General features: G+C 37.2%; 2 protein-coding genes across 13 annotated transcripts; one reads left to right on the top strand and one right to left on the bottom strand.

The window, feature by feature from the left end:
* The first annotated feature begins 54,945 nt into the window (after positions 1-54,945).
* Positions 54,946-116,484, top strand: LOC105034376 (uncharacterized GPI-anchored protein At1g61900). Of its 12 annotated transcripts, none has more exons than XM_073245613.1 (9): positions 54,947-55,135; positions 83,691-83,842; positions 88,063-88,917; positions 89,530-89,775; positions 90,174-90,188; positions 90,277-90,417; positions 90,593-90,640; positions 106,049-106,364; positions 111,990-112,458. In XM_073245613.1, exons 2-8 carry the CDS (start codon positions 83,809-83,811, stop codon positions 106,273-106,275), a joined length of 1,566 nt encoding a protein of 521 aa, XP_073101714.1. In that variant the 5' UTR covers positions 54,947-55,135; positions 83,691-83,808; the 3' UTR covers positions 106,276-106,364; positions 111,990-112,458. The 12 variants fall into 12 exon arrangements, with proteins under 12 accessions (XP_073101716.1, XP_073101714.1, XP_073101715.1 ...); XM_073245614.1 differs by having other exon boundaries at positions 83,678-83,842; XM_019846983.3 differs by lacking the exon at positions 106,049-106,364 and adding an exon at positions 111,636-111,683 and having other exon boundaries at positions 54,948-55,135.
* Positions 73,794-74,684, bottom strand: LOC140852375 (uncharacterized). Its single transcript, XM_073245314.1, has 2 exons — positions 74,265-74,684; positions 73,794-74,159 (listed from the first exon to the last, which is right to left on the bottom strand). The coding sequence occupies exons 1-2, from the start codon at positions 74,682-74,684 to the stop codon at positions 73,794-73,796; spliced, it is 786 nt and encodes a 261-aa protein (XP_073101415.1).
* Positions 116,485-144,179: the final 27,695 nt, after the last annotated feature.

Here is a 144,179-nt window from a genome sequence, read left to right as displayed (position 1 = left end):
TACCATGGCCATAGACTTTAAAACTCAATCTCATGATCTTCATAGAACACTTCTCCTCTATCAAGATCGATAGATCCTATCTTGGTGTAATCTAATTTCTACAATAAATATACTGCAGCTAACATACATCTCAAGACTCCATATGGCTAAGAGATCGAGTTATGGTGTAGTCAAACTGCAGCACCCTCGATGCACCTCAGGTCAGAGAATTAAACACACAATCACAGCTATGAACATATCACTGATAAGAAGGTAAATATCCTTATGACTGTATATGATTGATCACACTTAGTATCTTTGTTCTTAACAAGTATCTGTACTTTTGCTTTGATATCTCCACGCTATAGATTCAAGACTCATCTACTCGAAAGAAGTGATTATACACCAATCTTCTGGATTGATCACCATTCCCATGATGATCCTACGATCGGGAGCAATTTATAAGTTAACTATAATAACACATCTCAAATTCTCAACTCTTAAAAATATGTGTTATCATACCCATTAACCCAATGGATGATTTACAGATACTATTAAATACAATATGAATGAAAATAATCTAATTTTATTAATATCAAAATCAATTTTATAAATTATGCTCTAAGAATGTTTTACAAGTATTGGCCAATCTGGATTCTAGAACATATATCCAACAAACTCCCACTTGCAATAAAGTCAATTGGCTACAAATCTAAGTCTCATCTTCTTAAGGTGGGCTTCAATCTTTTGCTGGCTCAATTGCTTCTTCAATGGATCAATCACGTTGTGTGTGGTATCGACTCTCTTCATCTCGACATATCTTTTCTCAAGGTAATCACAGATGAGGTGGAACCGCCACTCAATGTACTTAGATTTTTTATAAGACCTCGACTCCTTAGCTAGGGTTATGGCGTCGTTGTTGTCGCAGTAGAGTAGGATGGTATCTGATGGCATCACACCTAGCTTTGCAATAAATTTTTTGAACCAAAATACCTCCTTCACAGCTTCTGACACGGTGATGTATTCTGCTTTCATGGTGGAGTCTGCAATCACAGTCTACTTGAAACTCTTTCAGCTGACAGCACCATCATTACACAAAAAGATACTTCCTAATATCGACTTTCAATTATCAGTATCAGACATGAAGTTTGAATTAATATACCCCTACACTTTAAGTTCTCCATTCTCAAAGATCAGAAATATATCCTGAGCCCTACTCAAGTATTTAAGGATATATTTCACAGAAGTCTAGTGTTCTTCATCTAGATTCAATTGATATCTGCTTGTGACACTCACAACATGCATGATATTAGGTCGCATACAAAGCATGGCATATTTGAGGCTCCCTATAGCCAAAGCATAAGGGATCTTGATCATGCGTTCAATCTCTTCCGATGTGTTGGGGCATATTTTCTTGAAGAGTTGAATGTCATATCTGAAGGGTACCAGATCTCCCTTGAAGTTCTCCATACTGAACCTCTTCAGCACCTCCTCAATGTACTCTTCTGTGACAATCCTAACATCTATCTCTATAGACCTTAATCCTCAAAATGAAGGATGTCTCTCCTAGGTCTTTCATGAAAAACTCCTTAGATAATCAAACTTTGACTATGGTTAAAATGAGAATATCATTCTCAATCAGGAGGATATCATCCACGTACAATAGAGGAACGTGATAGCACTCCTACTAACCTTTTTGAAGATACACGGTTCCTCATCATTCTTGATGAAATTAAATGATTTGATCACATCATTGAAATAAATATTCCAACTCTGAGATGTTTGCTTAAGTTCATAAATGGATCTTTGCAGTTTACAAACTTTATGATCACTATTACTGAAAATAAAACAAGCGACTGTTTAATATAGATATCTTCCTCAAGATATCCATTTAAGAATACTGTTTTCACATCTATTTGCCATATTTTGTAATCAAAATATGCTGCAATGACAGATAGTGTGCAGATGGACTTAAGCATGGCTACAGATAAGAAGGTATCCTGATAGTCAATGCCTTCATATCGACTATACCCTTTCGCTACAAGCCTAGCTTTAAAGATCTCTACCTTTCTATGTGCACCTATCTTTCTCTTGAAGATCTATTTACACCCAATAGATACAATATCTTCGGATGGATCTACCAAGGTCCAGACTTGATTTGAGTGCATCGAGTCAATTTCTTACTTCATTATCTTTAACTACTTCTTGGAGTCGATATCTGATATCGCCTTGTTATATATTTTGCAGTTATCTCCATGTACCCTATTTTCTATGAGAAATATTTTCTCTACATCCTCTGAGATAACACCTAAGTACCTCTCAGGAAGATGAAAAATCTTACTTGACTTACGAGGTAGAGGAGGAAGTGTGTGGATCGGCTCCAACCAAATTGGTTCCTCAGGTTTCAAGGTTCATTATTCTTCAGAGATTTTCTCCTTGAGCCTAATCTGTCTTTCCATGCCTCCATCTTGAATAAATTATTTTTCAAAAAAAGACTGCATGCCGACTCACAATCACACTGCGGTCTTTCAGAAGATAGAAATAATATCCTAAAGACTCCTTAGGATATCCAATAAAATGAGCTCTAAGGGATCTAATTTCTAACTTATCCGCTTATTGTCATTTGTGAAGAAAATCGACAGTTCAAAGCATGCATTTTAAAAAATTTTGCACAGTGAAAGATAGTAGATTAAATATTTTAATCTCCTACATATGCTTTAGATCAGATCTAAACTACTTACTAAGAATTTATGACATAAAATTTGCATACAAAAAAATCTGATATAAAAAAAAACTGCATCAATCACATCAATGCCCTAGATCAAATCTAACTGTTAGATTTAATCAGACGAGTTCAGAACTCATTAGCTTTATGCGGGTCGATAATCTCCATTGCTGATAGGCATGATATGAGATTCTTTCTAATATCGAGCAGCCGCACAGCTCGTCCGATCTCTACAGATTGTCTACTCAAAGTCCTGATCGAATCATCCTTTTCGAAAGTGCTAGCTCATGCAAAAGGCACTAGATGGCTGGAATAAGCTTTTTCCTTTGGATCACCCAGACTCTTTCAAATCAAAGGATGGAGCTACACGAGGAGGTGGTGGTGTGGGAGATTGAAACAAGATCCTCTTGTATTTTTTCTCCCATAAAAATCTAGAGCCAAAACCTTAGAATCCACCTTAGACCTCACACCCAAAGAGAAAGATCTCTACCTCAGTTTCTCATGCACAAAAGTCCGCCCCCTCTCTATTTCATGCCTTCTCTCTCAGAAGAGATTTTCCATAGTAAAATTCAATCATTTTTGTTGCACAAAATGAGAGGGGATTTTAAGATGGCATGGAGAGGTTAAAGTGGTTAGATATAGTTCAAATTCAAACCAATTTGAATTTGAAACTCAACCACTTATCTTTATCCAAGTGGAGTGCCACAAGAGCTGAGACATGAGACATTTCTCATGCCATTCACTTCATAATTTATTACATAAATTTCAGCCTTCCAAAGGTGATGGCGTCAAGGTATGGATAAGGATAAGTACAAGATTGTTTCTAATCAAATTTCAAATGATTTAAATTCGAATGAAGAACTAATTTATCCTCATCCAAAAGGAACCAGAGAAGGGGGCGACAATGCACTTCTGGGTATAGAAAATATTCACATAAGAACCTTTTCTGCATGAAAAAAAGGTGGGTGCAAAGAAGAGGTGGCGCATGGGTTGGTTCAATTCGAATTCAAATTCGAATTCTTATCCAATTAGGTTCTTAATCTAATCAAATTAGGTTAGACCTAATTAGATCATTGAACCTAATCTAATTAGATAACAAATAGTCTCGATTAAATTTTAATCAAATCAAAAATTAATCGAATTCAATTTTGATCAAATCAAGAATCGAACATCCTCAGTGATTAGGTCGTCTCATAATCTAATCGGCTCAAATTAAATTGAATCTAATTCAATTAGATTTGATTTAAACCTCAATACTCAATTAAATTGAGCTAATTAGTAATCTAATTGCTAATCAATCCTTCTATAATTCATCAATAATTAGTGAATTAATTTATTACAATTTTACATAAGGTTAATCATTAATCGAATTGATGATTATATCCTAGAACGATTCTTAATCATCGATTAGCCATATGATCAGTCAGAAACTTCTTTTAAGTGTGACCCTATAGGTTCGAACTTAAATCAGTAGCATAGAAATAATCTTTCTATGCCAATCAAAATAACCATCTAACAATGGTATCCGACGTTCGAATAGGTTGAAAGATTACGAAGCAACATTCAAGAATCTATTGACATGTGGTTACCGTATAATTCATTCTTTTGATCGTAATGCTCAAATGACCAAAGGTTTAATTATCAATCCTGAAAAGATCATCCACATTATATTTTAACTTTTAAATCTATCATACGGATGACCCCGACTGAGATTTTATTGAATTGAAATACACTGATGCATTAACTCCTACTTATTCGAAGGAGTCGATTCCATCTTGACTCACATACCGACTTCGTAAGTACTTGACTGTACTCAAAAATCTTTCATCACGAAATTAAAAATTTAAATAGTTCAACATCAAAGTACAGTGAGTTGCTTGCAATCACCATGGTGATCTCAAGTCTGAGAAATATTTATATCTATATCCTTTGTGAGCTACTCTTGACGGTAGAGTGCTTAGCAGATGGTCACGTTCAGTGAGAGTACTCCTATATCTCACTTGCATGCCATGTCAGTTTCTCCATACTTCTTGGTTAAGAAGACAATCAACCCACATGGCATACAACATCTATACTTGATATAGCTATTGTCCTAATAATAGCATATCATTTAGCCTTGAACTAGGTTTAAGGACTAAACAATACATCCTCCTATATCGATTCAACTAGTCCTAAGAACTTCATCACAAAATAGAAGTTCAAATAAGATGTACACAGAGTGATGAAAAAATCAAATAATATTTATTATTTTAATAATTTATATATAATTTTAATAATTAGCTCAACCATCAACAGACTGACGATTGACTTTGGGACATAATTTCAATAGTTTGATATGGACCAGACAACTCCAAATTTTGAGATGACTTAGACTCAATTTCTTATCGTACCATATCTCATATGATGTGGTAGGAATGATTTTAGATAGAACTTTATTCAGTATATAGATGGTAATCAAAAGGCTATGTCCCCAAAGAAAAATAGAGAGGTCTGTGAAGCTCATCATGGATCAGACCATATCTAATAAAGTCTGATTTTTTCATTCTGAAATCCTATTGAACTGAGGCATTTTAGATGGAATCCACTATGGCACTATACCATGTTACTTGAGATAATCCAAAAATTCTCTATTAAGGTATTCACCTCTTCAATTTGATCGAAGAACTTTAAAGAGCTTTCTGATTTATTTCTCTAATTTATATCTAAATTTTTTGAACTTTTCAAAGATCTGACTTGTGATGCATAAGATACATATATTCATATCATGAAAAATCATTGATAAAGATAATAAAGTAGAGAAAATCTCTTCTGACCGACACATCAAATGGGCAGCAACATCAGAATGCACCAGAGCAAGTTTCTCTATGATTTTTTCTCTATGTCCTACAAGGGGCAGCTTGATCATTTTTTCTTGAATGTATGATTCACAGACTGGATATGACTCAAAAGTCAATGGATCTAATAGCTTGATTTTTTTTAATCTATTAATTTTGTCTTCTCCAATATGATCTAGTCTTAGATACCATAGATATTTTTCATTTATACTATTTCTAGGATATTTAGAACCTATAACATTTATATTTTGCTCGACATAATTTATAGAAATATCTATATGTAACTGAAAGAGACCATTGATAAGAAAATTACTTTCAATTTTATTATTTTCAAAAAAATATTACAATGATTTTTAAAGAAACTAATTATATAATCTTCTTGCATTGAGCAAAAGATATAAATTAAATTCTTGCTTGCAACAGGTACAAAATAATAGTCTCTTAATAATAAAGTATTCTCCAATGATAGTCGCAGAGGGTTTGTTTTCATGGCTATAGCAGTAATTTTGCTCTATTCTCGATGTGTAGGATTATTTCACCATCCCTCAGCCTCCTGTTATCTTCAAGATCCTATAAAGAAGTGCATAAGTGAGCACTAGATCCAAAGTCAAGCACCTAACTGGATGCAAAAGAAATATTAGGTTTATTTCTATGACGAGCATATCTTCAGAAGGTCCACCTTCCTTCTTGTTCTTTAGGACCGTCAGGTAAGTCAGACAATTCCACTTCTATTGGCCATTAGTGTTACAGTGAAAATATTTTCCTTTCTCGACACCTTTCTTCTTTGGATCCGCCTTCTTTTCTTTTTTCTTGCTCTCCATCTTCTGTTTCTTCACAGACTTTTTCTTCTTTCCAGTAGACTTTCTCTTGAAAGAAGTCCACTCCACAGCAAGTACCGAGCCTTTTAAACTCTTCAAGATTTCTTCAATAGTGGCCAGCATATTCATAAGCTCGACCAAGGTGCATTGGATCTTATTCATATGTATTGAAGTTTCATGGTTTCATACATGCAAAAATTTTTCAAAATGAGTATGCAGCAGAATTTAAAAATTTTAGATTAAATCTAATTTAATCTAAGCATGCATAAGATCAAATCTTAAAATCATAAACAGGATCATCATATGTGAGATAAGATTCAGATACAGAAATTAAATAGAAAAAAATAAATAGACTTCATACCTTGGCACAGATCAATCTTCATCGCGAACTAATGATCATGAAAATCTTCCGAAGGTCTCTTGTAGCCACACAAGTATCCGATCTCTACGGGTATCCACACGAGACTTCAATCTGATCAAAAACTTATTGATCTCATCGGGTGCTAGCTCTCTTGCAGAGATCACATCTTGACGGTTGAAAATCTTCTTTTCTCTCAAGACACTCTTAGAGAAGAAAAAAATAGGAGGATATTGATCTCTACGCTAGAGATCATGAGAAGAATCTTTTCTTCTCTTTTCTTCTTTAAACACATACATCAAATCTCTACATAAAAGATGTAGAAATTTTATCCAACTCTTGGACAAAAAGAAGAGAAAAAATCATATCTAAATATGGATAAAATATAGGAGAGAAGATGTCCTAACAACCAACCTTTGGTTGTTTGTAATAAAGATGAGATAAGTGCAACCTTACCTCATGCCATGGAGTAATTCACCGAGCCCTTCTCCCTTGTTTTTCTCCACACATGTCTCCCCTCTAATTGGCATCAAAGCTGACCCATATCAGCCCCTCTCAACATCCCATGTTTAAATAGGTGAGGAGTTTGAGTTTAGTTAGAAGATAAGGTAGGAAGATAAGAGTCCAAAGCTCTTAAGACTCTTGATTTTTTTGTGCCACCGAACACTCCTTATTTGCACCCAGGTTTTAGATGGGAAAGAGAGGATTTCCCATGGTTCTTACACACTAAAAAGAGAGGAAGAATGGCATGCAAATTTGGTTGGGCGTGGGTTTGATTTGGTGCATAAAAGAAGTGGAGTCCAATCCACATAGGACTCCTATTTAGGTGGTAGATTTAAATCAAATTAAATCCCAACCAATCCTAATTATATTAAAATTGATTAGACTCAAACAAATAAAAAACTAAATCTAATTTGGAGCTCAAACTATTTAGATTAGATGTCACCTAATTAGAGGAGTCCTAGTCCTTTTGGACTCTCTTGGTACTTGAGTCAAACTCAATTTAATCCTAATCCAATTAAGATTTGGTGTACATGAATATGAGAATTTTTAATCTAAATAAAAACTCAAATATTCTTGTTTAGATCCTAGTCTAATTAGTAATTGAGTCAAATCCAAATCCTAATTCAATTAGGAATGAATCTCTCATGCTATTTGGTTATCTCATAACCCAATTAGATTTGATCAAATCAAACCCATGTCAAGTCAAATTAAATCTAATTTAATTAGACTAGATGCAAGCCTCATAGCTCAATCAAATTGAGCCAATTAGCAATCCAATTACTAATTAATCCTCCTATAACTCACTAACTCTTTAGCGAGTTACTTAATTGCAACTTTTATATTGGATTAATTATCAATCAAATTGATAATCAAATTTATCACGATTCATAATCGTAATTCAACTATCTGATCAGTCAAAAATCTCTTTGTGTGTAACCTCATAGGTTCTATTCTGTCTGGTAGTGAGATATATTATGATCTCTATTACAATATCATTGAAACTCTTTTAATGGGTTGGAACCATTCCAACTCTGCCCATCAAGGATCATCGATCATCAAGATGATGCTCGCAAGTCTCATAATCCATCATGACACCTAGCAATATGTAGTGGTAACCCAACAGAGTAAAAGGTGATGAACCTCTAGGTGTAATTAATGTACGATACAGTCCTTCTATCGTGATCTCGATCAGATGGCAGGTCATGGATGAATCACCAAACTCATCATCGGTCATATGATAGGTTCAATCAGTTCGAGTCTATATGTGATTCTCATAGAAACTCTTTTTAATAATCACACTGCTATCATCATAGACTTAAAGACTCAGCTTTATAAATCTCATAGGACTACTCCCTTCTGTTAGGATCGATAGATCCCATCTAGATGCACACCCTACTCCTACAGTGGATCAACTGTCACCAACATCCACTACAAGAGCTCATTAAGAACCATTTTATGTGTCATCAAACTCCAGCAGTCTCACTACGAGTAGTTGTAGCACCACAGGTCAAAGAACCAGTCATATAACTTAGCATCGAGAAAGTTACTAATGAGTGAACAGATATCTATGTACTTCTCATGTTGGTCACATTCAGTGCTAGTTGTTCTCTAACAACCACCTACACTCTCGTTCCAGTATCACTACACCGCAAACTTGAGATCCATCTGTCTGAAAGAAGTGATCCGTACACTGATCTATCTAGATCAATCACCATCCCCATAATGATTCTATGACTAGGAGCAATTTAGAAATTAACCATCAATGACACATATCTCAAATTCTCAATTTTTTAAAAATATATGTCATCATTTTGTTAATCTCTTGGATGATTCATGGACACATAAAATATGAATAAAAATATAAATACCCATAAAGTACAAAATCATATCTTAGAAATATAATATGCGTCAGCCAAGATTAACTTCTAGGGCATACATCCAACAATCTTCCACTTGCACTAAAGCCAATCTACCATGTATCAAGCCCATCTTCACAAGACAGGCTTTAGTCTTAGGCTAGTTAAGTGACTTACCAGTGGGTTATTCACATCTCATGTAGAATTTGCTTTCTGTACCTCTATGTATTTCTACTTGAGATAGTCGCGTGTTCTGCTGCTCTATGTGCTTGGATATCTGGTGAGATCTAGACTCCTTAGCAAGGGCTATGGTGCCATTATTTTTGCAGTATAGTGTCATGACATCTGATGGTATGACATCCAATTCTGCAACTAATATTAGAACCAGCATACATTCTACACATCTATAGTGTACTCAACTTTCATCGATCGATTATCTGGAATGCTTCCAAGATATCAACACAGAAACACACCCCATGATGTAGACATTCTACCATCAACATCAAACATAAAATCTAAATTAGTGTATCCTCTCACTCTTAGCTTTGATCCTTCTTCAAATTAAGAACAAATCCTCAGTTTTTCTTAAGTACTTAAGGATGTTTTCACAGCAATCCAGTGCTCTCAGTTTGGATATAACTGATATCTACTTATGACATTCACAGTATTAATTATATCAGTTTAAGTATATTACATGGTATACATCTATGCCCAAGAGGGTAGTAGATCCCTCTTCGAGATTTTATGTTGAACCCTTTTAGCATCTACTCTCTGTACTTTATCTGTGAAAACACAAGCATCCAATTGCATCTATCTCTATAGATCTTAATATTCTCAAAATATAAGATGCTTGCTTTGTGTGTTTCATGGAGAATTCTATATACAACCATATTTTAATCGATGTCAGTATTGGATACTCCCATTGATCCTTTTAGAAATACATAATTCCTCATTTCTGATCAAATAATTTGATTATATCATCGAAATGAATATTCCAACTTCAAGATTATTATAGTGTTTGTGATCTCATATCACGAGAAGTAAAATTCATAAGCTACTCCATATAGAAATCTTCAAAAGATACCTAGTCAGGAAAGCTATTTCACATCCCTTTCTTGGAGTCGATATCTAACATCGCCTCATAATAAGTTTTGGGATCATCTTTTATGTTTCCTATCTCCCATGAGAAATAATTTTTCTACATTCTTTGTTAAGCATACCCAAGTACTTTTCGAGAGGATGAGAGATCCTACTATATGTACAAGGAAGAGGAGGAATATATGTATACTAGTTCATCATGAATAGGTTCTTAAGATCTTATAGCTCGTTGCTCTTCAGAGACACTCTCGTCGAGCTTAACATTTCTTCCACTGCTTCATCTTGATTAAATAATTTTTCAAAAAGATAGCATGTCGGATTACAATCACATTGTGATCCTATCAGAAAGTAGTATCCTAAACTCTTTTAGGATGAGCTTTATAGATCTATCCTCTAACATATCCATCTGCTGTCTTTAACACAGGCTGGACATCTTTGGATCTTAAAATAATCAAGATTCAGTTTCACTATGCCATATCTCATACAGTGTGGTAGGAAGAGATCTAAGAGACCTAATTTTATAGAAATAAAGCATGTCCCTAAAGAAACAAAATAAATTAGTGAATTTCATCATGGATCGGACCATATCTCATGTAGTCCCATGACTCTTTTTATCTTGTTGAGCTGAGATGTACTAAGAGAGGTTCAATATGAAACTATTTCATTTTATAAGATAATGAGAAATTTTTTTCTTTGGTATTGCATCTTCGATCCGATCGAAGTACTTTAGAAATTTTTTGATTTGCTTCTCTACTTAACATCTGAATTTTTTAAACTTTTCAAAAATTTTAGATTTGTATCTCATATACTTACCCATACCATGATCGATCATCGATAAAGGTAACTAATAGAGATAATTCTCTTTGTTAACTCATCATATGGGCTACACACATCAAATATGTATTAGGATAAGTATCTCATGATCCTTTTCTTCTTATCCCACAAGAGTAGCTTGATCAAATTTTTTCAAAGAGATGATGCACAAACTAGATATGACTCAACAGTCAATGAGCCCAAAGTCCATATTTTTTTAGTTTGTTAATTATTTCTTCTCCTATATGACTTAGCCTAAGGTCCCACATATACTTAAGGTTTATCTCAACTCTGGATCTTTCAGATCCAATGGCATTCACTACTTGCTCAATTAAGTTTACAGATGCATCACCATGCAAATGATAGAGACTGTCTCTAAGAACTAATTTCAAATGATGATCACAAAGGACAGGTACCCATGGCCACTGCAGCAATTTTATCCTATTATCAATTTCAAGGGTTACTTCCTCAACCCTCTATCTTCCCATCGACTCTATATAAAAATACTAGAGTCTAAAACTTAACTGAGAGAAGAAAAAATTATAAAGATAATATTGAACAATTTCAACATGACTACTCTAGGTGTGTCTTTATTTCTTTAGGCTTTCCAGGTATTTACTTCTGAACTCTTTCAAGGTTCTTTAGTTATCAATATTTTATCCAATTCAGATAAGATGTCAAGATGGTCATTCATATAGTAGTTTATCATAAACTATCTATATAAACTAAACAGAGATTGTAGGATCAAATCCATAAGTAATTTCATGTGCATGATCATGTCGAGCCTTTTAAGCCCCTTAATATCTTTGATCATTATCAAATAACGATCATAGACTGACTGCCCATTATGCAGGTGCGACTCTGATCATCTCACAATACTTGTAGATGAATCAATATGTCATTGGAGTGAATATATGCTCATGCACACGTTGGATTTATCTAACATGGACTTCAACATATAGCATCTATCCTTATTGACATTATCCATCCACTCATCAAGTATAGCTTATTGACTTTAGCTTGGACAGGCTGTTAACATCAAATAACCTGGTAGAGAATATTATTTAATTTTTTAAAATTTAAAAATAATTCTTAAGTTTGTAAGTCGGTCTATGTAATTAGTTTTGGTTAATAGTTGATATCTAGGATTTGAGCTAGAGGGTTGGAAGCTGACACAATAAACACAGAGAACAAAGATTCTCATTGGATATTTGTACTCATTTTATAATTTGCTCTAGATACTTTTAGATGCAAAAAAAGACTCTCACTATTTTATCAGATCTCCCACATTCTCCAGATGAAGAAATGAAAATCCTAACACGATAACTAGATTTTTAGTGGGTACTGCGGTCCTACTGATGCCGTGTACCTCATCTAATAGTTATTGATAGTATGAACAAATATCGATGCATGGATAACTCTTTATCCAGATGCTTCTCTAAGCATGTTGCAGCTACTTGGTCTCTAAGTCATGTGGATTCACCTAACAGTTATTGCTCGCACTCTTAGTTAAGTCGACCCACCGTTCACAAGCAGGTGCAAAGCTATTATTGAGTCCCTCACCTAATAGTTATTGGGCCCAACTCCATCTTTATCCTGAAATAACTCTTTGCTAATAGAGTGGTTGCGTATTTTCGATGTAACTGAACCACTGTGACCAGTCGAGAACAATCAACGTCGGTAGCACGTCCACACATCTATAATGGTGGAAGACCATTGGATTAATATTTATGGAGAGATTTGGATTTAGATCTCATCTAATCAGTCATCATATGATTGATCTAATTGGCATGGGCTAAATCAAATCACCAAGCAACTATATTTGAGCCTCAATCTTTCAAATTGATCAGGTAAGTAGAGATTGGTAGGGATCTTCCTATTGCTTTCTTTAGACACCAATAAATTAGCCAGATCAGTGAATGAAATCAATTAAATAACTACCTTTCAATTACTTATCTTAGACATCAATTAGTTAATTGATCCGAATAAGTTAGCTTAGGTAAATCTGATTCAAGCCATAGAGTCGAATTAAGTCCTTAGATTAATCGATTCTACATATGGGTGTCAATCGATTCGATCAATAATAATTATATGATCTTGAGCTCTATTGACCTGATCCTAATCAATACTTGACTTGATTTGATCAACAACTAAATTGATTTAGACCCAATATGATCAAATCAAAAATTCTAGATGTAATCCAATTACATGACCTAATTTGATCTACCCATGATCAATCCCTCATGCACAAACACTAATTTCAGATCTTAAATCAAAATTTTTAGATCTAAATTTTTTGCATGAAAAGTATGTTTTAATCTCAAAATAATTTCAGATCATACATACAAATATATATCATATATATGAATAAGTTCAGATCATAGAAACAAATTTCAGCCCTAAACATACTATCATATATTATATATATGAATCAAAATAGATCTCAAGACTCTTTTCAGATTTAAACAAAAAACATATATCACATATATGTTGAAAAAAATAGATTTAAAATTTTATTTAATTAAAAATTTTAACATCATTCTAGAACAACCATTCAGCATAACAAGTTATACCAGGGCAATCTTATGTCAGAACGATATCAAAAACTTTTAAATCTAAAATTTTTCTCTATAGATTTAGATCTAAATTATAATCTCATACATATGACGTGGCTCTGATACCACCGTTAGAGTTTCATGATTTCATGCATATAAAAATTTTTCAAAATAAATATGCAGTAAAATTTTAAAATTTAAGATTAAATCTAATTTAATCTAAGCATGCATAAGATCAAATCTTAAACTCATAAACAGAATTATCACATATGAGATAGGATTCAAATATAAAAATTAAAAAAAAATAAATAAATAGACTTCATACCTTGGCACGGATCAATCTTCACCACGAACTAATGATCATGGATGTCTTCCCAAGATCCTTTGTAGCTGCACAAGCGTCTGGCCTCTATGGATATTCATACAAGATTACGATCTGATCAGAAGCTTATTGATCTCATCGGGATGCTAGCTCCTTTGCAGAAATCACATCTTGACGGTTGAAATTTTTTTTTTTCTTAAGACATCTTAGAGAAGAAGAAGAAAATAAGATGATGTTGATCTCTACGCTAAAGATCATGAGAAGAACCCTTTCTTCTCTTTTTTTCCTTAAATCCATGAACCAAATCTCTACGTTAGAGATTAAAAAAAATTCATATCCAAATATAGATAAAATATGAAAGAAAAGATGTCCTAACAACCAACCTTTGGTTGTTTGTAATAAAGAAGAGATAAGTGCAACCTTACCTCATGCCATGGAGCAATTCACCATGCCCTTCTCCCTTATTTTTCTCCATGCATGTCTCCCCTCTAATTGGCATCCAAAGCTAATCCATATCAGCCCCTCTCAACGTCCCATGTTTAAATAGGTGAGGAGTTTGAGTTTAGTTAGGAGATAAGGTAGGAAGATAAGAGTCCAAAGCTCATAGGACTCTTGAATTTTTTGTGCCGCCCAACACTCCTTATTTGCACCCAAGTTTTAGATGGAAAAGAGAGGATTTCCCATGGTTCTTACATGCTAAAAGAGAGAAAGGATGGCATGCAAATTGGGTTGGGCGTGGGTTTGATTTGGCGCATGAAAGAAGTGGAGTCCAATCCACATAGGATTCCTATTTAGGTGGTAGATTTAAACCAAATTAAATTCCAACCAATCTTAATCATATTAAAAATTGATAAGACCCAAACAGATAAAAAATCAAATTTGATTTGGAGCCTAAACTATTTAGATTAGATGTCACTTAATTAGAGAATAAGTCCTAATCCTTTTGGACTCTCTCTTGGTGCTTGAGTCAAACTCAATTTAATCCCAATCCAAGTAGGATTTGGTGCACCCATGAACATGAGAATTCTTAATCTAAATAGAAACTCAAATATTTTTATTTAGATTCTAGTTTAATTAAGAATTGAGTCAAATCCAAATCCTAATTCAATTAGAAATGAATCTCTCATGCTATTTGGTTATCTCATAACCTAATTAGGTTTCATCAAATCAAACCCATGTCAAGTCAAATTAAATCTAATTTAATTAGACTTGATGTAAGCTCCATAGCTCAATCAATTGAGCCAATTAGCAATCCAATTGCTAATTAATCCTCTATAACTCACTAACTCTTTAGTAAGTTACTTAATTATAACTTTTGCATTATATTAATCATCAATCAAATTGATAATCAAATCCTATCATGATTCATAATCGTAATTCAATCATCTGATTAGTCAAAAGCCTCTTTGTGTGTTACCTATACGTTCTATTTTATCTGATAGTGAGATATATTATGATCCCTATCATAATATCATTGAATCTCTTTTCAGTGGATTGGAACCATTCCAACTCTATCCATCAAGGATCATCAATCATCAGGATGATGCTCGTAGATCTCATAATCCACTAGTGACATCTAATAGTATGTAGTGACAATCTAGCAGAATAAAAGATGATAAACTTCTAGGTGTAGTTAACGTACGATACGGTCCCTCCATTATGAGTTCCGATCAGATGGCAGGTCATGGATGAATCGTTAAATCTCATCATCGGTCATATGATAGATTCAATCAGCTTAAGTCTATATGTGATTCTCATGAATTTTTTTTTTCAATAATCACACTGCTATGGCCATAGACTTAAAGACTCAGCTTCATAAATCGTATAGAACTACTTCCTTCTACTAGGATCGATAGATTCCATCTAAGTGCACACCTTACTCCTACAGTAGACCAACTGTCATCAACATCTACTACAAAGGCTTATTGAGATCCATGTTTATGTGTTAGTCAAACTCCAGCAGCCTCACTGCCAGTAGTTATAGTATCGCAGGTCAAAAGATCAGTCATACAACTGTAGTATCGAGAAAGTTACTAACGAGTAAGCATACATCTATGTGACTTCTCATGTTGGTTACGCTCAGTACTAGTTATTTTCTAACAACCACCTATACTTTCGCTCTAGTGTCACTACACCGCAGACTCGAGATCCATCTGCTCGAAGGAAGCAATCCGTGCACTGGTCTATCTAGATCAATCACCATCCCCATGATGATCCTATGACCAGGAGCAATTTAGGAATTAACCATCAATGACATATGTCTCAAATTTTTAACTCTTTGAGAATATGTGTCATCATCTTGTTAATCTCTTGGATGATTCATGGACACAAAAAATATGAATGAAAATATAAACACCCATAAAATAAAAATTATATCCTAAAAGTATAATATGCATCAGTCAAGATTGGCTTCTAGGGTATACATCCAACAATATAGAAGTTTATAATAAACTATCCATATGAATTAGTCAAAGACTACAGAATGAGGTCATCTGCAAGTTCTTTTTTATGGACATCCTGAGCTTCTCAAGCTCCTCAAGGTTCTTGATCGTTGTCAAATAATGATCATAGACCGACTGCACATCATGCATCTTCGCTTTGAAGAGTCACTTGGATACTTCGTAGTGACCTAATATCTTCATTTGCCCATCATGCATCTTGCAGGTGAGTCAGCATTTGCCTGACAGTCCTCATGTTGGTGCTGTAATTCATTAGACATTGATGCCAACATGTAGCACCTAACCTTATTGTTATCGTCCAACCACTTCTCATGAGACACTCTTTGATCAGCGATCGGACGAGTTGGAAGAGGAGGAAGATCTTGATCAAAGACATAGGCTAATTTCTCAAAACTTAAAATAATTTTCAAATTTCAGAGCTAATCCTTAAAATTTGGTTCGATCAACCTATTGATCCTAAGGACTCTAGTTAGGGGATTAGAAGCAGACATTATTCCAGTAGAGAGTCAAAATTTCTAGTTAGATTTTGCAATTGACTTAATTAATTTATTTTAAAATTTTATTTTAAAAATAAATTTAGGCTCCATTATTTTTCTCAGATCCTCATACTCTCTAGATAGAGAAAATAAAATCTCTGTAATCGAAGACTTCTAGTGGGTACTGCGATCTCACTGATTGGCTCACCATCTTATCTAATAGTTATTGGTGATAGACCAATCGATAAGTAGATAATTTTTATCCAATATTTTTTTAAATATATTATAGCCAACTCTGATCTCTAATTCATGAAGCCTCACTGTGTCCAGAATATTGGTCCACTCCTTAGTTAAGTCAGACCCATTGTTTGCATGAAATGGAGCCATTATTGGAACTCTCATCGTGTCCGAAATATTGAGCCCAACTCCATCTCCATCCTGCAGCATCTCATGTCTAATAGTATGGTTGTATCTTTTCGATGCAACTGAACCACTGTGTTCAAGCAAGAACAGTCAACCTCGGAAAGAGTCTATACAACTACAATGGTGGAAGACTGCTAGACTTAATATTTTATTAGAAATATTTGATTTACATCTCTTTTTTAATTAGTCATAATGGTTATGACTAATCTAGTGGCATGGGCTAGCTCGAGTCAATAAGTAATCTAATATAAAATATAATCTCTCAAAATGGTCAGATAAGTTAAGATGTATGGGAGAGCCCCGTTGCTTTTCTTAGACATCAATGAATTAGTCAGATTAAACAACGGAATCAATTAATAAATCACCATCTATGTACTTATCTTAGACATCAAATTGATTGATTAGAATTGATTAGGTTAGCCTATTAACCTAGGTTCGAACCACTGAGCTGAATTAGGTCTTAAGTTGATCGATAACATATGGCTATTAATCGATCTGATCAAACTACAACTATTTATATTAGTCATAAGTACATTTGATCCCATCCTAATCAACATTTGATTCGATCTGATCAACCGCTCAAACTAGACCTAATTGAGCTACCCACACCCTGAACCTATGTATTATGAAATTGACTTAGATCTTCAATTCTCAATTTTAGATCTGATTAATTTCATATCTTAATTTTTAATTAAGTCCACGGGTCTAATTAGATGTCTAAATAATTTAGATCAACAGTGCATCACATACAAAATTTTTTGCTCATCCTCGAGTCGACTAGCCCTGGACTCGAGTCGACTCATCATAGCGAGCGGCTCGAGTCTAAACCGAGCCAGCTCCCTATGACGAACAGAGAACCCATTTGCCATAGTTTGCGAAATCGAGTCGGCTCATCTGCAAATCAAGCCAGCTTCAAGGATCTCAAGTCGACTCTAATGAAAAGAAGTCGACTCATCCGGGACTCGAGTCAACTTGATGGGCATACCAACAATGAGTTTCATAAATTTTAACGATCCATGCATAATAAAAAGTTCTAACTTAAAAATTAAAATAATTTTAAAAACTAAATAACTAAATCATGCATCAAAATCTAAAATTTTTGGATCTAAGATTTTGTAAAAAATTTAATTTTTATTTTCGCTGTTCTTCTTCATGGGATGTAATCACACGGCATCCCCACATGTCATAAGAGAATCTATTGATTGGACAAGAGAGGGACTTTAATCTTTGCTTTCTCTTATGATCGGATAGTCTGACGATAAATCTAGTTGGAGTACTTGGCTATTTAGATTTTAAAATAGATCTATATATATATCTCATATATCAAAAAAGATCTAGTCTAAAAGCATGCTTACGATCAAATCTAAACTACTTTTAGATCTATCTAATCATGCTAAAAATTATATCTAATCTAATATTTTTAGATCTAATCACTACTTCAAATCACATCTGAATCAGATCAGATCTGATTTAGATTTATAATCCGTACAATCTGATTTTGATACCAGTTGAAGGATCGGATTGCGTACCGAATCGGTTTGGATCAGAGGCAATGGATTTCAAAAATTTTCCTATCAACTGACATGCAAGGCATAAATTTAAATTAGAAATACATAAAGAAATTAGCATGAAAATATTAAGAGAAAGGATGATCTCATCACCTTGCGTGGGTAGGCAATCTCTGCAATTCGATGATCCTAATTTCGTTGAGGTCTGCATTGTGCTGCATACGTATCCAGCCTCTACGGATATCTACTCGAACCTAATCAGGATGCTTTCTCCAAAACTAATCCATCTTCCCTAAGGCAGACTTGAGGGATTTTGATCAGCAACCGATCTGATCTCTGGGGCTGTTGGAACAACTCTTGCCGCAGCCCTTTCTTCCTTTAGTGGGATGATGCCTAACACCTTCAAGCACTTCAAGGATCAGTCCAACACCTTTGGGTGTGAGATATGGCAGCCTACTCTAGACGTGTGAGAGGGAATTGGAGGTGGAGGAGAGGCAAAATTTTGGATCTAATAATGATAAGATGCTGAACCCTTTGGAAGGGGCCCTTTTATAGACACGAAATCCTAATCCTCTCCAACCAACATGGAACGCTCCCATTCGAAATCAAATTTTAGATTGGGCTTTCCTTAGTCTCTCCATCAATTTTTTTTCATAAGAAAACTTTGAAGAAACCAAGAGGGCATGTGCCTCATCCAAGTGATCTCTTCTTTAGGACATGCATAACAACCCATTTAAATTCAAGTGGATCCTATCCAATAACCCAAGTTCAAATTTGAACACTTCAAATTTAATCTTCAAATTTAAATGGTAACCTTCCTAACCTCTTATCCTTATCCATATGGAGTGCACCCTCTGGATCTCATCTAGAAGGGTCGTATGTCTCTTCTCTCTCAAGAACATATGGGGAAAAAGAGGAGGGGTGCCAACACTTGGCGCCCTTGATCCTTATCCATATAGGGCACGTGCCCCATTCAAAATTCAAAGGGGGTGTGCGCCCCATTTTTCTCGAGAAGAATCGCATGGAGAAAGAAGGGGCACGCTAACACTTGGCACCCCTCTTTCTTGTCTCATCCAATTTGAAGGAGACCACCTTTCTACTTTGAATCAAATTCAAGTTGAATTCTGGAGGTTAAGGGAAACCAACTATTAGTGCCAAATTAAGAGCCCAAATAGATTAGGTTGAACCTTATCCGATAGGGGACCAAATCTAGAAGAAATTGGGTCTAATCATGTGCTCACATAATTGCCTTAGATCCAATTGGACCAATTGAGTCCAATTAAGCAATTTTAGACCAAAGTCTTTTGTTGTGTGATTCTATAAGTTCAATTTTATATAGTAATGGGATATATTGTGATCTCTATCAGCAACATCATCAAAAAAATTTCGATGGATCGAAATTTTTTTAATTCAATCAATTAGAATTATTGATCATCAAAATAATTTTAATTGATCCCATAATCTACTGGTGGTACCTAACAATATGTAGTGGCAACCCATCAGACTTGAAAAAAAATTCTAATATAGTTACCATATGATCGATTCTTCTATCGTGAGCTCGATAGGATCGAAATTAAGGTTAACTCGTTAAACCTCATTTTTGTCATATGATAGAATCAATCGATTTGAGTCTGATGTAAAACCTAATAAAAATATTTTTTATCTTTCACACTACTACGGCCATAGGCTTGAGGACTCAATCTCATGATCTTCATAGGACTACTCCTTTATCGAGATTGATATATCCTATCTTGATGCAATCTAATTCCTATAATAAATATACTGCAGCTAACATACACCTTAAGGCTCCGTATGGCTAGGAGATCAAGTTATATGTATTAAAAATTATATCCTAAAACCAATTGTTTGACAATTTACTAATGATAAATGTATATAAATGGATCAATAATAAAAATTATTTGGCTTTTTTCATCATAAGATTATATCTTCTAACGAACTCCTGTATTGTGATGAAATTCTTAGGACTACTTTGATCGATAAAGAGAGATTTATCGCATAGTCCTTAAACTAGTTCGCGATCAAACGATACGCTATTATTCGAACGATAGCAATATCAAGTGTTGATCGTTGTGTGCCATATCGTTAGTTATCCTCATAATCAAATGATTGAAGACACTGATATGACATATAGGTGAGATATAGGAGTATATTATCACTGAGCGTGACTAATTATGGAGTACTCTACTGTCAAGAGTAGCTCACGAAGGGTATGGATATAAGTATCCCTCTGATCTGATGTCACCACGGTGACTTACAAGCAACTCACTGTACTTTGATGATAGACTACTTAAATTTTTAATTCAGTAACAGAAGATTTTTAGGTACAGTCAAATACTTATCAAGTTAGTGTATGAGTCAAGATGAGATTGACCTCTCCGAATAAGTAGGAGCTAATGTATCAATATATTTTAATTTAGTAAAACCTAAGATCCGATAATCCATGTGATGGATTTGAAATATTGGAATATAATATGGATGACTTGTCTAGGATTGATTGTTAAATCCTAAGTCTCCTTGAGCATTAGGATCAAAGGGATGAATTATATGGTTACCATATACTAGTAGGTTCTTAAATATTGCTTCACCATCATTCGACCTATCCGAACGTCAGGTCTCATTGCTAGATGGTTATATCAATTGGTTCAAAAATTTATTTCTATGTTATCAATTTAAGTTCGAACCTATGGGATCACACTCAAAAAAAATTTCTAACTAATCATGTGGCTGATCAATGTTTAAAAATCATTCAAGAATTTAATCATCAATTCGATTAATGATTAACCTTATGCAAAAGTTGCAATAATTTATTCGCTAAGTGTTAGTGAATTAATAGAAGATTAATAAGTAATTATATTATTGATTAGCTCAATTTGATTGAGTAAGAAGGATTAGATAAAATTTAATTGAATTTGATTCAATTAAGTTTGACCCGATTAGATTATGAGATGATCTAATCGTTAAAGGAGAATTATCCTTGATTTGATCAGGACTTTAGTTCAATCAATTCTTCATTGAATTAGAATTTGATAAAAATTTATAAATTTAATTAGATTAGATTTTATCTATCTATTTAGATCTAACTAAATATGAATTGGTTTGGAGTCAAATAAGGAAACCAAGAGTCCATAAAAGATTGGACTCCTCTTCCCTTACGCCATAATTTTTTGGATGCCACATATCTTCATGCTGAAAATATTTTTGCATGAGATTTCTTCATGTAAATATTTGATGTTGCTCCCCTTTCTCAACATCAAATATGGTTGGGTTTTGATAAAAAAAAAATGGTTGAAATTTGATTTCAAAAAAAATATTTCTTATCTTGATGAGATTGGATCTCATCCAACCACCTCCATGCCACACCTTGGATTCTCTTTATTTTGTGCGACAAAAGAGAGGAATTCACCATAAAAAATTAGATGAAAATCTGATTTATCATGAAAACTTTTTGGTTGGGGCATCCAATATTTTTTGGGCATTGGTTTTGTGAGAAGGTGGCAACAACTCATGTAGAGTCCAACTTTTCTTGGACTCTTCAAATCCAACATCCTTTCACACCAAAATAAAAAGGGACTTCTTTCTTTTTGTGCATGTAAGAGACATTTGAAAGTGCTTTCCACAGTGAGGAGGTTGGGGCATGACTTCATGGTGTGAAAAAGAGGAGAGCCTTCTCCTCTTTGGATGAGCAAAATATAGAAACTCTAGGGTTTGGGAAGAGAGAAAATGAAGAGAGAAGAGTGTCTCCTCTCCATATTTCTTTCATATCTTCATCTCCTCTAGATGTCTTCTTCAATCTCTAGAAAGACTCGAGAGATTTGAAGAAAGGATTCAGATCAGTCAATAAGATGGTCTTCGCATGAGCTAACACTCTCGAAAAGATTGATCAGACGAAGCTTCGAGTGAACTATCCATAGAGATCGGACACATGTACAGCTAGAGCAACCAAAGAGGACCCTCTTTATCACATATCTCAGTAGTGGCAATCGTCGATCCATACTCAGGTATGGAGTTTTGAATCTAGATTAGAAGTAGATTTGATCTACTGTTCACATGTATGCATGCACATTTTATTTTTTAATTTTTAGATTTTATATGCCACATATCATATTATAGATCCTAGAGTAGATTAATTTATTGACCTGATTATATACATGTTAGATTAATATGATTAATCTAATTACTTTTCACTGTAATTTATTTAAAAAATTTTGAAATACATACATGAAATCGCCTACGTTTTTCAACTGTGGTATCAGAGCCTAGGTTCATTATGACATATTATATGTACATATTAAATCTAAAATTTAATTTAATTTAGATCTGATATATGATATCTTAGATTTAAATTTAATTAAAGATTGATTACATAAACTGATATAAGGTTGTCTTGCTGTAAGTTTATCCCTTATAATGAAAAGGTTGTCCTACTTTATGATAATTTTTGATAAAACTGATTTTATATATTGCATGTGATGTTTATGATCTGATTTAGATATGATCTAAGATTATGATCAAATTTAATATAATTTAGATTTGATCTAAATTCAAGCATATATGATATGTGATTAGATTAGATGATCTGATTAGCAAGTACTTGGATTAGATTGATCACCAGATCGTCCGATCATAGGAGCAAAAAGGGTTAAAAGGCCTCACTTTCTATTCGATGGGGTACTCTTATGGCATGTAAGGGTACTATGTGTTAAATCTCATGAAAAAGAATGTGAGAAAAGAACTTACTTTTCTGTAAAATCCTAGATCTTGAAATCTTAGGTTTGTTGTATGTGATATAAAGTTGTATAAAAAATAAAATATTTAATCTATATGATTAAAATTATTTTAATCATAAAAAAATAAAATTTAGAATCATAAAAAGTTAAGATATGATCTGAAAAGGTGTTTATGATTATTTTATTTTAAAATTATGCAAGACTTTTCAGATCTGAAACTCTTTGAAACATACTTGCATAATTACTAAGCCGACCTAATTTTGAATTGAGTTGATCTAGTCCCCTTGTGTAGCTGGTTCAGTGTTGATTAAGCTGATTCAGTTTTAGAATAGAAAATTTTTACATAAAATTTGTTATAAATTATTTATAAAATAAAAAATTAAAATTATTTCAAATCTAAACCTAAACCCATCATGAACCTACACTAAATTAAGAATTAAGTGAAACTAATTAAATCTAAAATTATAAATTAAAGATCTAATATCATTCGCATAAAATATAGATTGATGGATTTATGGGTTAGCTTGATCAGATCATCTTAATTGAGTTAGATCTAAGGTTAGAATCAAAAAGTTAATGGACTAAGTAGAGAAATTGATTAAATCTAATCAAATATGAAATTAGATTAAATCAGACTTTCTCTAGAACCAATACAGTAGTTATAGATAGTCAAGTCCATATTTTTTATTAGACTAAATGAACTTTGATCGTGGCTCAGTGGTCGAGTCTGAGTCTTTAGGCAAATCTAATTGAAACTGATGAACCAATTGGTGTCTAAGGTAAGTTTGACAGTCTTAATCGATGGTCATTAATTGGAAGCTACTCACGTAGATTGAGTCTATGGTGAGTTAATGGCATATCCTTCCCACCGATCTCACTTATTTGATCGATATAATTAATCAACTTTTGATTAGGTTGCTCATTGATTCGTGCTAACCCATACCGCATAGGTAAATCAGTGTAACTGATTTAGGTACTCCTAGATTGACCTATCTGTAGTCTTCTTCATGACTTGATGAAGTCAGTGGAAGGATTGTTGATTAGCTAGTCAAATCTCTTCTCTAAATTAATTCTTAAATATTTAAATTATTAGATCCCTAAAATAAGATAGCTATGGTGATAACTAGATCATTGCCTTCTATTAAGTTGGATGATAATGGGTCCATTAGTATGATGATCATTGGAGGCCCAAAGGTTTGGTGCTCATCTACTATTAAAATTATTATTCATAATATAATGACTAGTCAAGTCTCTCTAGCAAGTAGTCAGGTTGGCCAGCCAAAGTCGGCCCTGATCATTTGGTAGTTAGATTTCTGAATACGATCATATTAATGGTTGGATCTATCAGGACTTGCAGAGAAGACCAAAGTCAACTGAAAAATTATCTGAGATAAAATTAATTATTAAAAATTATTTACTGAAATAATTGATTAGAACCTACTCATAGATGCATATAGGTGAGCCGATCAAAGTCGGACTCATGTGTAACTGTATGGATTCTAATATCCACTGAGAAATTAGAGTAATTTCTCAGATTAGAGATAGAGGCTATTAATTTGACTAAAATAGTGGGAGAACTTTTAAACTAAAGTCCATATCTTTAGGCTTAATCAATTCATAAACATAGAGGTCGCATGTTTTTTCTTTCAGTTATGGCTAAATGTCCGTTGCTCTGTTCACTGTTTGTCAGTGACTTATTTATAGAATCCAACTACGAAATTTGATTTCAAAAGTTGCAAATAGTTCTAAAGCATGAAAAGATCCTGTATATGGATCTAGCACCTGATGTTTCTATGTCTAACACACATGATGCGATCAAAGGCACTTATTAGAAGTAGCCATGATTGTATCACCATGTGGTGTTTTTGAGAGCAGCGAAGAATATGAATTTAGATGTAAATTCGATGATGCTTAGTGAGAGAAAATTCTTCAAATATTGAAAGAGTTCTTTTGCACCTCTGAAGATATGTTTTCTGTGGGGCAATAATCCTTTGAGAAAGAAAAAGAAAAGAAGGTGTAAGAGAGTCGTTCTTAGGTTGAGGAGTCCGAACTGATAAAAGAGTCTAAGGTTAACCTAATTTGGTAGAGTCTGTTGATCCGAACAGGCTAAGAAAGAGAAATCAGCAAATGATTGCGGGACAAGGTACTTATATGATAATATCTTGTGATTTCTCTATCTATGATACTATGGATATCAAAAATTCATGCAAATTGTTGCAACGACTTTAGGTTAGTAGAAAGATTGAAAACAACCAAAAATTTTTGATTGTTGGAGTTGAAAGTCATATTTCAATTCTGACTTTAAGAATTCTCAAGCAAATTTTTGATTCTAATAATATCATTTTCGGTGATTGTCACCATTGTCCATTTTGATGAATGTAATTTTTATAGGCTTTTTGGCCAAGAATGGATTTACATTATCAACATAGAATAATTTTTATGGTATCATTATAGTTGATATCAAAATCATGTGTGGACAACTGAGAAATGGCATTTACAAATAGTTACAGTCTATTAGTGTATATTACACAACAAAAAAACATCCTAGAGTAGATAATGTCACAAATACCTATCTTTGACAATTTAGACTTGGTCATATAAATAAGAATAGGATCAATAAGAGATAATTCTTAAAGTCAATGATTGTGAATCATTATCAATCTGTCAATCCTATCTCCTCAGTAAGATGACCAAGTCACCTCTTGCTGGAAAAGGTGAACGAGCCAATGATATTCTGAGTCTGATACATACTGATGTATTGGATCTATAAATATATTTATCATAAATTTAGATTATTTAAAATATTCAAATAATTTCTTAATAAGGTAGAAAAATAAATTGAAAAAGATATTGAAACTCTTCAGTCAGACCAAGGAGGAGAATACATTTCCAATGAGTTTTTGATATATCTAGAAGAGAATAAGATTCTCTCTTATTAGAATCGACTTTGTTAGATATAGTTCGATCCATGATGAGATTTATAAGTCTACCATTCTCTCTTTAAGATTATGCTCTTGAGACTACTTGTCATGTTCTCAATTAGATTCTGAATTGATCAGTCGTAAAGATTCTATATGAGACATGGACTAGGCGTAAGCTGATACTCTCTTATCTTAGGGTTTAGGAGTGTTTGTTTTATGTTAAGCATTTGCAAACCAATTAACTTAGATCCCAATCCTATATGTATTATTTTGTAGGGTAACCCCAAAGAATCTAGGAGATATTACTTCTACTTTGCTAAAGAACAAAAGTTGTTCGATATTCTTTTTAGAAAAGGAGTACGTTGGTAAAGAAACTGATGCATTTGATGTGGAACTTATGAAGTTTGACAGGTAGAAAAATTGATACAATCTAGTGATCCCATAGAACTAGATTTGATTAGATCAAATCCAAAATCCATTGCAGAGGCACCATTAAGGGGATCCGGTATAGTACCACGTTCGTCGGATAGATACTTCAGTTTTTAGGCTCGAGATGTAATCTTTATTGAAAATTATGTCCTAAAATCAATCGTTTGATGATTGAGTTCATCCTTATATTTAAATTATTAATTATTAAATAAAAATTATTTCGATATTTTTCATCACAAAGTTACATCTTCTTTGAACTCTTGTATTGTGATAAAGTCCTTAGACTATGCTAGTGTGCGATAAAGAGAAGATTTATCGTATAGTTATTAAATATGTTCGCGATCAAATAATATATCATTACAGGATGATGATGTTTATCGAGTAGAGATCGTTGTGTGCCATATGGGTTGGTTATTCTCTTAATCAAGGAGTGTGGTGACACTGGTATGGTATACAAGTGAGATGTAAGGATACATCGTCACTGAACAAGTGACTCACCTACTGAGCGTTCTGCTATCAAAAGCTGCTTGCGAAATACATGGGTATAAGTATCCTTCAGACTTGAGATCATCATAGTGACTTGCTAGCAACTCACTGTGCTTTGGTACTGGACTATCTGGATTTCTAATACAGTGATGGAAGGCTACTAGGTACAGTTAAGTACTTATGAAGTCTGTATGTGGATCAAGATGGGATTGACTCCTCTGAATTATTAGAGTTGATGTATCACTATATTTCAATTTAGTAAAGCCTTGATCAGGATAATCTATGAGAAAGATTTGAAAGATTGAAATACAATACGGATGAAGCAATCTCGATTGACAGTTAACCTGAGATCATTCTAGAGCATTCAGGGTCAAAAAGATGAATTATGCGGTAACCATGTGTATGAATTTTGAAATATTATTTTATAATAATTCGATCTATCTAGATGTCAGGAATCATTGCTAGATGGTATCTCGATTAGTGCAAGAATTAGTTCCTGTACTACCGGCTTAGTGTTTGAACCTATAGAGTCACGTATACAAGTCAGACAAAGTAGGAAGAAATTGACCTATGTTTATATGTGTAATTTGAAAGTATTTGACTTGATTAAATATATAAACTAAGTTAATTGAGAATTAAGTTACGGATCAAACGAGATTGAAGAGTTGATTATGCATAGCTAGCACTACACATAAGGTTCAGATTCAATCCCGGAGATGAACAGTTTCTGATCTATGATCCATAGAGTATATAAAAGATTGAATTTAAGTACTAATTAATTTTATATTAGATTTGAATTAATTAGTCTTAATTAGATCTAAAATTTAAATTAGATTTGGTATAAAAGTCCTAAAGAGTTTGAGATTGACAGTCTTTCGAAATTATTTTGAAGCAGCTTCGAATTGGATTTAAATCGGATCCGTTTTGATGAGATATGAATATTCTAACTTACACTGAGATTTTCCTCTCATGTAGGATGACCAACATCTGATTTGATGTTGGTTTGGGGCATCTCGAGTGGGTGTGAGAGTGGGTGCAAAGTGGATGTCATAAGTGATGGTAATTATATCTCATGTAGGAATCCTTCTTTCATGAGTATTGGACTGATTCAAATCAGATTTGAGTTAGGAGTCCTATTCTCATTGGGTCATAAGAATTATCTATAAATAGACAGGGTCTCTACCTATGGATGCATAGCAAATAAATCAGATTGAGAGAAGAGAGAAAGAGAGAGAGGGGCGTGTGAAGAGAGAGGTCCTTCATCTTCTCCTACATCTCTCCCTTTGTTGCCGCCTCTCTTTGGACGTAGATCCTTCTTGGGCATCCCATCTGTTGGTGTGAGGTGTCACACCAACACATGTCCTTTCTTATTTGGTTGGTTTTCGAAGATAATTAGATTGGAGTTCATTCTGCTTTCCAGCGGCATCTGGCATACATGCGAAGTAGAGGATTTGCACATCCAGGCCTCCGCAAAGGTTTATACTAGATAATTTGAGATTTGATCTTTGATTTTGCTATAAATTAGATAATAATTTGATCCTTAATCATATAGATGAATAGAAAATTTTTTCGATGCAACCTGGGCTTTCCAAGAAAAAATAGTTTATTTTCCTTCAGTTGGTATCAGAGCAGGCCTGAAATATATGCATGCATGATAGAGTTTTTTTAGAATAATTATATTAGATGTAACTGAGATTTTTGGTGAGATATTAAATTTAATTTAAATCTATATAAAATTTTTGATCTAATTTTGATCGGATTAGAGATGTCTAATCAAAAGTTGATTGAGATTGTTATAACTTTATTATAACAGAATTATGCTGTTGCTGAATTTTTGATGGAATAACAATATAAATTAAAATTTATTTTAAATTTATTTTAAATTTATTTTAATAAAATTTTAATGTTATTATTTTTTTATGAAGTAAAGTTTATTTTAGATCTAAATTGAATCCATTTCGATAGATATTTAGATTTGAATCCTATCAAAATTCAGCACTGTGCGAAAATAGATTTTATCAAAAATTTATTCCTTATATATTCATATTTGCATCTAATTAATTTTTTATATGATATCAAATCTAAAATTGATATTTTATAATCAGTATAAGATATATTTCAGATCTGATATGATGTATATGATATATTAAATCTAATTAGATTAGTTGAAGAACATAATTGATAAGATCAAGGATATGTTCATGACATAGAATAGTTTTGTCAATAATTGCATGTTGATGTAATTATATATGAAATTAGATTTCAGATCTTAGTAGCCTAGTATTCAGATTGATGAGATCACCCAATCGATCAATCATAGGAGATTAAAGAGATTAATCTTTTTTTTGCCTATTCGATGAGTTCTCTTATGACGTGTAGGGATGTCATTGTAATCCAGTTTCATGAAGAAGAAAAGCGAATAGATTTTTATGTATTATTTTGATCATAAATATATTTAGATTAGATCTAAAATAATTTATAATTCATTACAATAGGATAAAATTTAGATATAAAATTATTTTAGATCTAAATTACATGTTACATATGATGTAATCGGTATTGATCTAAAGGTTATCATGATATATGAGATGTATGTATGAAGTTTATATCATACCTATGTATGTTTAATTATTAAATATATTATAAAAATTTATTTTCATATATTGAAATATATGGTATACTTCATCTGAAACTGTTGTAGAATAGTTCTACAGACTGAAACACATGTTTCACATACTTAATTATGAATTAAGTTCTGAATGATCTAGATTTGAGAATTGAAGATCATTAACACACCACATAAAATGATAGGTAAAGAGTTAGCATGAATTAGATTCTTTTAATGGGTTAGACCTAGGGTTAGAAATACATATGGATCAAATAAAAAAATTGATTAAATCTAATCAAGTGTTGAATTAGATCAAGTCAGTGTTTCTCTAAATCAATCTCAATAGTTGTAGTTTGATCAAGTCTATGTATTTGATCCTAATAAATGGACCATGATCATGGCTCCGTAGTCGAGCCTGAATCTACTGGTGAATCAAATCGAAACTAATTAACCAGTTGGTGTCTAAAGTGAGTTTGGTAGATTTGATCAAGTGGTTTTTAATTGAGAGCTATTCACCTAGATGCGTCTACAGTGAGTTAAGGACATATCTCTCCCATTGATCTTACTTATCTGGCCAACATGATAGATTATGTTCTGATTAGATCACTAGTTGATTCGTGCAGACTTATGCTATTAAGGTGAATCAGTGTGACTGATTTAGGTATCTTTAGACCAGTTTATATCTAATCCTTTACATGACTTGATAAAGTTAGTGGGAGGATTTGCAGATTGTAGATCGACTTCTTCTCTTATTCTCAGATTAATAAAATCAAATCTTTTAAATTATTAGGTCCATAAAGTGATAAAATTATGAGATAACTTAATTATTGCCTCCCATTAAAGTGTGTAATAATTAGTCCAATATTCCAAATAGACATTGGAGGCACCACACGCCTGGTGTCTATTACATATTGGAATTATCATTCATCATATGACCATCATGATGTACCTTCAGATCAATGCTCAGATTGGTTGAACCACACTCGGACCTAGATATCCATTTATTGGATGCACTTGGTATGCCATGTTAATGGTTGGACTTAATCAGAATTTTCAGTGGAGGTGCCACACGCCTACTAAAGGGAAGCCTGGGGCAAAATTTATTGCTAGAAGTTGTTTGAAAAAATAATTGATTATGAATCTACCTATGGATACACTAGGGTTGGCCAAGCCATACTCGGACATGAATGCAGTCCGTGTGGATTCTAGTATCCGCTAAAAAATTAGTATAATTCTTCGAGTTGGAGGTAGAGGCTACTAATTCATAAAAATAGTGGGAGGACTTTTAGACTAAAGTCCATGTCTTCAGGATTAAAAAATAATTTATATACTAATAGGCTAATATTTTTTCTTTCAGTTATGACCAATACGCTATCCCTCCATATGTTGTTGGACAGCGATATGCTCACCAGACCCAACTTCGATAGCTGGTATCGAAAGTTGAAGATCGTCTTGGAGCACGAGAGAATTTTGTACGTCCTTATGGATCAGACACCTGAAGAACCTGCAGCCAATGCTCCTCATGCTATGAGAGATACTTACATGAAATGGCTCAATGACGGTACGACTGTGCGTTGCATGATGAGGGCAGCCATGAACGACGAACTTAGTCATAAGTTCGAGGATGCACAGTCAGAGAAATTATTCAAATATTGAATGAGTCCTTCGACACCTTTGAGAATATGGAGAGATACCAAATCTCCTGCACGGTGTTCGATGCCCGTATGCGAGTAGAGGTTTCAGTCATCGATCATATATTGTACATGATTGAGCAGATTGAACATCTTAACAAACTTGACTTTTTTTTGTATTAACAGTTAGGTAAGGATGCTATCCTCAATTCGCTACCGAAATCCTATCTACCCTTTTTCAGTCATTATAGAATGACGAAGCCTGCGGTAAACTATCATGATTTGCTAGGGTTACTACAAACTTTTGAGAAGGATCACCAGCTCTAGAAAGAGACAGTAAATTTAGTGGGAGGTTCATCTGCAGGACGTCGATTCTCTAGGAGAGGAAAGAAGAAAAAGATATAGAAATCCCGTGCCACCGATCTCAAGTAGAGCAAACCATCAAAAGTTGACAAGAACTAGGCAGAGTACTTCTTCTGTAAGAAGTTGGGTCATTGGAAAAAAAATTATCCTGCTTACATAGCCATCTTTGATCCAAACAGACCTAAAAATAAAAGAAAGAAGTAAGCGGTTGCTTTGCAAAGTATTTATATAATAACACATTATAATTTCTCTGTTTATGATATTACTACTTGGGTATTGGATACCAAAAGTTTAATTAATATATATAATTCGTTATAAAGACTGTAGGTAAGTAGAAAGTTTCGAGAGGGTGAGCGGTTCCTTAACGTTAGAGATGAAAGTCTTATTCCAGTTCTGATTTTGAAAACTTTGCAGCTTGTCTTCGAGTCCAGTAGTGTCATGTTAAATGATTGTCATTATTGTCCCTCTTTTTTGATGAATGTCATCTTTGTAGGCTTTTGGCCAAATTTGGTTACAAATTTATAATAAAGGATGATTTTTGTGATATCATTATAAATGATACTGCAATTATGCGTAGACAATTGAAACATAGCATATACATAATATCACCGTCTGTTAGTATAATGTACACACCCAGTAAATGCTCTAAATTAGATAATGTCAATGAATCCTACTTTTGGCATTGTAGAGTTAGTCATGTGAGCAAGAATAAGATTGACAGATTGATCAAGAAACGTATCTTTGAGATAGATGATTGGGAACCATTGCCTACCTGTGAGTTCTGTCTACTCGGTAAGATGACTAAGTCACCTTTTAAGAAAAAAGATGAAAAAACTAGCGATATCCTAGGTCTAATATATACTGATATATGCGGACCTATGAACATAAGTGCCAGAGGAGGATACTACTACTTCATTATGTTTATAGACGATCTATCGAGGTATGGGTATGTCTATCTTATGAAGCATAAGTCAGAATTATTTGAAATATTCAAATGATTCCGTGCTGAAGTAGAGAAACAAATTAGAAAGAGTATTAAGATCCTTCGGTCAGACCGAAAAGATGAATACCTCACCAGTGAGTTCCTGATATATCTGAAAGAGAATGGGATTCTTTCACAGTGGACCCCTCCTGGAACACCACAACATAACGGGGTGCCAGAGGAGAAATCAAACCTTATTAAACATGGTCCAATCCATGATGGGCTTTGCGAGTCTGCCAATCTTCTTTTGGGGATATGCTCTAGAAACTGCCTGCTACATTCTGAATAAGGTGTCCAGCAAGTCTGTCGATAAAACTCCATATGAGATATAGACTGAGCGTAAGCCGGTGCTCTCACACCTTAGGGTCTGGGGGTATCCAGCTTATGTCAAGTATTTAAAGATAGATAAACTTAGATCGAAGTTCGATAGATGCTTGTTTGTAGGGTACCCAAAGAAAATTAAAGGATACTACTTCTACCTTGCTATAGAACAAAAGGTGTTTGTCAGTAGTCGGACAGTCTTTTTGAAAAAAGATTTCCTTGGTGAAGGAGCTAATGTCTATAAAATTAAACTTGATGAAGTTGATGAGGTGGAAGGACCGACACACAGAATTGAATTTGATTGGTGAATCGAATCTGAAGCCAGTAGAAGCACCATTAAGGAGATTCGATAGAGTACCGCATCAGTCAGACAGATACTATAATTTTTTGATCCGAGATGGTGACCCCATCAAACTTGATGAGAACGATGAGGATCTGATCACCTATATAGAGGCTATACAAAGATCCAACTCTCAGAAATGGCTTGAGGCCATGAAGTCTGAGATGGAGTCCATAGAGATTAATGGTGTATGGACACTAGTTGATTCGCCCAAAGGGATAAAATCCATAAGATGTAAATAGATTTTTAAAAGAAAAAGAGGAGTAGATGGAAAGGTAGAGACCTATAAAGCATGTCTAGTTGTCAAAGATTACCGTTAGTATTATGATATTGACTATGATGAGATGTTCTCTCCTGTGGTAATGCTCAAGTCCATTATGCTTGCTATCGTTGCACACTTAGATTATAAGATCCGACAGATGGATGTCAAAACCATTTTTCTTAATAGAGAGCTGGAAGAAGAGGTGTATATGATACAACCTGAAGGGTTCACATCTACAGATGAGTTGAAAGTGTGCAAGCTGAAAAGGTCTATTTATGGACTTGAGCAGGCATCTAAGAGTTGGAACATGCATTTTGATACGATGATCAAAACATATAGCTTCGTTAAGAACGGAGAAGAACCTTGCGTCTACAAGTGAGCTTTCGATTCTGTAGTCATTTTTCTTGTGCTGTATATGGATGACGTACTGTTATTAGAAAATGACATTCCGATTTTGCAGAGTGTGAAGCTATAGTTATCATCACAGTTTTTCATGAAGAATCTGAGAGAAGCATCCTACATCCTAGGGATAAAAATCTATAGAGATAGATCTAGTTGCTTGGATTATCCCAAACTACGTACATCGGCATCCTGTTGAAGCGATTCAACATAGATAATTTCAAGAATCTTTCGATAGGCTATAGAATTACTCTTTTCAAAAAGGATTGTCCGACAACTCCTAAAGAGAGAGAGCGCATGAGAAGAATATCATATACTTCGACAGTGGGATCTATCATGTACACTATGATATATACGAGATCAAATATGGCCTATTCACTAGGGGTAGTGAGTAGGTACCAATCTGATCCGGATGAAAAGTATTGGAAGATTGCAAAAGCAATTCTTAAGTATTTAAGAAATACTAAAAATCAATGGCTTATCTATGGAGACACTGACTTGAAACTTGTGGGATATACTGATTTCAATTTTTAGTCAGATTGTGATAACAGCAGAAGCGTATCGGGCTACGTATTTATTTTGAAGGGAGGAGTTGTTTGCTAGAAGAGTTTCAAGCAACATAGTGTGGCTGATTCTGTATGCGAAGCGAAATACAATGTGCATCCGATACTGCAATATTCTGCATCGCTATCACCTGGTGTTGAAGATCGTGAACCATGATGATGTCGAACTTCAGAAGATCGACGAAAAAAAAAATCTAGCCGACCCCTTCACTAAAGCTCTTGAGATCAAAGTGTTCGATGATTTCAAATGAAAGATGGGTATAAGATACTGCTCCGATTGACTTTAGTCCAAGTGAGAGTTATTGAGAATTATGTTTTAAAATCAATCATGTGATGATTGAGTTCATCCTTATATATGAATTATTCTGATATTTTTCATCACAAAGTTACATCTTCCTTGAACTCTTGTATTGTGATGAAGTTCTTAGAACTATGCTAGTGTATGATAAAGAGAGAATTTATCGTATAGTTCTTAAACATGTTTGTAACCAAATGATACGTCATTGCAGGATGATGATGTTTATCGAGTAGAGATCGTTGTGTGCCATATGGGTTGGTTGTCCTCTTAACCAAAGAGTGTGGTGACACTAGTATGGCATACAGGTGAGATGTAGGGATACATCATCACTGAACAAGTGACTCACCTGCTGAGCATTCTGCTGTTAAGAGCTGTTCGTAAAATATATAGATTTAAGTGTCCTTCAGACCTAAGATCACCATAGTAACTTGCAAGCTCTCACTGTGCTTTGGTGTCGGACTATCTAGATTTTTAATGTAGTGACGGTGCAGTCAAGTACTTACGAAATCTGTGTATGGATCAAGATGAGATTGACCCCTATGAATTATTGAAGTTGATGTATCACTGTATTTTAATTTAGCAAAGCCTTGATCAGGTAATCTATAAGATGATTTGAAAGGTTAAAATACAATGCAGATGAAGCAATCTCGGTTGACAGTTAACCTGAGACCATTCTAGAGTATTCAGGATCAAAATGATAAATTATGCAGTAACCATATGTATGGATTCTAAAATATTCTTTTGTGATAATTCGATCTATCTGGACATTGGGAATCATTGCTAGATAGTATCTCGATTAGTGTAGGAATTGGTTCCTGTGCTACCGTCTTAGTATTTGAATCTATGGAGTCACGCATACAAGTCAGACAAAATAGGAAGAAATTGATCTATATTTATATATCCAATTTGAAAGTACTTGACTTGATTGAATATATAAGCTAACTTGATTGAGAATTAAGTTATGGGTCAAACGAGATTAAAGAGTTGACTATGTCTAACTAGCACTACACATGAGGTTCGGGTTCGATTCCAGAGATGAACAATTTTTGATCTATGATTTATGAAGCATATGAAAGATCAGATTTAAGTGTTGATTAATTTTAGATTAGATCTAAATTAATTAGTCTTAATTGGGTCTAAAATCTAAGTTATACTTAGTACAAAAGTCTTAAAGAGTTTGGGATTGACAGCCTTTTGAAATTATTTCGAACCAGCTTCAAATTGGATTCGAATTGGATCCGTTTTGATGAGATATGAGTATTCCCACTTGCACTGAGATTCTTCTCTCATGTAGGATGACCAATACCTGATTTGATGTTGGTTTGGGGCATCCCAAGTGGGTGTGGGAGTGGGTGCAAAGTGGATGTCATAAGTGATGGTAATTCTATCTCATGTAAGAATCCTTCTTTCATGAGTATTGGACTGATTAAAGTCAGATTTAAGTTAGGAGTCCTACTCTCATTGGGTCATAAGAATCATCTATAAATAGAGAGGGTCTCTACCTATGGATATGTAGCAAACAAATCAGATTGAGAGAAGAGAGAAAGAGAGAGAGGCGTGTGAAGAGAGAGATCCTTCATCTTCTCCTACATCTCTCCCTTTGTTGCCACCTCCTCTCCTTGGGTATGGATTCTTCTTGGGCATCCCATCTGTTGGTGTGAGGTGCCACACTAGCACATCTCCTCCCTTATTTGGTTAGCTTTCGAAGGCAATTAGATTGGAGTTCATCCCGCTTTTTTGTGATATCTGGCGTGCATGCAAAGTAGAGGATCTGTACATCTAAGTCTTCGTGAAGGTTTATATTAGATAATTTAAGATTTGATCTCTGGTTCCACTGCAAATCAAGTAAGAATTTGATCTTTAATCATATAGATGAATAGAAAAATTTTTAAATGCAACCTGAGCTTTTCAAGGAGAAATAGTTTCTTTTCCTTCAATCCTGTTGGACTCGATGAGAATAACAAGGATCTGATCACCTATATGGATGCCATACAGAGGTCCGACTATGATTAGTGGCTTGGAGTAATAAAGTTTGAAATGGAGTCCATGAAGGTCAACAATGTATGGACACTCATTGATCCACTTAAAAGGATAATGCCCATAGGATGTAAATGGATCTTCAATAGGATCAGAGGGCACAGACGAGAAGGTGAAGACCTACAAAGCCCATCTGATTGCCTAAAGATATCATGAACATTATGGTATTGACCATAATAAGATATTTTCTCCTATGGTAATGCTCAATATTTCAGAGTTGAAACATACATTTTGATAAGTGATCAAAACACATGGCTTCGTTGAGAATGAAGAAAAACCTTGCAAATATAAATGGATTAATAGTTCTGTGAGTATATTTCTTATTTTGTATGTGAATAAAATTTTTTTAATCGGGAATGATATTCCTTACATTGCAGAGAATAAAGATTTTACTGTTATCATTATTCTCTATAAAAGACTTGAGAAAAGCATCCCTCATCCTAAGGATGAAAGATAGATCTAAGAGGCTGCCTAGGTTATCTCAGTCTACGTACATAGAGTATTTATAAGTAGAATTTATTTTATCATATACATCATGTATGAGATAGGATATGATATACTCACTAAGTTAGTGATGGATACATGCAAGATCCGGATAAGAATCACTGGTAGGTTGTCCTTAAGTATTTTAGAAATACTAAGGACCGATGGCTCAATTATGAAGAATCTGACTTAACACTTATAGAGTATGACTTTAGTTTTTAGCTAGACATGATAGCAAAAATATGTCGAAATATATGTTTATCCTAAATAATGGAGCAATCTGCTAAAAAAGTTTCAAGCAAAAAAATATAGCCAATTCAATTTATGAGGTAAAATGTATTGCAGCATCTGATGCTTGCAAGGAAGCTATGTGATTGTACAGATTCACTGGCAAGCTAGGAGTGGCACTCTCCAATGATGGTTCTGTTGTATTGTACAACATTGAAAGCATAGCTCATGCCAAAGAGCCGAAGTCCTATTAGCTTACTAAATATTTTGTATTGCTACCATCTTATTCGAGAAATCGCGAATCGCTACCACTTTATTCGAAAAATCATGGATCGAGGTGATGTCGAACTTGAGACGATGATGGAAAGAAAAATCTGACCAATCCATTTACTAAAGCCTCAGTATTTAGGAGTTCTAAGATGATAACTCGAAGATGGATATATGATACTATACTGATTGGCTCTGTATGGCTAGGAGATTGAGTTATGTATTGAGAATTGTGTCATAAAGTCTATCATTTGACGATTGTGCTAATGATAAATGTATATGAATTTATCAATAATAAAAGTTATTTGACCTTTTTCATCACAAGATTACATCTTTTAATGAACTTCTATATTGTGATGAAGTCTTTAGGACTACTTTGATTGATAAAAGGAGATTTATTATGTAGTCCTTAAACTGATTTGTGATCAAATGATACGTTATTATTAGGATGATAGCGATATCAAGTGTAGGTCGTTATGTGTCATATGCGTTGGTTGTTCTCGTAATTAAATGGTATAGAGACACTGGTATGGTATGTGTTGCCCAGCTATGCAACCCAAGAGGGGGGGTGAATTGGGTTTCTAAAAATTTTAAGCCCAACTAATTACTTATGAAGAACAAAACAAAGACTTTAATTCAATATTGATTACCTAAAGCAGGAATGCAAGAATATAATAAAGAAATAAAGTGAAGCGATAAAGCACACCACAAATACAAAGATTTATAGTGGTTCGGTGCTAACCTTGCACCTACATCCACTCCCCAAGATCCTACTTGGGAATTTCAATCCACTATACTTTGTATTCAATCCGAATACAAAACGTCGGAAACTTCGACACTAGCTATCCCAAGCTAGATCACTTATTTTCTGGGTACAAGTAAACCCAAAATACTCCGATTTCAGGTTCGGATCAACCTTTTCTTGTTTTGAAAATCCTCCAAAAACAAGAATAATTACTTACAAGAGTAAGAGAATTTAAAGCACAAATTAATACAATAACAGCTCCTTAAATGAGCGAATATAACAATAAAATCACTTTACTCAAATGAAGAAACCCTTTTTGAATTTTCTCAAGATGGATGAATTTTTGAACGAATGCTTGAGAAGAGGATGATCGTTGATTGAAGATCCCTTGAAGGCTTTGAACGATCTCTAGATCAAGGTTGAACAATAGGCTTGAAAGATCCTCTCTTTGAAAGCTCTTGAATCTCTTTCACAATCTCTCGTGTGGATTTTGGATCCTCTTTTCTTTTTCTTTCGAATATCTCGTTGATCTCAGGCTTTTTCGTGTAGATTTTGGATCCTCTCTATGAATTTTATCTCTCTTTTGATCTGCCGATTGATCTTCTTTCTTCTCTCCAATTTGATCTGCTATTTAATCTGCAATTTCTTTCACCATTTCAAGTATTTTATAGCATTAAAAGCAAGAGAAAATAATTTAGGTAGATAAAGAGCCGTTAGAGCAATTTTAGGAAGCATAAAAGGTAATTAAAATGGGCAAAAAAATAGCCATTGCTGACATTTTTCGTCGCAAGGGTCGACTCATGAGTCGACTCATGCTTCAGGAGTCGACTCATGAGTCGACTTCTGTTGCATCAGCCAGAAAATGAGTTTCTACAACTTTTGGCCTAAAACTGCAGGGGTCGACTCATGGGGATCGACTCATGCCTGGGGGTCGACTCATGAGGGTCGACTCACAGGGTGTGCCAATCAGCTCATTATGCCATGAGTTGACTCACGAGTTGACTCATGATTTTCAAACATGCATAACTTTCAAAATACAAGTCCAAAATCAATAAAATTTTCACCATTGGATCACAAATCTTTTGTTCTACCAAGTGATACTATCAAATCAGGATTTTAGCAAAATTATAATTTTGCCCTTGAAGAGCATAAGGACTTTTTCAATTTAAAATTGTTTGTATCCCTTCAATCTGCTTTGTAATCATCAAAATCAATCTAGGAGCAACAATCTCCCCCTTTTTGATGATGACAAAATATTTGAACAAAAATATTTATGTGAATGCATTAATTTCAAAAGAATACATTATAGGTGTATATGCTTGAAAAGAGTATGATTCTTTTGGCATGTAATATATATGCAAAAATAATTTGTCCATTTGCTTAAGGATTTGAAGATATGCTCATTTCATTATGTGATTTTGGTGTTAGAGCAGAAAACTTTTTTTTTTTTTTTTATCAGATTGAGCTCTATTTTGAAAATTCCATTCTCATTTGATTTTAGTTTTAGCATCAGAGCAAAAAATACTTATGTGCTTAAAAAAAATTATGTGTGCCAAAGTATGTTTAAAAGTTGATTTTGAGCTTCAGTGTATTTACTCATTTTGAGCTTAAGATATATCAGAGCAAGAGAAAAAAAATAAATTTTGCAATGTATCAGAGCAAGAACAATAATTTTTACAATGTTATCAGAAAAGATTTTACAATGTATCAGAGTAAATGTTATAATATATCAGAGAAAATTTCACACTGTATCAGAGCAAATGTTATAATATATCAGAGAAACTTTCACACTGTATCAGATTAAATTTTATCATGTATCAGAGCAAGTTAAAAGAAATTTTAAGGTGTATCAGAGTAAATCAAATTTCTTAAGATGTATCAAGGTAAATTTCAAAAGATATATCAGAGCAAATTTGAATTTTGAAATATATCAGAGCATATAAAAAATTACTTATTTGCATTGTACTTATGATTTTGCTTTTGATGGATGGCTTTTTGTTTAATTTCTGTCTGATATCAAATTTCTCAAATTTTTGCTTAATTTCTCAAAATACCATTTTTGTTTAATTTCTCAAATTTTGTTTAATTTCTCAAATTTATGTTTAATTTCTCCAAATATTTAATTTCTGAAATTTTTGTTTAATTTCTCCAATTTTTGTTTAATTTCTCCAAATATTTAATTTCTGAAATTTTTATTTAATTTCTTCAATTTTTGTTTAATATCTCCAATTTTTGTTTAATATCTCCAATTTTGTTTTGTTTAATTTCTCCCCTTTTTGACATCATCAAATATGGTTAACTCTTCCTTTTTTTTTAAAATATTCTTTAATTTCTCCCCTTTTTGAGTTTATCATAGAAGTTTGCTCCCCCTTAATATAGTAATTATCAACAGCAAACAACAACAAAGAGAAGATAATTTTTCCACAAGAAGAATATATATAACCAAAATATGATCAATATCATTACAAAAGGTAGAAATATAAGTGAAAAATGATTCCATTAAAAACATAATTGTTTCAATACATAGTTCATATTATAAAATTCAACCAGCTAATTGTCAATACATAGCCCCAAGGTATAGATCCTAGAACAAAATACTAACACCTAGGATCTAGTAAAGATCAAGATAAGTCAATGATCGGAGTCATCAGATATAGGGTGAGGAGATGATGGATCAGAAGTGCGTCCTCTACCCCGTCTGCCTCTGCCACGAGTGGAGGTGCTGGCACGAGCAGGAGAGCGAGATGAACTGGGTGGCTGAGAACACTGAGAGGCCAAAGACTGAACAGAAAGGGTGAGTCTGATAGAATCAAGTACGTTCAGTGCTCTGGAAACAGATTGAAGTAGAGCAGTGAACTGAGTGGTAGCATACTCACTCGATCCTCGGATCTCTTTCCTCAGCAATTCATATCCACCTTCTAGTGCTCCTCTGAGCCTACCAGCCTCTGCAGTGAGGTCTGTGACCTCAATGGTTGACTCCTGTGGCTTGGGATGGGTCAAAGCAAGGACTTGCCCCTGCAAGTCAAGAACTCTGCCAGTAAGTCTCCAGACAGTGTCCTCAAGCTGCTGGATCCTGATGGACTGATCTGATATCATTTGAAACACAGTGGAGATGTGGGGAGTAATGGTCTGATCAGAAGAGGTGGCTCCAGGTGCAAAAGAAGTACTACTCCACTGGCTAGACAGCAAAGAAGCCACACGCTGTGATATATGCTCGATCTGATCGTCAGCCAGTCTGAACTCTGAATGAGGTGCTCTGCTCTCTGGCTGATACACTGGTGTGGGCATCCTAGTAAACTCTGAAGGGCCAGCCTCAGTATCAGGAATGAACTGGGTATCTGGTGATGCTGTCCTGAGGTCATGGACAGGAGATGATGGATCTTCTTCTTCTACTCTGCCTTCAGTTCTGACTTCAGCTCTATCTTCAGTTCTCTCTTCAGTTCTCTCCTCAACTCTCTCCTCAGAGCCCTTGATCCAACTACCATCAGTCTTTGTAATTCCTATTCGGTGCAGGCTGTGTTGGTTGAAAGTGTCCACATGTGAGAGCTTGGTAGGTGCCTCCCCCTCACAGCTAACTCCAAACCTCCTGAATACTCTAGTAAGGGCCATACCATAAGGCAAGTGTGCCTTGGATCTGTTCAAAGTTTCTCTCATGGCCTCTATCATAAGTCCAGGGAGGTTTAGGGGGGTCTGAGTGATGACATAAAACATGACACATACATCTCTGCTGGAAAGTAAGTCATGTCTACCACTCCTAGGAAAGAAGAGCTTTGTTACTATCTGATGCAGGACCCTCATTTCAATGGACAAAATCTTTGCTTCCAATTTGTTTAAACTTCCTGAATAGGTTTCTCCTAAAATAATTCTGATCCCCTCTTCTTTAATTGGGAGTTCCATATATGAATATCCTTCACTAGGCAACTGAAGTATTTCTCCCAATATCCTAGAGTCCAGGCAGATATCAATTCCCTTTACAGTTGAAGTCACTGACCCACTTCCATAAAGTAGGTTTTGGTAGAATTCTCTAACAAGGTCAACATAGGTGACTTCCTTAAGAGAGCAATAGAGTTTCCATCCTTGGTTTTTAATTTTACTTGCAAAAGTAAAACCTTCTTTCTCAAAGAACCGAAAATCTATATTTTTCCCGATTTCTACTTTTCTATCAGAAAGAGGATTTACACTGGGGCTTATGGAGGATTGAGAGGGACCTTGAGCAGATACTGAAACTGGAGTGGGAGCAGTTGAAGATTGAGCAGCTTGCCTTTTCTTTCGGACAATTTTCTCAGGCTCACGGATTGACTTTCTTCTTTGGAGAAGCTTCATCTTTGGAGCCATATCAACTATACTAGCAGACAAGGAGACTTGAATTGAGTGGAGGAGGGATCACAAGAGAGTGAAGAAGGATTTTGGTGGAGAAAAGAAGTGGATTTTGGAAGATCGGTAAAGTGCTAGGGCACGTTCCAACCGCGCCAAGCAATGCGAGAAAGCACAGAAAATCCTTTTCAAGGAGGCGATTTTTGGTGGAGAGGAGGAGGGAGAATTGCCTCGAAATTAATCCTTGGATTTGAAGCAAGAAAGAGTTGGAGAAGACGGCTTTTGGAAGAAGGACGATGGGAAGATGAGTCGTCTCACGAACAGGGTTTCAGTATAAAAACAATGAACCCATTGAAAGTTGGTGGGATTTACAAGTTTGCCATTAAGTCGACTCATGGGGGTCGACTCATGAAGTTCAGAGAATCAGGAAAAATATGAATAAATTCCAGAAAAATTTGAAATTTTGGGAGAAAGAATTTTGCTCAATGATAAGTTTTTAGAATGAAAAACTTGAGCTTTTGGGATCAGGGTAGATGTTGGAAATTGAGCTCTAAGAATATTTGACATCAATTCTTGGAAATTGAGAAATTTTAGGCAAATGGATCTAGAATTCCTAGATTTCTCCTAATTTCACAGAATCTATCCTCACTAAGGGCCTTTGTAAAGATATCAGCTAATTGATTTTCAGTGCAAACATATTCAAGAATTACATTTTTGTTTTGAACATGTTCTCTTATAAAATGATGTCTTATTTCAATATGTTTAGATCTTGAGTGTTGAATTGGATTTTTAGATAGATTTATGGCACTTGTGTTGTCACATCTTATTGGTGTTTCATTAAGTTTGATTCCAAAATCTTCGAGTTGTTGCTTAATCCATAAGATTTGAGCACAACAACTTCCGGCTGCAATGTATTCGGCCTCAGCCGTAGACAATGCTACCGAATTTTATTTCTTGCTAAACCATGAGATTAGGTTAACTCCAAGAAATTGGCAAGTTCCACTTGTGCTTTTTCTATCTAATTTACATCCAGCAAAATCAGCATCTGAATATCCTAATAAATCAATTTGTGAGTCCTTAGAGTATCATAACCCTAGAGTTTGAGTACCATTTAAGTATCTAAAGATTCTTTTAACAGCATTCAAATGAGATTCTTTAGGATTAGTTTGATATCTAGCACATAAGCAAACACTAAACATGATATCAGGCCTACTTGCAGTTAAATATAATAATGAACCAATTATACCTCTATAGTATTTTAAGTCTACGCTTTTACCTTCATCATCCTTGTCAAGCTTACATGAGGGACTCATTGGTGTGCCAATTGGTTTGCAGTTCTCCATTCCAAATCTTTTGAGTAGTTCCTTGGTGTACTTGCTTTGGGTGATGGAGATTCCCTCTTTTGATTGTTTGATTTGGAGTCCGAGGAAGAAGATGAGTTCTCCCATCATGCTCATCTCGAACTCCCCCTGCATAAGCTTAGCAAAGTCTTGACAAAGAGATTCATTAGTAGATCCAAAAATTATGTCATCAACATAAATTTGTATAATTAGCATATCATTTTGATTTCTTTTAATAAATAGGGTTGTATCTACATTACCTCTTGAAAAACCATTATTCATTAGAAATTTGCTTAGCCTTTCATACCATGCTCTAGGTGCTTGTTTTAATCCATATAATGCTTTATTTAATCTAAAGACATGATTAGGAAAAGCATGATTTTCAAATCCGAGTGGTTGTTCTACATATACTTCTTCAGAGATATATCCATTTAAAAATGCACTTTTAACATCCATTTGAAATAATTTGAATTTCATAAAGCAAGCATATGCAAGTAGAAGTCTAATAGCTTCTAATCTAGCAACAGGTGCAAAAGTTTCATCAAAATCAATTCCTTCTTCTTGATTATATCCCTTAGCAACCAGTCTTGCTTTATTTCTAATTACATTTCCATGCTCATCTAATTTGTTTCTAAAGATCCATTTTGTGCCAATTATTGAATAATCTTTAGGTCTTGATACTAAGGTCCACACATTATTTTTTTCAAATTGATTAAGTTCTTCTTGCATAGCATTAATCCAGTTATGATCATTTTCAGCTTCTTCAAAAGTTTTAGGTTCAAGTTGAGATACAAAAGCACAATGATTAAGTACATCTCTAAGTGAAGAACGTGTTTTTACCCCATGCATAGGATCACCGATAATTAACTCCTTAGGGTGGTTGTGAACATACCTCCATTCCTTGGGTAGGTCATTTATACCTTGAGGTTGTTCTTGAATTTCTTCACTTCTCTCATCTTGTTTATCTTCTTGATCCTTGTCTTCTGGAGTTGCTGAGTCTTTCAGAGTGATCTCCTTCATACCTTCTATTAGTGGCTCTGCATCATCAACACCCTCATTCTTTCTTGAAGGAAGATCGTTAGATTCATCAAAAACAACATGTATGGACTCCTCAACTACTAAAGTTCTTTTGTTGAAAACTCTAAATGCTTTACTAGTGGAGGAGTAACCTAAAAAGATTGCTTCATCTGATTTTGCATCAAATTTACCAAGTTTTTCTTTTCCATTATTTAATACAAAACATCGGCAACCAAAGACATGAAAATATGTAATATTTGGTTTTCTTCCTTTCCAAAGTTCATAGGAGGTTTTCTTTAAAAATTATCTAATTAAAGCACGATTTAAAATGTAACATGCTGTGTTAATAGCTTCCGCCCAAAAATATCTTGGAAGGTTGCTTTCACAAAGCATGGTACGGGCCATTTCTTCTAAGGTTCTGTTTTTCCTTTCAACTACCCCATTTTGTTGGGGTGTCCTAGGAGCAGAGAAGTTATGGCCAATTCCATTTTCATCACAAAAATTTTCAAAATCTTGATTTTCAAATTCAGTTCCATGACCACTTCTAATATTTTGAATTGAAAATCCTTTTTCATTAGAGACTTTTCGATGAAATTTAGTGAAAGTATGAAGAGTTTCGTTTTTGTGTGCCAAAAAAAAAACCCAAGTAAAACGAGAGAAATCATCTATTATTACAAATCCATATCGTTTTCCTCCTAGACTCGTGGTTCTAGTTGGTCCAAATAAGTCCATATGTAAGAGCTCTAATGGTCTAGAAGTTGAAACAGTATTTTTGGATTTAAATGATACTCTAGTTTGTTTACCTAATTGGCATGCATCACAGATTCTATCCTTTTCAAAATTTAGTTTTGGCAAACCGAGAACTAAATCTTTCTTAATTAATTTTGAAAGAGAATGCATGCTGATATGTGCAAGTCTACGATGCCACAGCCAACTAGTCTCATTGATTTTAGCATTCAAAGATACTAGGCATTGCATGTTTAATTTGGCTAAGTCATTCAAATCTATCATATAAACATTGCCATGCCTATGTCCTATAAATTTAATGCCATCGTTAATAGGACTAGTGACAATGCAAACAGATGATTCAAAAACTACTTTATACCCTTTATCACAGAATTGACTAATGCTAAGTAAGTTATGCTTTAAACCTTTAACTAGTAAAACATTCTCAATGTATTTGGAGAGAGTGATACCAATGTTACCTATCCCGATGATCTTTCCTTTGCCATTATCTCCAAAGGTGACCATCCCTCCATCCTTAGCATCAAGCGTGATGAATTGTGATTCATCACCAGTCATGTGTCTCGAGCATCCGCTGTCAAGATACCATTTTCTGTTTCCTTCTTGGGATGCTAGACACACCTGCAAGCAAAGGTCAAGTTTCTGTCTTAGGTACCCAAGCTTTCTTGGGTCCTTTCAGGTTAGTCAGAATGGTTCCTTTTGGAACCCATATTTTCTTTGTGTTTGCATATTTGTTAATAAGACATGTGTATGATTTATGTCCTATCCTACTACAGTTGAAACAAGTAATATTTGTAGATTTGTTACTTGAATAATTTACATAAATATCCTTAAGAAATTTTTGTTTCTTCAGAGGTTTAAAGCCAAGTCCAGCCTTATCATATATAGCTTTCTGATTATCAAGAATCATATTTAGTTTGTTTGAACTTAAGGTGAACTTATCTACTATAGATTTCAGCTTGTTAATTTCATCCTTTAAGTTTTGATTTTCTTGAATCAAGGTGAATTTTTCAATTGAAAGATTTTCAGCTTGTTTCACTAAGGACTGATTTTCCAATTTCAGTTCTTTGTTTTTCTTCCCTAGTTTCTTTAATTCATCAATTGAATCATAGAATGCTTCATGCAATTCTTCAAATGTGAATTCACTAGTGGATTCAGAAGTTACCTCATTTTCATGTGCCATCAGGCACAGATTGGCTTGTTCTGTTGAGGTTTCCTCGTCGGAGCTTGAGTCATCACTCGCACTCCAGGTCGCCATCATTGTCTTCTTTTTGAACTTCTTTGGACCTTTCTTCAATTGTGGACATTCGGATCTGAAATGTCCCAGCTTCTTGCACTCGTAGCATATAAGGGATTGATCTTTCTCCTTTTCTTTGCTTTGATCTTCTTTTGTGAATTTCTTTCTCATCTCCTGTTTCCTTTTTCTTAGAAACTTCTTAAATTTTCGGGTGATGAGTGCCATCTCTTCATCCTGTTCTTCATCTTCAGAGTCATCCATTTCATAATCAGGCGAAGTTGTGGATTTGAGGGCAATGGTTCTTTTCTTTTTGACTTCATCCTCTTGATGTTGCTTCATGCTAAGTTCATGAGTCATCAAGGATCCAAGAAGCTCTTCTAGAGGTAGAGTGTTCAAGTCCTTTGCTTCTTGGATGGCAGTCACCTTGGCTTCCCAAGTTCTTGGCAGTGACCTGAGAATCTTCCTTATAAGTTCACTGTTAGTATAAGATTTGCCAAGACTCTTTAAACCATTGATTATATCAGTAAAATGAGTAAACATAGCAGTTATGGACTCATCATGCTCTATTTTGAACAATTCATATTTATGTACAAGCATGTTTATTTTAGACTCTTTTACTTGATTTGTTTCCTCATGGGTTACTTCTAACATATCCCATATTTCTTTAGCAGATGCACAAGTAGAAATGCGATTAAATTCACTTGCATCTAGTGCACAATAAAGAACATTCATGGCTTTGGCATTTAATTGTGCCAATTTTTTGTCAACCTCATCCCATTCTTTCTCGGATTTGGTTGACTCCTCACCATCTATAATCTTGGTGGGTGTGTGAGGACCATTCACTATGATACTCCACATATCATAGTCGAGTGCTTGTATGAAAATCTTCATCCGAGCTTTCCAATAGGTGTAATTAGACCCATTGAAAAGTGGAGGTCGGTTTGTTGATTGCCCCTCGGCTAGAGAAGTACCAACATGGGTTGCCATAGATCTTTGGCTCTTTGATTGTTAGATCAAAGAAGGGCTAGAGCACCGGCTCTGATACCACTTGTTGCCCAGCTATGCAACCCAAGAGGGAGGGGGTGAATTGGGTTTCTAAAAATTTTAAGCCCAACTGATTACTTATGAAGAACAAAACAAAGACTTTAATTCAATATTGATTACCTAAAACAGGAATGCAAGAATATAATAAAGAAATAAAGTGAAGCGATAAAGCACACCACAAACACAAGGATTTATAGTGGTTCGGTGCTAACCTTGCACCTACATCCACTCCCCAAGATCCTACTTGGGAATTTCAATCCACTATACTTTGTATTCAACCCGAATACAAAATGTCGGAAACTTCGACACTAGCTATCCCAAGCTAGATCACTTATTTTTCGGGTACAAGTAAACCTAAAACACTCCGATTTCAGGTTCGGATCAACCTTTCCTTGTTTTGGAAATCCTCCAAAAATAAGAACAATTACTTACAAGAGTAAGAGAATTTAAAGCACAAATTAATACAATAACAGCTCCTTAAATGAGCGAATATAATAATAAAATCACTTTACTCAAATGAAGAAACCCTTTTTGAATTTTCTCAAGATGGATGAATGCTTGAATGAATGCTTGAGAAGAGGATGATCGTTGATTGAAGATCCTTTGAAGGCTTTGAACGATCTCTAGATCAAGGTTGAACAATAGGCTTGAAAGATCCTCTCTTTGAAAGCTCTTGAATCTCTTTCACAATCTCTCGTATGGATTTTAGATCCTCTTTTCTTTTTCTTTCGAATATCTCGTTGATCTCAGGCTTTTTCGTGTAGATTTCGGATCCTCTCTATGAATTTTATCTCTCTTTTGATCTGCCGATTGATCTTCTTTCTTCTCTCCAATTTGATCTGCTATTTAATCTGCAATTTCTTTCACCATTTCAAGCATTTTATAGCATTAAAAGTAAGAAAAAATAATTTAGGCAGATAAAGAGCCGTTAGAGCAATTTTAGGAAGTATAAAAGGTAATTAAAACGGGCAAAAAAATAGCCGTTGCTGACATTTTCCGTCGCAGGGGTCGACTCATGAGTCGACTCATGCTTCAGGAGTCGACTCATGAGTCGACTTCTGTTGCATCAGCCAGAAAATGAGTTTCTGTAACTTTTGGCCTAAAACTGCAGGGGTCGACTCATGGGGGTCGACTCATGCCTGGGGGTCGACTCATGAGGGTCGACTCACAGGGTGTGCCAATCAGCTCATTGTGCCATGAGTTGACTCACGGGTTGACTCATGATTTTCAAACATGCATAACTTTCAAAATACAAGTCCAAAATCAATAAAATTTTTACCATTGGATCACAAATCTTTTGTTCTACCAAGTGATACTATCAAATCAGGATTTTAGCAAAATTATGATTTTGCCCTTGAAGAGCATAAGGACTTTTTCAATTTAAAATTGTTTGTATCCCTTCAATCTGCTTTGTAATCATCAAAATCAATCTAGGAGCAACAGTATGCAGATGAGATATAGGAGTACATCATCACTGAACATGACCAATTATGGAGCACTCTACTGTCAAGAGTAGCTCGCGAAGGGTATGGATATAAATATCCCTCCGAGCTGAGATCACCACGATGACTTACAAGCAACTCACTATATTTTGATGATGGACTACCTGAATTTCTAATTCAGTAACGAAAGATTTTTGAGTGTCGTTAAGTACTTGTCAAGTCGGTGCGTGAGTCAAGATGGGATTGATCCCTTCGAATAAGTAGGAGTTAAGTATCAATGTATTTCAATTTAGTAAAATCTAGGCTTGGATAATCCATGTGATGGATTTGAAAGATTGGAATACAATGTGGATAACTTATTTAGGGTTAATAGTTAAACCCTAGGTCTCCTTGAGCATTAGGATCAAAGGGATGAATTATATAATTACTATACGTCAGTAGGTTCTTGAATGTTGCTTCGCCATCATTCGACCTATCGAGACGTTGGGTCCCATTACTAGATGGTTACGTTGATTGATTCAAAAATTTAATCTTGTGCTATCGACTTAGATTCGAACCTACAGGATCATATTCAAAAGAAATTTCAGACTGATCATGTGGCTGATCAAAGATTGAGAATCATTCAAGGGTTTAATCGTCAATTCGATTGATGGTTAACCTTATGCAAAAATTGTAATGAATTTATTTGCTAAATATTAGTGAATTAATGAAGAATTAATTAGCAATTAGATTGCTGATTAGCTCTATTTGATTGAGCAAAGAAGATTAGATAAAATCTAATTGAATTTGATTCAATTAGGTTTGACCCGATTAGGTTTGATTCGATTAGGTTATGAGATGAGCTAATCGCTAAGGGAGAATTATCCCTGATTGATCAGGATTTTGGTCCAATCAATTTTTAATTATATTAGAATTTGATAAATAATTCATGAATCTAATTAGATTAGATTTTATCTATCTATTTGGGTCTAACCAAATATGATTTATTTTGGAGTCAAATAAGGAAACCAAGAGTCCATAAAAGATTGGACTCCTCTTTCTTTGCGCCATAATTTTTTGGATGCCACATATCTTCACGCTGAAAATATTTTTGCATGAGATTTCTTCATGCAAACATTTGATATTGCTCCCTTTTCTCAACACCAAATATAGTTGCATTTTGATAAAAAAGAATGTTTAAAATTTGATTTCAAAAAAATATTCCTTATCTTGATGAGATTGGATCTCATCCAACCACCTCCATGCCCCACCTTGGATTCTCTTTATTTTGTGCAACAAAAGAGAGGAATTCACCATGGGAAATCTGATGGAAATTTGATTTATCATGAAAACTTTTTGGTTGGGGCGTCCAATATTTTTTGGGCATTGGTTTTCTAAGAAGTGGCGACAACTCATGTAGAGTCCAACTTTTCTTGAACTCTTCAAGCCCAACCTCCTTTCACGCCAAAACAAAAGGGACTTCTTTCTTTTTGTGCATGTAAGAGATATTTGAAAGTGCTCTCCATGGTGAGGAGGTTGGGGTGTGACTTCATGGCATGAAAAAGAGGAGAGCCTTCTCCTCTTTGGGTGAGCAAAACATAGAAACCCTAGGATTTGTTCTTAAGGGTTTGGGAAGAGAGAAAAGGAAGAGAGAAGAGTGTCTCCTCTCTATATTTTTTCCATATCTTCATCTCCTCTAGATGTTCTTCTTCAATCTCTAAAAAGATTCGAGAGATTTAAAAAAAAGATTCAAATTAGCTAACAAGATGGTCTTCACATGAGCTAGCACTTCCGAGAAGATCGATCAGATCAGAGCTTCGAGTGAACTATTCGTAGAAGTCAGACATGTGTGCGATTGTGAGCAACTAGCGAGGATTCTCTTTACCACATCTCTGAGCAGTGACGATCGTCGACCCGTACTCCAGTATGGAGTTTTGAACCTGCATTAGAAGTAGATTTGATCTACTATTCACATGATGCATGCAGATTTTATTTTTTGATTTTTAGATTTTGTATGCCATATATCATGTCATAGATCCTAAAGTAAGTTGATTTATTGATCTAATCATATGCATATTAGATTAATATGATTAATTTAGTTACTTTTTGCTGTGATTTATTTCAAAATTTTTTTAAATATATGTATGAAATTGCCTACATTTTTCAATATTATGGTGTAATCAAACTACAGCACCCTCAAGATGAATGACCGATGCATCTTAGGTCAAAGAACTAAATATTATATCGCAGCTATGAATATGTCACTGATAAGAAGATAGATGTTATTATAATTATTCGTAATTGATCACGCTCAGTACCTTTGTTCTTAACAAGCACCTATACTTTCGCTCTAGTATTTCTGCACTGTAGATTCAAGCCTCATCTATCCGAAAAAAATAATTATACATCAATTTTTCGAATCGATCACTGTCTCCATAATGATTCTATGATTGAGAATAATTTATAAGTTAACTATAATAATACAAGTTTCAAATTCTCAACTTTTGAGAATATGTGTTATCATACTCATTAACCCAATGGACGATTCACAAACATTATTAAACATAATGTGAATGAAAATAATTTAATTTTATTAATATCAAAGTCAATTTTATAAACTATATCCTAAGAATATTTTATAAGTGTTGACCAATCTGGCTTCTAGGGTATACATCCAACACTCTACAAACTGAACAGTTAGGATCACTGTGAAACATCCTTTTGTGTAACTCACTTATACTTGATTTTGGTGAGATATTTCTCATTTTCTCCTTGTATTCCTTAGCAGAATTAATTTATTATACTGAGATGAGTACTACATATTGTTTGGAGAGCCTCTGGTGCGCTAGAGAGAAACTTTGCTATACCCATTATTTGGTGATAGTGAAAATTTGATCTGAACTTTGATCCCATGGTTTTTACCTCCACATTAGAGAGTTTTTCATGTAAATTTGGTGTCTTTGTGCTTGACTTGTTTTATATTTCTTGCTGGATTTGATATTATTGAGTTATTGCGTATTTTAATTAGTACATAGAGGATAGAATTTATCCTGAGTATAATTATGTTTGTTACCCTTTCATTCCAACAAATCAACTTTTCATGGGCAAATCAGTAAGTATACACCACTTTTGTCCCAAGAAAAGAATGTTATTTCTGAAAAAAAAAAGTCTACTTAGAGGTGAACGGTGTAATAGATTGGGTTATTTCCTTCGTAGTGCGGTACTACGTCATTTGGATCGATGTGATGATTGTTTTGAGAGCTCTCGAGATATTTTATTTTCTGATTTTATTGGATGTACCCATACTAGAATTGTATAAACTATCCATCTTCATAAAAAAAAAATATTTATCAAGTTATAAATAATAATTAAAAATATGAGTGGCTCCCAATTATCCATCCTCCCTCTTATGATCTTTTAATTTAAGGGTGCATAGCATGGAATCAGTTCGAAATGAGGATTGCTATACTTCTAGATGCATTTAGTTTGTGACTGGAATCAAAATTGGAATAGGATTTGAATATTAGAGAAGAGTAAGGGCTAGATTTTGAGAGATTAAGATATTTTCATTGCCTTTCAAAATCGAAATGAAAAATAAAAATAAAAATGAGTAGCTTTTATTTTAGCTATTTAGTTGGAAGGAATCTCATTTTCATTTCAATTTCAAAGGAGATTAGAATGCCCTTATCTTCTAAAATCCAATCTCTATCCATTTTTTAATATTTAAAATCTATTTCAACTTTAATTTTGATTTTGATCATGAACTAAATATTCTAGAAAATATATGGTTTTTTTTTTTTTTTTTTGCATAAAGGATGGTCATTTCAATTTCTATTGCAACCCAATCCGACTTTGGTTGCGGTTCCAACTTTGGTCGGTGGTGAACCAAACACACCTTTCAACTCAAACACTCCCCTGATCAAATCTGGTCTCTATCCTTAAAGTAATATTATTTTGTTTTGAATACATTTTTATCCATCTTTAATGTATTTTTATCCACATTACGTGGCAATCTTATACCAAACCGCGGGAATAACTTTGTGGGACTAAACGTACACACGATAGTTGTGCAATCCCCTCTAATAAAGTAGTGTTTGGTTATTATTTTTGCATTCCTGAAATAGGAATATGAATTCTCAGAGAATAGCTATTCATCGTGCCTATTCCAGATTTATGTTTGGATAGAAATATGCTATTCCACCAGGAATCAGATGTAATTAATGCCGTGTTATTCCATATATCTAGAAGAAGATATAATTAATACTCATTAAAATCTAGAATAAGCTATTCCATGGATATAGTTAAACCATAATAGATGAAATAAGGTGCAATTAATGCAGAATTGATCAAAATTGCTAAACTTACAAATTTATCATCATTTTTTTTTTAATGTTTGAGAGAGTAAGATAAAATAAATCCTCATTTCGTCTGGAACAAGAGCATCCAAGAACTATCTAATAACCGGTCTACTCCAACCTTTCTTTTAGCATTATTCTAGGAACAACTCACCGTACCCCACGCCTCAAAATCTAATCTCTTTTGCCACTCACTTGACCCGCATCACAGGATCTCAGGACACAAGAAAATTTAATTGTGATGCTACGAATCCCAAACGAGACCCAACACAGCAATCAATTTGGTATCAGAGTTGGGTCCCGAAGTATTCTCAACATTAATGAACACGGAACCCAAATTCAGATCCCATCAAAATGGCCGAATCAAAAGCTCTGCCGTCCATCTGGTGGACCCAAGCTCGGGCTCGGGCTCGGGCTCGATCCATATTTTCTCCAGTTACATAGTACCAATGGTAGAGGCATCTCGGTGACCTCTCAGACCGTCCGATTAGTGGACTCCACTGGCTGTTCCGCGGTAGTAATTTGGGGTCCCTGGAAGTGCATTTTGGGAAGTCGGTTCGGACAATCATTCAGATAGCCGAAATAAAGTCCCGTTTGGCATCCGCTGTAATTAAAGAAAGCTAAAAGCGCGAGAGAGGAGAGAGAGGAGAGAGAGAGAAAGAGACGTGAGCGGGGGGAGAGTGAGGAGTATAAAAAGGAGAAAGAATTGTGGCTGGAAAGGGGAGAGTAGCGAGGAAAGGAGAAGGGGAAAGGGGTTTTAGCGGAAGCGATTCGGAATCCGCATTTTGGAGCTCGATTTATGGTGGAAAAATCTTAAAAAAGAGGTATTTTTTATGGTTCGCTTTGCTGCAGATTTGTCTGATTTGTTGATTTCGTCTCCTGTTCTTAACCTAAGAACTTATTGATGAAATGTGGGAGAAAGAGTAGATGTAGAGGACGCTTGGTTGTTTTTATTGTACCATTTTTGTTCTAAAGTCTGGATTCCTGCACTGCATTGTAAAATTTTAGCTGTTTTTGGGTTTAAAGAAGGATTTTGCAGCTGTTATACGTTTGATCTGCTGATGATTGTGGATTCTGAGTTACTGTTGGATTGAAGTATGGAATGTTAGATTTTTAGTTAATATTTAGTGGATAACAGTTTTTGTTGTGTATTTTATCTGTTTCTTTTTTAGTTGTCACTTTTATGTGTGTTGTTGCTGAAATCGGTCGAGGTCGGAGAGAGGGTGACTGAGCTTCATGCAGGTTTGCTGGTGCTGGAGTAACTTGCGAAACAAATCCAAACCGGAGATTGTAGCCCCAGCGAGACCATCCGGCGCTCAAGTCAGAAAGACAAAGAATAATGAGTGGCAACGAGTTCTCTGATAGGGATTGTCTAGACTTACCTCCGGTCCTCAAAGCTCCGATTGTTTATATAGAAAGCTGTCGAATAGTTGGTTGCACAGCTGTAAGATCGTACGATCTCGAGATTGCAGGACCGTTGGACATGTTATTGTGGACGAGATAATCCTGCCCTTCATCGCTCCTACGAGATCAAGAGAGTCAGTTACGTCAGAACCTATTCATTTGTGGTGAATAGCTATTGCGTACGTCGAGAAAATAAGTCGATCGAGGCAATAGGGGCGGCTCATATGCTAAACGGACCACGCAGGCACCTCAGCTCTGCATAACAATTGGCGGCTGTGGCTGCAGCTCGAAATGAAGTACATGCCGATCCGAGTCACTCACAGTGACCGTCAATCCGAGGCACTCACGGTAACCATCGTAACATTATCCTTCTACTTCTGAGTCTGAGACTCAGACGAAAGGAGTATCCTAAAAGTGTTTCGGATTCAGAGGCGTACGTACCTCCGTATTCACACATGTCTTTGGTATTTAAAGCGAGTGACGTCAGCTTAGTGCAATTGACGTAGACGGCTATGACCAATGGGACCATTTAGGCGACGATCCTTTCAGAAATTTAATTATCTAGCGGCGACTTTTCATTTCCTTCCCCTCCTTTAAATTTGCACTTCAAGGGCGTCGAAAGGTATTAGTAACCTTCTCCTGCTCTGATTGTTTATTGTGATTTTTGAAAGCGAGATGGATCCCTAGCACGTGAAGAGGCTTCAGTTGATATCGACCCATAAGAGGCAGGCCAGGGTTCTGCCTGCTGGTCCACCGGCTCCGATGATGGGTGATATTTTGGTTTCAAATGCCGAATTGGAACTTGTGGTTAGGAGAAATTAGAATCCTGCTTCGATTGTCGAGCCTGCGATTTCTTTGTCGATGGTCACGGTGGTCACACTCGAGGAGACCCTATTAGAGTAGACATTGGTGGAGCAAGTACAGGGAGAGAATGCGAGCAACTATTCGTCAGGAGCTTCAGTGGAGGAGATACGAGCGGAGGGTGCGGTCGATCTTCTCGAAGGGATGCTGGAAGCGAGCACGGAGACTAGTGAGTCCCAAGAGCTGGTGATGGTTGTCCGATGTACCCCTATGGCTGTCCTTCATGCGGATCCCTCATAGTCGGCATTTTCTGCTCCCTTAGCGATAGAGGATCGCCAAGCCACGGCAAAACTCCTGAGGGATTTTCTTCCTTCGTTCGAGGGGTAGCCTTTGGATGGACGAGGAGCGCAGCAGCAAATGTTGGGCACCCTTAGATCTCCCATCCAGGTATAAGGTCTCCAAATACTTTTTCTTCAATCTTCTACCACTTGCAACAGTTTTGATGTTTATTTATAAAATTTTGCACATGTGGGACATTATCTTGCTAATTTTATCGGCTCTACTTTTGATGATCCATCCTTGGAACTTACGGTGGTGAGGGAGGAGATTGACTTGTTGAGATATCAATTGGAGCAGATGGAGAGCAAGAACGACAAGCTGGCAAAGGAGCTCGACTCTTCTGAAGAGGCCCTCCATGAAGCCCAGGAGACAATTAGTCGTCGAGATGAGGAATTGAGGCAGACTAAAAAGTAAATTGAGGCTCTCGAACGACAGAGATTTAGAGTCGGAAGGAAGGTCGAAGATCTCAAGAGATAGATTGAAGGTCTTGAGAGACAGAGGTTAGAGACTGAGAGAGACTGTCACCGGACCCGTGATGATTTGGAGCAGCTAAGGAGGACACTCAAAGGAAGGAGAAGCCGAGATCCTTTTTTATCTGAAACTCATCTTCGAAGGAGTTCCAGCGAGGGCCCATCCAAGAGGGCCTGGACTTTAAAAGGGACGAGCCATGGAAAAGAATGCCTCAGGGAGATGGGCGCTCTACTCTTAAAGGGGTCCAGGCATCTCCAAAGCTACCTGCTGAAACTCAAGAGACTCTGTCAGAAGTGGAGCATTTGAAGAAGTTGGAGAAGAAGGTAAACCATAAACTCCTCCGGGGTAAATTCATAGAGCAGCGGCTTTTACTAAAAAATGCTGAAAATAGGGAAAGTCGGTTGGCTAAAAATGGAGCCAAAATCATAATCCAAGCTTGCAAGGCGGTGTTCTTCGTGGGCTTCGAGAAGTGTAGAACCATCACTCGGGCATATTTTCCCCCAGTCCATGTCGAGCCCCCACAAATCGACTGTCCGGATGAGAGTTTGTTGGCTGTGGCGGTAGATAGTGCGGAGAGATTTGTGAGGACATCCCACTTTCCTATCGAGGTGAGTAAAATCAATGCAGCTGTTTAGACCGAGAGAGATGTCGGCACCGAGGAAGACTGTTTTGGAGATAGTTGCCCCGGTGATGCTTTCAAGTAGTGATTCGTGTCTCCTCTTTTTTTTTATCTTTTGTAATTTGAGCCTTCCAGTCTTGTAACAGAATTTAGGAACATATAAATGCATTTGTTTTTAGTTCCATGTATGGATGGATACGAGTCATGCTCTGAAGCATACTGATCGAGTGTCAATACATACTAGGCACCTGGCTACAACTGTTGTACAGATTTTGAAAAGATTGGAATTCGAATCGTGTCCATATGGGAGGTGTTGGTGCACGTTTTTGCACATCCCCTCGAAAGTGGCGTAAAGCATGATTTGCCTGCCATTGGCTTTAACTACCAAATTGGCGGTAGAAATTATATCCGCCAGTGGTCGCCACGCGTCGTGCGTGCGTTCGCCTTCCGTCGATTCATGTCTCCTGCAATTAAAGCACTGATGGGAGACGGCCTTTGGAGGTTTCGTTGGTTTAGGAACTATTTAAAGCCTCAAACAAGATCAGATGTAGGCTCTGCAGAGTTTCTGATCATTTTTCTCCTTCTATTTTGGCGTAGGCGCTTCTTCTTTCTTCCACCATCTGTGTTTTTCTTCCCAGGCGAGAGAAATGGTCTCTAGAGATTCTGACTTCGCACTACTAGGATTTCGATCCGAGCTATTTGAGAGGGACATAGTAGTGCTTCATGAACAGTATCAGATCCCTCCGACATTCCAGCTAAAAGTTCTGGGTCCGGACAATCGAGTTTGCCAACCACCTCTGGGACGGATGAGCCTTTACAATGAGTGTTTTCGGGTAGGGTTGTGACTTCCTTTCCACCCTTTTTTTGTGGCACTCCGATTCTTTGAGATATTGTTGTGCACGATTCTGACGAACGTATGGCGGCATATCTATGGCTTCGCTACAGTATGTCTTGGTTGGGATCAATCCTAGCGTTACATTCTTCTGCTTCCTTTTCAGCCTCAGACGGCATCCAGACTCGCACGGGTGGTGGTATGTGACTCCACAGAAGAGGAAGGATGGCTTTCGTTTATTATTTTCGGGTGTACCTTCTGTCATCCATGGTTGGAAACCGCGGTTTATCTTCATCTCTCAGACATCAGACGAAGATTGAAGCTTCGTCACTTGAGGCGAACCACAAGAGGACGCGCTAAAGGAGCCCCCGACGAATGAGCATGTGGAGTAGGATTTGGCAATTCTGCATGGCTTCAAGGTCCCAGATCTAAAAGAGCTGTTGTCGGCCTAGATACTATTCAATGTCGGCATCAGCCAGATTGCTCTTCAAGATATATGTGAGTCGGCTGCTTAAGCCTTGCATTCTTTTAATTTTCGTTACTTCTCCCTTGATAATTTGGTCGTCTCGATTGCAGAGGTGGTTGCTGGGAAGAGCCCAAGTCCGCCAAAGAAAATGGAGAAGGTCCTACGAAAAAGGATAACCGAGCCCACAGGTGGGTGGAGCACCTGTGTCAGAGTTGGGAGTACGCGCAGCCAACTCTAGAGTCAGAAGAATCCAAGCCTCCTTGTGCTGGCGACTCTGGAATCATGTGGGTGCATGGTGGCTCGCTAGCGGCCTCGACTACCGTGGGCAACCAAGAGGTCCAGGCAGACTAAGGCTTGGAGAAGGTAATTTTAAGCTTGCCCGCTCCTCCAAGTTCATCGGCTCAACTAGTATGCCCCATTGTTGATCCCTCAGGCGAGATGATAGTTGAGGCGTGTTGGTGCGTCTGGAGTTGCACCAGCCACTTTGAGGCTCGAGGCTTCAATCTTGAGGGATCTCAGATTAGCGAGTGAGTTGCTCTCCAGAATGTTCCTTCCTGCTGACGCAAATGAGCTGCTAAACATTCCTCAGAAGAGATGAGAAAAGCAGCTGTGAACTGCCTCATCTGGATATGCTGGAGCTCCTACAATTTCATTTACTTTGTATATATGTCTAGTGTTTAATCACAAGGATTTTTTTTTTTACCAGCTCACCCATTATTTAAATAGGTACATACGGAGTTTCCATGAGCTCGCAAAGGAGAAAAAAGTTCGAGCTCGAGGTCAGGATACTCAAAGGTGCAAAGGAGAAGGCTAAAAGGGAAGCTGGAGAGGCCTCCATGAGAGCCGACACCGTCGATAGGAGAGTCGAGGATGCTGAAGCTGCATTAAAGGGAGCGGTCGAGGAGAACTCCCGATTGCTGGGGAAATAAAGGAGCTCGAGGTCCAACTAGAGGTAGTGGAGAAGAAGGCAGGGGAGGCTGCTTCCAAGGCTGTTAAAGACTTTCGAGCCTCAGAGGAGTTTGAGGACGAGAAAGCCGAATATTCTGCTGATGCCTATGATGCTGGAAAGCAGTTAATCTGGGACAGAATCACTACCAAGTATTCGGAATTGGATCTGGACTTATTAGAGGAAATCTGGGATCCTATCACAGTGGATGTCTCTGTTGGGTTCCGGCCATGCAGCGGAAAGAGATTTTTAAAATTTTAAAAACAAACAAATCAATAGCTTTATCAAATAAAACTATTGAGCCATAATCCAAAATCTAGAATCACCTTGCCGATATCGATAAAACAAAAACAAGCATGCAAAAGAGATAGAATTTTTACTTTCACCAAAAAAAGATGAAGTGGCATGTTGGTGTTCTCCACGAGACTTTAAAGTAGAAGTCCTCCAACGGTGATCCACACGGAAGTTGGTCAAGGTTCTTCCTAATTGGTGTGCTGCCGCAGCTTTTTTTCTCAAGAACACTGCTGGCTTCGAACTCGTGGTACGATCGCGCCAAAGCCCAGTTGCTCTCGAATTTGCCATCAGAATGGTACCAAGAAGACACTCTTCAGATGTCTCACAATCTAGGATTTGATTTTTGGTTCCAACACATAGAAAAATCAAATCCTAGGGCGCACAAGCAACATTTGCTAAAAATCTCATCACCCTTCTTGCAATTTTTGCCACTCAATTTTTTCTTATTTTTTTTCAGATTTTTTTCAAATTTTTTTTTATGATTTTCACGTCCTTAATTTTTGGTTTCAACCCAAAATCATAGCAGGTAGTCATGTGAGACATCCCATATAAATAAGGGACCAAGGGATGTGTCATGGGATGAAAGGGCGTCAACCTTTGGCGCTCCATCTTCTCACATGGTGAATAAATTCATCGTGTGAAATTATGGTGCATAAGATACTTCTCACAGAACGACTTTCCTTCTTCTATGTGCCATAAAAGTCCCACTTAAATTTGGCGACAAATCAAAGGACTTTTGGTTGAGTAATTAAGGCAACGCGTATGGTTAAGAGCCTTCATGAAGGACTCTCCAACTTCACACGCTAATTTGAGGTGGGCGGCATTTATTTTTTGGCGTGGCTTCTGGTGGGTGCAGAGGAGTCCTTCTCCACTGGAAACTGTTTCAAATTGGGTAGGAAACCAATTAAGATAGATCCAATCCCATTAGGTCAAAGACAACTGGTCTAGATTAGCTTAAACACTTTGATCTAAACAATTTAAGAACTTGAGTTAATACAATGTGCTAGCATATCAAATTAACCTATAAAATTTACAGTAAACTTTAATTAAATTAGATCAAGGCCAAATCTTAAAGTGTGTGATCCATTGGGTTCCAAATCTAGCCAGCAGTAGATTAAGACTTTTGACGTAACCCTAATTCGATGAGATTAGATCATCCGAAGAGTCCAATCAACTTGGATTCTTTCAAATTTATTTCAGAATTAAACTCTTTTAATTCTGACGAATCTATAAGTCAAGATTGATGTCTAGCAATGTGTCATGACTATCCGGAAGATTTGAAATTTTGATGAAAAATAATCAAAATATCTTTCAGTGGTAAGTTACCGTGTAATTCAATCATTCAGTCAAACAACATTCTAGATGAGTTGTGGGCATTGAAAAATATCAAATTCAATCACTTATCTTTATGTATCTCGATCTGAAGACGATGATTCAGTTGATGATGCATTAGAAACTTTTTTTAATCATTATCCTGCTTTAGCCAAAGATTTCCGAATCAACGACCTATGAGATCATATAGGATGTTCGCTCTCCTTATTAGGAGTGATTGATCCCTTATTGATTACTCACAACCTCTGTGCACTCTTCACCATATCCAGAATACTTCATACAAGTATCAAAGAATCAAGTTAGGAAGTAAACCAAAATATGGATTCAAGTACACAAGGTATATAGTGATCTCAGGTCAAAGGATCACTTACACAACTCCACTAGAGAATCATCAGTTGACATGTAAATAAAACTCCATCTGATATTCTCTTGTAGGTCAATTCAGTGAACTCATTCTCTAATGAGCATCCATATCCTTGTATTTGTATCACCACATAAGTGGTTGTAAGATCAACCACCCTTATTTTTGAGCATACATAGGACATGCTAGTCTTACTGGTACCATTGATCTCCGATTCAATGTATCAATGACTAGGAATATTTTAGGTCAGAGCTATCAAGGATTTAGATCTCATTGGGTGATCTCATCACGGTGCTAACACTATTGTCCGGATCTATAAGGTTCATTATAATATTAAGAATAATAAGATACAGCATATAATGAATCAAAAATATCTATTTTATTAATAATATAAATGTCAATTACATAAGTCTAGAAGATAAATTATAAAAAATATCTTATCGCATCCTATATGCGATTGGCTTGTAAGGCATTATTCTTTTAATCTCCCACCTGCACTAAAGCCAATGTCCCTATATTTGATGTCCATACTATCAAGGTGGCGGTCAAACTGCTGCATTGACAAGGCCTTAGTGAACAGATCCGCTATATTGTTCTTGGTGTCAACTCGCTCCACGATTACATTGCGTCTTTCGACTATCTCTCGAATGAAGTGGAACCGTCTTAGGATGTGCTTGGATTTATGATGAGATCTTGGTTCTTTGGCTTGAGCAACTGTCCCAATATTATCCAATAAGGGGCACTGGTTGTTCAGTCTCTGGAACTACACCCAACTCTGTGATGAATTTTTTCATTTAGATGGCCTCCTTAGCAGCCTTATTTGTAGCAATATATTTAGCCTCAGTGATCGAGTCAGCAACAGTTTGCTGTTTGAATTTTTTCAACTTACTGTACCACATACAAGATGAACATATACCTAGATATAGATTTGCTATCATCTGGATTAGATTGAAAACTAGAATCGGTATAACCTTTCAATTTTAAATCAGATCCACCATATATCAGAAAAACATCTCGAGTCCTTTCAAGTACTTGAGTACGTTTCTCATAGCTTTCCAATGATCCTCTTCGGGATCAGTCTGAAATCTGCTTACAATGCCCAAGATATAAGCCACATCAGGCCTAGTACATAACATAGCATACATGATTGATCTTACTGCCGAAGCATAAGGAATAAAATTTATTTTATCTCTCTTCAGGTGTCTTAGGAGACATCTTCTTAGAGAGTTGTATGCCATGATCTATGGGCAAGTAACTTCTTTTATTTTTTTTCATGTTGAACCTCTTCAACACAAGGTCAATGTACCTAGATTGGGACAAACCTAGCATTTTTTTTGATCTATTTCTATAGATCTTTATACTTAGTATATAGGATGCCTCATCCAAGTCTTTTATGAAAAACTTTTGTGATAGCCATGTCTTGACCGATTGCAACATCGGAATATCATTCTCAATGAGGAGTATGTCGTCCACATACAAGACCAAGAAGACAATAGTACTCTCTCTATTCTTTTTGTACACACAAGGTTCATCCATATTTTTGATGAAGCCAAATGATTTGACTGTCTCATCAAAATGGATGTTTCAGCTCCCCGATGCTTGCTTTAATCTATATATGGATCTATTCAGCTTGCATACCTAATTTACTCTCCCACTTAAGACAAATCCTTCTGGCTGAGTCATATAGACTTTTTTCTCAAGATTTTCATTGAGGAAGGCAGTCTTGACGTCCATCTACCAGATCTCATAGTTATGGTATGTTGTTATAGCAAGCAATATCCGAATAGATTTGAGCATGGTTACCGGTGAAAATGTTTCTTCATAATTAACATCTTATTTTTTTTTGAAATTTTTTGCCACTAGCCTGGTCTTATAGACTTCTATCTGGCCATCTGCTCCAATCTTCTTTTGAAGACCCATTTGCAGCCTATTGGGGTCACACCCTCAGGCGCATCAACCAAAGTCCATACTTGGTTGTCATACATGGAGTCCATTTCGGATTTCATGGTATTAAGCCACTTGTCAGAGTCACTATTCATGACAGTTTTCGAATAGGTCGTGGAATCATCATTCTCAATGATGTGGGATGTGTTATTATTCTCAATGACAAATCCATACCTTAGTGGTACATTACGCACTCTACTCGACCTTCAGAGAGGAAGTATGTGTAGTGGCTTTGTCTCAACAATGGACACATCTGGTTGAGAACTATTTGGTGAATCCTGGATGGGTTGTAGATTTTGAACTTCCTCAAGTTCAACAGACTTTCCACTGTCTCCTTTTTGGATAATTTTTTTTCAAAAAAATGATATGCCTACCAACAAACATCTTTTGTTGAGTAGGATTATAGAAGTAGTATCCTATACTCTCTTTGGGGTAATCTACAAATCTGTATTTTTTTGATTTACTATCCAGCTTATATCCATGATCATTTTTCATATAAGTTAGGTAACCTCAAATCTTAAGATGCTTAAGATTGGATTTTTTTTCTTTTCATATTTCATATGGTGTACTAGAAATAGATTTAGAAGGCACTTTATTTAAGATATACGCTGCAGGCTCGAGGGCGTATTCCTAAAAGGATATCGAAAGATCCGTGAAACACATCATGAACCGCACCATATCTAATAAGGTACGATTCTTCTCTCCGTAATTTCATTTAATTGTGGAGTATAAGGAGGTGTTCATTGAGAGAGTATTCCATTTTGTTTTAAATAATTGAGAAACTCATTAGACAAGTATTCTCTTCGATTAGATCGAAGAGTTTTAATACTTTTACCAGTTTATTTCTCAACCATTCTTTGATATTCTTTAAATTTGTCAAAGGCTTCGGATTTATATTTCATTAAATACACATCCAAATTTAGATCTATCATCAGTAAACGTGATGAAATAAGAGTATCCATCTCTAGCTTGAGTCGACATTGGACCACATACATCAGTATGTACAAGATCCAATATGTCACTCGCCCTTTCTCCATATCCAGTAAATGGAGTCTTGGTTATTTTTTTCATGAGGCAAGATTCACAAGTTCTATATGATTCATCATCATAAGGATCAAAGAAATTATCTTTGAATAACTTGTTAATCCTTGACTCATTTATACGGTCAAGTCAGCAGTGCCAGAGGTATGTGATATTCACATCCTTTCTCTTTCTTTTCTTTATATTATCAATATGAAATACATTATCATTAAGAGAAAGAAGTAAAAGACCATTATCAATAAAAGCACTTCCATAATATTCATTAAAAAAAAATATAGAACAATCATTTTTTTTGCATTTATTTCAAAACCTTGTTCCAATAACAATGGTACTGAAATAATGTTTCTAACAACATTAGGAATATAATAACAGGTCTTCAATCCAAAATTTTGCCCGAAGGCAACTTCAAAATCTTGGTTTCTATGGCTTCGGTCTGAATGAACTCTTTACTAGCGCCGAACAGCTCGAAGTCACCTTTATTCAGACTCTTTATTTCCTGTAGATCCTGCAACGATTTGCAAAGGTGTGAGCCACAGGCAGTATCCAATACCCAAAAATCTGACATTGAAGTACTTAATGATAAATTAGTTTCTATCAAATACAAACTTTTAGCAACGTTTGTCGGTTTCACGGTTGCAAGGCCCTCCTTGCAATTTCTCTTCCATGGCCCTCCTTGCCACAGTAATAGCCAGTACCTTTAGCGGAGATCTTCGTCTTTTTCTTGGAGATGCCAGCCTTAGGATTCATCTTTTTCTTAGAATCCTTCTTGAATCCTTCTTTGCTTTCTTCTTGTCGATCTTATCAACAAGAAGTATTGGATCCTTTTCACCTTTGAAATGGCTCTCTGCTGTTTTCAGCATGTTCAGTAGTTCTGGCAGGCTGATGTTCAGTTTGTTCATATGATAATTTATGACAAACTGAGAAAAAGAGTTAGGGAGAGATTGCAGGATCAAATCCTGGCTCAGTTTACCATCCATGGCAAAATCCAGTGTTCCAAACGAGTGATCAAATCAATCATCTTTAAGATATGCGTTTGCACAGAGATGCCTTCAGTCATGCGTGCACGGAACAACTGCTTTGATATCTCATATCGAGCAGTTCGAATTTATTTCCGATATAACTCCTTGAGATTAAGGAGTATAGAGGGAACATCCATGTCCTCATGCTGCCTCTGAAGCTCGTTGCTCATGGAGGCAAGCATGATGCATTTGACAGTCACACTGTCATCTTTTTACATCTTATATGTGCTCCTTTCCTCGGAAGCATCTTCCCCAAGGGTATCTGGTGCAGGTGTATTCAGAATGTAGAAGACTTTCTTCTGAGTGAGAATAATTCTCAAGTTCTTTAACCAGTCGACATAGTTAGGTCCGGTCAACTTATTTGCATCTAAGATGTCTCTAAGTGAAAGTGAGAATGCCATGTGTGTAATTAATCTACAATAACAAGAACACAATATAAGTGGACGACTCATGATGACATTCACAACTAGACTAAGATTTTATCTAATTGTGTTTCTCACTATTTTATCGAACTTCATAGCCTCAAATATGAAAATCGAGAAACATACTAATGTTTCTTAGTAGGGTTGAGATCTCTATTCCTGATAAACATCTTGTGGATAGCACAACAAGTATTCATGAGTTCAAGAGTAGGTAACTCTTTACCAATTATACCTTTACAATTCTCAATATTTTTCTCTCTGGCCTCTAGATCAATATAGCCTTGTGGATAGCACAACAAACTATAATGTTCTAGTAAAGTTGACCTTTCAATCCCATATGGTTATACTTAAACAATGCTGTCTTTGTGGATAGCACAACAAAGCAACACTATTTAAAATATGCCATAAGCATCAATATCACTCGATCAACATCATGTCAATTTCTATAGTAAGCCTTGTGGATAGTACAAAAACTCACTAAGATCTTAACATACTCTATCGGCCAAGTTTGAAGGAAGGCCCTTGTAGTGTCTATATCAATAATCAATCTAAATATGAAATTCAATAAGACCAAATTGGCTAGGTCAGTAAGTGGGAGGCTTCCATAGCTATTTTAAACACCAACAGAATTGGCTAGACCAGCATACGGATCTAATTAAAAAATCATCTTTTACACTTTCTTCGACACCAATTGATCTAAAGTATTCGACTTTTGAATTGAAAATGAATCTCGACATTACAACTTAATATAATTTTTAAAAAGATCTTTGAATTTGTCTTGGCACATCCTAACTACGACTATATAAAATGTACTTTACAAATTATACAATTTGGAATGAAATCACAAAATATAATAGTAATATATAATCATGCCAAAAATCAAATAAGGGTGCAATTGAAGTCATAACACATGACAAGCATATTCAAGTAACTAAAGCAAACCCTAATCATATTAGGTATGCATAACACCCTTAACTGTACATCGATTTAAGCATCAAGCTATCATGATAATATAAATTTTAAATTATCATAAATTCATAATTCTAATAATTGAAATTAAGATCATGGTACACAAAGTCAAAAATATTTTTGAGATTAAAGATCGATGCTAAAAATCAATGCAACATTTTTGGCAATATATGATCAATAATAATTCTATGCAATAATTTTGCACTTGTTTGATCGAATCAGACAAAGATGGCTCTGATACCACTGTTGGGTTCCGGTCATGCAGCGAAAAGAGATTTTTAAAATTTTAAAAACAAATAAATCAATAGCTTTATCAAATAAAACTATCAGTGGAACTCAAAACCTAGAATCATTTTGCCGATATCGATAAAACAAAAACAAGCATGCAAAAAAGATAGAATTTTTACTTTCACCAAGTGTTTTTCACGAGACTCTAAAGTAGAAGTCCTCCAATGGTGATTTACATGGAAGTTGGCTAAGGTCCTTCCTAATCGGTGCGCTGCCGCAGCTTTTTCTTCTCAAGAATACTATCGGCTTCGAACTCATGGTACGATCGCACCAAAGTTCAGTTGCTTCCGAACTTGCCACCAAAATGACATCAAAAAAACATTCTTCAGATGTCTCACAACTTAGGATTTGATTTTTGGCTCCAACACATGGAAAAACTAAATCCTAGGGCACACAAGCAACACTTGCTAAAAATCTCACCACCCTTCTTGCAACTTTTGCTACTCAATTTTTTCTTGCTTTTTTCTTAGATTTTTTCTAGAATTTTTCCTATGATTTCCACGTCCCTAATCTCTGATTTCAACCCAAAATCACAGCAGGTAGCCATGTGGGACGTCTCATATAAATAAGGGATCAAGGAACGTGTCATGGGATGAAGGGGTGCCAACCTTTGGCAGCATCTTCTCACACGGTGAATAAATTCACCATATGGAATTATGGTGCACGAGAGACTTCTCATAAAAGGACTCTCCTTCTACGTGCCATAAAAATTCCATTTAAATTTGGCGACAAATCAAAGGCCTTCTGGTTGAGTAATTAAGGCAATGCGTATAGTTAAGAGCCTTCATAAAGAAGGACTCTCCAACTTCACATGCTAATTTGAGGTGGGCGGCATTTATTTTGGCATGGCTTCTGGTGGGTGCAGAGTCCTCCACTTGAAACTGTTTCAAGTTGGGTAAGAAACCAATTAAGATAGATCCAATCCATTAGGTCAAAGACAACTGGTCTAGGTTAGCTCAAACACTTTGATCTAAACCAATTTAGGAACTTAGGTTAATACAATGTATTAGCATATCAAATTAACCCATAGAATTTACATTAAATTCTAATTAAATCAGATAAAAACTAAATCTCAAAGTGTGTGACCCATTGGGTTCAAATTTAGCCAGCAATGGATCAAGACTTTCGACGTAATCCTAATTCGATGAGATTAGGTCACTCGAAGAGTCTCAATCAATTTGGACTCTTCCAAATTGATTCTAGAATTAAACTTTTTTAATTCTGATGAATCCACAAGTCAAGATTGACGTCTAGCAACGTGTCATGACTATCCGGAAGATTTAAAATTTTGATAAAAAATTATCAAAATATCTTTCAGTGGCAAGTACTATATAATTCAATCCTTTAGTCAAATAACATTTCAGATGAGCTGTGGCATGAAAAAATGTCAAATCCAATCACTTATCTTATGTATTTCGATTTGAAGGCGATGATTCAGTTGATGATATATTAGAAATTCTTTTCTAATCATCATCCTGCTTTGATCAAAGACTTCCGAATCAACGATCTATGAGATCACATAGGATGTTCGCTCTCCTTATTAGGAGTGACTGATCCCTTATTGATTACTCACAACCTCCATGCACTCTTCACCATATCCAGAACATCCCATACAAGGATCAAAGAATCAAGTTAGGAAGTGAACCAAAATATGGATTCAAGTACACAAGGTACAATGGTGATCTCAGATCAAAAGATCACTTACACAACTTCCATTAGAGAATCATCAGTTGACATGTAAATAAGACTCCATCTGATATTCTGTTGCAGGTCAATTCAATGAACTCATTCTCTAATGAGAATCCATATCCTTGTATTTGTGTCACCACGCAAGTGGTTGTGAGATCAACCACCCTTATTTCTGAGCATACATAGGATATGCTAGTCTTACTGGTATCATTGATCCTCGACTCAATATACCAACAACTAGAAATATTTTAGGTCAGGCTACAAGGATTTAGGTTTTATTGGCATGATCTCATCACGGCTCTAAAATCATTGTCCGGACCTATGGGGTTCATTATAATCTCAAGAACAATAAGATACAGCATATAATGAATAAAAAATATCTATTTTATTAATAATATAAATGTCAATTACATAAGTCTGGAAGATAAATTACAAAAAACATCGTATTGCATTCTATATGCGATTGGCTTGTAGGGTATTATTCTTTCAGTCTCCATGATAGGTGTCTCAGCTCCAGGCGCTACTTTGTAGCCTTCTCATTTTTCTTTTCTTTTGTAGTAGGATCCTTTATGGCCATTGTAAAAATTTAAGAGAAATAAATAAAATTTGTCTTAATCATACCTTACCCTTTTTACTTGTGCATGCCGATCCGAGGTGATCATTTGTTAATGATGTTTCAGAGTAATTAGTTAATAATACCACTCCGAGGTGATTAGCCGAGCGGTAACTCCATTTTGCTCTTTTAATGCGGGCGATCATAGGGAATGATGGCTGTTGACATTTCTAATAAGATTATGCCTAGGAAGAGCACAGGACGTGTAAAGGCATGCCAGATGGCCATGCCTCGGTTCGCGAAGTATCGTTAGGATTTATTTCTGATAATGAAAAAGTACGTCATTAATTGCTTGATGGATAGCTGTCTTTTTCGACCATCGATAGATGATTGATGCAGATGTTGGCGTCTATAAATAGGGAACCAAGGGCGAAGGAGCCCTAACTTCCTTTTTCTGCAGAAATCTCCCTCTTCATTTGCTGCAATGTCATCGCCTCTAAGGTTTCCACATTTGGAGGAGGTTAAACGATAGGTGGAGCAGAATGCCTTCGTGAGGGAGGCGAACAAAAGATACCGAGCCTGGGGGAGAGAAAGAGGCAGGCGGGCCGGCGCATCCTCCTTTCGTAGGGCGCCTTCTCCTTCACCTCTTGGGGACTGGCTCACCCCCCAGTTCGAGCCTATTCCTCCTGCGGTCCGGGCGTGCTGCATTGCAGAGTTCCGAGGCTCTGCGGAGTACAGGAGAGAGGTGCTTAACATCACTGCTGCTGCTTTCGTCCAGGGCTTTGATGACTACAAGACCCGCTTGCAGGAGATAATATCGTATCTAGAACTTCACGGCATTCAGACGGGCAACAGTGACGAGAAGACGAAAACCTCTTCAGACGAGGATTGAGCCATCTTGTTCGATTTTTTGTTTTTTTTTTCTTTTTTTTGTAAGGTGGTGCTCGAGGCACCCACCTTTTATAAATACAACTAATGAAAAATTATCTTGCTTTCATCGTGCTTGTGTCTTGTCTTGTGTCTGTGCTTACATTTCTGGCTTTAGCATATGGAGGCTAGCTCCAACTTGAGGAGCCCAGGATTACTTTAGTCACGTGCAGTTTCGACCTTAGGAATTTAGTTAGGCTCGCTCCAATCTAGGAGTCTTGATTAGGTAGTGTCTCAAATCAATCTGCAAGCCGTTATGTGCTGGGGCTGATCGAGAATAGTTGAAGAAAGCAGAGATCGCTCTGTTCAAGAGGCGGTTAGTGCTCAGCTCATAATACGAGCAGCTATTCGTGTTCGGCTCGGATCATAAGAAGTGGTCTGTGCTCGATTCATCTTATGAGTGGCAGGCTCAGCTTATCTTGATCCGAAAGGCAGCATGTGCTTGCGGCATCTTGTGCCTATGGCATCCTATGCTCTCTTCGATGGTGTTCTGAGGTTTGGTTAGTTAGCCCTCACGAGAGGCATCGTGTGCCTATGGCATCTTGTGCACTTCTTATCTTCGCATGAGAGGCGGCGTGTGCTTGCGGCATCTTGTGCTCTCCTTAATGGCATTCTGAGGGTCTGGTTAGTTAGCCCTCACAAGAGGCATCGTGTGCTGTGGTATCTTGTGCACTTTTCATCTTCATGTGAGAGGCGGCGTGTGCCTGCGGCATCTTGTGTCTATGGCATCTTGTGCTCTTCTCGACAGCATTCTGGGGGTCTGGTTAGTTAGCCCTCACGAGAGGCATCGTTTGCCTACGGCATCTTGTGCACTTCTTATCTTTCGCGAGAGGCGGCATGTGCCTGCAGCATTTTGTGCCTATGGCATCTTGTGCTCTCCTCGACGGTGTTTTGAGGGTTTGGTTAGTTAGCCCTCACGAGAAGCATCATGTGCCTGCGGCATCTTATACACTTCTCATCTTCGCATGAGAAGCGGCATTCTGAGGGTTGGTTAGTTAGCCCTCCAGAGGTCTCTTAGGGTCTCCCTCCACTTCTTGCGCGACTGGGCTTTGCAGGGATCTTGTAAGTTAGCCCCGCCTCTAAGTCATGGAGGTCTCCTCGGATTGCCCTTCGTGAGTCGACCATAGTCACGATTAAGGAAACCTGTGAAGTTAACTGGAAAGAGATTTAAACTTTTGGGATGCCTTTGTGCCATCATAAATTGGTGAACTTGAAAACTCCTTCGTATAAAAAGATGTTACAGCATCATTGATAGTACATATGGAGGTTAACCAAGTTCCATGGCCTGGCGATTGGCATCCCATCAAAGCTGTTTGAGTCTGTAAGTTTTAGGGCGTACTACTTCATCCACCTGATAAAGGCCTTTCCAGTTGGATGACAGCTTCCCCTGCTCAATGGGCTGCGAAACCTCGACTTGCCGCAATACCAGATCGTCAGCTAGGAATTCCTTCAGTTTAACTCAGGAGTTGTAATACCTGACCACTCTCTGACGGTAGGCAGCCATTCTTATGGCGGTGCGCTCTTTGCTTTTTTCGATTTAGTCGAGGTTAGTCCGTGGCCATATTGAGTTGGTATCCTTATTGTACTCCTCAATTCTAAAGGAAGGAAGTCCAAACTCTACAGAGATGATCGCCTCAGTCTCGAATGCCAAGTTGAAAGGGATCTCGCCAGTTGGGAGCCTCTGGGTGGTCTGGTAGGCCCACAATACATGATAAAGCTCGTCGATCCATGATTCCCCAGTCCGGTCGATTTTGGCCTTTAAGCCTTGTAGGAGGGTTTGGTTGGTCACTTCTACTCTCCATTCGCCTGTGGATGGCCTATCGAAGTAAAACGATGTTCAATATGATATTCTCTGCAGAACTCGTGGAGTCGGATACCATTGAACTGTCTGTCATTGTCTGTGATCAATACTTTAGGGAGGTCGTAGCAGCAGATAATAGATTTTTAGATGAATTCCCTCACTTTGGCCTCTATTATATGGGTCAGAGGTTCGGCTTCGACCCATTTTGTAAAGTAGTCGATGGCCACCAGGAGGAACTTGCGCTGACCTGACGCAAGAGAAAAGGGGCCAAAAATATCCATCCCCCATTAGGCGAACTGTCAAGGGGTGCTGACAGGGGTCAGGGGTGCTGATGACTGATGCTGGATACTGAAAATCTTTTGGCAGTGATCATACTTTCTGATAAACTCGCCTGCATCTTGCTGCATAGTTGGCCAGTAGTATCCCTGATGGAGAATCTTGTAGGAGAGGGACTTACAACCCAAATGACTCCTACAGATGTCTTCATGGACCTCTCGCAATACATAATCCGCCTCGGACGGACATAAACATTTCAATAATGGTAGGAAGAAGGACCGCCTGTACAGTTTATTGTCGTAGAGGACATAACGGACAACTTGCTTTCTTACTTTTCGAGCTTCCCTACGATCGGACGGCAGCTCGTCCGACCTCAGATATTTGAGTAGAGAGTCAATCTAGCAGGGTTCTTTATCAATTTATGGAATAGCGAGGGACTCCTCGAGGCTCAAGGTTTTCAGTACCTCGAAATAAGTCCCTTCCTCCCAGTCGGTGGGTAGCAAAGCTGCCAGCTTTGATAGTGCATCCGTCTTCGCATTGTTCGCTCTGGAGATCTGCTGAATGTTAAAGTTCTAAAAGGTCGAGGTTAAGTCTCTTACCTTTTGGAGATATCTTTTCATGATCTCCTCTCGGGCCTTATAGCTGCCCTTGATATGGCCAACCACTAATTAGGAGTCGTTGAAAATCTTCAGATGCTGGGCCCCCGCTTCTTCGCTACTCTGAGGTCAGAAAGTAGAGCTTTATACTCCGCCTCATTATTAATGGCAGGGAAGTCAAAGCGTAAGGCATATCTCGCCATCTTTCTTTCAGGCCTGGTTAGAATGAGGCCAGCCCCTGCTCTCATTGCGCTTGACGAGCCATCAACATGCAGCGTCCAGAGCTTCTCTGGGTTAGATCCTATGTCCACCTCCTCGCCTCTCGAGCTTTCATTGGATCCTGAGTTCTTCCCTTTTTTCGAGCTCCCTGTAGCCCTCGCGCCCTCTCCATTTGGAATGGTGCACTCGAAGATGAAATCTGCCAGCACTTGGGCCTTGATGGAAGGCCGTGGACGGTACTGCACGTCCAACTCAGGGAGTTCCAAAGATCACTTCACAATCCTCCCCGAGGTATCTGAACGGTGGAGAATGGCTTTAATTGGCTGATCAATAAGCAGCACCACCGTATGAGCCTGCAAATAAGGCTGCAACTTCCTCATTGTGACGACCAGTGCAAAAATCAACTTTTCAAGTTTAGAATATCTGGTCTTTGCATCATGGAGGATCTTGTTGGTGTGGTATATAGGCCTTTGTACTTGTCCTTCTTTCTGAATCAGGATTGAGCCGATTGCGACAGGGGAGATGGCGATATACAGAAACAACTCACCAGACTGAGGCTTCGAGGGCAACGGTGGAGAGCTGAGGTACTGTTTCAACTCCTTAAATGCTTTCTGGCACTTGGTGGTCCACTGGAAGTCTCTTGGCTGTTTGAGGGTTTTAAAGAAAGAGAGACACCTCTCGGCCGATCTGAAGACAAAGCGATTGAGTGAGGCGATCTTACTAATAAGGTGCTGCACTTCCTTGATAGTCTTCGATGGCGCCATCTCAAGGACTGTCTAGATCTTCTCGGGATTCGCCTCGATGCCTCTCTAAGAGATCATGAACTCAAGAAACTTGCCGACGGTGACTTCGAAAGCACATTTCATTGGATTCAACTTCATCCGAAATCAACGGAGATTACCAAAAGTCTCCTGGAGGTCAGGAACATGATTCGGGGCAGCTCGGCTCTTGACAAGCATATCATCAACATACGCCTCTATGTTACGGCCGAGCTGATCTTGGAAGATTTTGTCCATCAATCGTTAATAGGTGGCCCCTACATTCTTTAAAGCGAAAGGCATCATCCTGGAACAATAAAGTCCATGGTCAGTGGCAAAGGTTGTTTTCTCCTCATCTTCAGGCACCATTCGAATTTAATTATTGTTGGAATTCGAGGTTTGGGGCATGCCTGTGTATTTCAAAATTTTATTTTCTAAACATCATAGCAGAATACAAGATTAAAATACTTTTAATCTAAATCATACATGCATAAAAACATAAAATCACAAGGATCTAGTTCATGTGCTGAAACTGACATATGCTGAAATTCAGATTGTGATCAATTCACATATCTATTTTGCAATCCTTTTCTTCGAATCTGGATCTGGAAGAGAAGTTTTTTTCTAACCGCACAAGTGTCCGGCCTCTACGGATATCCATTCGGGATCAGCCTAGAACAGTCCTCTAGAATTTAAATTTTTTTCTCTAAGAAAATTCAGTCTGCTGAATCTGAACGAAGTCTGGATCGCGATCAACACTTGATCTCTTTCTTTGATCTTCTTCTTCTCCTCTTTTCTAATCTTTCTCCCTTGCTATATGCTGCTGCTACAACCTTGAAACCAGCAAAGAAGAGGACACCCAACACCTTGGACGTGGGAGACTTGGGACATCCCAAAGGTTAGGGCGTGTGGGACGCCCAAGGGGAGAAGAGAAAGGGAGAGAAGAGAGGGCGTGGGGAGACCTTTTAGGCATGAGGGGCTATTGGTTTGGATGCTCTTGGGATCTTAGGGGAGGTCCCTTTAAATAGACATGAGGATTGAATCCTATTCAATCTCATAATATAAGTCATACTTGCATTAGATTTTCTAATAACTTAAGTTATTTAACTTACATTAGGAATCCTATTTGGCTCCAACTCTTGGAGCCCTTGCACCCAATTAAATACACCCTCTTTTGCACCCAAGGGATGCCTTATATCAGATTAATAAACCATCTAATCATAGGACACGCCCAACTTGATCAAATCAAGGTGGCACCCATAATAATTATCAAGAAAAATTAATTAGAAACTTGCACCCTAATTTAATTGATCCATAACTTTAGACATCCAACAATTGAAGTTTCATGATTCTAATTCATATAGGTTATTAGTAGGTAATTAAGTTTGAATTATCTTATCAAATAAAAAATCTCAACGGAAAGAAGAATTGGGTCCAACCATGTGCTAGCAAGGTTATCTTGAACTCAATCGGATTTTTTTAAATCCAATTGATACTTTATAAGCTCAATTACTAATTTCAGACCTAATCCCTTAGTTGTGTGACCTCATAGGTTCAATTCTATCTGATAGTGAGATATACAATGATCTCTATCAAAATATCATTGAAACTCTTTTCAATGGATCGGAATAATTCCACTTTAACTCATTAAGAATTGTTGATCCAAAACAGTCCTAGTGAGCTTTCACAATCTACCAGTGACACCTAACAGTATGTAGTGGTAATCCAGTAGAACTGAAATGAACCTTTAGGTGTAGTTAACGTATGATTCAGTCTCTCTATCATGAGTTCTGACTAGATGGCAGATCATGGATAAATCGTCAAATCTAACATCAGTCATATGATAGATTCGATTAGCTCAAGTTCAGTTGTGACTTCTATAAATTTTTTTTTCCATCAATCACATTACTGTGTCACAGATTCTCGGATTTAGCTTCTCAAATCTCATAGGATTACTTTTTTCTACTAAGGTTGATAGATTCCATCTTGATGTGCATCTATCCCGACAGTGGACCAACTGTCGCTAACATCTACTACAAGGGCTCATTGAGATCCATGTTTATGTGTCAGTCAAACTCCAGCAGTCTCACTACGGGCAGTAGTATAATCTCAGATCAAAGGACTATTCACACAACTACAGCATCGAGATGATTACTGACGATCGAGTAGAAATTCAAGTGATCTCTCGTATGGTCACGCTCAATACTAATTGTTCTTTAACAATTATCCATACTCGTCGTCCAGTATCTCTACACTGTAGACTAGAGATCCGTCTATCCCGAAGAAGTGATCTGTGTGTCAGTCTATCCGGATCGATCACCGTTCTCATTATGATCCTATGATTGGAAGTATTTAGAATTAAATACATATCTTTAATTCTCAATATTTTGAGAATATGTATCAAAACTAATTTTATGGACGATTCAAGGACACATCACACGAATGAAAAATAAATTTATCCTTTTATCGATCAAATCAATATATTAAGTACAAAATTGTTCATAAAGTTATTACAATGTGTCAGCCATATTGATTTTTAGGACATACATCTACTATTATAACCGACGAAAGCGTCCATGAAGTTGAGGAGCTCATGTCGGAGGTGGCGTTCACCAATTTATCGTTCCGGGGCAAAGGGTAGCTATCTTTGTGACAAACTTTGTTGAGGTCGATGAAGTCGCACATATGTTACTTTTCGTTTGCCTTCTTGACCAGCACAACATTGGCTAGCCAGTTCGGATACATGACTTTCTTGATAAAATCGGTCTTGAGCAGCTTGTCCACCTCCTCAACTATGGCCTTTTGGCGCTCCGGGCCAAAACTCTGCTTCTTTTGCTTCATCGGACGACGGGTTGGATCCACTCTTAGATGATGGGATATCACCTCCGAATCGATGCCAGACATGTCTGCAGTCGACCAAGCGAAGAGACTGCATTGTCCTGCAAAAGAGCTATTAGCTGGCTTTGGGTTACCTCATCCAAGCACAAATCGATCTTCACTATATGGCCTGGGTTCTTCTCTAGCGGGACATCGAGGAGGTCTTCAGTCGGTTGGGGACGCCCTTCAATCAGGTCATCATGGGCGTCCAGCCCTATTGGGAGCTTAGGTTGGACCTCCGCCTGAGCCGGTTGGCCCTTTGCTCGGAGTTTAGCGGCAAAGCATTCTCGGGTCATGGCTTGATTGCCTCGGATCTGCCCTACTCCATTCTTGATTGAAAACTTCACCATTAGGTGGTAGCTTGATACGACAGCTTTAAGAGTCCACAAGCTCGGATGATTGAGGATTGCGTTGTAGGCTGAAGGGAGCTTAACCACCAAGAAGTTAACTTGAATTGACGTTCATCGGGGTGGAGTGCCCACGGTGAGAGATAACTTGATCATTTCTTTTGGGATCACTGAGCTCCCGGAGAAACCTTGGATTGGGGTGTCGAATCTACTCAGCTAGTCAGGTGTGAATCCTATCTGGATGAAAACAGTAAAGTACAAGATATCTACTGAGCTTTCATTATCAATAAAAATATGGTGTCATTAAAATCAGTGATATTCGCTGTTACAATCACTGCATCATTGTGCGGGGTTAGGACACCCCCTGCATCATGCTCGGTGAAGATGATAGCCTCCTCTTGCTCATCCTCAAGCCTCGGCCTCTTCACCTCCGGGGGCTTCGTTGACCCAGATGACCCCCCAATGATCATGTGGCTCTCCCCACGGATGGGTCGCTCTTCTTCCACCACCTGTCCCCCTGCTTGCCGTCCCTTTGTTGCACCGGTGCTGATTACGGCTGAGGTAGAGGGAACGGTTGTTGAGGTAAAAGAGGCAGCTGCTAAACTCTCGGGGGTCGACGTTGAGGAGCCGCCCTCCAAACAAAGTGATTCAGCTTTCCTTATCTGACGAGCCTCTCAATCTCGTCGTCGAGCTGATGGCAATCTTCAGTATTGTGGCTGTGGTCACGATGGTAAAAACAATACTTATTGGGGTCGCACGTAGGGATGGCAAAATTAATCCGACCCGATGGGTATACACCCTACCCGAACCCGGTCAAACCCGAAAAATAGGGTTTGACTGGGTTTTGGGGGTAAAACCCGAAAACTATAGTATGGGTATGGGTAGGGTATGGGTAGTGCTATTTTCTACCCGAACCCGACCCGAACCTATGAGTATGGATAATATCCGAACCCATATCCGAATATACACACACACACACACACACACATATATATATGTATATGTATATGTATATATATATTCGGATATGTATATGTATATATATATATATATATATATATATATATATATATATATACATATATACACACACACATACACACACACATATATATGATCTCTCTCTCTTTCTCTCTCTCTCTATATATATATATATATAATTATATATATGTATGTATGTATATGTATGCATGCATATATGTATGCATGTATGTATGTGTGTGTGTTAGAAGTGTGTATGTGCGTATGTATGTATTTATATATATATAATTGGTAATTCTATTTTTGATTGATAATATGCATAAAATTATTTTTCTTTTTTTTTAGTATAGAATGGACGGGTATGGGTTGGATATGGGGCGGGTATGGATTGGGTATGGGGAAATGGGTTACCCACGGGTATCCCTGAACCTGTTGGGTATGGGGATGGGTATCTCTTTTCTTATCCGATTGGGTATCGGGTAGGGTTTGGGTATAGGATATTAAGTTCGAATTTGGGGATGGGTAGTATACTACCCGACCCAAACCCTACCCATTGCCATCCCTAGTCGCAGTGGCACTCCAGCTTCATCCGCATCTGCGGAGGCTCAGACAGCTCAGGCCGTATTTGCATCAACACCTCACTTCGAAGAACAGTCAGAGGTGTGTAGTCATTGTAACGTCGAGGAGGTGAGGGCTGTTTATCCCTACTTGGAGGATTTTGGGACCGACAGTTTCGGTCCCCATTTTTCCACCTCTGTAATGGGGATCGAGAGCGCTGGTGGGTTCTCTCTTCCCACTTTAGGGAGCACTCTTTGTTCGATCCTATCGCAACAGAACGTGCGTGCATACTTCTCACGGACAAGCATATCTGACAAATCCCGAGGATAAGTTTTGGTTAATGACTTTTTCAAATCGTTCTTCAGTAGGCCACCCATCATCGTGGCCATCGCGGTCGACTGGTCCAGGTCGCGGACCTCCAGAGTTGCCACGTTGAATCTATTCACAAAAGCGTGGATCGACTCTCTCTTTTTGCTTGATGGTGTGGAGGTAGTCGGACTGCTTCTACTATCGCCGGTTGCTAACAAAATGGTCGACAAAGGATCGGCATCGGCATAAGTCTTCGAAAGAATAGATGGAGGCCGGCTTCAAGCTTAAATATCACTGCCGAGCGGCCCCCTTAAGGGTCGGAGGGAACACCCGACAGAGGATTGCGTCTGATACTTCTTGGAAGAGCATTGCTGTCTTAAAGATCTCTAGATGATTGATGGGGTCGGTGGTCCCATCGTAGACCTCTAGCTGAGGCAATTTAAAGTGCAGGGGGAGCGGCTCCTGCACGATCCTCGGGACGAAAGGTGGCTTGTTGTTGAACCCCTCGTAAGGCAGCATCGAGGAATTATTGTTGTCGAGAGCATTTTCTATCTTGTCCAATTGTTGGTCGAGTGCTTGGAACTGCCTTTCAATGTCGAGATCTCGGACGGTGCAAGCCTTGGAGCGCAGAGGAAAGTGGGGATCAGGGGTTGATTCACGCCCTGATTGCGGATTTGGAGATCGCCGTCTGATCGGTTGTTGGGCCTTAGGGCGACTTTGATGAGTCGGCCTCCTTTTCGAACTTCGAGGAGGTGCCTGCGGCTCCGGTTGAAGTGGCAGCTGCGGAGCCAAGTTCAGAACAGGATTTTGTGGGGGCACCACCGCGGAAGGCACGGGTGGCGCCATCGAGAGAATTGCAGGTTGCACCGCTGGAGAGGGTGCAGGGGCAGTCTGAGCAGGCTGCGGCGCCATCTGAAGGGATGCAAGAAAAGTTTTGACCACCTGGACTGCGGTCGTCAGACTCTGGACTTGCTAAAAAAGCTGGTTGAGCTGGTCAGTCGTGATCGACGTCGGCTAGGCCAGTGGTGGAACCTCCGACGTCGTTGGCTGCACTTGGTTGTTGGCCTGGCCTACTGCCTGGCGGGAGGCGGCGGCATTGGAGAGTCGGAAAGATATTCGTCTAGGAGCCATGATGCGAGTGTTGGCTCTTCCTCTATTTGTTGCTGCTGAAATCGGTCGAAGTCGGAGAGAGGGCGACTGAGTCTCGTGTAGGGTTGTTGGTGTTGGAGTAACATGCAAAACAAGTCCAAATTAGAGGTTATGGTTCCAGCGAGGATCCTCCGACGGTCAAGTCAGAAGGCAGAGAATAATGAGCAGCAACAAATTCTCTGATAGGGATTGCCTAGACTTACCTCTGGTCCTCGGGGCTCCGGTTGTTTATATATAGAAAGCTGTCGAACAGTTGGTTGCACGGTTGTGAAATCGTGCGATTTCGAAATTGCAGGGCCGTTGGACATGCCATTGTGAGCGAGATAATCCAGCCCTTAATCACCCCCGCGAGTTCAGGAGAGTCAGTTACGTCAGACCCTATTCATTCGGGGGAATAGCTGTTGCGCATGTCAAGGAAATAAGTCGACCGAGGCAATAAGGGTGGCTCGTATGCTAAACGGACCGCGTGGGCACCTCAGCTCTGCATAACAATTGGTGGTCGTGGCGGCAGCTCGGAATGAAGTATACGCCGATCCGAGTCACTCACGGTGACCGCCGATCCAAGGCACTCACGGTGACCGTCGTAACAATGTGTTTGATGTCTGTTGAAAATTTTTGGTTTCTCCTTTTTTTTTTTTAATTCACTGTATATACTATGATTAATTGATAGGGCAGTATCTGTTAGAAAAAGAATGAAGACAGATTTTGGAAGTGTATGAGCAGATTAGAACTTGCATCCCTAGATTTGAGCAGAGAGGCTGGATCTTTGGCAACACAAGTTTGATGATGATATCATGACTAGGGTGATCTAAGTGAAATGGGATTATAAGCAGTGTAGGGTGATCTATGATAAGAACGTTGTTTTCTTTTCATGAATGCACACAACCGTTGGTCATTTAATGTGATTCTTTGAGGAGATTGTTTCCACTTTCAATGAAAAAATGGGGCTGATCTTTAATATTAATGCAGAGATAGTATAGAATATGTAGATTATGAGACGTGGTTTCACGTGTGTCTTTTTCCTTTGTAATCAGCAAACCTGTAACCCAAGGCTGATGAAATCATCCTCACATTAGTAGTCAAGCTAGGTTTATTATGTCTTTCACTATTCTTTGATTACTCTGTTTGAGTGAAGGTCTAGCACATGTAAGATCCTTTAGAAGATTTGCTTGGTTGACAGAACTGTGCAGATATTATTTGCTTGTGGCAATGTTTGAAAGTGGGAGGTGTAGAGGTAGTCAGGGGGTGCACTTAAAATTACCTAGACCCAAGAAATTGCAGATCACGTACGAGATACTTAAAATAAAATTTGCAACAATTAACAATTGAATCTTCACATGCCTGCTCGACCAAATGCAGCCATGAGAAAGCAATTGTTCAAAGTAGTGAAGAATTCCAAGAGAGGAAGTGTGATAGAGAGAAGAAGAGAGCATTTTTTTTTTTTTAGTGGGATAGAGAGAAGAAGAGAGCCTCTTTTTTTTTTTTTGGTGTTTTGTGTGTTGTTGGGGGGGTGGGTGGGTGGGCACTAAACAAGCTTTCATCATCTAATCCTTTACCTGGAAAAATGGGGTTGATTGCAGATCATAACTCTTAGTTCACTGGTTCTTTGGAAGAGCCAAGCAAATATTTATGATTAGCTCTTGACCAAAGATAGACACTTAAAAAATTCACTTTGAATTCCTTTATAGGCAGGGATCCAGATCCCAGTAGGACGTCCCGTGGGATACCAGGATGGGGTACCATCTCATGTGTTGGAACAGGCCGTCCCGCTAGCATTCCAGTATCCCGAGCAGGACATTTTGGGACATCTTCTATCTCAAGTGTCGGGACGGAGTAGGACGGCGACGCATCCCGTTCTATAAGAAAATCGGAATAGTCCCATCCCACGGAATTTAAAACTTTGTTTCCAGGAAACTCTAAACACAAGAGGGGCTTGCAAAAGAATCTCGAAGCCAACTGGTTGGTGAGATGCCTTCCTTAGTAGCTGTAGTTTAAGATCATGCATTAGGGAGCAATCCTCCACTGCTATTCCAAACTGTAAAAATCCTGGAGCAAGAAGTATGACAAGGTTTGGTTCTTTATAAAATGAATGGCCTTCATCTATAAGGCACGTTTTATAAAACAGTTAAATTGAACTATAATCTTCTAAGTTTTGAAGCTCCAACGTAGGCCCCTTTCTTCACTGTGTTGAGCTCTTGGCTTCGTCATACATGACGTGACCATCTTTCTCATTGTACCATGTATTATCATCAAACAATGTTCTTGTCACTATATCTTATTCTCTTGTCAAATCATTAAGTGAACTCGTTCTTGGCTTTGCTTTTCCTACTTTTACCAGAAATACTCAACATCTTCTACTTTTCTGCCTGGGTTTTATGCACGTACACCCTCTTATCGCCCAAATATTTGATGCATGCAGCATGATTGTGTTTTCTGGAATTCTAAAAATTTTCTGTATGGACTCATCTATCTTTAATGATGATACACGCTACCCATCTTTATGCTGCTTCTTGAGTCATTTATCCTATAAAACTGAGACATTAGAAACAATTAGCTATCAAACTGTGGTATATCATGGGAATCAATTTAATTGGAGTATCTAATGATACATCAAACTGCCTGCACTAAACAACATGATTAGCTAGATCACCTTTTAAATGTAAACAATAAAGTTATCGGTACCACGAGTAAAGAGATTAAAGTGTATTATGTTAAGAAGTATCTGCTTCCTAAAATATCTATGAATGATGTAACCCTTCTACATTCTCCATTCTGAAGTTTGTAGCTGCAGGTTGTCTACAAGGCATTTCACCATATGGTGGAACTATGGTGTGTTGGTGAATAAATAACTGGGTGCCTTGTGGCACTTCTTCATGCAGGCAGCTATGTCATCAAAAGGTTGAGAAGATATGGAGCCTCTTATTGCTGATTCTCACCTTCGCAGTAAGTGGCTTAAAGAAAATCTTAGATTCTTTTCTGGAAATTTTCAAGAACTACATCCTAAAAAATTGTCACTTCATGACTGTCAACAAAACACTGCCATTTCCTATCCTTTTTCCTTTGTCATTATTTAGGCTTTTGTTACATGTTTCTCATTTGTTTTACCAGTTTATCTATTTAAAGAGAATGTCTGAATTAAATGGTTTTAATTTCTATATTTGCTAGGATATAATAAAATTTTCAAACATATGATAAATTATTCTGCAGATATTTACCAACTATTGAATGAATAACTCTCAAAATGTTCTGGTTGGACGTATTTTTCACCAAACATAAAATTGAAGCTGCATTAGAAAATGCCAGCTAACTCTTCCATAAGAATCTGACATGAGAATCTTCTAATAATCTGACATAGAGACATGTTTGTCTTATAGATATATATGTATATGTATGTGTGTGTGTGTGTATGTAATTTATTCAAATATGTTTTTTTTTCTTTGAGAAGCAGGTGGGAATTAGATCTTTCCTGCAACATTTAGAGCCTATTTGGTTAAATCTGGCAGAGTAGGACATGATTGGGAGTGTGTAGTGAAGAGAGGGAGGTAGTGGGAGAGGGAAGAAGGGAGAGCACTGGGTTAGCATGGCTTGGTTCCTACAGGTTAAAAGAAAAAAAGATTTTTTTTTTGGTCGTGCAGGAGCAGGCCCACAAGCCCTATGCTCTTCCTCTTCCACTCCCCAGCTCCCTTCCTCCCTGAAACTTGGATAAAATAAAAATTCTTGATGTTCGGCTGGTTAATGGCTTGAACCTTTGACCTCTTGCATATAAGCAAGAGGGTGCTACCACTAAGCTAAAGCTCAGTTCACATATTCAAATATGTATCCATGTTTGCATATAATGAGTAATGAGCTAGATCTATGCTGCTTAAGTTCATAATGTCTGATCAAATGGCTCCAAATTGTTATGTTAGACTTGGTAACTTTCATAAAGATGTGACGAATGTAGACATGTAATAATGTTAGAGCATCATGATTGGATAATATGAAGTGTCTAGCACTGTCATGAAATGTCCCTAGTGTCCAAGTGTTTGACATATCAAAATACCAAATTTGAAGTGTCCTGGTCAAGGTTTCCTGTACCGGTATCGGTGGCCGGATCGGCCGGCCGGCGGTACGATACGGCATGCCTCCGTTCCGTTTCGAACCGAGGCGAACCGACGAAGGAAATTGGGAAAGAAAAAGAGAAAGAGAGAGAAATAGAGAGAGAGAGGGAGGAAGGAAGAAAAAGAAGGAAGGGGATCCACCGGAGGGGCCGCCGGAGGCCCTTCGACAGACAGCCGTGGCCGTCGGGCGGCGGAACGGCCTCCCGCGGCTCCGCGCGGGGAACAGGGGCGATCCGCCCCTGTTTCTCGAATTTTTTTTTAAAACGCTTTTTCAAAATGAAGTCGGCAAGTGGTTTGCCGACTTAATTAAGTGAAGTCGGCAAATCACTCGCCGACTTCGTTTTGAAAAAACTTAAAAAAAAAAAAAATTCGAGAAACAAGGGCGATCCGCCCCTGTTCCCCGTGCGGAGCCGCGGGAGGCCGTTCCGCCGCCCGACGGCCACGGCTGCCCGTCGGAGGGCCTCCAGCGGCCCCTCCGGCGGATCCCCTTCTTTTTCTTCCTTCCTCCCTCTCTCTCTCTATTTCTCTCTCTTCTTTTCTTTTTCTTTCTAGCAACGGCATGTACCGTTTTGCATGCCGGAACTGTCTCGGTTCCCCGTCGGGACGGTTCGGCACGCCCCATACCGGGCGGTTCGGCCCGGTATGGCAAACCCTGGTCCTGGTAACACTATATAAAATCATCTACACGTTAAGGATTCATGAACATTGCAATATGATTTCTCATGGGCAACACCCATATATTAATCAAGCAATTTATATTTGCAAAAATCCATTAATACAAGAAGGAAAAGGGTGGGATTTTGTAATGTTTACACTGGGTGCACATGCCTGTAACATAGTTGAGCACGGGGATTATAAATTTTGCTTGTTAGTGCATTAAGTAATGAATGAGCTTGGTTGAAGTTCAACTGTGCATATTTAACATGCAAATAATAGACTTTGATCATGATTATCGGATATTACTATTGTGGATTCTAAGTCCACCTTTTCAATACATATCTCCTAGTCTTATGGGAAACTGAAAATATCCTTCTGCAACCATGATAGCCCAGCAGTTTGGTTCTTCCTTTTTGTAGCCATCAACTCATTAAAAACATGCTTAAATTGGTAATAGCCTATAAAGTTATGCATACACAGCATCACAAAAAATGGATGTTAGAGCATATTGCCATAATCATGACTAATGAGCTGAAGATATCTTATACTACCTTGTATGCTTGGTAACATAGTAAAAGATGTGTTATTCTCAAAGGTATTCTTATGCGCATAGGACATATTGGTGAAATGGCAATGCTCCCATTGATGCAACTGGAAAGGTTTCCTAGTTTTAGAGGGGAATTAACCTGTTTTTCTTTGGACAATCATTGTGAGCACGTAATTCCATTAGCTATTATCTGAGAGCCTGGACAACATACCTAAATTGGTAAAACATGTATTATTCTGCATAAATGCTAGAAATAGCTACCTAAATATGTCTATCAAGTTGCATGCTAAATGACCTTATACGAAAGTGACCACATTTAACATATTGCATGCAGAACATATATATGCATATATATGCACATATATGTATATGTATATATGTGTATATACACATATATACATATATAGACACAGATACATACATACATATGTACATATGTATACATACATACATACATACATATGCATACATGCATACATACATACATATGTATGTATATATATGCAGATGTATATGTATGTATATATATATGAATATGCATGCATGCATGCATGTGTGTGTGTGTGTATATAGACACACACACACACACAAATATATACGTATATATATACCTACATACATACATGCATATGTACATATACATACATACACACATACATACATATGTACGTACACACACACATATATATGTACGTGTATATATATATCTACATGCATACATACATATGTACGTATACGTACGTACGTACATACATACATATGTACGTACACACACACACATATATATATGTACGTATATATATACCTACATACATATGTACGTATACATACATATATACATATGTACGTACACACACACATATGTACGTATATATATACCTACATACATACATATGTATGTATGTATACATCATACATACATATGTACGCACACACACACATACATATATATGTACGTGTATATATATACACACACACATATGTACGTATACATACATACATACATACATACATATGTATACATATATATGTACGTACATACATATATATGTACGTATATATATACCTACATACATACTACGTACGTATGTACGTACATACATGCATACGTATACATACATACGTACGTACGTATGTATACACACATACATACGTATGTATACACACATATGTACGTATGTATACATACATACATACATACATATATATATACACACACACATACATTATGTATGTATGTGCATGGCAACAAAATGTCATCCCGGCATAGACAGTGTCTATGCCGGTATATAGCGAAAGACACATGATTAATCAATGCTTCTCACTGGACGTTCAACTGACCATCTCATGTGATGACATGCGAGATGGAAAACCAGGATTCAACAGTCTGGTTGAGAGTCCAACTAAGAAAGGAAAGATGTGATTTCTTCTATAATTAGTAGTCTTAAGAAAAGTCAAAAGGAAAGAAACATCAGGAATTCTAGTTGGACCAGGTAGGGAAGACACAAATGAATTGAGATTCCTGAGAAACCACATGGGCAAGGGAAAAATGTGATATTTGAAAGGAAAAAAGTGAGTGCTGGATGGCTGGAAGCTTGGGATTCCGTCACCTTATGATTCACATCTCTCTCTCTCTCTTGTGCGACCGCCCGCCACCCGGTGCTGGAAAATGTCTTTATTTAATCACAGTCATCCATGCTTCCGCTATAAATACCAGTTTTCTAGCCCACAATGTGTGTGCGACATGATTTCCTGTTCCTTGCATGCAAGATACCATGTCCTCTAATATTAATGATATCTACCATTTTTGTTATCTTGATAATTCAATAAATGCTGACTAGAGATAAGTTTTATTGCAGGTACAATCTATCGTCGATTTCTCATATTTGCAATTTGGTTATGTGGTTTCCAGCAAGTTGTGTCTCAGGAAGTGGTACTTAAACCAAAGTCCAGTGTTCCTGATAAATTTGTGCTGTCTGATCCACCTGCTGGCCTCTTTGATCCAATAGAGATCTCTCCTGCTGTCATTCCGCATAATCCATATCCTGTAGAACCACTACCACCAATGTATCCGTCCTTTCCAAGCACATATGAGCCAATTTTGACTGGGAAATGCCCCGTAAATTTTTCTTCAATATCAGATATTGTGGATAAGACTGCTTCTGATTGTTCTGCACCTTTAGCAGCATTAGTTGGGAATGTTATTTGTTGTCCCCAGGTTAACAGTTTGATGCACATTTTCCAAGCCACTTATAGCAGTGAATCTGACATGCTTGTTCTGCACCAGGCTGCTGCTAATGATTGTTTTTCAGATGTCATGAGCATATTAGCTAGCAGAGGGGCAAACAGTACTATCCCTGCACTTTGCTCTGTGAAACCATCAAATCTTACTGGTGGTTCATGTCCTGTGAAGGATATTACATCATTTGAGAAAACAGTTAACACAAGCAAACTGCTAGATGCATGCAGCGCAGTTGACCCACTTAAGGAGTGCTGCAGGCCTGTCTGTCAACCTGCAATCATGGAAGCTGCACTTCGTATCTCTCTTGTAGGAGCAAGTATGCTTGAGATTTTTAATATACCTGGGAGTGGCACCACAATCAGTGTTGTCAATGACTGTAAAGGGGTGGTGTATGCTTGGCTTTCTAGGAAGCTCTCACCAGAGGCTGCTAATGCTGCTTTTCGGATATTATCTGGCTGCAAGGTTAACAAAGGTCTGTTGTATTATTATTTTGTAGGGTTGCAGTAAGCATTTCCCATTGCTTACAATAACACGACATGCTTTTCACCTTCACCACTTCTCTCTCTCTCTCTCTCTCTCTGTGTGTGTGTGTGTGTGTGTGTGTGTGTGTGTGACTTTCTCTGTACATACATACATATATCCCGAAGTTAGGCATTATTTTGCTCTTTCAAAAGATATAATTCCAACAGTGCAAAATTTCCTGAATATTAGCCAAATATTGCTCCATATTGAAAAGAAAAACTGATGACAGAACAATGAGATAATAGAATTATATGAGAAAAAAATGAGGAGAAACTACAGACTATATGGAAAAGCATGAGATTATATACGTATACTTTTGTAAATACCCATGCATGCTTAACACTCCTAAATGCTCATTTGCCTGCATGTGTACCTGTGTGCACTGATGCTGCATTAATGCTTTCTCTTGCATTCACCATCCACTTATCATTTGCCAGCACTTGATGGTGGGACTATGTTCACAACTTATAAATGCAATAATCAGGGATTCTGCTTCACACAATGTCAATACAACAACACAAATTCATGACATGTGACTGACATTTGGTCTGTTCTCTCATAGTTTGTCCCTTGACATTTGAAGAGCCTTCATCAGTTATCAAAGCATGCCGTGATGTGGCTTCTCCGAATCCTTCCTGCTGTGCTTCATTAAATACTTATATTGCAGCAATACAAAAACAAATGCTGATAACAAATAGGCAAGCCATCAACTGTGCAACACTCTTTGGGTCAATGCTACAGAAAGGAGGTGTTATGACAAATGTATATGAACTTTGTGATGTTGACTTGAAAGACTTCAGCCTTCAGGGTATATTTACTATTTACAGCCTGTTTGGATATTCCTGTAGTATTGGGCTGAAAATCCTGTACGAATCAGGCCTTTTGGCCCATCTAGCATGTATTTTCTAAGAGCCTATCTAAACCCAGCTTAAACCCTAGTCTTTGGGCTGCACAAAGGAAAAAAAGACCCATGGAGGTCCTTTTTTTTTAATCTCTATAGGTTTTAGGCTGGGTGGTGTGTGGTTGATACAAGGTTATGCTTAAATAGACGGTCTAATCCATGAATCCTATAGGAATTTCAGCCCAATCCTGTAGGAATATCCAAACAGGCCCTTATTAACATGTTTGTCTTCTATTTTAAGCCCTCTGAATTGTGACTAGTCTCTAACATTATTTTACTTATGTTGATGTATGCAATTGGGGCAGCATATGGGCAACAAGGTTTGCTATACGCATCTTTTAATATCGAATTCATAGGTACTTTTCATACAGTACGTCATCTTTACCTATAACATATTTTTGCATGCAGGCTGTCTGCTTCGGAGTTTACCAGCAGACATTGTACTTGATAATGTTACAGGATTTAGCTTTACGTGTGACTTGAGTGACAATATTGCTGCACCATGGCCTTCCTCATCTTCGCTTTCATCCTTGTCCCTTTGTGCTCCTGGTGAGTAAAATATTGATTTTCTAGATGTTTGTAATCAGGATTTAGGACAATGTTTCTTGCAATTTTGCCTTTCTGATACATATCCCAACTTACCCAATATTATTTAAAACAATGCAAGCTTGATGGTTTTCACAATTTGAAATTAATCTTCCTATCTGGTTTCTTGAATTTACAGAGATGTCATTGCCGGCGTTACCAATAGCACAGACGTCTAGAAGCTCAGGTATGTTGTATTAAATGATATCAGTATTTTTTGCTATGGAACTTCTCATGTACATCCTGTGCTCCTCAAATTGGCATCCTCTAAACCATACCTGTGCTTGCAAGGATTTTCTCTGCTGATATAGTTGCATGTAATGTATTCTATCTCATAGGAATTATTTTGGGAGGCTTCCGTTTTGTGTGCTGCAGGATGCAGGGATTATGTGGCTAACTATCTCACTAAAGTCTGGTCATTTTGAGCAATCATGTTGGATACTGATGTTCTATAAATCTGCCTTTCTTTGCACCACCTATTGTAGTTGCAAAACTTAGAGGCGGGATTGCTAATATATGGTGTCAAAAATTTTCTCCTTCAATTATTTTTCTTGTGCTCCTTTTCCTGCCCTAGCATTTAAGTTGTAAATCAGGAAAATCAAAAGAAAGACCGAATCAGAAAGATACCTCACCACCCATGTTATTTAGCACAATATTGAAGTAATGACTATCAATTTGAGATACATGCTTATGTGAAATAATAGTGCATTGGCAAAGAGGGGGCCTAGATTTGTGTAGAAGGCTATAGAAAGGACGAGATCTGAAAAATCCTATAGTAAGGAGGATCAGCCTTTCTATAGGGTAGTATGGTGAAGAAGGAAGCATAATGAAACCTAGATGAATGGGTTAAAGTTTGTTGGCAATGGTTATTATCACCTTGATATGCTCTGTTGTCTATGGCCAATGCTATTGAATTTTTATGGAAAATGACCTCGGTAAGCTATGGACCATTTAGCTGATGCTTGAATTGTATATCATGTTTCTTTATTAATTTTCTGCTAGGATGATGACCTCTACAACTTCTATATTGCATGTAGATATTGAAACTTGAGTTTTTTTCTTCTATTTAATTGGTAGAAAAATCATACTTTAATAAGTGCTTTCTCATGCTAGTTTATTTTAAACTCTGGATGGTTCAAATGGGGGTGTATTCATCAAAAAGAAAAGTTTTTTCTTTTTAACATTTCCAAAGGGAAAGACTGTGCCAGATGGTTAGATTCTAACAAATGTAATTCTTCATTGTCAATCTTGATCACGCATTGAACTCTATGAACCACTCTGCTTATGCTAAAAACCTGATTGTTAGCACATCAATTTTGGCAGCCAAGTTTGCTTCCTGTACATCTTTGTGAATAATTATAAAGCGACTAATAACAAAATGCACCCTTCCCCCTTAATATTTTAGATAATGGAAGATGTCATTAGCTCAACTGGGGCCGTATACCTAGGTTTGTTTTACTAATTGTAGGGTTATTTTGTTCGTTCTTTCTTAACTTTTGATTAAGTTTGGGCAGAGACAGGACTGTTATTTAATCAAACAAAAAAGTTTCATGTGGCTTTGTTGAAGTAATTAGGACCTATGTCCTCTTTGCAAGAGGAGCAGTGTCATTCAAATATGAGGTAGAAATAAAAGAGTTCACCCGTTTTTGTAAAACTTAGACATGCAAGCTATCAGATTGTAGATGACAAATTACAACATTTCTAGGAGTTCAGGGAAGCTTATCACTGAGCAGGCTCACTTTAGGTGACATTTTAGCTATGCAGTCAAATTCTTTGCTTTTTCTTTATCCTGGAAGTAATAGGCCTTGCATCACATTGTACGGTGGAATTCTACATTGTATTATTCAAATAAAGGTATACAAAGAAATATTTTCAAAAAGGAAAGAACTGGACTGTCTTGGCCAGCAAAGAGAGCTCTAGAAGGGAAAATTGTAAACATATAATGAGTTGGATAAAGCAGTAGAAAGCAGGGCTATTTTATGATTTTAAAACCTGAAGTGCAGTTGTTCCCCATGTCCATTAGCTTACCGATCAGGAGTAGAGGTTCCTTTTAACTGTTGATTATATCAAATGCCATCTTTTCTCCCTTTTCAGAAAGTCTGAGATCTGATATTTACTTCAGATTCAATCAGAACATCAAATTTACACAATGTTTTTAATGCACCAAGATAAGTACCGATGATGCATAGATTTGAGAGATCTCCTTCAACATGTGGACACCTAAGAAGTTTATGAACAAATATGGTTTTGGTGTAATTGAAGGCGCTCCCTCAGATCTGTATGCATGCGAGGAAAGTCGGTTGCTGGTGGAAAAGCCATGTGATGGGAGGCTCCAATTGATGAGGAGATGCAAATTTAGAAGTTGATGCGATGAACTGAAAAGGGACGGATTAATATGGTGCATGTAATCATGATCTACCATCGGATGTGACACTAAATCAAGTCAAATTTTCTGTGCAAATTGTTAATATTATATCAATGGTGCACAACTGATCAAGGACTTGAAACTTCTTGAGTAGGGTGGTTGAGGTTGATTGTGTGGCATGATTGTTGGCTCAATGATTTTTCGGATGTTCCATATACTGCAAAATAGATGGCAATGGCCATTATGGCATTTCATGGCATTTATAAAGATTGGATTAAGCGAGGCTGTTTCAAAGATTTTTGGAACTTAAATTAGATTGGGATCTGAATATCGCCTTCTGTCTGGAGATTTTAGTTGTACTTGAGTCCTGCAATTATGTGTTGGACTAATATAAACTCTGGTAGTATAGGAGGGATAGTCTTTGTGTTTCAAAGGAGTGGCTGTAGTAGCATTAGTGCCTAGTCGGGGTCATAGTTGTTCATAGATGGTTACAGAATTATAGAGTTACAATGGATTAGTTGTGCTTAGTAGGTATGTGTGATCAGAGGTACTATTAAACTTTTAGTTTTTCATATGAATTTCTCTCTTCTCTCCATGAATACTTGAACATGTAGGATTCTACGAGATCTAAACAGGCAATCTAGGTTTTTATCTTTTTATTAGCTCATTGTCACTAATGTGTCCTTTTTTTTTCTTAAAAAAAGAGGAGAAATTAGATAAAACTTATCAGAAAACACTATACACTTTGAGGTGATCCGTGTATTTTCTTAAGTCATCAATTATTGATTTATTTATTTATCTTTTTTATTAGCAAGCAAGTTTTTTAGAGTTTTTGGATTTAGTGAATAATCACAAGTCATGTATACTTGCTGATGATGCTGTAAATTGGTGCCTCCATGTACAGTTCTATAGTCTGTGTGAATTATTTTTTAATTTATGGACATAATAATTTTTTATTTTCACTAAATAGATTTTTTTCAATTACCTATTTAATTTATATCAAAGTTAGATTTTCTATACATGATCACTCACAATTCGATGTTCCACCTCTCTCAGATAGCTATAGCCTGGAAGTGAGAATTTTGATTCCCCTTATGTATTTAGTGTCCAGCTTATTATTTTAAAGCATAGTCATGAGTTTCAAAGTAATATCTAGCAGATATTGCAGAAGTTGGGAGATCCCTTTCTTGAGCGGTTGTTTACATCAAACAAGTTGATCCTTTTTTGGTATACTTTAGGATCAGAATTCTATCTTGGGATATGGCATGAAAGATCCTTCGTAGGGATACCAGTGTTCTTGAAATGAAGAAAATGAAAGAGTTAATACCATGCAGACTAATCTCATGATATATGTAAAGGGATTAATTTACTTTATCTTCCATACTCATGTAATTGACATATTTTATTGTGAATAAAATTGAAGTATTTTTTGTTTCATCATATGCTATGTATTGTTCTATTATATTATTATGAACTCCATAAATTAGGATAATGATTTTAAGATGATGATAAAATCATGTTAGTGAGATTTAAAATTCTAATCTCAAATTTTTTCAGTTATAGGATTGAGTCGGAGATCGATGATATTGGATAGACAGGCATATCCTATATATGCTCGGTGGAGAGTGTGATTGATCTTATAATTACTTATGTTGGGACATTAATACAAGGATATGGGTGTTTATTGGTGGATGAGTTTACTGAAGTGATCCGTCATGAGAATTATATCTTATGAAAGTCTTACTTACATATCAAAAAATAGTTCTCTTAGTGGGAGTAGTGCATGTGGTCTTTTGATCTGAGACCATCCTATACCTTGTATATATAGATTTATATTTTGGTTCATTTCCTATCATGCTTTCTAAGATGTGTGGAGTGTTTTGAATATGGTGAAATATATATGGAGGTATTAAGTCAACAAGAAATTGATACTCTCGGTAAGGGAGATGTTGTCCTAAGCGATCTCATCAATCGATGACTCAGAAAGTTTTTGATCAAAATAATATGAAAATTAAAAAAAATAATTTTTAATATTTCATAAGTCGAGTCATCATTAGTGAATTGAGATTCATTCGAATAAGTGTTAGGGTGTGACATTTTTCCATATCTATTACTTATTCAGGATGAAAGATGATTGAAAGATTGAATTACACAGTAATTTATCATTGGAAGTTATTTTTGATATTTTCACTAAAATATTTCACATCTTTTTGGTAGACATGATATGTTGCTAGACCTCAATCATGTCTTGTAGGTTTTTATGAATTAAACAGATTATTTCATGAGTCATTAGAAAATGTTCTAATTTGACAATTCGGGTCTACGTCGGTTTGACCTAAATTGATTAGATGGAGTCTAATCAAATCAGGTCAATATGTATTGGATCTACTGCTGGCTAGGTGTGGAGCTCAATGGGTCATACACATTAAGAAATTGGTCAAGAATTTTATTTGAATTAATTTATGGGTCATTAGATTTAATTGGGTGGTTAAATGACAAGCTAGCACTTGTAGGCTAATTCGAGCTCCTATTTTGGCCAATTTCGATTCGAATCCGATTTAATTTATGAACCAAATTAATTGAGCATTAATTTGGGTTCTCTTTAGAAGTGGGCAGCTATCAGATGGCACCACATAGCCCAAATTGGTGCGAAATAGATAGAGTCCAAAGTAGAATGGACTCTATCTCATCTTCGCGCAAATAATGGTGGGTGGCACCAATTTTTGGCATGGAGGGGCTTGAAGAGTCCTTCTTAGATGGGTTTAAGATCCATGTGGATCCTTATCCAACCACCCATCAGCCTAGCACATATTTTATGGCATGTGTTGGCAAATTATGGCATGGAAGAGGGAGATTGCGAGGCGCACCACAGAACTCACGAAGAGTCGCTTAAGAGTCCTACTTTCAGGCAGAAGGAGGCTCATCTCAATCTGATTTTGAGCATCCATTTACATCAATAAACTCTAAGAAATCTTCATTTACACGTGGCAAAACCAGAGGTTTTCTGATTTAAAATTGGGATGCCATAAGCTTCTTTTCTTGGACGCATGCGTGAGAGGTTGTGAAACGATGTATGTGTTCCTGAAGGGACTTTATCATATAAGTGTCTTGAATTTTAATTCGCCAATTGTTGTGGCGGTTGGAACACATGAGAGATGCTTCGCACGCCCTCTCTTTAAATATAAATGGGAAGAGGGCATTCGAATCAATTCAGCCTTCTTGTCTTGTTAAGACAAGAAACTCTCTCCCTCTCTCTCTTACACCCTTGGTCCTTTAGGACAAGCCCTTCTAGTCTAATATAAGTCTAATTAGATTTAGGACAAGGCTCTAAAAGAGTCTTAAAAGGACTAGCCAAGTTGCCAAGAAGAGGTCCAAGTCAGGTTCGGAAAGCGGTTCGACCAAATCGAGTCAGGGTGCACTCGAGTCCGGTGTTCAGGTTCAAGGAGCGTCTCTTTGAACCAATTTCTGTGTGGATCATCAGTTGGAGGGTATACACTTATGTACTTATGAAAATATTGAAAATAGCATTTCGAGGTATTTATATGATTATATGCTTCAATTCATTATAATTTGTTAATTTGATTGAATATATCAAGGAGATCCTAGGATTTAGGATTTTAGGTGTTTTTAGATTTTATAAATAATTTTGAAATCCAATCTTCTACTGCTTGATCGAAATCTAATAGTGGTATTAGAGCCATCTTTGGTTGGTTCAATCAAATTATATTATTGGCTCCATGATCAAAGATTTTAATATATTCATGTATTTGAAATGTTATGTCAAGTACCTTGTTTCATATGTTTTAAATATTATGAATTACTATATTAACTATGTTATTATCATATATGAATTCTTAGTAGTCTAGTATTTTTTGAGAATCATATTAAAAACCATCTATCATAGAGGACTATGGTGGAAGGGGTGTTTGTATGAATCAAGAAAAAGAATCGTGAAAAGATGATTGATATGCGGAATATATGTCGCAAGTTGTTTTTCATATGAATATTATGATATACTTAACATGCTATGCATCATATGAAATGCTATAATTATAGTATAAATGCTATATGATTGGAATGTGCATGAGATCAAAAAATCTTCATAAAAATTATATTAAGTTGTAGTGATAGCAATTATGGATTAATCAATTCTTGATCAATTAGTGTCTAGAAAAGTGATAAAGATGGTTATTTAATTAGGTCTGTTTGCTTATCTGATCAATTTGTTGGTGTCTAAAAAAAAACTACGGAGAGCCTCCTACCTACTTATCTGACCAATTTGGTTAAGCGATCGTGAAATTGAAAAATCTTAATATTGGAAACACTACTTGAGGCCTTTCTTTGTGCTAGGATAATTTTATGTCAAGAATCATAGTAAATTTATTGTGCAACTACAAGATTTTGCTACGAGGACTGATGTAAATATGTCTTGGTGCATTTAATTACTTGTGGCATATTTAGATATGTTGCTTTGTTGTACAACCACAAGGACAACATTATTCAAATATGGTCGTAAAGAAATAAAGGATCAAACTTAACTAAGATATTATAATTTGTTGTGCAACCACAAAGTTATAATTATCTTAGAGGCAAGTGTTATGTTAAGAATTACATGGATGCAATTGGCAAGGGTGTTTTCTACTCTTGAACTCATGAATGTTTGTTGTGTAACCACAAAGTATTATGAGGAATAGGGATCTCAATCCCACTAAGGAAACCAAGTTAGGGTTTCTCGCCTATCATATATGAAGGGTATGGTAGATGTGATAAAATAGTAGGAGACGTAATTAGATTTAAGTCCTCTTCTAATTATGTTTGTCATCATGAGTGTTTGCTTATATGTTGTTCTTTATTTAATGTAGAATATTTTCGCATAAATGGTATCTTCATTATCACTGCGTGAAATTTTGGATACAAATAAATTGACCGATTCTAGCTATATGGACTGGTTGAGGAATTTGATGATTGTACTTACTCAGGAGAAAGTCTTCTATATCCTCGACACTCCTGATCCAAGACCGATCGGAGAAGATGCTATGGAGGATGAAAGGGCCACACTCAAAATGTGGCAGAATGATAGTATGATTGTCAAATGTATTATGTTGGCCTCGATGAGCAATGAACTGCCGAGGCAACATGATGGCATGGACCCTGAGTCCATACTTCTCAACTTAAATGAGTTGTATGGAGAGAAAAGTGGAACTGCTTGATATGAAATATCAAAGCAGTTGTTTCATGTCAGAATGAGTGAAGGCTCATCTGTGTAAGCTCATGTTTTGAAAATGATTGACTTAATCATACGATTAGGTCAATTAGGTTTTGTTATGGATGGAGAGCTCTCAAGACTTGATCTTACATTCACTCCTCGAATCTTTCTCACAATTTGTCATTAACTACTATATGAACAAACTGAATATCATTTTGTCGGAGCTATTAAATATGTTAAAAATAGCTGAGAGTCACTTCAAGAGTGACAAAGCTCATCTTCTTTTAGTGGATAAGAAGAAGAAGATGGCAAAGGATAAGGGTTCAAAGAAAAATAAAAAGCCGAACCTTAAAGGTAGCAACTTCAAAAAAAATAAGACAAAGAAGATCTTCAAAGATGGTACTTGCTTTCACTACAGCAAGCAGGGACACTAGAAGAAAGATTGCAAGAGCTATCTTGCAAGTGTGAAGCTAGATGCCAGTGGAGCATCTAAAGGTTTATATATAATACAAACTAGTTTTTCATTAAATGCTTCAACTTCTAATTCATGGGTATTGGATACTGCTTGTGGATCTCATATATGCAAATCATTGCAGGGACTACAAAAAATTAGAAGTTTGAAGGAAGGTGACTTCGTGCCGTATAGAGCTAATGGAGAATCCATTCAAGTAGAAGCTGGCTCCTATTATTTGTCAGTATCTACTGGCAAGATTATTGTATTAGGAGATTGTTATTATATGCCCAATGTCATTAGAAATGTTATCTCTGTATCAATGTTATTGAACGTGGCTATGAAATAAAAGCAAAGAGCAATAGTTGCTCTATTTTTCTATCTAATGAGTTTTTTGGGAATGCATATGTGGATAATGGTCTCTTTATATTTCTACTTAATGATAATATTTTTATGATAGATAAAAACAAGGAAAGAAAGAGAGAAAATAATAATATGACATATTTTTGGTATGTTGACTTGGTCACATCAGTGAGTCAAGGATTAATAAGTTAATCAAAGATGAGTTCTTTGATTCTAATAATTTTCAATCATTAGGAACTTGTGAATCATGCCTCATGAGAAAGATGACCAAATCTCCATTCACTAGACATGGAGAAAGGGATGGTGAATTGTTAGGCCTAATATATTCAGATATTTGTGGGCCTATGACAACTCATGTTAGGGGTAGATATTTTTATTTCATCACATTTATTGATGACCTATCAAGGTTTGGATATGTGTATCTTATGAAATACAAATGTGAAGTCTTTGAAAAATTTAAGGAGTATCAAAAGATGATTGAGAAACAAACTGAAAAAAGTATCCAAATCCTTAGATTTGATCGAGGAGAAAAATACTTATCCAGTGAGTTTCTTGATTATCTTAAGAAAAATGGTATTCTCTCTGAATAAACACTTCCTTATATACCATAGTTAAATGGTATAGGCGAAAGGAGGAATCTAATAAGGTGCGATCCATGATGTACTTCACGAACCTTCCTATTTCATTTTGAAGATATGCCCTAAAATTATTGTCTATATTTTGAATAGAATACCTTCTAAGTCTGTCACTAGCATTCTATATAAAATATAGAAGGGCAAAAGATCCAATCGTAAATACCTTAAGATTTGGGATTACCCATCTTATGTCAAAAATAATTTTGGACATAAGTTAAGTGCTAGGACAGAAAAATATAGGTTTATAGGTATCCTCTAAAAAGTATTGGATACTATTTCTATCATCCTATTGAACAAAAGAGTTTTGTCAGTAGACATGCTACTTTTTTGGAAAAAAAATTTATCTAAAAAAAGATAGTGGAAGGATAGTTGAACTTGGAGAAGTTCAAGATCTACAAACAATTCCTTATAAGCTTGTGGATATTCCACAACTCGAACCTCAACTTAATGAACCCAATGATAATATACATCTACATAACACACTTCCTCTCCGAAGGTCAAAAGAGTGTGAAATGCACTCTATGATATCATTAAAATGACAATGAAATTCAGATTATATAGGATGATGATCCTCTAACTTATTCGAAAGTTATCATGAGTAAGGACTCTGATAGATGGTTTAAAGTCATAAAATCTGAAATAAACTTCATATACTCCAATCAAGTATGGACTTTGGTTGATGCACCTGAGGATATAACTCCAATAGGATTAAATGGATCTTCAAAAAGAAGATTGGAGCAGATGGTCAAGTTGAAACCTATAAGGCTAGATTGGTGGCAAAAGATTTTAGACAAAGACAAAAAATTGAATATGATAAAATCTTCTCACTAGTGGCTATGCTCAACTCTATTCGAATAATGCTTGCATAGTTGTATATTATGATTATGAAATCTGATAAATGGATGTAAAAACTGCTTTCCTTAATGGCAACCTTGAGGAAGACGTTTATATATCATAGTCGGAAAGGTTTATCTCAAGTAGAAGATCAAACCAAATATGCAAATTAAAGAAATCTATTTATGGATTAAAACAAACATCGAGGAGCTGGAATATCTGTTTTGATGAAACAGTCAAAGAGTTTGGCTTCATAAAAAATATAGATGAACCATGTGTGTATAAGAAGACTAGTGGGAGTGCCATTGTCTTCTTGGTCCTGTATATTGATGATATTCTTATCAGGAGGAATGATATTCCATTATTATAATCGATCAAATCTTGGCTATGTAAAAGGTTTTACATGAAAGACTTGGAGAGACATCCTATATACTTGGTGTAAAGATATACAAAGATAGGTCTAAAAGATGTTAGGCTTATCACAATCTAGGTATATTGATCTATTGTTGAAAAGATTTAACATGTAGGGAAGTAAAAGAGGTTATTTACCCATAGGTCAAGACATACATCTTTCTAAAAGGATGTCTCCAAAGATACCTGAAGAGAGAGATAGAATAAGTTCTATACCTTATACTTTGGTAGTAGGGTCTATTATATATGTTATGTTATATACCAGACCTGATGTAGCTTATGCTTTAGGTATAATCAGTATATTTCAGGTTAATTCAAAGAAGAATATTGAAAAATAGTAAAAAATATTCTTAAGTACATGAGAAGGACTAAAGATATTTTTCTTATTTATGGAGCGTCTGATTTAAAACTAAAAGAATATACTGATTTCAGTTTTCAATCTGATCTTGATGATAGCAAGTCCATATTAGGGTATGTATTTATCTTATATGGAGAAGTAGTGAGTTGGAAGAGTTTCGAGCACAGATTGTAGCTGACTCAGTTACTAAGGTAAAGTACATAGCTATTAGTGAAGTCGCCAAGGAAGCTATCTGGATGAAGAAGTTCATCATCAAATTATGTGTAATTCTTGAGATTGAACATCCTGTGCCACTTTATTCTGATAACATTGGGGCTGTAGCTCAAGCTAAGGAATCAAGTTCTCATAAAAAATCTAAGCACATTCTAAGATACTTCCATCTTGTTCGAAAAATTATTGAAAGAAAAGATATTGTCATAGAACGAGTGGATACAAAAAATAACATAGCAGATCCATTCATTAAGATCCTGTCATAGCAAATATTAGATCGTCATCTTGATTATACGAAAATTAATTACAAGGACGATTGGCTTTAGTGCAAGTGGAAGATTGAAAGATTAATGTCCTGCAAGCCAATCTCATGGTATATATAAAGGGATTAATCTGCTTTATCTTCCATACTCATGTAATTGATATATTTTATTATGAATAAAATTGAGATATTTTTTGTTTGATCCTATGATGTGTATTATTTTATTGAATTATGATGAATTTCATAGATTAAGGCAATGATTTTAAGGTGATGATAAAATCACACCAGTGAGACTTAAAATCTAAAATTTTAATCTAAAATTTAATCTAAAATTTTTTCCGTCATAGGATTATTGAGTCGGAGATCAATAATACGAATAGACTGACACATCCTATGTATGCTCGATGGAGAGGATGATTGATCTCACAATCACTTGTGTAGGGACACTAATATAAGGATGTGGATGCTCATTGGAGAATAAGTTTATTGAAGTGATCCGTCATGAGAATTATATCTTATGAAGTCTTGCTTATATATCAAAAAATGATTCTTTTAGTAGGAGTAGTGCATGTGGTCCTTTGATTTGAGACTACCACAGTACCTTATATATATAGATCTATATTTTGGTTCATTTTCTATCATGACTTTCTAAGACATGTGGGGTGTTTTAAATATGGTGAGATATATATGGAGGTAGTGAATAAGTCAACAAGAATCGATCACTCCTGGTAAGGGAGATATCATCTTAAGCAATCTTATCAATTGATGACTCAGGAAGTCTTTGATCAAAGTAAGATGAAAATTAAAAAAATAATTTCTAATGTTTCATAAGTTGAGTCATCATTAGTGAATTAAGATTTATTTGAGTAAGTATTAGGGTTTGACATTTTTTCATACCCATTACTTATTCAGGATGAAAGATGATTGAAGGATTAAATTGCACGATAATTTACCACTGAAGGGTATTTCTATCAAAATATTCTACGTCTTTTGGATAAGCATGACGTGGTGCTATATGTCAATCAAGACATAGGTTTTTATGAATTAAAAAGATTATTTCATAAGTCAATTAGAAAAGGTTCTAATTTGACAACTCGAGTCTACATGAGTTTGATTTAAATTGATTAGATAGAGTCTAATCAAATCAGGTCAACATGTATTCGAATCTACTGCGGACTAGGTGTGGAGTCCAATAGATCACCACATAAAAAAATTGATCAAAAATTTTATTTGAATTAATTTATGAGTCAGATCCTAATTGAGTGATTAAATGACAAGCTAGCACTTGTAGGCTAATCCTAATTTCTATTTTGATCAATTTCGATTTGAATCCGATTTAATTTGTGAACCAAATTAATTGAGCATTAATTTGGATTTTTCTTAGATGTGGGCAGCTATGAGATGGCGCCACATGGCCCAAATTGGTGTGAAATAGATAGAGTCCAAAGTAGAATGGACTCTATCTCATCTTGGCGCAAATAATGGTGGGCGGCAGTAATTTTTGGCATGGAGGGGCTTGGAGAGTCCTTAGATGGGTTTAAGACACATGTGGATCCTTATCCAACCACCCATCGGCCTAGCACATTTTTTATGGCATGTGTTGGCAAATTATGGCATGGAAGAGGGAGATTGCAAGGCACGCACGTGCAGAACTCATGAAGAGTCGCCTAAGAGTCCTGCTTTAAGGCAAAAGGAGGCTTATCTCAATCTGATTTTGAGCATCCATTTACGTTAGATAAACTCTGAAAAAACCTCCATTTACACGTGGCAAAATCAGAGGTTTTCTGATTTAAAATTGGGATGCCATAGGCTTCTTTTCTCGGATGCGCACGTGAGAGGTTGTAAAATGACGTATGTGTTCCCGAAGAGACTTTATCATATAAGTCTTTTAAATTTTAATATGCCAATTGATGTGGCGGTTGGAACACTCGGGGAGATGCTTCACACACCCCCTCTTCAAATATAAATAGAGGTCGGTAGATGAGAAGAGGGCATTTGAATCAATTCAGCCTTCTTGTCCTATTAAAATAAGAAACTCTTTCCCTCTCTCTCTTACACCCTTAGCCCTTTAGGACAAGTCCTTCTAGTCTAATCTAAGTCTAATTAGATTTAGGACAAGGCCTAGAAGAATCTTAAAAGGGCTAGTCAAGTTGCGAAGAAGCCAAGAAGAGGCTAAGTTAGTCTCAGAAAGTGGTTCGACCAAATCGAGTCAGGGTGCACTTGAGTCCGACGTTCAAATTTAAGGAGCGTCTTTTTGAACCAGTTCCTGTGTAGATCATCAGTTGGAGGGTACACACTTGTATACTTGTGGAAATATTGGAAATAGCGTTTCGAGGTATTTATATGATTATATGCTTCAATTCATTATAATTTGTTAATTTGGTTGAATACATCAAGGGGATCCTAGGGTTCAGGGTTTTGGGTTTTCTTGGACTTCATAAATAATTTTGAAATCCAACTTTGTGCTGCTTGATCGGAACCTAACAGAAAATACCCAAGTGATCCCAAGGATCTTTATGAATAGAAAGTAAGCTGAATGGATCTCTCTTTTGAGGCCATCTCTGCCATTTCCATTATTTTTGTTGTTCAATGGTAACTTTGCTGCCTAGAAAGCATGCATGGTTGTTGTTGGGCTTGTTGGAGCAGAAATTCTTGGCATTGGTGTAGATTTTCGATAATTACATATTGCACTCTAATTGCAATATCCTGTCGATGATTCATCTCTAGCAAACTATTTTGGGCCTAGTTTCTTCTATAGTGGTTGGTGTGTAGCTATATACTGCGGGTGGTCAAGACGATATGATCAATTCTTCTGGCTTACTGTTGCTTATTTTTTGTCCTTGTTCTCAAATAATATAGAGTTCCTAAGTGAATTGCATGCTTGAGATTATCCCCTACTTTGAAAGTTATGGTTTAATCAGCTAGTGGGGAGGCGAACGAATTTCATCACTTACAAGCAACAATCACCATCCAAGGATCACTTGCTACCATTATATATGATTTCATTGATAAAAGATAGGGAGCTTTCACCAATTTCTATTTGTTTTTTACCCATTCCAGATCCTAAAATGTTCTATTAGAATAATATAGAGAGATTAAAAATAGTGAGGGAATATGTTGAACCATGTTTGCAGAGTTAGGTAATTCTTTTTTCCTTAATTTATCTTTCAACATGTCTCTTCTCCATGCGCATTTCTCTTAATATCAGTAATATGACCATTTTGTTTTGGTGAACTGGTCTTGCCCTCTTCAGGAGAAGCATATTTAATGACCTTGTATCAAAGTGAGCTAAATGTTCTACCAAAAAAAAAAAGAGCTAAATGACTCCTTACTAAAAAAAATTGGCACCCGAGATGACATTTTCGAGCTGATTCTGAAATTGGACATGATTAATTATTGTTTATATAATTCACGGTCATGTATGATATAAAGAGTATCCCCTACTTAAATAATGCAAAGTGAGAGATGAGATTGCCCCCCAGTTTCACTCCCATCGTAGAGCCTAGCATCGCTTGGACTCACTTCTAAGAAAAGTCCGTCCTTTTCTAACAATGTATAGAAGAATGAAATTAACGGCATCTGAGGAATATAATCAGTCTAATTAATTTAATATAAAGGATTCATATGTAACAAGATACAAAATTTCAAAGATAAAAAATATTATATATATATATATATATACACACAAAATTTTAAAGATAAAAAAATATTATATATATATATATATATATAAAATAGGTGGAATAAGTTACAAAATTTTAAAGATTAAAATATTATTGAAATCCAAATCAACTTAACCATCATCCAAACTAATAAGGCACAGTGTTTATAAATTACTTAATAATATATTTTGTACTCTTTATATATCAACACAAAAACCTAGCCATCGTCTAAGCCTCCCTATTCGACAACCTCTTACCTGATTGAGACTCCCGGGGATGGAAAAGAGAGAGGAAAATGCAAGAGAAAAGATTGAAAAAATCAATAAAAATAAATGAAAGAAAAAAAATAAAAGGTTAGACCTTTTCCAAATATATTAATAATTTTTTTTTGCTTTATTTTTTTTTCTTTTCTCTATTCTTTCTGTGGGAAAGGAAGTAGAGAGATCGGAGGGGTTTGTTGGGTTTTTTTTTTTAAGCTTATGGGAACTAGTCCCTCGAGGTTTTGAGAGCTTAATGTTGGTAGAAGCATGATATTTGGTAGGGTTTGGGGATTTTTGATTGAAAGAATTTTTCTTTGGCTATAAAAATTTCAATACGTGGATTTCTGTTCTTATGATAATACGAATATGAATGAGCGTTAATCGAGCGGGTTCGTGTACTTTGCGGGGGTATGCTACTTTTAAATGGGATTGGGATGGATTTTAGATTTTTGGTTAATTTTGTAATCAGGTTTGGGAATAGATTTGGATAGGAAGATTTTAAATGGATTCGTATATGGTAGGGCAAATTTTGTGGGTACCTTACTCGTTGCCATTAATCCCTCCCCCTTCCCCTGTAGCCATCGGCAAGAGGACCGCAAAGAGGAGGGCATCAGGATGCGGCCATCGGAACAAAGACCTCGTCAGAAATATGGTCCTCTTCTTCTTCAGTCGGTCCCGAGTTCCACTCCATGAGCAAAGCAAGGAGTTCATCGGCCAACCGACGATTCTTGGATTAAATTTGTCAGGGAAGGATAGCTGTGTCGGTGCAATTGAGGCAGTGGTTGAGTTAGATTCTGTGATCTAGATCTAAGCGATCGATGTATCATTTCAAGAAGCTAAAAGGTTATGATTGCTCCTCTGGCATAAGGATGATCTATTAGATAAGAAAAGGAGGTTTGTCAAACGGCACTCTTTTTTCATTGCACAAAGTTTCATCTTTTTTTCTTTAATTACCGAAAAATTTTATGCTTTATCTATTATATTAGCAGAGTTTTTTGTGACTATGCTGATGTTATGGTTATCCTTTGGATAGAATTTGATCTCTAAATTAAACTTAGATGAAAACTTTGCATTCAATAGTACATTCCTCAAAAGAATGGGTGAAAAAATTGAAAAACATGAAACAATAATTGTTGCTTGTTTCATTTGCCCATCCAAACTTCTTAAAAGGATATACCCCTCATAATATTTTTGCATGACTCTATAATAGTGCCATAGCAGAATGATACTTGTCTATATCGTGTTTATTTTAGTCAATCAATATAATTTTTTTGTGTGATGATGGATTTTGCTGCATGTTTTGGTTTGTTTTTGAATTTCTAATAAAGCTCAGTATACAAATACTTTACAATCTTGAGTTTGTTGATAAAGGGACATCATACGGCAATGTATTTTTGTTGTAACCACTTACATATTAGCACAAGAGGTACATACACAAACGTGGCATTTCTTATCATATGAGAAATGAAAACAATGTTTTGTGATATGTTTGTCTCTAACTCAATCTAAAATTTTACCATCTAGCCAGCTCATTCTTGTCCATTTCTCCAATTTTTGTTCAAGCTCTTTTGACACTTTTGGTTCGTGGGAAGAGGAGGGAGGAAGTATGGCCAATGAAAAAATGGTGAAAGGCCTCATATTTGGTTGGAGTTTTCAAAGGAGAGATGAGAAAGTGGCATTCTCATGAGAAAAAGATGGTCACATTTAATGAAAAAGAAAAATCCATGTGGGACATGGAATAGTCTAATTTTTATTATTCTTGAGTCCTGCAATTATGTGTTGGATTAATATAGACTCTAGTAGTGTATGAGGGATAGCCTTTGTGTTTCAAAGGAGTGGCTGTAGTAGCATTTGTGCTTGGCCGGGGCCATGGTTACTCATAGATGGTTACATAATTATAGAGTTATAATGGACTAGTGTGCTTGGTTGGTATGTGTGATCAGAGAGACTACTAAACTTTTAGTTTTCCATATGAATTCTTCTCATCTCTCCATGAATACTTAGAACCTGCAGGATTCTACAAGATCTAAATAGGCAACTTAAGTTTTTATCTTTTTATCAGCTCATTGTTACTAATTTATCTTTTTTTCTTCAAAAAAGAGGAGAAATTAGATAAAACTTGTCAAAAAACACTACATACTTTGAGGTGATCCATGTATTTTCTTAAGCTATCAATTGCTGATTTATTTATTTATCATTTCTATCAGCAAATAAGTTTTTTAGAGTTTTTGAATTTAGTGAATAATCAGAAGTCATGTATACTTGCTGTTGATGTTGCAAGTTGGTGCCTCCATGTACAGTTTTGTAGTCTGTGTGGATTATTTTCTAATTTATGGATTTAATAATTTTTTATTTTTGCTAAACAATTTTTTTTTCAATCACCTATTTAATTCATATCAAAATCAGATTTTCTGTTACATGATCACTGACAATTTGATATTCCACCTCTCTCAGGTAGCTATGGTCTGGAAATGAGAACTTTGATTCTCCTTATGTATTTAGTGTCTAGCTTATTATTTTAGAGCATGGTCATGGGTTTCAAAGTTATATCCAGCAGATATTGCAGAGGCTGGGAGATCCCTTTCTTAGACGATTGTTTTTATCGAGCAAGTTAATCTCTTTTTGGTATACTTTAGGATCAGAATTCTATTCGGAGATATGGCATGAAAGATTCTTTGTAGGGACACCAGTGTTCTTGAAACTAAGAAAACACCCAAGTGATCCCAAGGATCTTTGTGAATAGAAAGCAAGCTGAATGGGTGTCTATTCTTTGAGGTCATCTCTGCCATTTTCATTATTTTTGTTGTTTAATGGCAATTTTGTTGCTTAGAAAGCTTGCATGGTTATTGTTGGGCTTGTTGGAGTGGAAATTCCTAGCATTGGTATAGATTTTTGATAATTACATATTGCACTTTAATTGCAATATTTTGTCGATGATTTATCTCTAGCAAAATTATTTCGGGCCTAGTTTCTCCTATTGTAGTTGGTGTGTAGCTATATACTGCGGGTGGTCAAGGCGATATGATCAGTTTTTCTGGCTTGCTGTTGCTTATTCTTTGTCCTTGTTTTCAAGTAATATAGTGTTCCCAAGTGAATTGCATGCTTGAGATTATCCTCTGCTTTGAAAGTTGTGGTTTAATCAGCTAGTGGGAAGGGGAATGAATTCCATCACTTACAAGCAGCAATCATCATCTAAGGATCACTTGCTACTATCATATATGATTTCATTGATAAAAGATAGGGAGTTTTCACCAATTTCTGTCTGTTTTTCCTTCATTCCAGACCCTAAAATGTTCTATTAGAATAATATAGAGAGATTAAAAATAGTGAGGGAATATGTTAAACTATGTTTGCAGAGTCAGATAACATGTCTCTTCTCTATGAGTATTTTCTTTAATATCAGTAATATGACCATTTTGTTATAGTGAACTGGTCTTATTCTCTCCAAGAGAAACATATTTAATGATCTTGTATTAAAATGAGCTAAATGTTCTATCAAAAAAAAAAAAAGTGAGCTAAATGACTCCTTACTAAAAAAAAATGGCATCCAGGGATGATATTTTCGTGCTGATTTTGAAATTGGACATGATTAATTATTGTTCATATAATTCACGGTCATCTATGATATAAAGAGTATTCCCTACTTAAATAATGCTAAGTGAGAGATGAGATCGTCCTCCCAAGTTTCACTCTATCGTAGAGCTCAGCATCGCTTGGACTCACTTCCTAAGAAGAGTTCGTTCCTCTGTTGATAATGTATGGAAGAAATGAAATTAACATAGTCCGAGGAATATAATCAGTCTAATTAATTTAACATAAAGGATTCATATGTAACAAGTTACAAAATTTCGAAGATTAAAAATATTATATATATATATATATATAAAATAGGTGGAACAAATTATAAACTTTCAAAGATTAAAATATTATTAAAATCTAAATTTTGTAGCAGCTTAATCATTATCCAAACCAATAAGGCACAGTATTTATAAATTACTTAATAATATATTTTGTACTCTTTATATATCAACACAAAACATTAGCCATCATCTAAGCCTCTCTATTCGGTCACCTCCCACTAGATTGAGACTCTCGAGGATGGAAAAAATCAACAAAAACAAATAAAAGACAGAAAAAAATTAAAAGGTTAGACCTTTTTCATATATATTAATCATTTTTTTTGCTTTATTTTATTTTTTTTCTCTCTTCTTTTTTGGAGATATGTGGAAAAAGAGAGCAGGAGATCGGAGGGGTTTGTTGGGGTTTAATCCTCAAGCATATAGGAGTTGGTCCCTCGAGGTTTTGAGAGCTTAATCTTGGTACAAGCATGATATTTGGTAGGGTTTGGGGATTTTTGATCGATAGGATTCTTCTTTGGCTATAAAAATTTCAATTCGTGGAGTTCTGTTCTCATGATAATGCGAATACAAATGAGCATTAATTGGGCGGGTTCGTGTACTTTGTGGGGGTATGCTACTTTAAAATGAGATTGGGATGGGTTTTATATTTTTGGTTAATTTTGTAATCGGGTTTGGGAATGGATTCATGTAGGAAGATTTTAAACGAATTCGTATATGGATAGGGCAAATTTTACGGGTACCTTACCCATTGCCATTAATCCCTCTTCCTTCCCCCACGGCCATCGGCAAGAGGACCGCAAGGAGGGCACCCGACTGCGGCCATCGGAACGATGATCTTGTCGGAAATATGGTCTTCATCTTCTTCTTCTTCAGCTGGTACTGACTTCTACTCCATTAGCAGAGCGAGGAGGTGTTCATCGGCCAACCGTCGATTCCTGGATTGAATTCATCAGGAAAGGAGAGCACTGTCGGTGCGGTTGAGGCAGTGTTTGAGTTGGATTCCGTGACCTAGATCTAGGCGATGGATGTATTGTTTCAAGAAGCTAAAAGGTTATTCTTGCTCCTTTGTTATAAAGATGATTTGCTAGATAGGAAAAGGAGGTTTGTCAAATGGCACTCTTTTTTTCATTGCATAAAGTTCCATCTTTTTTTCTTTAATTGTCAGAAAATTTTTTGCTTTATCTATTATATTAGCAGAGTTTTTGTGGGTATGCTGATGTTATGATTTTCTTTGGATAGAATATGATTCTAAATTAAACTGAGATGAAAACTTTGCAATTAGTAGTATATTCTCCAAAAGAATGGATAGAGAAATTGAAAAATGTGAAACAACAATTGTTGGTTGTTTCATTTGTCCATCCAAACTTCTTAAAAGGATATACCCCTTATAATAATTTTGTATGACTCTATAATAGTGCCATAGCAGGATGATATTTGTTTACATCGTGTTTATTTTAGTCAACCAATATAGTTTTTTGTGTGATGATGGATTTTGCAGCATATTTTGGTTTATTTTTAAATTTTTGATAAAGCTCAGCATACAAATGCTTTGTAATCTTGAGTTTGTTGATAAAGGGACATCATATGGCAATATATTTTTGTTGTGATCACTTATACATTAGCACAAGAGGTACACACACAAATGTGGCTGTCAAACATTTCTTATCATTTGAAAAATAAAAATAATATTTTGTAATATATTTGCCTTTAATCTAATCTAAAATTTTATCATCTAGCTAGCTCCATCTTGTCAATTTCTTCAATTTTAGCTCAAGCTCTTTTGACTTGTTTGGTTCGTGGGAAGAGGAGGGAGGAAGTGTGGCCAATGGAAAAATGGTAAAAGGTCTCATATTTGGTTGGAGTTTTCAAAGGAGAGATGGAAAAGTGGCATTCTCGTGGGAAAAAGATGGTCACATTTCATGAAAACAAAAAATTCATGTGGGACATGGATAAGTCCAATTTCCATTATAGTTGAGTCTTGCAATTACATGTTGGACTAATATAGACTTGGTAGTATATGAGGAATAGCCTTTGTGATTCAAACGAGCGGCTGTAGTAGCATTTGTATCTGGTTGGGGTCACAGTTGCTCATAGATAGTTATAGAATTATTGAGTTACAAAGGACTAGCTGTGCTTGGTAGGTATGTGTGATCAGATGGACTACTAAATTTTTAGTTTTCCATATGAATTCCTATCTCTCCATGAATACTTGAACCTGCAGGGTTCTACAAGATCTAAATAGGCAACCTAAGTTTTTATCTTTTTATCAGCTCATTGTCACTAATTTATCCTTTTTTCTTGAAAGGGAGGAGAAATTAGGTGGAACTTGTCAGAAAACACTACATACTTTGAGGTGATCCATGTATTTTTTTAAGCTATCAATTGCTGATTTATTTATTTATCTTTTTTATCAGCAAGTAAGTTTTTTAGAATTTTTGGATTTAGTGAATAATCATAAGTCTTGTATATTTGCTATTGATGTTGCAAGTTGGTGCCTACATATACAGTTCTGTAGTCTGTGTGAATTATTTTCTAGTTTATGGACCTAATAATTCTTTATTTTTACTAAACAAATTTTTTTCACTTACCTATTTAATTCATATCAAAGTTAGGCTTTCTGTTACATGATCACTAACAATTTGATGTTCACCTCTCTCAGGTAGCTATGGCTTGGAAATGAGAACTTTGATTCCTCTTATGTATTTAGTGTCCAGCTTATTATTTTAAAGCATGGTCATGGATTTCAAAGTTATATCCAGCAGATATTGCAGAGGCTTAGAGATCTCTTTCATAGGTGGTTGTTTACATCGAGCAAGTTGACCCTTTTTTGATATACTTTAGGACCAAAATTTTATCTGGAGATATGGCATGAAAGATCCTTCGTAAGGATACCAGTGTTCTTGAAATGAAGAAAACACCCAAGTGATCCGAAGGATTTTTGTGAATAGAAAATAGGCTGAATCGGTGTCTCTCCTTTGAGGCCATCTCTTCCATTTCTATTATTTTTGTTGTTCAATGGTTACTTTATTGCCTAGAAAGCATGCATGATTGTTGTTGGACTTATTGGAGTGGAAATTCTTGGTATTGGTGCCGGTTTTCAATAATTACATGTTGCACTTTAATTGCAATATCCTGTCGATGATTTATCTCTAGCAAAACCATTTTGGGCCTAGTTTCTCTTATGGTGATTGGTGGGTAGCTATATATTGCGGGTGGTCAAGACGATATGATCAATTCTTCTGGCTTGCTGTTGCTTATTTTTTGCCTTTATTCTCAAGTAATATAGAGTTCCTAAGTGAATTGCATGTTTGGGATTATCCCCTGCTTTGAAAGTTATGGTTTAATCAGTTAGTGGAGAGAGGATGAATTCCATCACTTACAAGCAACAATCACCATCCAAGGATCGCTTGCTACCATCATATATGATTTCATTGATAAAAGATTGGGAGTTTTCACCAATTTCTGTCTGTTTTTTTTTTCCATTCCAAATCTTGAAATGTTTTATTAGAATAAAATAGAGAGATTAAAAAGGGTGAGGGAATATGTTGAACCATGTTTGCAGGTAATCCTTGTTCCCTTTATTTATCTTTCAACATGTCTCTTCTCCATGAGTATTTCCGTTAATAACAGTAAGATGACCATTTTATTCTGGTGAACCAGTCTTGCCCTCTTCAGGAGAAATATATTTAATACCTTGTATCAAAGTGAGTTAAATGTTCTAACAAAAAAAAAGGTAAGCTAAATGACTCCTTACTAAAAAAATTGGCATCCAAGGATGACATTTTCGAGCTTATTCTAAAATTGGACATGATTAATTACTGTTCATATAATTCACGGGCATCTATGATATAAAGAGTATCTCTTACTTAAATAATGCAAAGTGAGAGATGAGATCACCCTCCAAGTTTCACTCCATTGTAGAGCCCAGCATCGCTTGGACTCACTTCTTAAGAAGAGTCCATTCCTCTGCCAAAACTATATAGAAGAAATGAAATTAACAGAGTCTGAAGAATATAATCAATTTAATTAATTTAACATAAAGGATTCATATATAATAAGTTACAAAATTTCAAAGATAAAAAATATCATATATATATATATATATATATATATGAAATAGGTGGAATGAGTTACAAAATTTTAAAAAATTAAACTATTATTGAAATCCAAATCCTGCGGCAGCTTAACCATTATTCAAACCAATAAAGCATAGTGTTTATAAATTACTTAATAATATATTTTGTACTCTTTATATATCAACACAAAATCCTAGCCATCGTCTAAGCCTCTTTATTCGGCCTCCTCCCTCCTGATCGAGACTCCTGAGGATGGAAAAAATAGAGAAAAATTCAAGAGAAAAGATTGGAAAAATCAATAAAAACAAATGAAAGACAAAAAAAAAAAAGGTTAGACCTGTTCCACATATATTAATGATTTTTCTTTCTTTTCACTTTATTTTTTTTTCTTTTCTTTCTCTATTCTTTTTCGTAGATCTGTGGGAAAGGAGAGCAGAGAGATCGGAGGGATTTGTTGGGGTTTTTTCCTCAAGCATATGGGAGTTGGTCCCTTAAGGTTTTGAGAGCTTAATCTTGGTAGAAGCATGATATTTGGTAGGGTTTGGGGATTTTTGATCAAAAGGATTCTTCTTTGGCTATAAAAAATTCAATACATGGAGTTTTGTTCTCATGATAATACCAATGTGATTGAGCATTAATTGAGTGGATTCGTGTACTCTATGGGGGTATGCTACTTTTAAATGGGATTGGGACAGATTTTAGATTTTTGGTTAATTTCGTAATCGGGCGTGGGAATGGATTCGGATAGGAAGATTTTAAACAGATTCATATATCGGTAGGGCAAATTTTACGGGTACCTTATCTGTTGCCATTAATCCCTCCCCCTTCCCATGTGGCCATCGGCAAGAGGACTACAAGGAGGAGGGCACCAGGATGCGGCACCAAAATGAAGACCTCATCGGGAATACAGTCCTCGCCTTCTTTTTCTTCAGTTGGTATTGAGTTCTACTCCATGAGCAGAGCGAGGAGGTGTTCATCGGTCAATCAATCAACGATTCCTAGATTGAATCTGTCGGGGAAGGAGAGCAGTGTTGGTGCGGTTGAGGCCGTGGTTGAGCTGGATTCCGTGATCCAGATCTAAGAGATGTATGTATCGTTTCAAGAAACTACAAGGTTATGGTTGCTCCTCTGGCATAAGGATGATCTGCTAGATAAAAAATGGAGGTTTATCAAATGGCACTCTCTTTTTTCATTGCATAAAGTTCCATCCTTTTTCCTTTAATTGCTAGAAAATTTTATGCTTTATCTATTACATTAGTAGAGTTTTTTGTGGCTATTCTAGTGTTGTGGTTATCCTTTGGATAGAATATGATATCTAAATTAAATGGGATGAAAATTTTATGGTCAGTAGTATATTCCCCAAAAGAATGGATGAAAAAATTGAAAAACATGAAACAACAATTGTTGGTTATTTCATTTGCCCATCCAAATTTCTTAAAAGGATATACCCCTCATAATAATTTTGCATGACTCCATAATAGTGCCATAACAGAATGATATTTGTCTACATAATGTTTATTTTAGTCAATCAATACAATTTTTTATGTGATGATTGTTTTTGCAGCATGTTTTGGTTTATTTTGAACTTCTGATAAAGTTCAATATATAAATGCTTTGCAATCTTGAGTTTGTTGATAAAGGGACATCATATGGCAATGTATTTTTGTTGTGACCACTTACACATTAGCACAAGAGGTACACACACAAACATTGCTGTCAAGCATTTCTTACCATATGAGAAAGGAAAACAATGTTTTGTGATATGTTTGCCTCTAACCCAATCTAAAATTTTATCATCTAGCCAGCTCATTTTTGTCAATTTCTTCAATTTTAGCTCAAGCTCTTTTGACCTGTTTGGTTCATCGGAAGAGGAGGGGGGAAGTGTGGCCAATGGAAAAATGGTGAAAGGCCTCATATTTGGTTGGAGTTTTCAAAAGAGAGATGGAAAAGTAGCATTTTCATAGGAAAAAGATGGTCACATTTCATGGAAAAGAAAAATCCATGTGGGAGATGAAAAAGTCCAATTTTCATTGTACTTGAGTCATGCAATTATGTGTTAGACTAATATAGACTTTGATAGTGTATGAGGGATAGTCTTTGTGTTTCAAAAGAGTGGCTGTAGTGGCATTTGTGCTTGGTCGGGGTCACGGTTGCTCATAGATGGATGCAGAATTATAGAGTTACAATGGACTAGCTGTGCTTGGTAGGTATGTGTGATCAGAGGGACTACTAAACTTTTAGTTTTCTATATGAATTCTCTCATCTCTCCATGAATACTTGAACCTATAGGATTATACAAGATCAAAATAGGCAACCTAGGTTTTTATCTTTTTATCAGCTCATTGTCACTAATTTGGACTTTTTTCTTAAAAAAAGTGGAAAAATTAGGTAAAATTTGTCAGAAAACATTACATACTTTGAGGTGATCCGTGTATTTTCTTAAGCTATCAATTATTGATTTATTTATTTATCTTTTTTATTAGCAAGCAAGTTTTTTAGAGTTTTTGGATTTAGTGAATAATCAGAAGTCATGTATACTTGCTGTTGATGTTGCAAGTTAGTGCTTCCATGTACAGTTCTATAGTCTATGTGAATTGTTTTCTAATTTATGGACCTAATAATTTTTTATTTTTGTAAAATAGATTTTTTTAAGTTACCTATTTAATTCATATCAAAGTCAGGCCTTCTGTTATATGATCATTGACAGTTTGATTTTTCACCTTTCTCAGGTAGCTATGGCTTGGAAATGAGAACTTTAATTCTCCTTATGTATTTAGTGTCCGGCTTATTATTTTAAAGCATGGACATGGGTTTCAAAGTTATATCCAGCAAATATTACGGAGGCTGGGAGATCCCTTTCATGGGTGGTTGTTTTCATCGAGCAAGTTGATCCCTTTTTGGTATACTTTAGGATCAAAATTCTATCTGGAGATATGGAATGAAAGATCCTTCATAGGGACACCAGTATTCTTGAAATGAAGAAAACACCCAAGTGATCCCAAGGATCTTTGTGAATAGAAAGTAAGCTGAATGGATGTCTCTTTTTTGAGGCCATCTCTGCTATTTCTATTATTTTTTTGTTCAATGGTAAGTTTGCTGTCTAGAAAGCATGCATGGTTGTTGATGGGCTTGTGGGAGTGAAAATTTTTGGCATTGGTGTCAGTTTTCGATAATTACATATGGCACTCTAATTGCAATATCGTGCCGATGATTCATCTTTAGCAAAATCATTTTGGGCCTAGTTTCTCCTATGGTGATTGGTGTGTAGCCATATGCTGTGGGTGGTCAAGGCGATATGATCAATTCTTCTGGTTTGCTGTTGCTTATTCTTTGCCCTTGTTCTCAAGTAATATAGAATTCCCAAGTGAATTACATGCTTGGGATTATCCCCTATTTGAAAGCCGTGGTTTAATTAGCTAGTGAGGAGGAGAATGAATTCCATCACTTACAAGTAACAATCACCATCCAAGGATCACTTGCTACCACCATATATGATTTCTTTGATAAAAGATAGGGTGCTTTCACCATTTTCTGCCTAATTTTTTCCCATTCTAGGTCCTGAAATGTTTTATTAGAATAATATAGAGAGATTAAAAATAGTGCAGGAATATGTTGAATCACGTTTGCGGAGCCAGGTAATCTTTTTTCCCTTCATTTATCTTTCAACATGTCTCTTCTCTATGAGCATTTCTCTTAGTATCTGTAATATGACCATTTTGTTCGGTGAACTGGTCTTGCCGTCTTTAAGAGAAACATATTTAATGACCTTGTATCAAAGTGAGCTAAATGTTCTATGGAAAAAAAAATGAGCTAAATGACTCCTTACTAAAAAAAATTGGCACCCAGGGATGACATTTCCGAGCTGATTCTGAATTGGACATGGTTAATTACTGTTCATATAATTCACGGTCATCTATGATATAAAGAGTATCCCCTAGTTAAATAATGCAAAGTGAGAGATGAGATCACCCCCCAATTTTCACTCCACCGCAGAGCCCAGCATTGCTTGGACTCACTTTCTAAGAAGAGTCTATCCCTTTACCGACAATGTATAGAAGAAATGAAATTAACAGAGTCCGAGGAATGTAACCAGTCTAATTAATTTAACATAAAGGATTCATATGTAACAAGTTACAAAATTTCAAAGATAAAAAATATATATATATATATATATATATATATATATATATATATATATATATATATATATATATATAAATAGGTGGAACAAGTTACAAAATTTTAAAGATTAAAATATTATTGAAATCCAAATCCTGTGGCAGCTTCACCATTACCCAAACTAGTAAGGCACAGTGTTTATAAATTGCTTAATAATATATTTTGTACTCTTTATATATCAATACAAAATCCTAGCCATCATCTAAGCCTTCCTATTCGGTCGCTTCCCACCTAATTGAGACTCTTGAGGATGGAAAAAACAAAGAAAAATTTGGGAGAAAAGATTGAAAAAAATCAATAAAAATAAATGAAAGATAGAAAAAAATTAAAAGGTTAGACCCATTCCACATATATGAATCATTTTTCTTTCTTTTCGCTTTCTTTTCTTTTCTTTATTCTTGTTTGGAGATCTGTGGGAAAGGAGACAAGGAGATCAGAGGGGTTTGTTGGGGTTTTTTCCTCAAGCATATGGGAGTTGGTCGCTCGAGGTTTTCAGAGCTTAATCTTGGTAGAAGCATGATATTTGGTAGGGTTTGGGGATTTTTGATCGAAAGGATTCTTCTTTGGCTATAAAAATTTCTATATATGGAGTTTTGTTCTCATGATAATACAAATATGAATGAGTGTTAATCGAGCGTGTTCATGTACTGTGCAGGGGTATGCTATTTTAAATGGGATTGGGATAGATTTTAGATTTTTGGTTAATTTTGTAGTCAAATTTGGGAATGAATTCGGATAGGAAGATTTTAAATGGATCCGTATATGGGTAGGGCAAATTTTGTAGGTGCCTTACCCATTGCCATTAATCCCTCCCCCTTCCCCAGGGCAATCGGCAAGAGGACCGCAAGGAGGCGGGCACCAGGATGCGGCCACCGAAATGAAGACCTGATCGGGAATGCTATCCCCATCTTCTTCTTCTTCAATCGGTACCGAGTTCTACTCCATGCACAGAGCGAAGAGATCTTCATCGGCCAATCAACGATTCTTAGATTGAATCCATCGAGGAAGGAGAGCAATGCCGATGCAGTTGAGGTAATGGTTGAGTTGGATTCTGTGACCCAGATCCAAGCGATGGATGTATCGTTTCAAAAAGCTAAAAGGTTATGGTTGCTCCTCTGGCATAAGGATGATCTGCTAGATAAAAAAAGGAGGTTTGTCAAACGGCACTCTCTTTTTTTATTACATAAAGTTCTATTTTTTTTTCTTTAATTGCCAAAAAATTTTATGCTTTATCTATTATATTAGCAGAGTTTTTGTGGCTACACTAATGTTATGGTTATCCATTGGATAGAATATGATATCTAAATTAAACTGAGATGAAAACTTTGTAGTCAGTGGGATATTCCCCAAAAGAATGGATGGAAAAATTAGAAAACATGAAATAGTAATTGTGGGTTATTTCATTTGCCCATCTAAACTTCTTAAAAGGATATACCCCTCATAATAATTTCGCATGACTCTATAATTGTGCCATAGCAGAATGATACTTGTCTACATCATGTTTATTTTAGTCAACCAATATTATTTTTTTGTGTGATGATGGATTTTGCAGCATGTTTTGGTTTATTTTTGAATTTCTGATAAAGTCAATATACAAGTGCTTTGCAATCTTAAGTTTATTGATAAAGGGACATCATATGGCAATGTATTTTTGTTGTGACCACTTACACATTAGAATAAGAGGTATACACACAAACATGGCTGTCAAGCATTTCTTACTATTGAGAAATGAAAACAATGTTTTGTGATATGTTTGCCTCTAACCCAATCTAAAATTTTATCATCTAGCCAGCTCATTCTTGTCAATTTCTTCAATTTTAGCTCAGGCTCTTTTGACTCATTTGGTTTGTGGAGGAGGGGGGGGGGATGGGGCCAATGGGAAAATGGTGAAAGCCTCATATTGGTTGGAGTTTTCAAAGGAGAGATGGGAAAGTAGTATTCTCATGGAAAAAAGATGATTGCATTTCATGGAAAAAAAAAATCCATATGGGATATGGAAGAGTCCAACTTCCATTGTATTTGAGTCCTGCAATTACGTGTTGGACTAATGTAGATTCTGCTAGTATATGAGGGATAGCCTTTGTGTTTCAAAAGAGTGGCTATGGTAGCATTTGTGCCAGGTCGGGGCCACGATTGCTCATAGATGGTTGTAGAATTATAGAGTTACAATAGACTAGCTGTGCTTGATAGGTATGTGTGATCAGAGAGACTACTAAACTTTTAGTTTTCTATATGAATTCTCTCATCCCTCCATGAATACTTGAACCTATAGGATTGTACAAGATCAAAATAGGCAACCTAGGTTTTTATCTTTTTATCAGCTCATTGTCACCAATTTTGACTTTTTTCTTAAAAAAAAATGGAGAAATTAGGTAAAACTTGTCAGAAAATACTACATACTTTGAGGTGATCCATGTATTTTATTAAGCTCTTAATTATTGATTTATTTATTTATTTTTTATCAGCAAGCAAGTTTTTTAGAGTTTTTAGATTTTGTGAATAATCAAAAGTCACGTATACTTGCTATTGATGTTGCAAGTTGGTGCCTCCATGTATAGTTCTGTAGTTTGTGTGAATTATTTTTTAGTTTATAGACCTAATAATTTCTTATTTTTATTAAATAATTTTTTTCAGTTATCTATTTAATTCATATCAAAGTCAGGCTTTCTGTTACATGATTACTGATAATTTGATGTTTCACCTCTCTTGGGTAGCTACGGCCTGGAAATGAGAACTTTGATTCTCCTTATGTATTTAGTGTCCAGCTTATTATTTTAAAGCATGGTCACCTCTCTTGGATAGCTACGGCCTGGAAATGAGAACTTTGATTCCCCTTATGTATTTAGTGTCCAGCTTATTATTTTAAAGCATGGTCATGGATTTCAAAGTTATATCCAGCAGATATTGTAGAGACTGGGAGATCCCTTTCTTGGGCAGTTGTTTACATCAAGCAAGTTGATCCCTTTTTGGTATACTTTAGGACCACAATTCTATCTGGGGATATGGCATGAAAGATCCTTCATAGGGACACCAGTGTTCTTGAAATGAAGAAAACACCCAATGATCCCAAGGAAATTTGTGAATAGAAAGTAAGCTGAATGGGTGTCTCTTCTTTGTGGCCATCTTTTCCATTTCCATTATTTTTGTTATTTAATGGTAACTTCGTTGCCTAGAAAGCATGCATGATTGTTGTGGGCTTGTTGGAGTGAAAATTCTTGGCATTGGTGTAGGTTTTTTAAAATTTCATATTGCACTTTAATTGCAATATCCTATCAGTGATTCATCCCTAGCAAAATCATTTTGGGCCTAGTTTCTCCTATGGTGGTTGGTGTGTAGCTATATACTCGGGTGGTCAAGGCGATATGTTTTAGAAGTATGCCCTAGAAGCTTAATTGGCTGACACATGTACACATTCTAGAGGTATAATTTTATAATTAAATTTTAAAATAAATAAAATTTGGATTATTTTTTCATTCATGTTGTGTTTAAATTTTATCCATGAATCGTTTGAGGAATCAATGGATGATCACACATAGTCTCAAGAGTTGAAAATATTGGAATAGTGTTCCAAAGCCAATCGTCAGCCAGTTGATGATTGTGCTCTTTGTTGTATTAGTACATAAATTATAAATAAATAAAAGTTATTTTGATATTTTTCATCATAAATTATCATCTTCTAATGAACTCCTGTGTTGTGATGAAGTCCTTAGGACTATTTAGACTCGACAAAGGAGGATTTGTCGTTAAGTCCTTAAACTTGTTCATGACCAAATGATACGTTGTTACCAAGGACAACAATGTTTATCGAGCATAGGTCGTTGTGTGCCATATAGGTTGGTTGTCCTCTTAACCAAAGAGTATGGAGATACTGGTATGGCATACAGGTGAGATGTAAGGGTACATCTGCACTGAACATGACCGACTCTGGAGCTATTTTTGCTGTCAAGATTTGCTCTGATGGGATATGGGTATCACTGTCCCTCTGACCTGAGACCGCCACGATGACTTGCAAGCAACTCACTGCACTTAGGCACGGACTACTTGAATTTCTAATTCAGTGATGGAAGGATGCTGGGTGTAGTCAAGTACTTGACTTGTTGGTGTGTGTGTCAAGATGGGATTGACCACTCCAGTTCAGGAGCTGTGTACCGTCGTATTTAATTTAGCAAAATCTTGGTCAGGGTAGTCCTAGTGAGGAGTCACAGGACTGTTTGAAATGAGCACGATTCGGATGATTTACTCAGGGTTGACAGTTTAACCCTGAGTCATCCAAAACACATGGGTCAAAAGGAATGAATTATACAGTAACCATATTCACGTAGATTCTGAGTGTTGCGATTGCGACTATTCGATCTATCCGGATGTCGGGTACCATTGCTAGATGGACACTTCGATTAGTACAAAAATTGATTCCTGTGCTACCGCTTAGGTTCGAACCTACGGGGTCACACACATTAGAGGTTCCTATCTGATCTGATGGCTGATGAAGAGTCCTAATGTTCGTGGACTATGAGTCCTACGTGTCTGAGATTCTATGATCGAGAATCAGAATTCTCTGATCACAAGTCCCACACATTTTGGGTACCGGGGTCAAGAGTCCCACTGGTTTGGGACTCTTCGATCAATGTTTCATATTGATGGACTTTGATACCCGATTGTCCATCGGATTTGGACTCAATATTTATGAAAGTTTTATTAGTGATTTGATTGCTAATTAACTCAATTTGATTGAGTAATTATTTTTGGATCAAGTCCAATTGAATTGGATTCAGTTGGGTTTGACCCGATTAGGTTAAGAGTTGACCTAATCGTCGAGATGGTTTGGTCCCTGATTTGATCAGAAGTTGGGCTTAGTCAATTTTTGATTTGATTAGGATTTTATTGAACCTAATTAAGCCTAATTAAGTTGGGTTTAATTTAGTCTAATTGTGCTTAACCTATTTTGATTAGGTTGGTTCAATTAAGATCAAACCACCATTTGAATTTGAATCCCTGCACCACCTTAAATCTCTGCGCCCATTTGAATTCACGAGAAGAAACTTCTCATGAATTTTCTCTCATGCAAAGCCCTTCTCATGCCCACTCTTGTGCGTCAATATTTGGATAAAGATGATTAGTTAGCCATTCAAATTCAAAGCGTATTTGAATTTGAATGGATAACTTATCTCTTGCGCCTACATGACATGATCCACTTTAGCACCCCACATCTCACACGAGAAAGAGTTTCTCATGAAACCTTTCTACGCACAAAGCAGCCTTGCACCTTCTCTTTCACACCTAAGTGGATAGGGATGAGTTGGTTTTAGTTTGAATTCAAATTTGATTTGAATTCAAATGTGTAACCACTTGTCTTTATCCTCTCACGCGGATAAGACACGTTTTGAACTGTTTTAAAAGAGATAGGGAGGTGGGACGTGCGTAGAAAAATTTTGAGAGAGAAAGTGAGGTGTGAGGAACTCTTGTGTGTGAGTAGAAAGTCTAAAACTTCAAAGAAAAAGAAAGAAAAGAAAGAAAATTGGTGCAGAGTTTTCAGTGTGTTCCCTAGGGTTTCAGCCTGGGGTTCGGGAAGTGAGTTAGTGAGCTACGAGTGTCGTGAGCTCACCAAATTCAAGGGAGAGCATCTTCTACCTCTCAAGCATGTTTGTTGATGATCCAGAGTATCCGTGGAATCGGCAAACATCGATCAAAGGAGTTCGATCAGCATTGGCCGTCAAAAGGGCTCTACAACGAGCTAGCACTCGTGAAAGCCGATCAGATCGGAAACCTCGTGTGGATGATCCGGAGAGGCTAGACGTGCTGTGTGGCTATTTGCGGTGATCAGAGCCTCCTGACGGTGATCAAATTATGATGATCGACTACCCGTACAAAGGTATTGTGTTCTGAACACAGAACAGTAAATTGTTTACTTTTCAAATTTGAATTTCAAATTTAAATCCATGCATACTGTATATCTTATTTAGATCCTAGTGTAGGATAAATACATGTTAATTAATTAGATTAATTAATTATTTTCACTGTAAAATAGTGATTTTGAAAAAGTTTTAAAATTACATTTTACCCCTATATTGAATTTCACTTCAAATGGTATCAGAGCAGGTTCTAAGATATGATATATGAATTTGCATGCGTAGATTAATTGTAATCTAAAAGTTAAAATTTAAAATTTAAAATTTGAATTTTGAAAGTTTTCGAAATTCAAAATTAAAAAGTTTGAAATTCAAAATTTAAAATTTGAATTTGAAATTTGAAATTTGAAATTCAAATTCAAAAATTTGAAATTTAAATTTGAAATTTGAAATTTAAAATTTGGTTGAAATTTCAAATTAAAAATTCAAAATTTAAAATTCAAAATTTGAAATTCAAAAATTTGAAATTTGAAATTTGTTTGAAATTTGAAATTCAAAAATTTAAAATTTGAAATTTAAAATTTAAATTTTGAAATTGGTATATTTAGATATACATGATCCAAGTAGCAAGTAATCGAATTGGATTGGTTGCCATGGCCGTCCGGTCATAGGAGAAAAGTAGGGTTTAAAGGCCCTCTCCTCCCATTCGATGGGATCTCCTATGGCGTAGGGGTGCCGCTACAATTATATCCCATGCAGATGAAGTAGCGAAAGAACTTAATTATAAAGGTTCAATTATAAAATTTATCATGAATGTGTTAGATTAGATCTAAAGGAATATTCATGATTTATTTTGATTGAGTTATTTTCTGTTATGTAATTAGCAATAGGATTGCTATTTATGAAATATGCTGATCTATTTGTGAAATGAGTCAAATATTTGGTGAACAGAAAATAAAACCTTTCAAATTTGAAAATTATTTTCGAAAAGCCAAATCCTGACCCATCAGCCCAAATACTTAATTAAAAGAATTAAGTGTTGTCAAGTTGGTCTAGAATTGTGAATTAAGACCTAAGACAATTGCATAAACTTGTGGGTCAATGGGTTAGATGGATTAGGTCCATAATTGGGTTAGACCTAAGGTTAGCTTAAAGAAATGGACTAAATTAGAGTAATTGGTCAAATCTAATCAAAAGTTGAATTAGATTAGGTCAAGGATACTCTAGACTCAACTCCAATAGTTGTAGTTGAATGGGTCCATGTCTTTAACTAGAGTAAGATGGACTTAATTCATGGCTATGTGGTGGAACCCTATTTACAAAGTTGATCAAATTAAAACTAATGAATTGGTTGGTGTCTAAGGTAAGTTCGGCAATTTGACCAGTGGTTCTTAAGTGGGAGCTACTCGCATTGATTCGATCTCTGACGAGTTAATGGCTTATCCCCACCATTGATCTCACTTACCTGGCCAACCTGGTGAGTTAGGTTTTGATTAGATCACTTGGTGATTAGGGCTCACCCATGTCATTAAGTAAATCAGTGTGACTGATTTAGGTGCTCCTAATGCCGGCTTTAATTAAATCCTTTTAATCTGACTTGGTGAAGTCAGTGGGAGGATTGAAATTGGCTGGTTAATTTCTTCTCTTCTATCCTTTAATAAAATTCTCAAAATTATTAGGTCCCTAAAATAATTAAGTTATAGTGATAACTAAGTCATAGCCTCTCATTAAGTGAGTGATAATGAGTCCATTAGTTTAATAATCATTGGAGGTCCAAAGGCCTGATGCTTATTGACTAATGAAATTATCATTCATAGTATGATATTTGGTTTGAGTCTTTCTGATGGTGGTCAGGTTGGCCGACCAAAATCGGGTCTGATCATTTATTGATCCGATTCACCAAATCAAGTCATGTTAATGGTTGGACCTAACCAGATCTTTTCAGTGGAGGCCAAAGCCTATTGATTAGGTTCTGGGGCAAAATTGATTATTAGAAGTTGTTTAGAGAAACAACTGGTTATGAACCTACCCATAGATGCACATGGATTGACCAATCAAAGTTGGGCTGGTGTGTAGTCTGTGTGGGTTCTAGTATCCACTAAGGAATTAAAGTAATTCTCGAATTGGAGGTTGAGGCTACCAGTTCGTAAAAATATTGGGAGAAACTTTAGACTAAAGTCCAAGTCTTTAGTATTAATAATTTATGTACTAATAAGGTCTGATTTTTCTTTATGCAGCTATGGCCACTATCCTATCACTCTGATCATTATTAGATAATGACAAGCTCATGGGACCAAATTTCGATAGCTGGTATCGAAAATTAAAAATCATCCTTGAGCATGAGCGGATCCTTTATATAGTAACGGATCCTGCACCCGAGGAGCCAGCCCCGAACACGAGAGAGACGGTACGAGATACTTACCAGAAGTGGCTCAACGACCATACCACCATTCAGTGCATAATGCTGGCGGCAGTGAATGATGAGTTCAACTGCAGATTTGAGAATGCCCAGCCACAGGAGATGCTTCAAATGTTGAGCGACTCCTTTGGCACGCCTGACGATGTTGAAAGGCACAAAACTAGTTGTGCCATTTTCAATGCTCGGATGAGGGATGGGGCCTCAGTCACCAATCATGTATTATACATGATCGAAATGATTGAGCGCCTAAGTAAATGGGCTTTCCCTTACACGAGCAACTCGCTAAGGATGCGATCCTTAATTCATTATCCAAGTCCTTCCTCTCCTTACTCATTTTTGGATGACAAAGCCTGCAGTGAACTGCCACGGCTTGTTGGGGTTGCTGTAGAACTTTGAGAAGGACCACCAGCTCCATAAGGAGTCGGTGAATATTATGAGAGGGTCTTCTTTTGGTCATCGACCCTTTAAGAAAGGAAGAAGAACAAGAAGAAGAAGAATAAGAAGGTGCAGCCGCATGCTGGGATGTCTGTACAGGTCAGACCAAGAAGCGCAAGCTGACCAAAGCCAGCGGAGTGCTTCTTTTGCAAGAAGCAGGGGCACTAGAAGAGGAACTGTCCTCTATACATTGCCTCCTTGGACCCAAATAGGCCGAAGAAGAAGCAAGGTAATTATATGATAATACCTTGCAACTTTTCTATATGTGATACTACTGTCTGGGTATTGGATACGGAAGTCCTTATCATATTTGCAATTCGATGCAGGGTCTGCAAGTCAGTAGGAGATTTGATGACGGCGAGAAGTTCCTGAATGTTGGAGATGAAAGCAAAGTTCCAGTTCTAGCTTTAGGAATCATGAACCTTGTAATCAATTCTCGTAATGTAATTCTGAGTGAATGTCACTATTGTCCAAGCTTTTTATTAAATATTATTTCTGTAGGCCTTTTGGCCATGTACGGTTATCAATTTTTAATAAAAGAAAATGTTTACAATATCATTTTGAATGGTGTTACAATGTTTGTTGGATAACTAAATAATAGAATTTACTTACTATCACAACCTGTTAATGTGGTTCAAACCTCCGGTAAATACCCTAGAATAGATAATGTGTTAGAAGTCTACCTTTGGCACTGTAGGCTAGGTCATATAAATAAGAACAGGATAAACAGGTTGGGTCAAGAAGGAATTCTTGAAGTTGATGATTGTGAATCACTTCCAACCTGTGAGTCCTGTCTTCTTGAAAAGATGACCAAGTCACCTTTTACTGAAAAAGGTGAGCGAGCCAGTGAACTCTTAGGTCTGGTACATTCTGATGTATGTGGACCCATGAGCTCAAGTGCAAGAGGTGGATATTTCTACTTCATAACCTTCACAGATGACCTATCGAGGTATGGGTATGTCTACTTAATGAAGCATAAGTCAGAGTCGTTTGAAATGTTCAAACTATTTGAAATGAGGTAGAAAAATAAACTGGAAAGTGTATTAAAACTCTTCGATCTGATCAAGGAGGTGAATATCTTTCCAATAATTTTCTGACATATCTTGGAGAGAATGAGATTCTCTCTCAGTGGACACCTCCTGGAACACCACAGCATGATGGTGTGTCTGAAAGGAGGAATCGACTTTGTTGGACATGGTTCGATCTATGATGGAGTTTGCTGGTCTGCCGATCTCTCTTGGGGATATGCACTCGAATCGGCTTGTTACCTTCTAAATAGGGTTCCGAGTAAGTCTGTAACCAAAACACCATATGAGTTATGGATAGGAGTAAGCCAGTACTCTCGCACCTTAGGGTTTGGGGGTATCCGGCTTATGTTAACGTTTAATTACGGACAAGCTTGGACCTAGGTCTGACAAGTATAATTTCATAGGGTACCAAAAGAGACCAAAGGGTATTATTTCTACCTAGCTGATGAGCAAAAGGTGTTTGACAGCCTTAAGGCAATCTTTTTAAAAAAGGAGTTCTTTGGTGAAGGGACTGTTGCCTCTAAGGTTGAACTTGAGAAAGTTCGGCAGGTGCAAAAACTGACACAAGTAGCTGAACCTGAACCGAATTTGATTAGATCAGATCCGAGCCCATTGTTCATGCACCCTTAAGACGATCTGGTAGAGTACCACGTCAACCGGACAGACACTATAGTTTCTTGGTCCGGGACGGCGATCCTATCGAACTTGATGAAAATGATGAAGATCCGATCACCTACATGGATGCAATGCAGAGACCTAACTCTGAGAAATGGCTAGAGGCCATGAAATTCGAAATGGAGTCCATGAAGGTCAACGATGTGTGGACATTGATTGACCCACCCGAAGGAGTAAAACCCATATGGTGTAAATGGGTCTTCAAGAGAAAGAGGGACACAGACGGAAAGGTGAAAACCTATAAAGCCTGTCTGGTTGCCAAGGGATATCGTCAACGTTATGGTATAGACTATGACGAGATGTTTTCTCCTGTGGCAATGCTCAAATCCATTTGGATTATGCTTGCGATAGCTGCCCATCTGGACTATGAAATCTGACAGATGGATGTGAAAACAGCTTTCCTAAACGGAGAGCTGGACGAAGAGGTGTATATGATACAACCTGAAGGATTCACATCTACAGATGAGTCTAAGGTGTGCAGGCTACAGAGGTCCATTTATGGACTTAAGCAGGCATCCCGAGTTGGAACGTACGTTTTGATAGGACGATCAAGACATATGGCTTCGTTAAGAACGGAGAAGTGCCCTGCATTTATAAGTGGGCTAATGGTCCAGTTGTGGTATTTCTTGTATTGTATGTGGATGACATTCTCTTAATCGAGAATGATGTCCCTGCATTACAGGGAATAAAGATTTGGCTGTCGTCACAATTCTCCATGAAGGATCTAGGAGAAGCTTCCTACATCCTAGGGATGAGGATCTATAGGGATAGATCTAAAAGGTTGCTTGGCTTATCCCAGTCTACGTACATTAATACTATGCTGAAGAGGTTCAGCATAGAGAATTTCAAGAAAGGCTATCTACCGATAGGCCATGGAATTTCTCTCTTGAAGAGGGATTGTCCGACAACACCTCAAGAGAGAGAGCGTATGGGTAGAATTCCATATGCTTCAGCAGTGGGATCTATCATGTACGTCATGAATGTACATGACCAGATGTGGCATACTCACTAGGGTAGTGAGTAAATACCAATCTGATCCAGGAAGAATCACTGGAAGGTTGTTAAAACCATCCTGAAGTATTTAAGAAATACTAAGGACCAGTGGCTTGTTTATGGTGAATCAGACTTGAGACTTATAGGGTTTACAGACTCTAGTTTTCAGTCTGATCACGATGACAGCAAGAGTGTGTCGGAATTTATTTTTACTCTTAATGGTGGGGCTGTTTACTAGAAAATTCCAAGCAGCACACAGTGGCTGATTCAGTTTGCGAGGAGAGTATATCGCTGAATCAGATGCTGCCAAAGAAGCGATGTGGCTGAGGAAATTCATCACCGAGCTCGGAGTAGCACCCTCCCTTGTTGGTCCAGTTCTGCTCTACTGTGACAGCTCTGGAGCCATTGCTCAGGCGAAGGAACCAAAGGCACACCAGCGGACGAAGCATATTCTGCGCCGCTATCATTTCATCTGAGAAATCATGGATCGAGGTGACGTCGACCTTCAGAAGATCGACGGAAGGAGAACCTGGCCGACCCATTCACTAAAGCCATTGCGGTGAAGGAGTTCGATGAATTCAAGTCGAAGATGGGTATTAGATACTGCACTGACTGACTTTAGGCCAAGTGGGAGATTGTTGGGAATAGTGTCCCAAAGCCAATCGTCAGCCTGTTGACGATTGTGCTCTTTGTTGTATTAGTACATAAATTATAAATAAATAAAAATTATTTTATATTTTTCATCACAAATTGTCATCTTCTAATGAACTCCTGTGTTGTGGTGAAGTCCTTAGGACTATTTAGACTCGACAAAGGAGGATTTATCGTTTAGTCCTTAAACCTGTTCGCGATCAAATGATACGTTGTTACCAAGGACAACAATGTTTATCGAGCATAGGTCATTGTATGCCATATAGGTTGGTTGTCCTCTTAACCAAGGAGTGTGGAGACACTGGTATGGCATATAGGTGAGATGTAAGGGTACATCTGCACTGAACGTGACCGACTCCGGAGCTATTTCTGCTGTCAAGATTTGCTCCGATGGGATATGGGTATAACTATCCCTCCGACCTGAGACCGCCACGGTGACTTGTAAGCAACTCACTGCACTTAGGCACTAGACTACCTGAATTTCTAATTCAGTGACGGAAGGATGCTGGGTGTAGTCAAGTACTTGACTTGTCGGTGCGTATGTCAAGATGAGATTGACCACTCCAGTTCAGGAGCTGTGTATAGTCGTATTTTAATTTAGCAAAATCTTGGTCAGGGTAGTCCTAGTGAGGAGTCACAGGACTGTTTGAGTTGAGCACGATTCGGATGATTTACTTAGGGTTGACAGTTTAACCCTGAGTCATCCTAAACACAGGGGTCAAAAGGGATGAATTATACAGTAACCATATTCACGTAGGTTCTGAGTTTGCGATTGTGACTATTCAATCTATCCAGATGTCGGGTACCATTGCTAGATGGTCACTTCGATTAGTACAGGAATTGATTCCTGTGCTACTGACTTAGGTTCGAACCTGTGGGGTCACACACATTAGAGGTTCCTATCTGATCTGATGGCTGATGAAGAGTCCTAATGTTCATGGACTATGAGTCCTACATGTCTGGGACTCTATGATCGAGAATCAGGATTCTCTAATCACAAGTCCCACATATTTTGGGTACCGGGGTCAAGAGTCCCACTGGTTTGGGACTCTTCGATCAAGGTTTCATATTGATGGACTTTGATACCTGATTGCCATCGATTTGGACTCAATATTTATGAGAGATTTTATTAGTGATTTGATCGCTAATTAACTCAATTTAATTGAGTAATTATTTTTGGATCAAGTCCAATTGAATTGGATTCAATTGGGTTTGACCCGATTAGGTTAAGAGTTGACCTAATTGTCGAGATGGTTTGGTCCCTGATTTGATCAGGGGTTGGGCTTAGTCAATTTCTAATTTGATTAGGATTTTATTGAACCTAATTAAGCCTAATTAAGTTGGTTTAATTTAGTCTAATTGTGCTTAACCTATTTTGATTAGGTTGGTTCAATTAAGATCAAACCACCATTTGAATTTGAATCCCTGCACCACCTTAAATCTCTGCCCATTTGAATTCACGAGAAGAAACTTCTCATGATTTTCTCTCATGCAAAGCCCTTCTCACGTCCACTCTTGTGCGTCAATATTTGGATAAAGATGATTAGTTAGCCATTCAAATTCAAAGCATGTTTGAATTTGAATGGATAACTTATCTCTTGCGCCTACATGACATTATCCACTTTAGCGCCCCACATCTCATACGAGAAAGAGTTTCTCGTGAAACCTTTCCACACACAAAGCAGCCTCGCACCTTCTCTTCTCATGCCCAAGTGGATAGGGATGAGTTGGTTTTAGTTTGAATTCAAATTTGATTTGAATTCAAATGTGTAACCACTTGTCTTTATCCTTTCACACGGATAAGACACGTTTTGAACTGTTTTAAAAGAGATAGGGAGGTGGGGCATGCGTAGAAAAATTTGAGAGAGAAAGTGGGGTGTGAGGAACTCTTGTGCGTGAGTGGGAAGTCTAAAACTTTCGAGAGAAAAAGAAAGAAAAGAAAAAAATTAGGTGCAGGTTTTCAGTGTGTTCCCTAAGGTTTCAGCCTGGGGTTCGGGAAGTGAGTTAGTGAGCTACGAGTGTCGTGTGCTCACCAAATTCAAAAGAGAGCATCTTCTACTCTCAAGCATATTTCTGATGATCTAGAGTATCCATGGAATCGACAAACATCGATCGAAGGAGTTCGATCAGTATCGGCGTCAAAAGGGCTCTACAACGAGCTAGCACTCGTGAGGAGCCGATCAGATCGGGAGCCTCGTGTGGACGATCCGTAGAGGCCATACATGCTGTGTGGCTGCATTGCGGTGATCAGAGCCTCTTGACGGTGATAAATTATGGTGATCGACTATCCGCACAAAGGTTTTGTGTTCTGAACATAGAACAGTAAATTATTTACTGTTCAAATTTGAATTTCAAATTTAAATCCATGCATGCTGTATATCATATTTAGATCCTAGTGTAGGGTAAACATATGTTAATTAATTAGATTAATTAATTATTTTCACTGTAAAATAGTGATATTGAAAAAGTTTTAAAATTATCATTTTACCCCTGCACTGAATTTCACTTCAGAAAATTTGAGATACGTGTCATTAGCGGTTAATTTCTACATGCTCCCAATCGATAGATTGTTATAGAGATGGTGACTGATCTGGATAGATCGATGCACAGATCACTTTTCTTTGTAGATGGATGAGTCTCGAGTCGACAGTGTGGGGACACTGGAGCGAGAGTGCAAGTGCTTGATGGAGATCAAGCTGAGCATATCCAAATGAGAAGTCATTAGGATGGATACCCACTCGTCAGTGATTTGCTCAAAGTTATAGTAGTGTAGATAGTTCTTTGACCTACAATACCTCGGCTATTCATAATGGAGTTACTATAGTTTGACTATGTCAATACTTGGTTACCTAGTCATTCAAAATTTTACGCTGTATGTTGGCTACAGTAGGTCTATTTTAGGAGTAGGATATACACCAAGATGGGATTTGTTAACCCTAATAGATAGGAAGAGATCCTATGCAGTTCATGAGATTGAGTCCTAAAATTCATGGCCATGGTAGGTGAATGATGGAAAAAAATTTTCATAAGGTTTCACATAAACTCGAGTCGATTGATTTTGACATATGATGAATGAACGATTTGATAAGTGATCCTTGACCTGCGTCTTATCGGGACTCACGATAGAAGAATCAAACTACATGATAACTGCACCTAAGGTTCAATATTTTATTTGCTAGATTGTCACTATATACTGCTAGGTATCACTGATGGATCGTGAGACTCATCGAGCATCATCTTGATGATCGATGATTCTTGTTGTGCAGAGATGGAATCGTTCCAATTATTGAAAGGAGTTTTGATGATATTGTAATGGAGATTACAATATATCTCATAACCAAACTAAATAGAACCCATGGGGTCACATACAAAAGAGATCTTTGTCCGAGCACATGATTGATTAGAGATTATGAATGCTATTAGATCTAATCATCAATGTGATTGATAATTAATCCAGTGTAAGAGTTGCAATAAAGCAATTCGCTAAGAGTTAATGAGTTATTGGAGGATTAATTAGTAATTGGATTGCTAATTAACTTAATTTGATTGTGCAATAGGTTTGAATCAAGTTTATTAAATTAGATTCAATTTGATTTAATTTGGATTTAATTAGATCAAGTCTGATTGAGTTATATAATAACTCAATATAAAGAAGACCAATTCCTGATTTGATCAGGACTTGAGTTCAATTAATTTTTTAATTGAATTAAAATCTGATTAATTTTCTAGTTAGACTAGGATTATTTCTCTTCTTAAGTGCAACCAATTCCTAAGATGGTTAGGAATTTATTAAGCACCAAAAAAGGAGTCCCAATCCATTGGGACTCTCTCTCCCTTGCATCCCACTATGATGCCGCACCCCATAAGAAAAAGCCACACCATTCTTCATGCATATTTTGGTTTTGCCTGAGAAATGTCATGCCCAACAAGGTTTCTCATGCCCCCTCTCTATTCCACACCATTTATGGATAAGTTTTGTTTGTTATGAGTCCTTATCAGATAAGAATTCAATTAGATTAAACTTAATCCTATCCTTCCCTTGGATTCCACCTACTAAAGGCTTTTTTTGTGCGACAAAAGGAGAGATATTCACCATGAGAAACTGAACATTACGTGGAAAATAGATAGGAGGCATGAGAAAAAATTAAGAGGGGCGGTGGGCTTTCTTTTGGCGTGAGAAAAAGAAGAGAGAGTCTTCTCTTGGGACGTGAGGTCTTCCTAGGGGTTTTACTTTGGGTCTTAGGTTTTTAAGGAAGAAAAATAAGACAAGGGTTCTCATCTCCTCTTCTTCCTCCTATATTCCTATTCTTCCTATTAGAAAATGTATCCTAAAGCCAATTATTTGGACAATTGTGCTCATTTTATAATATGTATATAAATTATTAATTAATGAATAAAAATTATTTTGATATCATTATCATAAAGCTATATCTTCTTTGTTCGAATTCTTGTATTGTGATGAAGTTCTTAGAACTATAAAGTAATCGATAAAGAAAGATTTATCATATAGTTCTTAGATATGTTCGCAACCAAATGACATATCATTAAAGGATAATGATGTTTATTGAATGAAGGTCATTATGTACCATATAAGCCGGTTGTCCTTTTAACTAAAGAGTGTAAGATACTGGTATGGCATACAGGTGAGATATAAAAATATATTTTTACTGAACAAGTGACTCACTTGCTGAGCACTCTGCTGTCAAAAGTAGCTCGCGAAGCATATGGACATAAGTGTCCCTCTGACCTGAGATCACCATAGTAACTTACAAGCACCTCACTGTACTTTGGTGCAGGACCATCTACATTTTTAATACGGTGACGGAAGGCTATTGGGTACAGTCAAGTACTTACGAAGTCTATGTATGGATCAAAATGAAATTGACTCCTCTAGATCATAGGAGTTAATGCATCACTGTATTTAATTTAGTAAAATTTTGGTCAGGATAATCCATGTGATGGATTTAAAAAGTTAGAATACAATATGGATGATCCTTCAGGGTTGATAGTTTAACCCTAGATCGTCCTAGAGCATTCAGGATCAAAGGGATGCATTATGCGGTAATCATATGCATAGGTTCTTAAATATTATCTTGCAATTATTTGATATATTCAGACATCATGAACCAATGCTAGATGGTAACTTTGATTAGTATAAAAAATAATTTCTATGCTACTGGCTTAGTGTTCGAACCTATGGAGTCACACACAAAGTCAACGACGTAGAAAAGAATTGACCTAAGTTTATATGTTCAATTTGGATATACATGACTTGATTGAACAAATAGATTAAGTTGATTGAGATTAAGTTATGGGTCATATGGATTAAACAGTTGATTATGTTCAGTTAGCACTAGATATGAGGTTCAGATTCAACTCCAAAGATGAACAAGATTTGATCTTTGATCCTAGGAGTCTATGAGAGATTGAATTTAAGTATTAATTAATTTTAGATTAGATCTAATTTAATTAGACTTAATTAGATTCATAAATCTAAGTTAGACTTGGTCCTAAATCTTAAACAGTTTGAGATTGACAGTCTGTTCAAAATTGGATCGAATCAGATTCGAATTGGATTTGAATTGATCCATATTTGGATTAGATCCTTAGAATCCACTTTTACTTGGACTTAATCTCCTCATGGCTCATCAAGAGGTGATAGGGTACTATATGGTGCCGCACCACACTTGGGTGTAGGCGTGGGTGCATGAGGGCGCCTTTTTAGACACAAATCTTTTCTCCTTTAGGACTCTTTCTTTGATAAGTTATGGATTAATTCAAAGCCTGCTTGAATTAAAAATTCTAGTCTTATAGGTCATAGAGAATCATCCATAAATAGGGAGGACCTCTAACTATTATAGCATAACAATTAGATTGTGTGCTAAGGTGAGAAAGAGAGAGAGAGGAGGCGTAAAAGAGGAGTGGGCATCACCCTTTCTCTTGGCATGTTCCCCCTTTGGATGTCCCTCTTCTGCAAGGCATGAAGGCTCTTTGGGCATCTCCTCTTGTTGGTGTGAGACATCACATCAGAGGTTCTCTCCCCTCACTTGTTGCCTAGTGAAGGTGCATCAATCTAAGGCTTCATCCTATTTTTCTGTAAAATTTGGCATGCGTGTAAAGTAGAGGGTTTGTGGATCCAGACCTACATGAGGCTTTAGATTCAGAATCTTTAGAGATTTGATTCTTATTCTACTATATATCAAGTAAAAATATAATCTTTATTAAGTTATTATAGAAAATTTTTAGATGCTCCATAGTAATCTGTCCTCAGAAATGGATTTCTTTTCCTTCAATTGGTATCAGAGCTAGGCATTGATATATGGATGCATAATTAATTTTTTTAATTTATTTATATATTATATGTAATTAAAATTTTATGTTTGTTGGTGCAGAATTTCATCGATGCCAGAGAAGCTGGAGTCGATGGGAACGCGGCCACCGTCGGACCTACAAGGAAGTCGCTGACACCGGATGGAGCCGGAGTCGAGGGGGATGCGGCCGCCGTCGGGACCTGCAAGAAAGTCTAAACCAGAGTTGGGGGTGCTCCGGCAAGATCCTCCGATGCTCAAGTCGGTACTCTGCTTCAACAGAAATGGAGCACTCGAATGAGATTTTGGCAGAGTTTCGAGATAGAGTTTAGAGCTTAGAGGAGAACGTATCTGGGGGGTCTCTTTTATAGATGGGAGAGCGTAACCGCTTGACAGCGACGTCTGTAACTGTCTGGTAGTGGGCAGTTGTGGAGTCTATTACAGAGAGTGGAGTAGTGGGGCCACGTAGAGTTTATTACGGAGAGTAGAGTGGTGTCCGTTGTCGTGACTTGTCAGAGAGTGGTGGGACCACATGGAGTTTGTTACGGAGGGTGGTGGTGTCAGTTGTCGTGACTTGCTAGAGAGTTCGGACCGACGGCTGAAGTTTAGTTGGGACGTCTGGTGGAGCGGAATAGCTCTCTGTCTCAATAATCTGAGAGAAGCCCGAATGTTTTCAAGGTTGCAGATGGGCTGTTGTTGGGTGCCTTAGGCGCTGATGCTGCAGACCGAAGTCATTTATTGTAGAAGCTCGGTGGAAACTTTCTGTTGGAGAAGTCTGGCAAGAGTCTGATTGCTAGAGAAGTCTGTCTGAAATTTATCTGATGTAGAAGTTCGTCTGAAGACTGTCCACTGGAGAGATCTGATTTCATGGGGAGTCCAGCTGACCGATAGTGGAGTTCGGAAGGCATTGTGAAAGTTCATCCACTGGAGGAGTCTTGAGGACACTGTAGAAGGTCGACCGTTGAGGAGTTTGGAATTCAATTCTATTGTAGAAGTTCGGACGGAGTCTGGTTCTTGTAGGAGTCTGGAAGGAGCCGCTTACTGTAGAAGCTTGGATGAAGACTGGTTGCCATGGAAGCTCGATATAGAATTCTTATTATAGAAGCTCGGTTGAAGTCCACCTGCAATAGAAGTTCGGACGAAATTTGCTTACAGTAGAAGTCCAGAGTAGACCGCTTGCAGTAGAAGTTCGGCTGAAATTCGGAAGGCGATCGATCACCGTAAAAACTTGGATGGAGTCTGATTACTGTAGAAGTCCTGCTGCTGGAGAAGCTCGGTCATTGACGAAGTCTGAAAGACGTTCGGAGTAAAGTCGATCGTGCATAGAAGAAGTCTGGAAGAGATTCAAGAGTAGTCGATCATTGTAAAAAATCGACTGATAGTGAAGTCCGGAGAGTATTTGGAGCAGTCCGGTAGATGAATGGAGGAGCTCATTATTGGAGAAGTCTGGATGGCATTATGAAAGCTCGGACAGTCGGGAGAGTCCGAAAAGATGCCGCACAAGGTCGGAAGTCGGAAGAGCCCTGGGAGGTTCGGCCTCTTACGAACTTCGGCTGGGGTTATTTTATGCCCAACACCAGTCCCCCTACTTTCGAGTTCGAGTTTCGAATGAAGGAAGTACAGAAAAATTTTCACAATCGAAGTTGCCCTCCTCGATTTTCGTACTCGATTTTTCCAGATATTTTAGCATTTGGCGCGCTGGTGCTGGAGTCTTTTCAAATCGAGGTGATCCGAAAAGATTTTTTCAAGATTTTGCTGGAGCGTTGCTTTAGGTACGGTGCAATAATGATTCTGTCAGTTGCCAGCCACCTTCAGCCGCCTGCCATGGTGAGTGGGACACGCGGCGGTTGTAGATCGGCCAGAGAAGATCTGCAATCATTATTGCGCCAGACCCTGTTGCCTATTTAAATCCGCCCCCCTCCTTTAGGGATTTTACTTTGCCTGAGAGTTTCTTCGGTGCCCTTCTTCTTCCCCGAGAGCCTCGTCTTCCCCCAGCTTGTCCCTCTTGGTTTTAGGCGCTCCACGAGTCAACCCCCATCACTCTTGCTGCCTTCCTGCATCTCTCAGACCAGTCTAGGTTAGTTCTGGAACCCCTTTCTTTCTTGTTTTTCTTCCATTTTTTCTCCTTAGTGTTACGCTCATTCGATTTCTCTGCGGGCATCTTGTTTCTTATTTTTTCTAATTTTTTTGGGATTTTTTAGGATTTTTGCTTGATTCATAATGTTCTCCAACACTTCCTCCTCTAGCAGTTCTAGGAGTTTGTCCGTTCCAGTCCCACAAAATTCTAGTTCTGTAGATGAACCTCATCTGATCTTTGTACCAGATACCATTCCTAGCATTTTGACTTCGGATGAACTCTCGCTGATCAGGGTTCAGTATGGGGTTCCTCTGGAGTATGAGCTGGAGCTTCTCAGACCAACTGGTCGGGCTAACGCCCCTCCTCCTGGCCGCTTCTGCCTGTACCAGGAACTTTCCGTGCCGGGCTTCGACTTCCACTTCCACCTTTTGTCATTGCTCTTTTTCACTTCTTAAATATTTCTTTAGTTTTTGTAGCTCCGAACTCCTTTAGATTTCTGATAGAATTTCTTTCCCTCTGTCGTTTAGCTGAAGTTCGGCCAACCTTTCTTTGTTTAGAAATTTCTATATCTTTAAGCGTCACCTCTCGGCAAAGGACTGGTGGTACTTCTCCCCCAGTTCGATAGAAAAGGATTGCTGAAAGGCACCCCCTCTTCTATCCACAATTGGAAGAAGAGGTACTTCTACGTCCGATGCCCGACCTTGAAGCTGGGGTTGCCCCCTTGGGGCTCCCTGAGGGACTCTGTCCGTCGGGCTTCTAGCCTGGGAAGGGACGACTTTGAAGCCTCCAATAAGCTCGAGGCTTATCCAGCTCCTCTTCTCTCTGACCTTCTGAAGGAGCAACTCTTATTTAACGTCGGTCTGAGCCCTCTCAACCCTGTCGGTATTTTTATTTTTTATTATTATTTTTTTTTTATTCACTGCTTCTTCTTTCCCTTATTCTATTTCTAAGCCGTGCCGATCTTCTTTCATTGCAGATATGGACGCAGACGTAGCCTAAATGCTAGCCCAGGATCTTAAGAGCCACAAGAGGAAAGGCACCGTGACTTCGGGGTCGGTGAAGAGGGCTAGGGCAGAAGAGATGAGCTCGACCGTGCCTGCCCAGGTGGTCGTTGCCGTCGACGCCCCCTCTGACATCGAATCCGAAGTCCCCCGAGTCTCTTCAAGGAGCCCCCCGGCCGAGGTTCCTGTTCTAGAGGCTCATCCTGAGGGAGCACCGGGGGCCGAAAGGAGGAGGAGAAAGAAGACCTTGGCCCGCAAGACCCGTAGCAGCAGGGCCACCATCGAGGGGGCCGACGGCTCCAAAGAGGATCCAGAGGAGAATCCCTTCAACAATAGGGATTTAATAAAGAGGTTGGTCGATGGGTGTGTTCTGCCCCAGGTCATCCACAGGATCGTCCATGCTGATCCTGAGCAGCGGGTCTGGGACTCTCTGGGGTCCTTTCTCGAGGTAGGTTAATTTACTTCTTTCTTCTTCTCACTTCTTTACTTAGCTTATTCCTTAGCTTTTATATTGACTCCGCGGTCGCTCTTGCAGATTGGACACCAGCTCATCGCCAACATCGAGGTGATGAACAGCGCCAAAAAGGAACAGCCCAGGTGGAGGAAGGTCGCCTGATCGAGGCCGCTCGCCTCAAGAAGAAGATCGTCGAGGTCGTGAGTCTCCAAGAGGCACTGCAGAAGGAGGGACAAATCTCGTCCGATCTAAGGGCCGCCTTGGAGGAGGAAAGAAAGAAGGCAGAGGCCGAGGTCTCCGAGCTGAAGGCGCAGATCCCAACCCTAGTCTCAGAGGCAGGGTCCGAGCAGTGGAGGAGTTCAAGACCTCCTCCAAGGTGAAAGATCTGAAGGTCCAATTCGATCAGGATGCCTTTATCAAGGGCTTCGAGCTTTGCCAGGAGAAGGTGGTCGGAAAGTTTCCCGAACTGGACCTCGACTTCTTGGATGAGGCGTCCGACGATGAAGTCAGACCTTCTGAAGCCGCTGTCGGTCTCCCTCCAGTCAGGACCTCTTCGACTGCCACGGTTGCCGCGACCAACCTATTGGGGGTGCCGAGCTCCTCTACTTCTGCCCCAGAGGTCCGAAACCTCTAATTTTATATTATTTTTTTTTATTGTGATTTTTCTTGTTCTCTTGTACCTAAGAACTATTTAATCAATGAAATCGGATTCTTCTTTACAGAGAACTCTTTTTTCTTCTTCTCTTTTATTTTCTTACACTGATTTGTGTTGTGACACTCTTGTTTCCCAACAACAGTGTCCTGCCGAAGCTCTTCTCCTATCGCAGGGGATCCCTTTGAAGTCTCTTATCTGGGATCTCAGAAGGAAAGTTCGTCACCTAACGAAGAAATCAAAGAAGTTGGACGATGAACTTCACCAGCTGAGGAAGAATCATTCGAAAGCCACCATGGAGGTCACTCGCCTTCGAGACCTCTACAAAAAGGGCTTCATGGACTACACCTGGAGAAAGACCGACTTCATGAAGGAGCTTGAGGAGCTCCAGAAGCGTGCCAGCGATCGATCTTGGACTCAGGCTTTCAAGATCAGCTCCCTCAAAGTTGAGTTGGCGGCCGCATGGGAGAAGATCGACTAATTGGAAGGGAGCTCGTCCTGGCTCACAACTCAGGCCGACCATGATCGGGACTGGTCGAAGAAATTTTTCGACCTCCAGTAGTAGTTACAGGATGCTGAGGCAAACTACAACGCCTACCGAGTCAACTGGTACGGACAAGTAGACGACTATCGAAGGAGGCTCAAGACGGCGACCGACGAGGTTGCCCGCCTTCAGAGGCAGTTGTCTGAGAGAGCCCAAGCCATTTCGGTGCAAGGCTCTGACGAGCTCCGCTCCTTAAGGGGGACCATGGAAAAACTATCCATGGCCTTTGGGCAGGAGAAGGCCGAACTGCAGTGGCTGAAACTCCAGCTGGCCTACGAGCAGCAGGCGATCAAGGATGGTGAAGCAGAGTTGAGGTTCTGAGGAAGAGACTTCAGGAGTCAGAGGGTGAGAGCCGGCGGTTTCACCAAATGTATCGAGAGATGCTGTTAAGAAAGAAGAAACTGAAAGAAGTTGAGAACTTAAGGCAATCCCCGATAATGACTGAACCGAGAGTTCAAAGTCGGAAGAAGTCGGGCTTCCTTAGAACTTTTTTTACCTTTTGCTCTTTCATGTATTCTTTTTTTTTCTTGTAGTTTTTTTTTTTGGCCTTGAAAGGCTTTGTAATGCACACTTTACTAATGAAATGAAAAGGAGTTTTCTCATTATCTTGCCTATTCTTGCTTTGAGTTGTTGTTTATCGAGCTTCTTTTGTCTTTTGTCTTTTATCTTATTCGATGTCGATGTTGTTTGAAGATTTCTGATCATCGCCGTGTTGATTTGTCCTTTTTGTTTATGACCGAAGGTCTTTTTGAGGCCATTCAAATTTGACGCTTCCTCCCGATGCTCGAGCTTGGGGGCCCGAACTTCTCGTTACCTTGAAGAAGTCTATTTTCTCCGGCCAGTGTTGGGTTCTCTCTTAGAGGCTGAGAATTTTTGATAAGAGTCTCCTTCCTCATTGAGATGATGTCCTTGTGTCTTTGATGTAGTTCATTTTTTCCTTATCTCTGGCGTAGCTCGTCGCTTTTCCTTTTTCTCTCCTCCTTTTTTTTAGGGTTCGACGAGGATTTTCTCTCTACTCCTAACGGGGTTGTAGGGATGTAGAGGAACCATTGAGGAGGCTTTTCTCCTCATCCAGTCTTGAATGATCAGGTCTTCATTTGTGTCAGGATGAGGTTCTCCTTCTGTTTCTGACACAGTCAATTTCAGCTCATGCCAGGACGAGATTCTCCTCCTATTCCTAACAGGACTGTGGGGGCACGTAAGGGCCGTTGTAAGGGCCTCTCCCCCATTCGATCTCTAAATAACCGGACCTTCGACCTTGCTCATGTTAGGATGAGGTTTCTCCTCCTATTTCTAACATGGCTGTGGGGGCGCATAAGGACCGTTGCGAGGGTCCTCTCTCCCTGGTCTCTAAATAATCAGGCCTTCAACTTTGCTCATGTTAGATGAGGTTCTCCTCCTATTCCTAACATGGGTGGGGGCGCATAAGGGCCGTTGCGAGGGCCTCTCCCCCATCTGGTCTCTAAATAATCGGCCTTCGACTTTGCTCATGTTAGGATGAGGTTCTCCTCCTGTTCCTAAACATGGCTGTGGGGGCACATAAGGGCCGTTGCGAGGGCCTCTCCCTCCATCTGGTCTCTAAATAATCGGCCTTCATTTGTGTCGGGATGAGGTCCTCCTCTTGTTCCTGACATGCTTAATTTCGATTGTCTGAAGGAGCTACTCCCTGTCGCTACAAGCTCATGCCAAAAGAAAAGATATGCAAATATGAAACTTTTATTTAAGGTAAAGTTATTGGTAATACATTCGTAGATTTTTTGAATTCTATGATCGCGGAAGGTCTGCTCCTTTGAGCTCTTTTAGATAGTATGTTCAGGGTCGGACTACCTCCTTGACTTTATACGGGCCTTCCCAGTTCGGGGTAAGTTTTTCTTGGTTCTGTGGTTATGAAATAGCGGCTCGTCGAAGTACTAAGTCTCCTGCTCTGAAGGCTTTGCTCTTGACTCAGGAGTTGTAGTAGCGGGCCACTTTCTGCTCGTAGGCTGCCATCCAAACTTGAGCTATCTCTCGCTTTTCTTTTAACAAGTCGAGGTTGGCTTTGAGATCCTGTGAGTTGCGCTGCTCGTCGAATGTCACAACTCACACCGACGGAAGCTTGAGTTCGATCGGGATCACGGCTTCTGTTCTGAAGGCTAAGACAAAGGGGGTCTCCCCTGTGGGCAATCTTTGGGTAGTTCGGTATGCCCATAATACATGATAAAGCTCGTCTGCCCAAGTTTCCTTTGCTTTTTAAGTCTCGCCTTGATTCCTTACAACAGAGTCATGTTAGTCACCCCAGCTTCGCTGTTTGCCTGCGGATGGGCTACCGACGTGAAGTTATGGGAGATGTTTAGGTCTTCACAAAATTCAGCAAATCTTGCTCCAGCAAATTATCGTCCATTATCAGTAATGAGAGTTCTGGGTAAGCTGAACCTACAAACGATTGACTTCCAGACGAAGTCCTGTACTTTAGCTTCTATGATTTTCGCCAAAGGATCGGCTTCGACCCACTTGGTGAAGTAGTCAATTACCACCAGGAGGAACTTTTGCTGCCCGAATGCCATGGAAAAAGGTCCAAGGATATCCATCCCCATTGTGCGAACGGCCATGGGGCACTCAAGGGTGTAAATTTGGAGGCGGGCTGTCTCTGGATGTTCGCATATCTCTAGCACCGATCACACTTTCTGACATATTCAATGAGTCGTGGTACATTGTAGGCCAGTAATAACCTTATCGGAGTAATTTGTGGGATAAAGATCTGGCCCCAGGTGACTTCCGCAGACTCCTTCATGTACCTCCCACTAGGCAAAGTCAGCTTCAGAAGGTCGGAGATATTTCAAGAGGGGCAAAGAGTACGATCTCTTGTACAGCTTACCCTCGTAAAGGATATATCAGGAGGCCTGGTTCCTAAGCTTTCGAGCTTCTTTTGCATCATGAGGAAGAACCCCGTCCTTGAGGTATGCAATGAGTGGATCAATCCAGCTGGGTTCATGGCTGATCTCCATTACAAGCTGCAGTTCTTCTGTACTTGAACACTTCAGAACTTCGAAGAATACTTCCTTGGGTAGTTCAGTCGGAGCCAGTGTAGCCAACTTGGAGAGAAGATCAGTCCTGGTATTTTCTGCTCTTGGAATCTGCTTGATGTCAAAGTTGCCAAAGGCAGGGACGATCTCTTTTATCTTTTCGAGATACTTGGCCATACTGTCCTCTCGAATTTCATAGTTTTCGCTGACTTGTCCCACCACCAATTGAGAGTCACTGTAGACTTAGAGCCGATCTACTTCTAACTCTTTGGCGATCCTCTGTCCTGCAATCAGAGCTTCATATTCTGCTCCGTTATTTATTGTAGGGAATTCGAAGCGCAGCGCGTACTCTGCAATAATTCCTTTCAAATTGACCAAGATCAGGCCCGCACCTGCGCCTGACATGTTGGAGGAACCGTCCATGCAGAGGGCCCAAAAACCATCAGGGAGATCTGTTCTTTCTTCAGGGGAGTTCGACTGGAGCCTGGGTTGTCAGCTTCACCTCATCC

The sequence above is a fragment of the Elaeis guineensis genome, chromosome 11, assembly GCF_000442705.2.
Source record: "Elaeis guineensis isolate ETL-2024a chromosome 11, EG11, whole genome shotgun sequence".
NCBI classification, from domain to species: Eukaryota; Viridiplantae; Streptophyta; class Magnoliopsida; order Arecales; family Arecaceae; genus Elaeis; species Elaeis guineensis.
This window is presented reverse-complemented; position numbering and strand designations above follow the sequence as displayed.

Excerpts from the sequence above, each read along its gene's own strand:
- LOC140852375 (XM_073245314.1), bottom strand. The coding sequence starts at position 74,684 with ATGGCGCCATCGAAGACTATCAAGGAAGTGCAGCACCTTATTAGTAAG. Across the intron at positions 74,160-74,264 it reads CTTATTTGCAGGCTCATACG|TACCGTCCACGGCCTTCCAT; the intron begins GTGGTGCTGCTT and ends TTGGACGTGCAG.
- LOC105034376 (XM_073245613.1), top strand. The coding sequence starts at position 83,809 with ATGGAGCCTCTTATTGCTGATTCTCACCTTCGCA. Across the intron at positions 83,843-88,062 it reads TGCTGATTCTCACCTTCGCA|GTACAATCTATCGTCGATTT; the intron begins GTAAGTGGCTTA and ends GTTTTATTGCAG. Across the intron at positions 90,418-90,592 it reads CTTGTCCCTTTGTGCTCCTG|AGATGTCATTGCCGGCGTTA; the intron begins GTGAGTAAAATA and ends TTGAATTTACAG.